At 36.0% G+C, this 105,869-nt stretch overlaps 3 protein-coding genes across 4 annotated transcripts; 2 read left to right on the top strand and 1 right to left on the bottom strand.

The window, feature by feature from the left end:
* Positions 1-23,787: 23,787 nt before the first annotated feature.
* On the top strand, positions 23,788-82,741 carry LOC115626577. Its single transcript, XM_030521958.1, has 3 exons — positions 23,788-23,936; positions 70,547-70,965; positions 82,698-82,741. The coding sequence occupies exons 2-3, from the start codon at positions 70,548-70,550 to the stop codon at positions 82,739-82,741; spliced, it is 462 nt and encodes a 153-aa protein (XP_030377818.1). The 5' UTR covers positions 23,788-23,936; position 70,547.
* Positions 43,522-44,791, bottom strand: LOC115626274. 2 transcript variants are annotated; one of them, XM_030521597.1, is made up of 2 exons: positions 44,486-44,791; positions 43,522-44,423 (listed from the first exon to the last, which is right to left on the bottom strand). In XM_030521597.1, exons 1-2 carry the CDS (start codon positions 44,777-44,779, stop codon positions 44,385-44,387), a joined length of 333 nt encoding a protein of 110 aa, XP_030377457.1. In that variant the 5' UTR covers positions 44,780-44,791; the 3' UTR covers positions 43,522-44,384. The 2 variants fall into 2 exon arrangements, with proteins under 2 accessions (XP_030377457.1, XP_030377456.1); XM_030521596.1 differs by having other exon boundaries at positions 43,522-44,363.
* A 5,539-nt stretch (positions 82,742-88,280) lies between the features above and the next one.
* LOC115626273 (chaoptin) lies at positions 88,281-101,631 on the top strand. The gene is made up of 4 exons (XM_030521595.1): positions 88,281-88,414; positions 94,987-95,097; positions 95,604-98,883; positions 100,254-101,631. The coding sequence occupies exons 1-4, from the start codon at positions 88,302-88,304 to the stop codon at positions 100,425-100,427; spliced, it is 3,678 nt and encodes a 1,225-aa protein (XP_030377455.1). The 5' UTR covers positions 88,281-88,301; the 3' UTR covers positions 100,428-101,631.
* The last annotated feature ends 4,238 nt before the right edge of the window (positions 101,632-105,869 follow it).

Raw genomic sequence — 105,869 nt, 5'->3', positions numbered from 1 at the left:
TCCAGGCACACTTTGAAGTAACGCACATACATACATATATATAGATATATATAGATATATTCACCTAATGACATACTCGTACATTATGCTTTAGACAAGGATGTGAAAAAAATACGGTATAAGTTGTTGGCATTTGTCCTACAAATGTTGTCTTCGATTATGCCATTTAACAATGAAAATAAATACAATTGCCGTTTGGGCAAAGCCCCAGCAAAGACGATGAGTGCCAACAATATCAGGCGAGACGAGTCGAGCAAGTGCGTCTCAATTTCAATTGAGGCTGCGAGCGTAAGACAAACAAAGGCACCGACAAAAATACTAACGCTCAGGAAGCCGGGCGCCAACGAGGCAGACAGACACGCACAAACACACACACACACACACACACACACACACATGCACACAGCTCCACGAAGGATTTAGAGATGGCCACGTGTCCTAGTGTAGTCTCACGCCCAATGGAAATGAATTCTCAGTACAAATGTGAATACCTGCTGTCCAAAATAATTTGAAAAGAAAGGCATTACTAGCTTTTATATTATAGGGAATAATATTTAATTATAAATTGTGTTATTTACAGCTAACGAATAATAATTATTGAAAAGGGAAATACAATTAAAATATATTCCAAATGTGAAGAATTAGGGAGTAAGAAAAGCATAGAACGATGGGAAAAGTTTGTTGTTTTTATTTATTCGTATAAATTTTCTTCCTAAAATTGTTTACCTAAAATTAAAATATATTTCAAATTTAAAGAATTAGGCAGTAAGAAAAATGTAGAACTATAAGAAATGTTTGTTGATTTTATTTATTTATATCAAAATTCTTCCTAAAATTAAAATATATATCAAATTCGAAGAATTTTCTTCCTAAATTAATTGTATGATTATTAGTTAAGAAATTAAAAGAAGTTACTGAAAGTATAATTTAAATGTGAATTAACGAGATAAAGCAATTAATTATTAAACTTAAATAGCGTCTTAAAATATTATTGTATATATTGTATATGATATATATATAATATATATATATATATATATATATATATATATAGCTATATATATATATATCTATTATATCTATATTCTATATATATATATATATATCTATCTATATATCTCTATATACTCTATATGATTTCGTATAATTATATATATCTATATATATATCATCTATATATATCTCATATTATAGATATCTTATCGATAGATATATATATATCTATATCAGTTATTATCTAATCATATATCATAATATCTCTTTATAAATATATAATAATATCTATATATATATCTCTATATATATATATAATATATATATTGTTATAGCGCCTCCTTTCCATGATTTTTACTTAAATGCATTTTCATTTTCTTAGAAATACTTGTTTCGTTAACATTTATTTTCTGAAGACTTGTTTAAGCTTCAATCTTGATTTTCCTGCATTGCTTAAATGCTGAAAATATATAACTATCGAGCCCATTGATTTTCCTGAATAACTTAAATGCTTAAAATATTGATTGATTGATTTTTCTGAATTACTTAAATGCTGAAAATATATAACTTTTTCTTTAATTTTCCTGAATCACTTAAATGCTAAAAATATCTAACTATCGAACCAATTGATTTGCCAGAATCACTTAAATGCTTAAAATATTGATTGATTGATTTTCCTGAATCAATTAAATGCTGAAAATATAAATCCAACGAGCCCTTTGATTTTCCTGAATTGCTTAAATGCTCAAAATTAATAACTATCGAGCCCATGGCAGGTCCATCGCTAAATGGAAAGCGAAGGAGCTAGAGAGCTTTGTTATTTTTAACAGCAATTCCTAAGAAAAACAAAAGCAAGCAAAAGCGAAGGCAAAGGCAAAGGCGAAACATTGGAAAAACAGCGAGCGGCGCAGCTGAGAAGCAAAGTATATTTGCCGCCATATTTGAGACAACATTGCGTATGAGCTACGTGAGGCACATGGTGTGGCACTGGGAGTGCGAGTGAAGTGTGTGGAGCATGTGTGTTATAGTCGGTAGGTAGGAGCAGTGGTAGCAGCGCATTGTGCTTCCGTTTCCGCTTTGTTGAATTCCACTTGTTTACTCGATTTAAGGAAATATTACCGGCACAAACAAACAAAGTGCAACGATGTCGGCGATGTTGGTGGCAACTAGCTGTTGCGGATCACCGGGTTGTACATTTTGGGGGCCGCCACGCCCACTTATCCTGCAGCATGTGTATGTGTATGTGTGTGTGTGTGTGTGTGTGTGTGTAGAACAGACAGTCATAAGTTTTTATGCTTCGCTGAAGCGAAGTAGTAAGAAATTTTTATGCTTTGAAAGTTGCCATAATAACTCACAGAGAAAAACTTGGCAAGAAAAATAACAAACAACTGGATGGCGAAGTGGCAGCAACGGACGGGGGCTTGAGTACGTTGCAGCAAAGGGTGATGAGCAGCTAAGGACCGCAGCATCAGCATCAGCAATAATAACAGACAAACACGTGTTTATGCATATGTATAGGTAGGTGTACACTATATATAAATGTACTATATATACGAGTACTCGTATATAGTTGGTTGTTGTTGTTGTTGTTACATCTGCAAGAAATGCGCTCGAGTGGCTACAATTGGAGCTGCAGCTGAACTCTACAAGGGGCTCCATAGTTGAACAAATTAAGTGGCAAATAAACAGATGGGATTACTCTATATATAGAAATATTCTTTAAGCATAACAACTCAACAGCTTGAACAAATAGCCATGTTGTGAATGAGAACTCTCCGATTTCCATCAATAACAAGATAAGTGTTTGGCACAAAATCAGTAAGAAACATCACATTTCGCATTAATGTCTTATTTTTAAAAATCATCGTAAGCTTGTTGCCTTCAGTGTTTTTTGTTGAACGTATTTTGAATTTTATTAGCAGGTACTTATAACAGGCTTCTTCTTTAAGGAGAAAGATAACAAGGGAGCACTGTTTGATTTTTCAATATTCGAGATGACAGCATGAGAGCTCGGGGATTGGCACTTTGCTGCGAAGATTGAAAACTTTGATTCTCTCAGACGTTATTTGTAGAAAATACTTTGGAACTGTGTGGGAAACTTTACTCGCCCTGAAGAAGACCTTTAGCTTAGATTCTCTCAGACGTCTGCAGTAGAAAAGACGAATGAGTTATTTGTAGAAAATTATCTGGACTTGTGTGGGAAACTTTACTCGCCTTGAAGAAGACCTTTAGCTTTGATTCTCTCAGACGTCTGCAGTAGAAAAGACGAATGAGTTATATGTAGAAAATACTTTGGAACTGTGTGGGAAACTTTACTCGCCCTGAAGAAGACCTTAGACCTTAGCTTAGATTTTCTCAGACATCTTCAGTAGAATATCCTTTGGAACTGTGTGGGAAACTTTACTCGCCTTGAAGAAGACCTTTAGCTTAGATTCTCTCAGAAGTCTGCAGTAGAAAAGACGAATCAGTTATTTGTAGAAAATCCTTTGGACTTGTGTGGGAAACTTTACTCGCCTTGAAGAAGACCTTTAGCTTAGATTCTCTCAGAAGTCTGGAGTAGAAAAGACGAATGAGTTATTTGTAGAAAATTCTTTGGAACTGTGTGGGAAACTTTACTCGCCTTGAAGAAGACCCTTCGAATGTCTCTCGGATGGGCTTTCGATGGCGTAGTGAAGTTACATATGCCGGAATAATATTGTCCGGCCCTTCTAATTTGTATGGCTTACAACATTTTATTGCTCAACTTTAGTTATTAACAGATTAAAGTGTTAGTTGACTTTTTTTATTGTCGATATCTTTATAAATATAACCCATAATCCATTCATTTATTTGGAAGCCCCAAGAAAGCACCCATCCATCCCCTTCTGATACTAAATGTTGGACAATATTTAAATAAGAATATTGTTTTATAAGTAAGTACTATAATTTTTTATAAATAAATAAATTTTTATAAATAATAAATAATTGGCAGACTGTAGTCGGGTTCGCATTTGTAGAATTGAAATCAAGCTGTGGAGTTTGTTTTTTTTTTATAATAGGTATTCCTATTTTTATAATACTTAAATGTATTATATTTGAATAAATCAAATAGTATTAATTAAGTAATAAAACATATTTTATTAAGTGATAGTATTTTCCAAAGGTCTTAAGGAAAAGCGATTCATTTTTGTTTCCACTTTTTTGTTTTGAAAAGTGAAACAGTATTGTGTTTTTGTTACTTATTTATTTGAGAACTTAAAATAAATATTGAAGAATGTTGATAATTTTTAATTTGTAATTTTCTGGGTATAAACATAATATTAATAGTTAAGTGGAAAGCTTGCGGGTTTGATAAACTTATGCAAATAAATGACTTGCTAGTGAAACATTAGAAGGCATGAACTTGCATAATAGTTTGCGGAAATAATGCCACAGAGTTTCTAAAAAGTTGCTAAATAATTGTAGTTAGTGGATTTAATTCGCTTGCTTTTATTTGCCTCTTATCTGAATGGATATTTCTATTACACAGTCTAATTGAAAGCAACCAATCTGTGCTTATAATTTATTTATAGTATCTGTTTTTAAATGTGTGGGAGTGTGTGAGTGTGTGTGTTGTGTGTGTGTGTGTGTTAGATGTGCATTTGCCAGTGTGACCAAAAAACGGTTTGTTTTCCTTTTGGTATTTTAACATTTTTGTTTTGTTTGATTTGCATTTTTGCAGTTTTTGTTAGTTTTTTGTTAAAAATTTCACCAAACTAATTGTATGTAAATATGTCAAAAACTGTCGACAACACCTGAATGCATGTATGAGTGAGACATGAGTGTGTGTGTGTGTGTGTGTGTGTATGTTTGTGTTGTATATTGACAATTTCATAAATGCGGTAACATTTTCAATTAAATATGCGCAGCACCACAAACACAGCTGCAAAAAGCGGCAGCCACACACATGGATAACCACATGCATTCACACACACACACCCACATACACACACACATACATTTATTTATATGTTTATTGGAGTATAGTATATATGTATATAGCTGGCAGACTAGCATATGCATCGGGCATGAGGGCTTCAAAGTCGATTGATATGTGCAGGTGTGCAGCTTTTCGTTTGGTTACAAATTGCAAATCAATCAATAAATAATTGAAATGAAAATCATTTTGCCTGGTTTTAACTTATCTTGCTCTGCTCTGCTCTGCTGTGCGTCACGGTTCCGTTCCGGTTGCGTAAAAACAGTCACCGAGCTAAGTTTATGGACAAGCTCTATAAAAAGCTGCTGAACTTTATTTATAAAATCTGGCTAGAATCGAGAAATCGAGAAAATTATATGAACAATTTCATATTCTAAAGCTGGAATAGATTAAAGAATCTCATAAAATTTAATTCTGGAGAGCAACTCTCCATAAAGTTAACTTTTAGTTAACTAAATTTTTCAAATCAACTGTAAAATCGTGAAATTATTTCTTCATGATTGATTAAAAGCTTTTCTTCACTTTTAACACAAATATATATATCAAAACTATAAATATACAAAAGGCATAAAAAACATCAAGATAATTGATTGGTAAGAATTAATAATCAAAAGAATTTGAAAATTACTTTCCGCCTAAAATGGTTCTATACAAAATATATATGTATATAAAATATGTAAATAAATAAATACAGTGGAGTAGATAAAAACTGGGAGAAATATTTTATAATTATAAAAAATAAACCCACGTCCACATCATCATTTGTGATTTAATATCGTCACTCTTTAAATTTAATATTCCAATATTCAACTTGAAATTAAAAAATCTTTAAATCTACTAAAACACACGATAGTAAAAGTATTTAAATCTACGTGTATATATTTAAATTTAAGTGTTTTTTTTTTATCAGTGTATATAGAAACTATTATCTTGATTGTCAAACGATGTACATCGATATCTCTTTATAAAAAGTCGATGCATTGGTGTTTAAAATATTATCTTTCCATGCGAAAAAACTCAACAGACATTTTTCAAATCAAAAATGTTTATAAATCAAAAAAGTTACCGTTTGCCTGACTTTTAATTAATTTGTGTGGCTTACTTAAAAATAAAATGATTATAAACCATTTTAAAAACATATCAATCCGAGAACATGTTGAGGTTTGTTTTCTAAATTTTCCTTTGCTAAGTATCAAAAAAGGCGCTTTCCGATTTATGATAAATTAATTTTATTAATTAATTTTAGAGTTAAGCAAAAATAAAGCTATATTTCAATTTTATGTACTTGGTTTAAAACCCTAAACGACATAGGTTATTGCACCTGTCTTACATCCAGCTACCAGATCGTTGGCTGTGAAGTTTAGACAATGATTTGGATTAATTAATAACTAATTTTCAAATCATATTTCTATTATATTACTATATCATTAATAGTTAATTACTATATAATATAATATATAATTTTCATTTCATTTGAATTTTATTAATTTTTTTTTTTTTTTTTGATTTATTATAAAGACCTGAAAAAATGGGTAAATGGGCACACTTTTGCCCACTAGTGTATGTAAATGGACAAAACTGTGCACATCTATCACTGATGTGGCTTGGCAGCTCGCAGTCCTGAGTGTGTCTGCAGGTGTGTGCGAGGGTTTTATGCATTTTGAGCAGGACAGGTGTGTGCGGGTGGGATGGGGAGGAGCACATTACAGTGAGTCGAAATATTTGTCTGGCTCTCTATCTGTCTGTCTGTCTGTCTGCCTGTCTATATAGTTATATTCATCTGGCCGTGTGGTTGCCGTGCGCGGATGTGGGCTGATATTTTGTTAAATTACAACATTTTCGCAAATCTATTTGGCAGTTTTTCAATAATGCGCCGCCCCTTCCCTACTCCCCTACTCCCAGCCTCCCCTTTTGCCGTGAGTCATTTTTAAAATGAAATTCTAAAATTCGGTTAAATAAGTTTTTCGTGTGCAACGATGTTCGATTCATTTTTTTTTGTCTCCCACCACTCACTGCTTTTTTATAGCCTGTACCCAAAGGGTGAAAGGCTATACTAGTTTTGTGCGCATGTATGTAACACACAGAAGGAGGCGTGGCAGACCCCACAAAGTATATATATTCTTGATCAGGATGAGAAGCCGAGTCGATATAGCCCTGTCCGTCCGTCCGTCTGTCCGTCTGTCCGTCTGTCCGTCTGTCTGTCCGTCTGTCCGTATGAACGCAAGGATCTCAGAAAGTATAAGAGCTAGAATAACCAAACTTGGTTTCCATATTCTCCTAAGACCGAGAAAGTACGAGTTTGAGTTTTTTTTCGATGCACCCCCCCACTCCCCCGCAATTCGTGTTTTTTCTTATAACTTCCGTAATTCTCGGAATTTTGAAATCAATTTTGGTAGGTACATCCAGTTAGTACTAATGTGTCCGTGTGCCAAATTTCATCATGATAGGTCAATTCTGAAGAAAGTTATAGCCATAAGTAAAATCGCTGCTCATGCGCTGCCTCTGTCGGCAGCGCTGCCCGCAGCTGTTGTTGTTGTTGCTGCTTTGGTTCAACTTTGTGCTGCATACATACACGCATATAAACACGCATAGGTACGTGATGTAAATGTATGCTGTTAAAACTAAACATAAACATATACTCTAATTTAATTTAATTAATTAATTCATTAATTTTTTTTAATAATTTAATTTTTTTTTAAATTTTTTTTTTTTTAATTTTTCTTTTTTTGTGGAGGGTACAGGCTATTTTACTGTCGGGCTTGCTCGACTGTAGCGTTCTATCTTGTTTTATTTTAATGCATTCAAAAAACGCTTAGCTAGCCACTTCACTTTGCTTGGCAAGCCCGCGCTCGCATCGGCCCTCAGTTATATAGCTCTATAGCTCTATGGCTAGAGCTTTGGGTTAAATTTAATTTGAAAGTTGGGTTTTTGTTTTTGGCTGCGCATTTCGTCGTTTTTGTCGTTGTTCTTGTCCTTGTCGTTGTTGTTGTTGTTGTTGTTGTTGTTGCTGCTGCTCCTGCCCAGCATGCCCAAAATCCCGCACAAATCCTTTGAGCTAGCACACGAACAGCTGCTTTGGCTTTATTGTTGTAGTAGTTGTTGCTGTCGTTGTTTGTGTTGCTGTTTTAAGCACCAAAGTTGCTGCTGCAACGCCCGCTGCTTTCAGTTTCTGTTATTGTTGTTGTTGTTGTGCCTGCAGATTTACGCACCAACAAATCGTGGAATTTATTGGACAAGGCTGCAAAAATTGAGAGCGCGTCGAGCGACGCGTGACAAGCGTCGCGCATTTTCAATTACGTCTCTGCATTTTCTGACGCGTCAGCGCGATTCCAAGCCGACCTTGATTGCATTTCCCGCAATCTAATCAAATGGATCGCTATGCGGCTGACGACTGGGGCTCTACTACACCAAAAGAAAATCACCCATTCAACACAATTAAAACAGCCAATTACAATTTTTATTCGACACTCCTAAGGTCAAAAAGAGTTTCTTTATAAACTCAATTTAAACTGAAAATTACTATCATTTTGTTTTAATTAAGAAAAATATATAAATACTCTGTACATGTGTAAAATCGAAAAAGATACAAATTGTATGTTTCTATCTATTATAGTCTGAGATCCAGGTGTTGTACATCTTGACCATTTTCAAAAGGATTTAGCTAGAGTTGCCTTATTTATTAGTTGATTATTAGCATTTCTGCAGCCACATCTTAGCATGTTTCCATAAATTAATTGTCATTTTTGATTTAATTTTTAAATAATACTGTGCTAATACTGTGAAGCAATTATTTTCTCATTTATGTTGTTTTATTTTGCAATTTCCACGTTAGTATAAATGTGAAGTTTCAGGCATTATCTGTTATTATCTGTGTTTGGTGCCCAAATCAAAAAAAAAAAAAGCTAGCTACTCTGATCGTCAAACTTAATTTCTCTTAAGTACTGGACTTTTTGAGTTTGTTGTTGTTGTTTTATTTCATTTTAGTCGATTAAGAGCATAATAAACTCTTATATTAGGCGGATTAGGCGCTGGAGGGCGCTGTTTAAAAACTCTTCTACTGAGCGCACAAACAGTCTCGCATCTTTCTTTCTCGCCGACGGTCGACTGCGCGCATGCATTTTAGTTTTTTTATTAGTGCTTCGAGTTTTTTTTTTACCCGCAAATTAATAAGTGCTTCAAATAGTAAATGGTTTATACAAAAACCTTGTTGTTAGGTCAAATCAAAATACAGTTAGCAAAAGCGTTTGAATCGATCAAAACACAAAGCACGTGCCGTAAGTCATCTTATACTTGATCTTATACTTGATCTTATACTTGATCTTATACTTGATTTTATACTTTATCTTATACTCGATCTTATACTTTATCTTATACTTTCTCTTGAAGAGATTCTCTCTTCTTTTGAATTACTTGGCAATTTTCGAAGGGGACAGATGGTTGTTATACTTACTTTTTGAGGTCTTATACTACCTTTTGTGGCTTTTGAGCTTTTTCGCTTTATCTATTATCTTTTGTTGTAAATAATAATTATTAATTAATAAGCTTCAGCTTTAAATATGGAATCAACGATTTTTTAATTCAAAACTTATAGCAGCTGTTTTCAAAGGCTGACATTATTTTATGCTTCGCTTAAATACTCTTAAATTCAGGTTTTTAAGGATTAAATATTTAAAAAATTAAGGGTTATACCCTTGGGAACAGGTTATAAAAATGTATAGGTATAGCAAAACTTTTATAAATTAGTTGATATACTAATTTAAAAAAATGTATATAAATAATAATATAAAAGAATTAAAAAATAAAGAAATAAATAGTTGCATGATTTGATGGAAAAGCGACCAAAAGAATTGAATACATATTTTATGCCTCGCTTAAATACTCCTAAGTTAAGTTGTTTATGGATTAAATATTAGATGTCTTCTAGATATTCGAGATATATGTATTTATGTTTCCAATAACGGAGAGGCATTATTTGGAAACTGACCCTGTTTTCATGCATTAAGATATTTAAGAACAAGAGACGCTACAGCAAGCCCGACAGTGAAATACGCACAAAAAAGAACAAAAAATTGGAAAAATATGTAAAAAAAAATATTAAAAAAAATATATTAATTAAATAAAATAAATAATATTCAATTATACATACATAAGTGCCCTTTTACCTTTGGGTACAGGCTATAATGCATGGAAATTATTTTTACATCAAAGCTTATAAATAATAGAATCAGAAAAGGTTTATATATATTTAATTAGTAACTAAAGAATACGTTTATTAGTCAAATAGTAACTAGTTAAGTATCTTACATTTCAAAATAGAGGGTTGAAGAATTTATTGAAGCCAAAAAGAAATGACTTGCTTGCTTTTATTTGATTTCAAATTTGAATTCTGCAACCATTGTACGAGCTCTTCATTGCAACATCATCTTTATTTTTATTGAGACTGCCATGTTTTGCGGCAATATCTGACACACGACTATATAATAAAGTGGCAAGTGGTGCGCACAAAAATCAATTGCGGTCGCTTGACCAGCGGCATGTTCACTCTGCCCTGCACTTCTCCGCACTTCTCTGCCCTTTTCCGCACTTCTCCGCACTTCTCTGCCGTGTGCCGGCACGTGCGCCACTTTATGCAATTCACATGAGCAGCTTTCGAGTTTGCTCTCGCTATGTAAATGAGATATTTTGCGGTTGTTGTTGTTGTTGTTGTTGCTGCCACTGCATTGCTGCACCAAAACGGGGAAATGGGGTTGGGAATGGGAATGGGGGGGATCGACAGCATCTGAACTCTATGGCAGAGCACGTACATTTAAATGCGGTTGAAATCTGCATTAACTATTGCAATTAGTGCAAAATTTTGTATAAATTATGTAAAGAATAGTTTGCTGCAATTTACAATGAACTGTTGTTGCAAACAACAACGACAGCAACATTAGAAAAATATGTTTTGAAAGTGGGAGGAAACCCTAAAGAGGGGACGAAACATTTGGTTTGTTTGCTCGCTTGCCACTTGCCAGCTGCATAATGCAATTGAATTTAAAATTTAATGATAGCATTTTTGCATGCGGCCAGAACAACAAAAACAACAACAACAACAACAACCACAGCGACAACATTAAAAATAGCAACAAACAAACAAACAAGCAACCAATTGCCGTTCTATGTGGCGTATGCGTGATATTCATACATCTATGTATATATGTGCTTATATACATGTTTGTATGTATGTCTATCTGTCTGTCTGCCTGCCTGCCTGCCTGCCTGTCCGTCTGGCCGTCTGGCTGTCTGTCTAACTGTGTGAGTGGTGGAGCTTGTTTATTGTAAATTTCGTTTAGATGTGCAATTAAATTTTAATTAGCCTGCCTCTTCTATTTGCTGCCTGCACGGGATATCTATTCAAATGCAAACAGACTCACACACACACACACACACACACGTTCACACACATACGCATTAGAGGTGTGCACGTGACAAATTATGATCTTTCACTAATGCTTTGTATATTTTGTTGAGCTCTCATTTACATTATCAACTTTACAGCTGTCAATAGGAAATTGTAAGCGGATGTCTTCATCAACTTGAAGTGTGTATTTAAAATGTTTATTTTACCACTGAAATTCGTTTTATTGCCAATGCTTTTTGCAATTCTCGAATCGGTACAATCTCTTCAAATAGGTATACTGGTTAATTTTAAACTATTACATAAGCAGAGTTTCCAGGCGAACGAAATCTGTCTTGGTTTTTTGGCGAAATGGTCAGCAAGAGCGAATAGAGAGGTGCAGTGTTCTTGGAACCAAATGAGATTTGACTCTTGCGCGACACTAATTAATTTTTTAATATTAACGTCGCTGACTACTCTGTCTTATTAGATCTTGGACAGTTTTGTTTGTCGATAAAATAAATAAAATTAATATTTCATATTGTGGAGCACCAATTCATTGATTAGCCTTACGTGTTGTTGACATTTTCTCGATCCCCTTTGAATATTTTATGCTATTAATGAACTTGTATTTTTGATAAGACTTGTTTATGAAAAGCGTTCTGATCCATTGATTATGTTTCGGGTAAAGAAATTGCATTCTTTACACAACATTCAACCGAAATTCTTTTTTGAAGATGCAAAATAGCAATATCAATAAAAGTTTAATGTTTAAGGTGCAATTTAAAAGGCCGGAAAAATCATAAGGCTAGAAAAATAACATTTAATAAATTCCTAAATAAATGAACTTGTTAACAATTAAAAATTACAATAATCGTTCAACTAGCATCTCCATTTATTATTCATAATTTGTAATTAACAGAAAAGTTACTACGAGAAAAACTTAGCAATTAGCAAATTATTATGAAACATATAATTATTAAAATATATACAACTTATTTAATAACAAAAAATACAGACGAATTGATAAGCTCCTGCTTTTTTTGAAGTCTTTTAAAAATGTGAAATTCCTTAATTTAAATCTCCCTTCACTTTCCACAGAAATGTTGCATACAGAAATGATGAGTTTTTGCAAACAATTTTCGATTTGTGAATTGTATTTAAGCTGAAAATTAATTTATAATTTTATTTAAGTGGCCAAGAATGCAGCTGAAGAAAAACCCAAACAGCTTTTAGCAAATTACACTTTTCTTCCTTGAAATGACGGGCCAAACAAAGAAAGGAAAACAAAAAAAGGAAAATAAAACACAATATAAAAATGAAAAAAAATGCAATACAAAATTGTCATTTATAGTTTATTTATTTATTTTAGAGCTTAAAGTTAATCAAAATTACAGATAAGCTATGGTAGTCTAAGCTATGGCTGATTATAAAAATAATATTAATTATTATAATGAATTTATTTTAATGGAGTTATTACATATACTCATTAGTTAAATATTTTTCAGCATCGTTTTATGTATTTTCGGGTGCTTTTTGCATTTTCTGTCTCCATTAGGTGCTAGACTATACAAGATTTGCGCGAAGCGAAACTTTTAGAATAGTTTTGGCATCAGTTTTGGGGGGAAATGAGGCCTTCTATAGTATAGCCATCAGCATAAATTTCACTTTCCTGTCACGAAGCACGAACTTCTCTAAAACGCATGCATATCAAATACCGTTCATTAGTGAAAGTTCGCTTGAATTGATGCTTCTGTGCCAAAGAGACAGACAAAGAGGAATCAGAAAGCGGCGAACAGAGAGCAGCAATGTGTGCGGCTCTTTCAAAGTAACTGCCAGTTAGTCAGCTTATAACATTCTCCTCTATATCTCTGTCTCTCTCTCTCTCTCTCTCTCTCTCTATTTTCTCACTGAGTCTGCTTTAGTGTGTGGCCTCCAAAGTAAAAGTTCAATGCTGAAGGCTTTATTTATAGTTGAGTTTGAATGCGCGCCATTAAGCTGTAATCAATTAATTTGTTATTATTGGGTTTCTGCTTTGAAATCAGGCACTTTTGCACTTTTGCTTTTGCTTTATTGCTCGTTTGAAGTATTTTCATTATACTTACGCGCACATACATATGCTAAAAAAATATATACTATTATCTGTTCAGGTGCTGCCTGGCTTTCTTGGGCAGCAGTGGCGAAGGATGGCTACAGGATAGGGGAGCGTCGAGTAAAGTTGTCCGCAAGTTTTGTGCAGCAACTTTTTGGGTCTCTCGGGTGGAAAGACTGGGCCAAATCATTCAAAATCAAAGGAGAGCACAGAAGGTCCCATCTTGATTTTTCAAAGAATAAATCTTTTACATTTAGCATACACAGTACGACTTTGTAAAAGATTGCTTCAGAGCGTCGATTTAAATTGGAGGCAACCATTTGAAATCTTCTTAAAGTTCCTTTTGACTTTCAAGTTATTGAGAGAGCACGATAATTATCACAATATTTTATTCATTTATTTATTTGTACTTTTAAATAAATACGTTTGTAATTTTAATCGCTATCAATACGAATATAATCTCATCAGTTTTGGTATTATCTGATTACATTTCTTATTCAATTTTATATTTATTTATGCTATTTTCATTTCACCGTAACATTGTTTAATTCATTTTTAATTTATTTTTATATATATAGAATTATATTTTTTTTTCTGGTTTCTTTTTTTATTGCCTACCTTTTTGTTACTTTACAAGTATTATAAGAAATCAAGTCTAGAGCTCGGATAATCCTATCCTTAAAATTTTAATACTTCTTTCGAGACTGAATATCTATTAAGTTTATTCTCTTTGTCGACGAATAAAGTGTGAATATATTTAACATTTGACAGCTCTGGTTTTGCTGGATTTTAGTTTGTACTTTAGTATAATTATTGTTTATAATAAAGGAGCCTTTTCAGTACATAATTTATTTATATATAATACTACTGCGTAATTAAAGACACTCCTTTTGCTTGATTCTCTACAAGCTCTTTTATTTTATTTATTTATTTATTTGTTATTCCAAATACAATTTATCTCCTTGATACAATTTTAAATGATTTGGTTAACCTATTTTTTATCAAATACATAGAGTTTAATTAAATGGATTTGTTGTACGTCAAACATTTAATATTTTTTGTATTTCTTCTTATATTTATATTTGCTTATTTATTTTTCCAAAATGGAATGGGTTCCATTGGGGTTAGCTCTTAGCAGTTTTCCCAAAAAAAAAAACTCAACTAATTAAAGACACTCCTTTTGCTTGATTCCCTACAAGTTCTTTTGTTTACCTGTATTTTAATTTTATTTATTCATTTATTTTGTTATTTAAAACACAAAATTTCTCCTTGGTACAATTTTAAATGATTCGATTAACCTATTATAACTATTTTTTAAAACATAGAGTTTCATTGAATGGGTTTGTTGTACTTCGAACATTTTTTTTTGTTTTTCTTCTTCTGAAGTGGATTTGTTGTACTTCGAATATTTTATATTTGTTTATTTCTTTTTCCAAAACGGACACAGTCAGCTCTAAGTAGTTTTCCGAAAACACTTAACTAATTTGTTTGCTAATGAGCCGAGTGTTTCCTTTGATTGATTATTTGAAAATTGCTGCCCCTTGCTACATTTAACTTTCTCGTATCTAGCCACAATTTTTATCGCTGCCTTTGATTCGGCTGCTGGCTCCAAAACGCTTAGCAGACCAAAACTTTGGTCAATTGCTTTGAATCCACTCTGTATGCCCGCCACCCTAGTATTACAAATGCCATCAATGTTTGTTTTTATTGTCGTTGCTCTGTTACCGTTTTCATTACATTAAACGTCGCAATTTTCCCCTCCCCCTCCCCCTCGCCATCCTTCCCCAACCCGCCAACCCACCAATCCTCCAGTTCGGACCGCCCCCTCATTGCAATGCACAACACAATGAGCTTCAGTGCTTGTTGTTGGCGTTGTTGTTGTGTTTTTGTTGCTGTTTTATTTGTATTATAATGCCAGCTATACTGTTTGCTGCTGTTTTACTGCACTGTTGTTGATTTTGCAGTTGCTGGCCAGGTACTCGTACTTTTCGCATGTCTGCAGTGCCGGCAAAAAGTTTTTACGCTGTTGTCGTTAAAATATATACATACATGTATGGGAGAATAATGGTGGGGGCTGAAGGGGCTGAAAGAAAAATAAAAGCGAAAAATTGAGAGCGCGTTGAATGGCAAGCAATTGCAAACTATTTGAGCAGCGTCTCGGACAACTGGCCCAAAAAAATTACCCACTCGTTTGCCCTTTGTCAGCATCAATCAATGGGCATATGATAGTTAACCCCTTCAGTACACATCAGATGGCGATAAGCTATAGCAGTTAAAGCATTTATTTCCATTTCAAATTGAAAAGCTCGAATGTTATTAAATATTTATTTGTACTTATTCATTTATTTTAACAAACATAGGAGGAAAATATTTAAAAATTATAAAAAGCATCTTATAAGCTAGAAAAGCCTAAGAAGGAGTAATCCAATCAATTTACAATAATATCTAGTATCTACAAGTAATTACAATAATATCAATAGATCTACTGGTATAAAAAAAAGAAAAACTTAACAGAGAGCAGAAGCTTAGAATTACTTAAAAGCTAATTTTAAAAAGAAAAAGAAAGTGAAAAAAAAATACCCGGTAGGGGAAGATTTTTTATGTGTGTGCACATAAGTATTAGATTATTGGAAAATATATTTAAAAAGGTATAAAACATGAATATTATGTATTTGGTTAGATATCCTCGAATAGGCTGCAAATTAAAATAAAAAAGGATTGGAAAAAAATGAATAAAACGTTAAGATCGTGCCAGACCGACGCTTGAACCAACCTGTAATTGCTTTAATAATCCCATATAAGGTGCAGTATGGAATAAAACTTTAATAGCTTTTAAAAATATTTAATTTTCGGTTTGCTTTGGCTTATTTATGCCTATCTGGTCGATCTTGATTTTTAAAGCGCTGCCTAGGTGCATTTTCTATCTATTTTTAATGGGTTTTCCTGATATTTTCTGGTGGATTCTCTAGTTACTTATAATTGTTTTTCCCGCCATTTTAGCGGGGTTTCTATTTAATTTTAGCAGGTTTTCCAGACATTCTCTAGCTACTTATAATTGTTTCTTTTGTCATTTTCTAGTGGGCTGCAGAGCGGTTTTTTTCTAGCCATTTGCTAGCCATTCTTTTCAAGTCAAATTGATGAATAATTAGAAAGGCACATTTTTTTTTTGTTTTTGCTTTATTTAAAGGTTTTTAGCTGCGTCCGCTTAATATAAAATATTTTGTTGCCTAGCGGGACCAGCAAAAGCGAAACCCCAAAAAGTATGCTATACTAAATTTCCAATGTGTTGAATTTCCACTCCATTCCCAAACTACTTGCGGTCCAAACGAATTAAGACTAAACACCTAGTTTAAGCTTAATTTCAGTTATAAATATAACAGTATAATTAAAAAAAACGAACGAAAGCTTAAGTGTGGCTTAAAATATTAATAAAAAGTTTGTTTGTACTGAAATTGAACTCAGTGCCATCATGAATAGTTGTTTGATTTAAAAAACAAATTTAATCGATGTTTATAAGCAGATGGAAGCCAATGGGTCAATGCCAGACATGTGAACTACTGTTGAGACTCTGCCCCGAATGTTTGCGGGGTCAAAGCGCTTTTATAAAGTTATAAAATATAAACATGGCACGAGTCGGCCGGCGGCGTCGCTATCGAGCTCCTTATGAGACCCACGCACGTGCCCATGGCCCGACTCCATTTGCTCTCTACTGTTGCTGTTGCTGCTGCTGCTACTGCTACTGCCACTGATTTAACCTTTTCGTGCTGTCACCGGCTTGTTGGCAACCTTTTCAAACAACTCATAGTAGTTGGCCCCCGCACATAAGGGTTGAGCTTTGGCTCTACGGCCTGCTGCTTATGTTTGGTTTATGTTTTCGGGTCTGGGGCTTGGCCAAGAGATTTATGTGCGTAAATTTCATGCTGACGGCATCAGGTGATTTAACACTTTAGATAACTTGGAACAGTTTATAGTCGAGGCCTGCACCAGTCCAATCCCTCTACGCACCCTCAAACACACACACACACACACACACACCCATGCCACATATGCTTCAAGTGGGTTGGTGATACAGATTTTAGGGCATGGGGGCAGGGAGGGTGTGGGCCGAAAGTTGTAGTTTTATTATTTTATTTTATTGCGCTTACATCTTTAAATAAGTTTCCTTCCTTGTTTGCCTTGTTGTCCTCTTTGGCCATTAGGAGACGATGTTAAAATACACTATATAATGAATGTATTGTGATATATTCGCACAACTCGTGCACAGATCGCTTAGTAGTTGTTTAACAAAGCGTTCAAATATAACTTGACTCAGATTTCTGCGTAAAATTTAGAAATTTTAACTTGGAAGAGAAGGTTTTTATTAATAATAGGCTTTGTTTTTTTTTTAACTTTGGCATTTCTAAAGTAAAAAGATTTATGAGAATATTTTCGAAATTTTAAATCAAGTATGAATTTGTTTTACAGCTTAGGTTTTGAATTCTTTGTGTAATGTTAAAAGAATTGAATTTCAAAAAATGTTATATCATGAAGGTATTAATCAGTAAATTGATGGAGTTATTAATAATTCTAAAAATCAATTTAATGATAGATTAAAAAATGCTGAAGGGTCAAATACATAAAATAAATTAGTTATAATTTTCAATTTATTGAATTTAGCATTGTTAGAAAAAGTAGAAAGTATAAGAGCTTTTTGCAACATATTTCTGAGAAATCTTCAATTTTCTCCTATGCTTCGTTTTTTTCAAGTTGTTTTCAAATGCCTAAAAATAGCATTGTTCGTAAAAGTAGAAGGTAGAAAATCTGAACACATATCTCTGAGAAATCTTTATTCTTCTTCTTTTCTTTGCGTCAATAGTTTTTTGATAATTCCTTTAAATTAAATTTGTTGTCCTGGCAAGCCTGCTAAGAGCTGTTCTAGTGCTGCCAAGTTTTTTTTGTAAAAGCTAGTCTATTCCTTCACATTTATATTCAACGAGGAGCAGCTTGAAGAGTATTTTAATTTCGTTCGAGCTGTTGGGTGAAGGCTGCGTTGGTAGTTGCGTCTGTTGTTGTTTGTGATTGGCACTGGGTCTGTAGCACTGGAATTGATGTGTCTTTTGGGGTCATAAAAATTACAAAGAATTTCCTCGTTTTTTTCTTTTTTGTTGCTATTCGGCTGAGGCCGTCGCTTTTGCTGATTGTGTGTGCGATTGGGCAACGGCGCCAGGGCCATTGTTATGTGCTTTAGATAGCACAAACAAACAAACAAACAAACAGACAAACAAACATAGAAACAAACAAACAGAAAAACAGACAAAGAAGCGAACCTGCACATATCAAGAGCAGATATATGTATGTATATACTCGTATATATAAATTATATTGAGCGCTTTGAATTAGTTTTTTATGTGCGTGGCATGGTAGTGAAAATGAAATTAGATACGTGTTTGTTGGGCGGAGGTGTTTGAGTTAATTTGCTCGGCGCACAGATTGCAGCTGAAAGTTTTGATTTATATTTTGTTGTAGCTAATATATATATATATATATATATATATATATATATATATATATATATATGTGTGTGTGCATTTCCATATGTATTTATGCGACACATTATATGTTTACTGCCACACACACACACACACAAACACATCTAACGCTGAACAATTCGCGCAATTGCATTTCAAACCTAAACACTACTGTCCACTGGGAAACGCTTTAGCTTGTTCTCTGGCTCTGGCTCTGGACTGGCAGCAGCAGAAACAGCAATCGATGTGCATCGACAACAATAGCAAGCAATTACCAAAAAAAAAAAAAAAAAAAAAAAACGGGGCAAAAAAAAATAGAAAGTACAAAAAGCCTGGCCAGCAAAGTCAAGCGCAAACAGAGCGCGCGAGCAAAAGGCAAAAGAGCGAAAATAACGTCGAATTGTTAAGAAACTGCAAACTGCAAATCCATTAAACCACAACAAGCTGCTGGCGCTGGCGGAACGAATCGACCTCAAACTACCTCTGCTACACCTCCCCCCCCCCCACTCCTCAACACCCTGCCCTGGTGTTTAGGTATTGGCATAGAAATTGAAAACTTCCCGTTAGTGTTGCTCTTGTGCACTGTGGCACGAAAACTTTGCCAAAAATCAATTAATGGTATAGTTCTTGTTGAATGGCCAGAGAAACCACTCTTTTGTGCTAAATTGTTTGTCAACTGATTAATCGCCAAGTTATGATGTCTGTAGCTAAGCTTCCAACGGGAAAGTACAGATCGCAACGAAGCCTCGCTCTCTTAGTCTCGCTCTCACGCACTCTCTTATTTTGCAGCTCGCAGCTCTCAGAGGTGTTGCCATAGAAATTGAAAACTTCCCGTTATCAAAATCAATTAATATCCAGAGAAACCACTCTTTTGTATTAAATTGTATGCCAGCTGATTAATCGCCCAGTTATGATGTCTGTAGCTAAGCTTCCAACGGGAAAGCACAGATCGCAACGAAGCCTCGTTCTCTTAGTTTCGCTCTCACGCACTCTCTTATTTTGCAGCTCACAGCTCTCAGAAAAAAGTGTCCAACAAAAGCTTTTAAAGACGGTTCCTAAAACGCTGAGCCGAATTGTAAATTAGTTTTAAATTTATGCTCAAAAGACGAGGGCGTGTCTTGGAAGCCATAAGGAATTGTTCTTCTCTTTATCGTCCAATGATATATATTTCCAAATTTATTAGATAGTCAGTGAAACGTGCAGATTTGTATGTAATATTTTTACAATTACAAATAGCAGCCATCTTCATAGCTATTTGTTTAAGTATAACTATATATTATAACTATTTGTATAACTATAACTATAACTTATATATATATAAAAGTTCAAGGGTGCGTTAGAAACTTAATAAATGCAAGACTTCATCAGGAATAAAAATTTATTTTATGAAATATTTCAATGATATATAGTATATACAATTATTATGACTTTTTTTTAGTCATATGTTAAAATAAAGTTCATTATACTGCGCAGTATATTTGATATTATTTATTGTATATATTTGAAACAAATTAATATAACTTTAATTATTATAATACCAATTATAAACAAATGTTAGTTAAAAAATGTTGTTCAAATGACTATGTATAAAATTAATAATAAGTGTAGAGAATCATTTAAAAATGGCACATGAAAAAATTCCAGTTTAATTATTACAGAATAGTTTTATAATTTAATGTTTACCAATTATTAATTAGAAAATTATAAATATAAAATTTCAATAGAGTAATTTTTTCTTCATTTAATTATAGAACAAATTATGGTTTAAAGTATAACACGTAGAATTAAACTTCGATAATAATTTTATTTTAAAATAACCGACTGATTGATTTATGATTGATGATAATTGTGACGAAGGGGTTTTTGTTTTTGAAAAATAATTATACAGCAGACTAACTTTTGAATATTTCCTAAACAAATGCCTCAAGAAAAGCAAATCTCTTTATAATAACTTTAGATTTATGGAAGAATTACTTCGAATAACTCTGAAGTAATCAGAGAATGAGAATCATTTATAATCGTTGATTTTTCCATAGTGCGCTATACACTGGTAGTTTGGGGATTTTGGCTTAGGGGAGCCAGCCCTGCCGCACAAACAATTGACTGAAAATTGTTGTTGCAGCTCATGGAAAAAGGAGAAAACGAGACACTTGCAAATGTCCAGCAGGAGCGCATTAGTTGATGTTGTTTAAGACTGCAAGCACAATAGGTGGTGGGCGAAGGAAGGGAAGAAGCGGGACAGAATAGCTGGAAGAGGGGGAACTACACGTATAGTGTGAGCCATCCAGTAGCAAGTGAATATTTCATATGAAAGTAAAGCTATTGAATGAACAAGCAGCTTTGTGCAACATATGATTTGTTGCTAGACTTACTTAAATACATAATGCATACAAAGCTTGATGAATTTAATAGAAAATATGTTGCTATTGTAAGCACATAACATATTTTGAAGCAAGCAATATACGGGAATTTATTTGAAAGCCAGGGAAGGTCGTGGCAAGGCTATCAAGTTTTTTATTAAAGCTAAATCGTAGTTGGGATGATGGTCTAGTTGGTCGAAGTCGATCGATAAACTATACATATGGTTGGGAAGGATAATGAGCCAGAGTATGTGCGCTTTCCTTCTCATTCTTAGCTCTACATCTTCGGGGGAAATTATTGAGTGGATTTCCAAGTCTGGAGTCGTATCTGACCCGAAGGTTCCCCCACTATTGTACAAAAGGAATCCTCGATAGTTTTGGGTACGCTGCTGGAATACCAATTTCTTCCTTCCCCTGCCAGTTCGTCTGCAGTTCCTCTGCATGCTTCTGTATCCTGTACCCAAATGAGGGTTCTAATGAACTACTAGAATACTAGAATACTCTGTAAAGATATCTACGGCAGTCTGTGATGTTTATTTTTGTTATTATTATTTTTTCGAGTTATTTGTGTTGGCATCAACTTACATTTAAAACAATATTTTGTTAAAAAAAACTTGACATGTAATTTATTGTTATTATTGTTACCTTTGCAGTTTTTATTAATATTCAAAATTAAATTTATTGAGCTTAATAATATTTAAAGCTATTAAATTGATAAATAATCAAAACAGACTGACAAAAGAAGAACAAAAGTTGTATAGGCTTTGTACTGAAATTTGTCAAAAATTGTTCACACGTCCTTTGCTTTACTTGGTTTGTTAATATTACGAACATGTATATACATAAGTATATCTGTGTATATAATAATATTGTTTAAGATTTTATCACACTGACCGATTGGCATTTGAGTGATGCTCTCTGGTTTCGTTTCAATTTATGCCTCACCATTATTTGTTAAATGCTTTTGAAGGAATCCACACTCTATCTAACTAATGCCTGCATAGCAACCGCAAAGGGAAAACCCAAACCTCATTTATTTACCTATGAAAAATTTAAAATTTGCATCAAACCATTTATTTGTCTACTACAGCTCTCGGCCATTATATCTTAGCATGCGGTTAGAGTTACAGCACAGAATGGGTTTTATGCCACAAACCTGCTGTTGTTGTACCTTAAAAATTAATTGAAGCATCAGAACGGACTAATATATATAGTAGTTTGTAGGTAACTGTGTGTGTGTGTGTGTGTGTGTGTGTATAGGTTGTGTGTACAAATAAACATATATACTTAGGTACATATTAAAAATGGCAACAACAAATGGCAACGCATAAGACGGTCAATGGCCAAAAGGAAACTTTCTCATTGGACAAGTGGGTGGTGGCCGGGGGGGTGGAGACTGTGGGGATTCGGTTCGGATTGGGACACCTTGCAAATTGCCTGTGTGCGGTGCTATTTATCAGTCTTAGGGCTTGGCGAATGTTTTACAATAAATTCAAAAGAGACGCTGACCACTGACTGCCTCACAGATTGAAGAGCATACATTTAGGGTCGAACTTTATTAGCCCAGTAGGCCAGCCTTTCCAGGCTTTGCGGTCAAAGGGCCGCATAACTATAAACCTAGTAGGTAGGAGTATATACATATTTGTGTATATATATGTGTGTTTGTTTGTTTGTTTGCTTGCTACTTCATTCATCTTCATTGTCAAGCATCAAATCACTGGCCGCTATTTGGTTTGAAATTTCAAAGTGGAGTTGCCAGCCATAAATAAAGTAAAGGCGTAGCGCATGCTTGAGAGTCAAGCACAGCACGCGCTCTTACCCACACGCTCGCGAGAGAGCACACTCACTCATTGACTCAGTCACTCAGCAAATGCTGCAGATTGCATTTTTCGCACGTTTTCGCTTTGTTCGTCTGTTGCTTTGCATTGAGAGCGAGGGTGAGAGTGCGGGTGTGCGTGTGCGGCCTAGGACAATATTTTTCTAATTGAATGTCAGAGACGGCCACACACTTCGCTTCGTGCGCTTTGAGCTTCGTTCAATGCTCGCCTCACTTCGTGCCGTTGTACTAAAAGACGAAGCTTGGCCGCCGTCGAAGGTCGTCGGCCATAAAATGCGCATAATGTCGGTCGGATGTGTCAGTACACGGTTGTAATTTGGCGTGACAGCAACAGCAGAAAGTCGGCGGCTGGCCGCAACAACAAACATGACAGCGTCTGTGTCTGAGTCTGAGTCCGTTCGAAGACGTCGGCGATGCGGCATGGCGAGTGAAACTTGAAAAAAGGAACGGCTTTCCCACAGAAATGGCACAATTATAACGGTACGTCGCGCGTCTTTAGGCGTAACGCGTGCAAAAAGAAATTGTGCATAAAGGAAAAACATCAAGAAAATAACACGCACTCAGGCATTCAACAGTGAATTCAACAGAAATCACACAAGTCAAAAATAAAAATAATAATAAATAAAAAAGAAAATACGCAAAAATAAAAGTGATGTGTGTGTGCTCGATTTCAAGTGAAGTGCTGATTTAAGTGTTGTTCGAGCTGCAATTAAGAAACTACACGTTCATATGCAACAACAACAACCACAACAACAACCATAACAACAACAGCAACAACTGGATACACTTTGAAGCTTTTGACTAGCAGGCAAGCAAGTAAGTAGAAACAAGCAGACATAAAGGAGTGGGAGGAATGGGAGGCGGATGGGGGGAGGCGCCTTCGCTTGCTCGCTTACATTTGACTAAAAGTTCAATTTCCTGTGGCGCTTTAATTGAAGCGCTCAGCAAACAACAACAAACAACAACAACTACAAGAATAGCTAACACCATCAGCCAGGGATGGCAATTGGGTTCGATACAAAGAAATAATATAGCTTGGCAGTACACTAGTAGTGTAGGAATCAGCAGCAGTCTTAATTAAACATGAATTGAGTTGTAATTATTTAGGCATTTATTTAGCTTAATTAAATTAAATAATGAAATAATAAGACTTATTTTTTAATTACAATTAAAGGTACTATTTGCAATACTTAATGGCAACTTTTCGTTTACAATTGATTCTACTTATTTTTAACTTTCTCCCTTAACGCACTAATTTAAATATTAATAATAAGACTTATTTTTTAATTAAAATTTTTCAATTTGAATGTTTGTTTTACAATTCTTAAAGCAAACTTGTCATTACAGTCGTTTCTACTTATTTTTAACTTTCTCGCTTAAAGCACTAATTTAAATATTAATTACATTAAATAGTGAAATAATAAGACTTATTTTTTAATTACAATTTTTCAATTTGAATGTTTTATTTACAATTCTTAAAGGAAACTTGTCATTTACAATCGTTTCTACTTATTATTCACTTTCTTGCTTAAAGCACTGGCTCTGGCTTACTAAATTAATCATATTCTGCTGCATCATATTATTTTACTTAGAAAACAATTTGTATGGGTGTTTTAAATTTGAAATTAAGTTTAAATTTGCTTTTAAAAGAAACACGCTTACTACATACATACAAATAAGAAACTTTCTCTGTTTGGCAAAAAGTTTTAAAAATTCATACTTAAAAAGTCATTTCTTGAGGCGAGTGTAGGCGCTCTCGTTGGCCTTAAATTTGTGTAAATACTTTTTAACTACGCGCGTGTCCTTTGACATACTCGTACTGAAGATGTTGTGGATGTAATGCCGTTTAAATAGATGTTCTATTTGTTATTTTTATTTTGCAAAAATATCGTTGCTTGTAAAGCTTTTTATGCTACTCCATAATTGTTAACAATTTGATGGCAAACAATTAAACTGTGCATAAAGGTCTTTCATTTTTTTTGTTCGTTTCTGTTGCCAACCCTGGTGGTCTTTTGGCCTGGGCCTCGGCCTGGGCCTGTACTTGTGCTTGTGCCTGTGTCCGGCTTTGGTCAGTCATTAGTCATTTGCTCATTTCCGCAACGAGCGACGCTCGCCAACCGGACGTGCAGCACTTGTCAGCCAATAAACAGCAAATGGCAGCAACTACGAGCAGCAAAAGCGCAAAAATGAAATGTGCACCGAGGCGATCCCATCACATCACATCACATCGCATCGCATCGCATCGAAGCGGGTGGACACACGGTCCCTCTCCACTTTGATGAGTGTATTTGTAATGTGCCTGTGTGTGTGTGTGTGTGTATCTATTTATGTGTTTGTGGTTTGCACTGCAAGTTGGGCACAACTTTAAGATTTTTGAAATGTAGGACGTTCAAGCAAACGCGTATGTGTGACGCTCTTTTATTTGCTGAAGACAAACGACAATAAGAACAGCAGCAGCAGCAGCAGCAGCAGCAGCATCTACAACAACAACAACAATAAGACCAGCAGCAACAAGCACATCATTCATAAAGCGCACACAACGTAGGTGCAAAAACAAATGCGACATGCCAACAATGAAAAGCCACCCACCTCCCCACACCCCACCCACATTTTGATGGTTGGTTGGTGTTTTTTTTTTTTTTTTTACTTGTTGTTTGAGGGGTGGGGTGTGTTGTGTGCACTAACCCAGTTTGACGTGCTGCGACGCGACTCTGTGTCCGTGTCCGTGCTGGTGCTGGGGCTGGGGCTGGTGCCCTGCCATGTGCTCAGCGCATTCGCATTGCCGTTATTTCTTTTCATACTTTGACAGACTGGCCGCAAAACAGTCCGAAAAATAAAACAACACCCATCCATGTTCCATGTTCCATGTTCCATGTCCCATCCTCCGCCCAGACCCAGCTCCACTCCACTCCACCATACTTGTAGTGCGGAAAAAAGAAATAAGAGAGAGAATGCAATAGTCAAGCGTGTCCAACAATGGTATGCCCTGCACCATTTCAAAACAAACCACTGCTGCTGTCCCGCATAGCATTCCAACTCTCAATAACTCAAGGCTACAATGGAATTGCAAAGCTGCCCCCGCCCCCGCCCCCACCCCCTGCCTCGCAGTAGCGCTTCGGTGCAGCATTGTCTTGCAGTTTAATTTAACGCAAGTGTGAAATGAAATTAATTAACTTATCCTTATTTGAGACATGGATAAACACTTCTTTAAATTGGCAGACGTTTCATTTGAAACTAAAAATTCTGTCTCTATATACTCTTACTTATCAAAAGACTCGCATTTCCATAAAATGCGAGAATTCGAATCCACATGGCTCTATAATTATCACATATTTTGTAAACCAAAAATCAACCGAACTAAAGCTAGTTTGTGGAAAAATCTCCAATACTGCAACAAACTAGAAAATAACCAAAAAAAAAAAGCATTTAAAAATATTAAATAGTCTGTATAAACAGCGATATGCAGATTATTTCCAAAACAAAAGAAAACTAATCTAATCAGGCTGGTGAAGTCACGTATTATTACTCTCCAAATAGGTTGTAGAATCTTGTCTTAAATGTTTTAAATTTAATTCATCCAAAAAGCGTGAATAAGTTAAAATAATACTTATCTTCAATCTTAAAGTATTATTAGTTTTGTTCGATTAAAAGCTGAAATATCTGTTGAAAACATTTTGGAATGGAGTTGAAAATCATCGCAAGACAAAGGCATTGAGCAATTTTTATATTAAAACAAATATATAACAAACCTATAGCTAGCAATGTTTGTTACAAATCGTAAAAAGCTGAACAAATAAACATAAAAATAAATTTTCACATTGAAAGTCCTGCTGACTTAACTGTAGCTGTTAATGTTTCTTAAAAATTTAAAAACACTCATAAAATTAATATAAAAGTAAAGTTTTGCATTTAAACGCTTTTTGAGACAAATTATTGGACACCTAAAATAAATAAAATTATAAGCTATCCATTATTACAGATGATTGAACTGAATTATAGCTGTTCCTAAAAATCATAGAAAGCTCAAGAAATAAATATAAAACATAACAAAATTAAAAATAAAAAGCGAAACCCTCTCTCTCAGACTGTAAACTGTTGGAAAGCTAAAATAAATAAAATTATAAGCTAACCATTAATACAGATGAGCGATTTCAATATTGAACTAAATTATAGCTGTTCCTAAAAATCATAAAAAGCTCAACAAATAAACATAAAAAATAAACAATAATACACATAAACAGTGAAACCCTCTCTGAGATAAACTGATGGAAAGCTAAAATAAATAATCACAATCTCTATAAAAGACTACTAATATATTAAATGGAATATTAAACTCCTCTTCTGTCACAACTAACAGAGGCGTAGGTGGGTGGCAGTGGAGCGTATCAGAAAAAAGGCGCACTTTGATGAAACTTGTAATTGTTTTTGTGGTGCTGCTGCCTTTTGCTGCTCCTGCTGCTCCTGAAGTTTTTGTTGTTGTTGCTGTGTGTTGTGCATTGTGTTGTTAGCCGATTCCTTCTACTCGGCTTTTTCTTATGGCTGTCGAGCTCAACATGCCATTGTCACGTAAATCTCTGACAGAAATTAGCCTCGTTGACAAAAATATGCCTGCTTACACATTATTTGTACAAACAAATAGACAGTTGTGGCATGGAGGACTGCGGTGGCAGGAAGGAAGGGTGCGCAATCGTTGGGCGGGTTTAGTTTGCGGAATTTGCATGTTTTTTATGCTCCACACTCTCTGTTCCCTGTTCTGTTCCGTTCTGTTTTGTTCTTAGTCTGGCTGTGGTGGGAATAATGGCAGTTGGCATTGCTTGACATCGGCCACTGACTTGGCTTGGCTTGGTTTTGCTATTTGGTTGCTAGTTTTGTGGCTGCCTTGGAGCCTTACTTTGCCAGTATTCGGCTTCGGTTTCGGTTTCGGTTGCTGTTTCAGTTCTGTTTTATTGATCTGTTTATGGATACGGCGACCTTTCGTACATTAATTCAACAATAACAACAACAACAACAAGAACGTGAATTGCCGTGCTTTATGGTCAGAGTATAGTTTTGTTCAAATCGTATGTTGACCATAGCCTGGGGAAATGTTCTTGAACATGCGAGTAAAGGCTGTGTTTCAGACACGTGCATGCCAATGCGGTTGTGGGAGCCAATTAACTAGATACATATAAATATATATGCTAATTGAAACTTATTAACCTTTATCTAATGGAACACACTATAGTTTGGACTATAATTGTTTGGACTTACACATAAATGAAATAAAGTTTTATTGAAATTATGGAATAATTAAAGTTATCCGTGTACATCTCTTTCATAACAGAGATTTTTTTCAAAAACTCTTACGCTTTTTACGAATGAGCGAGGGGGGAGGGTTAATTTAAAGTTCAACTTTTTCCAAATTTTGTTTTCATAATTTTAGCTCATGCTCTATGCCTTTTAAATCATTTCCTTTTGTATCGTCGAACGAAAATTTCTTCATTTGATTTGGAACAATGTCATTGTTTTATTCTGAAAATCTTTGCGAAAACAAGGATGGCATTATCTTAACAACAGTTTCAAGAATTCCGTACTACTTCGATAGAATTATAAACACGCTTTTGCATGTAATTTTCATTTATTTTAAATCCTTCTCCTACAATTCTCAGTCTATTTATTCCAACAACGATTTCATTCAAATATTTTGTTAATTCGGGTTTTCCCATTCACTTATTATTTTATTTCTTATTAAAAGCATTGCTATATCTTACGATAAAACAAAGATAAAAACAGCTCATACCCATTCTTAGAATCAACAGTCTGGTAGAATCAAAGCCAGTCACCTTTCTCTTCTTTTGCTTTGTTATTATTATTATTATTATTTATTATTAATTCCTAGTGCGACATTTACTTTATAATTCATAATTTACGCAAAACTTCAAAGTATAACAAAAATAAAACGACAAGTGTCCCATCATCATCAGTCTAGTGATAGCTTCTTTTTGACAAAAATGTGTTCTTTTTATGGAAAATAACATCAATGTTGATTATTGCCAGAAAATTAAGCTATTCGCTCTTAATCTTAAGGCTGCTAGTTCTCCCCTATCTAGTTATAGCTAAGCCAATTTTTCAACAGTTGAGTGAAGGTTTAAACTGAGCTACAAATATAAATATATATATATCTTTTTTTGTTTTTGTTGTTCTTATCTCAAGCCTGTTAAGAAATATAATGAACTTACAAGTCTAATTGGTGGGAAAAACAATTTTTTGAGACGCGCTAATCACTTTTTTCTGTCAGCTTATTTGGCTTGTTTTGTCAAAAACTACAACAAATATGTTTTTTATAAACTAATTCTTTTGTCTTTAATTTGTTGTTAAAATTGCCATTAATGTCTTCATAAACTTGTATTTGAAATTAATATTTCTGCATAATTAAGGAGCACGATTGCATCAATGATGCCTCCACCAAGCTTATCAAAATGTTTGCAATATATTTGAAATATGCCATTTGACATTTCCAAAATTTTATCAGAGCTATAAACTTTATTGATTTATTTGATAACAATGTTCAAATTATTGTCACAAGTAGTTGCAGGAGAAGTCATAGAAGTGGAAAAAGGTTGGCAATTCAGATTTGTTTATGTTTTTGGTCAAATTTTATTGCAATTTGAATTATTTACGAATTTGTAGACATTTATTTAGTTGTTGAATTCACTCTCTAATTACACATAAATAAATTTGTGGCATAATAAATGCTAATGTTAAATTCCAAATATGTGAATTATGTTCTTAGATGGTCATTTGTTTGGAATCTATTAACCCCTATCGGCATTTAGGCAATTATGTTAACCCCACTAATCATACAAAATATTATGCTCTCTTTTTATGTTTTCATTAAACATTCGCTGCGGTCTGGTTTTATTCAAATTGTTCATTGCGCTTTGTTACGACTCGGTTTGATTGATTTTTAATTATGTCCAGAACGCAGACCCGTGCCGTAACGCCCCCCGGAAACTCCCCACTGAGCGATGTTAATCATATGCAAACTTGTGTTTAAGCGCGCGTGCTTCCAACTTGACAGTGTAATTACGACAATTTACCTGCTCATCTACCTCTGGCCGTGGTCATTTTTATGGTCTTGGCTGTCATTAACTGATGATGGGCAGTCATTGTCAGTAGTCGTCCTCTCACCCCCCCACCCACACCCCTTTATGGGTCGATTAGTGAGCGAGCGGGCGAGCTTTGTTGCCAAACATTGGCAAACCAATTTCGAAATTCTCTAAAAACAGCCTCTGCCTTTCCGCATGGAAATCGAATATTATCCGATAGTGCAAAAGATCCATTTACGTGACTCGGAAATGCAAATAAAAACCGTTTTCATTTTTATTGAATTCAGTTAAAACGACCAACGAAACGAGCTGGAGGCGGGCAAAGAGGTCCTAGCGACAGCGATAGGATACCCTGACAGGCTGGCAGTCGCAAATACGACCGACATAAATAAACCTCAACTAAGTCGTGTGTTTTGACATAGATTTAAATTGACGTGGCTGCACAAACAAATGTAAAGTGACACACACACACTCGCACACACACACACACACACACACACAGAGACACAAATGTGTAATGCTGCAGAAACACTGTTGGCCACTTGAATGGGAACAGCATGAAAAGAGTTTTAAATGATGCTAGCTTTTGATATATATAGTATTAGTTGGTAAAGCTAATAAACAATTACGACGACGATAATATTGTAACATAATCGAAGTCTTATATAAAAGGCATATACGTCTCCTCTCATAGCCTATTTATTATACTCGTATTTCAAAAAGCAATATAAAATTTATTGCGAGGCAAATTTTTATGTTTGAAATAAAGAAATTAACTTTATAGGAAACGCAGACAATACAGAGTTTTGTGCATAAATTTGGTATAATTGTGTAAAATACTTTATTTATTTATATGTGTAAGTCTTAAAGAAGAAGACTTGAATGTAGAATGTTTTAAAAAAAAGCAGATTAATTAATTCTTTTGAAGAAAATGAAAGTTCTAAGAAACAATTAAAGTTCATAAATAATTGAATCAGAGCCTCTTATTGGAAATGTATTTAGCACACAAGATTGTAGGAATCTTCAATCTTCAGCTTTTCTACAGCAATCACTTGCGTACTTTTTATTTATTTATTTTTTTTTTTTTAAATAAATACACCTTTTTACAAATTATTTAACCAGCATTCTGCTACCAATATGGCAGCTTAAGCTAGTCGAAAATAAATGGGGAATACAAGATGTGTCCGAGTATATATAGAAGAGGACAAATTGAAATCTTTGTAAACATACAATGCAATATCTACTATATTTTAAAATTAAATATCAAAGTGCAGCTGGCGGAAATATATTTAGCTCAGTGTAAGAATCTTTCTACAATTACAATCTTCATCTTTTCTTTATCAATCCCTGACGTACTTTTTGTTTTAGGTAAAAAAAAGTATTTCTATTTTAATTATTTACTATTGAGATGCTCATAAATGGTAAGCTGCTATTGTTTATAGTTATTCTGTTTAAATATTAGTTAAAGAATTAAGTAACATACGCCACAGCAAAAATCATTTTCTGACCAAAACACGAATGCGCCGAAAAGTATGCTACATTTTCATATTGCAACAAAAATAACAATAAGAGCAAAATGGCAATGAAATAATTAAATACATAAAAAAAATAAATAAATAAATAATAAAATAAATAAATAAGTAAATAAATAAACAAATAAATAAATAAGTAAAAAAAATTGATGATAAAATTTCAAGTACAACTGAAGCAGCAATTTTCGGAATAGAATGTTTCTTAAACCGTCAAAAGAAATTCGAATTCTTGATTAATTAATTGTGGCAGCATTTTCTTAGAGCGGTTTCTATTCAAATGCGCATTGGTATATAGAGAGTTACATTTATATTTGTATGTGGTAAGCACATGTTGGATTCATGTGCTAAAAGGCGTGCACAGAAATAGAAAAAAAGCCCACACAAATTTGCGTCAAAGAATTCTTCGCACAACTTGGCCAACTGTCTGTCTGTCTGTCTGACTGTCCCTAGCGCTATCCCCATCTCACTGGCTGGCTGTTACATTTGCCTAATGCGACCAGCGCCTGGTCATTGATACGAAGCAACAAAACAACAACAACAACAACAAGAAAAAGTAAAAATAAAAATGCAAAATAGTTTGTTATTTAACATATTTGCCGTGGCGTTTTGTGTATACACGTATCTATGCATAAATATGCCTCGTAAATGTAAATTGGCCGCCAGACATTGACGACGACTACGATGACTGCGACGACGACTCCTAAAAACAGCTGCAGGCTTCAGGACCTTCTGTAAGGCAGGCCAGCCCTTTGACAATTTGGAGCGTTTCGTCGGCTCGTTGGCTGGTTGGCTGGTTGGCTCCTTCTCGTTGTTTGCTGCCTGCTGTTCTGCATATTCTGTCGGCCAAATAGTCTAAAATATTTGCCAGGCAAGCGTTTAGCAAAACGTTGGGATTATGTTGCTCTGCCGTCTACTACTGCCCCTGCCACTGCTGCTGCTACTGCTGCTGTTACTGCTGCTGCTGTTTGTTATTTGACGCAGTTAACTGGGCACGCATAACGACTCTCTCTGTGGTCCCAGCGCGTTCTCCTCGCCGTCGCTTTTATTTGAGCAAATTGAAAGGCAGTCGCAAAAAATGCGTGTGGGCGTGCAAACAATTTCGAATGGGCAAAAGAAAAAAAAAATAGAGAAAAAACGTAGCTGTAGCTGAATCTGAATCTGAAACTGCTCGCCAACGCTGCTTTCTATGAATGCCAATCGGAGGGCCAATTTAAAAGGGCTTACTTTTTAATGAAGCGAGCCGAGCCGGGCCGAGTCGTGCCATGCCGTGCCGTGCCGTGCTGAGCACACAATGGCAAAGGAGTGGTGGGAACACATATGAATTGTACAATGGCAGATATAACTGGGTAAAAGACCTAAACGAATATGAGCTACAATGATGGGGTTGAGCAGCGCAGAGGCTGGCAAACGCCCAGAGGATACATGAGCACACAATACTTTTGCTGGACCTCCAGTCGCCAACAGATCAGAGACAATTAGCAAAAGTGTGAGCAAAGAGAAACTTTTGAAAGTAAAGTTGGGTGTAAGGCCTTGTGGCGTTGTTAGGGCCTAGACCTCAATCCAAATGACTTTTTAGCAATTGCCATTTTCCCCCAATATTCAATATTCAATTTTATTTCAGTCGTGATTTTCATGAGTTATGCTGAAATTCTACTCTTATATACTTAGTCTTTACAATGAACAAGCAATGAATAGCTTGATGTTTCGGGGAAGAAAATGATTGGCTTGACACTTTGTCAATATTCTCACAAAAAGTAATTGACTTACTTTGGTTTTGTGCTGCAGAAAACGTACAAAAAAATCTGCTGAGCTGCACTGCCGATTTCAAAATTGTAATATTTTCACATTTCACTTTTCAACTCAGAACCACAAGTGCTTTGATATTTGCAAAGGAAACTGAAATTGATGTGAATTATTTATTATCAAAAAGGAAAAGGTTTTAGGAAATAGGGAGAATCTAAAGAGTCTTAGCAGAAAAGAAATTTTACGACCAATTAATTAATAATCAAAAAAAAAAAAAAAACTGTTGGCACAATGTACAAGTACTCCTTCATTTACTTTTTGGTGCAATGTCCTTCGCAGGTAAATTGTCAAGAGTGCGATTCTTGTGCCTTGTATTAGCCAAACATTAAATGGAATTTTATTGTTATGGAAATGTTTTACAAAATTCGACAAGGTATTCTTTGAAATGGATTGGAATATTATATACAATATAATTTGTAAATCGTGATATGTAAATGCCTTTAAAAAGGCATTTGTAAAGTGATTTATTAATTTATTTTATTAAATGAAAAAGGTGGGCTGGTGATACAATTTAGAATGTTTATATATCATACAAAATGTTATATGATATTAATTTACAATTTCAACTTCAAAGCTAAGAAATAACTGACAATAATGCCTCCGATATGTTGGGGGAATTTTATTTACAGCCAAGATAGATACGTTGTAGCCCTAACAAAAATAATTAAAAAATAATATGGATAAAGGAAAATCTGCAACCCAGTGGGGGAAATTTTATTGCCGTCCAGGTCAGACATTTCCCTAGAGATTACTAAAGAAGATAGTTCTAGAGAAAGTAAATGCGAAACTAACTCCTTGTTGATATACGAGGAACTGTAAAATTAAGTCGACCTAAGAGAGCAGTGGAGTCTACCAATAACCAGCCTGTGGATGAATTCACATCAGAGTCAAATATTAAAAGCTCAATTAATATTTAATGGATTATAAGCTAAATAATAAAATTAGCAACTCAATGAACTAATTGCATTAAATATTTTATATTGTTGTGGACTTTATTGTCAGACCATTTCTTTAAGTTTCGAATTTTTTAAGTTAGAGAATGTTTTACAACGATTCAAATAGCATAAATATTTCATTCCAATACCATAAGAAGGGATGTGGAAATATAAGGATTTAGTATAAGGGTAGAGATGAACTCAAGTACTACTCGTAGTACTACCTTATGTTAGAGAGTTTTTCACACCTGAGTAGCTATCAGAATAATGTTTAAAATATAAGAAGCAAACGATTGAAATATCAAACAAAAAGAAATAAGTAGAAGCCACTAGCAAAAAAGTAGAGATGAACTCAATTACTACTCATAGTAGACAGTTTCTCACACCTGAAATAGTATTAATATATTATTGTAATATAGTTACAGACCTGAACTCAATTATATCACTGCTTTTGCTTTAGCTCACCTGCAATTAGTTATGTTGGAGCATGTTGGCTAATGAGGTAACCAAACTAAAACCCACTTACCATGCTTTTGTTTGTCAGGGCCTTATGGTTCTCTATCGCTGTCTATGTCTACGGCACAAAATTAAATCACATAACATTTCGGTTGGACGCGAAGAAGAATTGCGAGTCTCTAACGCCTTCGCCCTCGCCCTCGCTCTTGGTCTTGCTATGCTAATGATGCGCATTCTTCTATCGCTCTACTTTGGTTTCTGCTTAGCTTTCTATTGCCAGCACATTCTTTTAGCGGGCGTCCTCCTCCCACAGCCTTTTGAAACTTATACAACTGCCCCTATGCATAGGTACGTGTATGTAAGAGTATGTATGTATGTATGTATGTATGTATGTATGTATGTATGTATGTGTACACGTTCCATCCAACCTTCCTTTACCTTCGGCTGCATTGTACTGCACTGCATTCTCACGTGTTATGCCTCTTATTCCACGCTGTTTGTGCGTCCAATATGTGTCAAATGCAAATTTAAATCTTATTGAAAAAGGGGATTATGTGACAGCAGCAGACGGTGATAGAAACAACAAAAGGGGAGAGGGGGGTGCGGAGGAAGGCAACAACAGTGTTTTGCGGGCTGCACAAACGTCACTCGCCTCGGTTTGGTTTGACTCGGGGCTTGAATTGTTGAGTCCGTTGGCTTGCTACCGGAATCGGTATACATACCTAGGTATCGGTAGCTACGAGTTTAACTGCAGCTTTGTCAAAAACACACGCTCATTTGCATGCTGCTGGGGCTGCGGAGTGGTGGTGGAGGGAAGGGGGAAGATGGTCGTACAGTTTACAGTTGCAGCTTATATTTTTAAATGGGTTTTTTGTGGTTTTTTCCATTCCTTTCTTCTTTCATTTTTTATGCGCTTTCGTCGAGCTGTCGGTCCAATCTCATATCATTTGGCCATAGCTTATAAATACAGTAGACATTGCTTACAATATCACTTTGAAAGTGAAGAAGCTGCTAAAAAACTATTTTATCAATAATTTAAGTGTTTTGTGATAACTCTATCGAAGCCATTACAGAATATAGAAGTTATTTTCCAACCCAAATGACGTTAAAAGTTTGCAACTGAAGCTTAATTTGATTTTCCTTTTTTTTTATGTGAGAAACAATATCTGCGACAGTATAGAATTATTTCCGGAAATGTTTTAATAATTTTATATTTTTCTTTAGAGCTTGCAGCTGAAGCTTAAATTGATTTTTCTATTTTTATGTGAAAAACAATATCTGTGACAGTATAGAATTTTTTGTGTTAATGTTTTAACAATTTTATATTTTTCCTTAACGCCTTGCTTTTACATTTTTATTCTTTTCTTAAACAGCTATTATAATTAAATAATTTATTTTATTCTATGTCGACAAACACCAGCTGACGGCAGATATAATGGAGCTCGTAAATTCTTTAATTTTATACATAAAGTGAATAACTATTCATTGCTTAGCTATATATTAAAATATATAATCAGATATGTCTATAGTTACTTCTTCTTAACAGTGTAATACCTATTTTGAATTAGTAAACAAATGTTGTAAATGGTTTCTGATAATTCTCATAAATAATATTTTAATAATTATTTCTTGAAAGTCTCATTTAAACATCATTATTCATTATTATTCCCATTATATGTGCAGTAGCTTTATATAATCGTTATATTTTAATACGATTGATTTAATAATCAATTATATTTTTTAGATTTTCATCTATTATAATTATTTTATTTTCAATTATTATTTCAAAAAGCGACAAAGAGTGTAGAATCAAATTTATTAATAATTTATGTGCAGCAATTTTTTATTGACATTTTCTGCACTAAGTTCTCTGCTGATGGATCCGATTGACAACATCTGGCACAATAGCATTTCTTTCAAATTGTTCGCAAGCCATTTATTGAACAAAACTCTAAATTGTGGTTCGTGAATGTGCGATAGAATTTGATGACAAATTTTAATGGCTGCGGCTTGCGATTAAACTTGATAAAGTTGATAAATTAAAAAGTTTAATTTTTGCATTTATCACTGTAAGTGCCTAATAGAAATTCCGGCATCAGCAAGAGCAGGAGAAGCATTCAGCAGTCCCCTACTACTAATCCCACAGGAGCTGCAGACATATCAGCATATAAATATATATGTATATATATAGTACAAATACATTTATATATGCGATATATGCGATATATGCGATTCATGCACGACAGCACAATACAAAACCAAATACAATGCCAACCGCCATACAATTTTTTCACAATTTCAAAATGTTTTACACATACTATATGTATGTAGAAAAGTTGGCGCTCCTTTTGTGTATTGGGATGTTCAATATTTCTCCTACATACGTAGCTGTTGAGTATGTGTGTGTGTGTGAGTGTGTATTTGTGGGTGCTTTGTGTATGGGTATATTTCAAAGCTTTTGTTATCAATATGTCGCCTGCTTATTGAAAATACATAATACAATATGCGTGCAGCACTCGATGTTGGCTTCGGTTGTCATCGTTCCCATGCTTGGGCGCTTTGTGTGTTGTGTATCTTGCAGATACTTCTAAGGCATCAAGCAGACAGGCACACTGGCAGACTGGCAGGCAGGCTGGCTGGCAGGCAGGCAACGAACGCTTTGTCACCTGTCCTCGTCAGCGCTTGGCCCCAGGAACACTTTGAGCATTGATTGCTTGCGTAATTTGCTGCTTGCGTGCATTGAGTAAAGCAAATGTGTTTATATATAGGTGTGTGTGTGTGTGTGTATGTGTGGGTGTCTGTATAGGCGAATCGGGGTATATGTGATGTGATTTTTAGTGATTTGAGGCAAATATGAAAAATATGAAAACTTTAGCTCGTTTGTTTGCTTTACACTTGTGCTTTGATTAAACTTTGAACAACAATTTGCTATTTGTTATTGAATAACACACAAATACACAAATATTTATTTGAGTGCTTCAACTGGAGGTACACTGCACACACATACACATACATATACATATACAAACACTCAAACATAAACATAAGTGTGGCTGTGTGAGTGTGCGTTTTATTTTGTAGACCTTTGTTATTGTGAACCAATTTCAATAATGGCAGTCGCATGCTCGCATTTAATATGCATACTACAAATGCTATGCAACACTAACTTACCCATACACGCAGAGAAACACTAAGCGAGTTAATTATGTTAGCCTAGATTAAAAAAAAAAAAACTTAAAAACTTAATTAGTTTTTAATTAGTGGAAACGAAAGTGGCTCGGATTTGTTGAAGAGATTTTCTTCAAGAAATATATATATTTATATAAAAAGGCGAATATATTGTTAAAGAAACGGTTATTTACAACCTTCTTCTCTAAAGTTAAGATTAAGATTAAGTTAAAGTAGCATTTCAAAAAATATTGTATTTATGAATAAAAAATAATAAATAATCTTAAAGCACGCGTTTTCTATATTCGCAAAACAGCTCCAAACAATCTGCATCCTGTTTTTTTAAAATAATAGCATTTAATATTAAGTAATAACTTTTCTAAGCTACTCTTAATTAACTCCAATTAAGACATTCAAAGGAGAACTCGATGCCGATATAAACAACTCCATCTAAAAATAATGCGAAGAAGTACAAATAAATATAATTTTTGCTTGAAGCATAACATTTTATGCTTATGTTATGTAAATGCCTTTTGGCTTATGTTTATTTTGGTTTTGCTTACATTATGTTATGTGATAACATAATATGTTATCTCTTACATTCTGCTTATTATCTCTTCTAAATCAACGCGCTCTTGCTCTCTCCTTTTCAAAGCAGAGCTTTAATATGTAGACAGGCTTTCTAGAGCTATTCTAATTTCAATTCTATAACTAAGTTTTACTTTATTGTATGCGTTCCGCACTTCTTTATTGAATATAGTTTTTTGGTATCTCCTCTGAACAGCAATCAAAATCGATACATACGTCCATGGAATAGGGAAGCTCTACAAATTTTTGAAGTCCTCCGTCTGCTTCTGGTTGGCTACCTTATTCCAAGTATACTCAATATTGATTGACTTAATTAGTAACTATCTAGTGCGATACGAAGTTGTCTTCTAATCCTTAGTAATATAACGGTTATTAAAAATGCTCAAATATTCAGAATATGAGGAAATGCCTACACCAGTCTACATTTATTAGAATGCTTCTACATTAAATAAAAAATATAATTTTAACAAACAGGAGACTGTCTTATATCTTTAAAGTGCAGCAATTTCTTAATAATTACGTCCTTTTTGTTTTACACTATTATATATATTATTACACTAATCAACAAAAACAGATTTGTTTTGCATATTTGTGCTCAGTGTAAACACACACACATACATGCATACATTTGCGTTCCAGTGTATTGAATGCCTTGCACGTAGCAACATAAATTTTGGCTCTTACCTTGGGCTTTTCTTTTCTAATATATACCAACATCTACGGAATTTATGAGATTTTGCAATGCTATGGGGCAGCAGGAGGTTAAGGTTGGTGGGTTTTGTTGTTGTTTTGATTTGCCAGGCATTAGTGCAAAGTATACGACGCGTGCCATAACATGAACTAAGGCTCTCGATCTCTTAATTGAAACATGCTCGTAAGTGCATTAAATCCAATAGTACGATATAATGAAGCTGATTAATTCAATCAGACGAACGACAGCAGGGCCTAATGGGAAATGGGAAGACGACGAAGAAGAAACAAAGGCTGCATAATATGAAAAGGGCAGCAGCATATCCTGAAAGTGTATGAGTATGTGCGTGCCTCTGTGTGTGTGTGTGTGTGTGCCTGTCTGTGTGCGTGTTAAGTAGTTTAACACGCTAATGCGATTGAAGCAGAGAGCGAGAGAAATCGAGAGCGGCAATGGCATGGCTTTTAAGCAGTGTGTTGATAGATAAAGGCATTTACTTACTGTACAAAGGGAAATTAGCGATGGGACTACAAAGTTAATTCAGTGAAATAATAAGCACAGAATGTCGCATGTGTGAGTAGAGAATAACAGCACAGATCATGGTTAGATTAGCTTACATAGTCACATCGAGAATTCCTACCTGATGTCTAAACTAGGCAACTACTCAGGCAGGTTAATATTTGTAAGTATTTATTTAAAAATTAATACTATCAGCTTGAATTCAAGTACAATTCTCCACAATAAATAATATTTACACAACCAGAAAATTAGCTTATTATTAATTATTAATTAAATAGCACAAAGAGTTGGCACATTGTATTGCTCTCAGCATGCGATTCAGCGTTTTCTCTCTTCCCCCTATATTTCGTTTGTAGAGTATGCTTGAGTTGTTAGCAAAAAATTTTGCAAAAGTACCGCAAGGTTTTATTTTAAATTCTGTTCCAACTATAACATTAATTAAAAAATAAGTGAGTTTCAATTAAAATCATTATTTATTATTAATTTTTTATTAAGAAATGCCGAGCTTCGACCGGCGATGAAGAACGTTAATAAAGAAACGTAGTGCAGTATTCAAATTTAATTCATTCAAATTCAAAACCTTATTTAAATGTATTTAGCTTAGCCGTTATGTTAGACTATAAGCATCACATTATGTGAATGACTTAATATTATTATTTTGATCTTTATTAATTTACATAATACAGCAGACTTTAATAAACTACGAGCCAGCTCTCTGGCAAGTGATTTCCTAGGAATCCCATTAGCAAACTTAATTTCTTTGTGCGGCTGTCTTGGGCTGTCTGTAACCTTGTCAGTTACATTAAAGCGGCTGCACATGTCATAAGCTGCGGTCAGAGACCGTAGCTTTTGGTCTTTGAAGTATTGAAGTATTCGTCTGGAAGCCATTACTTTTAATAATTTGACTTAAAGATTTCTTGTAATTTGTTTAAAGGCCACAAAATTTGTGTTGCTCCCGAATTGTGTGCGCTTTACAATTTTTAGATAAATATGTATATTTCCTCTTTAATCTGTATTTAAGAACTGTCCTAGATATTACATTTTATGAAATCTTGAAATCTGTTCAAATATGCGTTCTGTCATGATGGTTCTGACAATATTTTTGATATCGAAGTATTTGTGTATCCAACGATAAAAACGTGGCATACTTTTAAGCGCGATGGTAATGATGGTTGAAAGATGGAATCTCGACAGCAAGCCATGATTAAAAAGTTCTATACTACAGTTTCCATTTTTAGTCATCACTTTCCAGGGAACATTATGGAATACACTGTAATTTATAATTATTATAATGCAATCTTTTAAAAATTAAGATAAAATCTGTGAATATATATCATTTGCATACAAATTATAATGTTGACTATTAGCTGCGAAATAAAACATTAACATGATAATTATTTATTTTATTTCCCAGTCTACACTGTCAATTTTAATAAAATTCAAGTTTTAAACTAAACTATAATAAAAATTAATTTTAAAAAGGTCTTCCTGTTAGCGTTTTTTTATTTTTAAATTCTATTGAAAATCGAATTTTATTTTAAATCTGCTGATTATTTCTTCCTAAAATGATAAGCGTACTTTAAGAATTTCTTATCGCCAGAGGCGATTTATTTTGCTTTAGCACACAAAATATTCGACACTGATTGGCAAATTTGCAATTGTGTTTAAATAACGTTAACCACTAGCGAATGAAATTGGCTTAAAAAGCACATCAAAAACATTATTTGAAATGGTAAAGCAATTTATTTTGTTGGCACCTTGTAAAATTCATCTGTATATGTATACGTATTGCCAGCCTTTGCACAAATATTGCCAAACCCTGTTCAGGAAAATGTAAATTAGCAGATTGTCTTGGTGTTAATGCAATATGCAAATATTTTGACTTATGCTAATGAGGGTTAGACTGTTTTTAAGTCTGAGGCGGGTCCTACCCTGCCCCGCAGTTCGCCATCTGATGGCAGTGTGGAGCATGGATTGCCATCTAATCTGATATCTTGATATACGTAGCCAAATATTCCAGCTCATTTAGCGCAATGACCTTGGCATTTGTAAATTCAGTTCATCAATTCACCTCCGAGCCGCAAGATTCAGTCGTCAAAGTTGAAAGTTCAGCGAGTGGCAGAAAAAAGAAGAGGCAAGAAATAAGAAATTAGGCGGCGGCAACAAATTTCGAACATGGCGGCACATGACGGGCTTGACATGGGAACTGCGTCTGATGAGGGATGGGAGTGCGAGTGGGGGCTGGGGATGGGAATGGAAGAGGAAGTGTAGAGAAGGGAAGGGGAAGACCTATCAACTGCGCCTTAAATCAAGTTGTAAAGTGAGGCGCGAGTCGAGTGTTGGCAGCAGCTGTTGATGAAATGGCAACGACAATAATAACAACACAGCAGCAGCAGCAGCAACAACAACAACAACAACTGCGGCGTCCGTGGCAGTAACAAACAATAACAAAAAAAGAAGAAGAGGAAGAGAAAAAAAACCGTATATTGTAACAGTAACAGAAGCAGAAAACAGAAAACATGGAAAAAACCAAGCAAAATGAAGACGGACAGCTGCAAGGCATGAGCAGCGAGAGACAGATAGACGCAGTAATAACAACAACAATAACACATGCTCTGCCATACATATACATACATATGGAATCACACACACGCACGCCAGCAAACACTCACACATTCACACATGCGGCAAATGCTATAAAAGTGACAAATGTTAAACGAAATGTAAAGAAAAACTGACAACAGGAAGACGCGACGTAATGAAGCATAAAAAGGACATTTTTCAAGACGACTGCAAATACGAGCACAACAGTAGCGGCAACACCAGCAATAATAACAACAACAACAACAACAGCTACGAACAATGCCACCAACATACGCTTGCTTAGAGATGAACGGAATATGATTTGATGCCTTGATCGTGACAATCCTTAATAGAGTCTCGCATTAACTATTAAGAGCAGACATTTTGGCAACGCTATTGAAAGAAAGGTCGGTTTATACGCAAATGCTTACAGTTAGCAGACACTTGGTGTTAAAGTATTTATGACTGATTGGGGAAAGCCTTTGCGATAGCTTGGGCAGTTTTAATCAATTGGCTTATTAACAAAAAAAAAAAAAAAAAATCACGAACCATCAGAATTAATCTTTTATGGAAGCTATATTGGTTATCTAATTTGGATTCCGAGTTGCTTCGTATTCCGTAATATTATGAAGAAATGTTTTCATTCTGCTGATAGTTAAAGACTGATTTGGGAAAGCCATTGCTATAGCTTGGACGGTTTTAATCGATTGGTTTTTTTTTCAAAACAAACAACTAGTTATCAATTAGTTAGAACACAGTAATCGCTAATGGGAGTTATTGGTTGTTGGTTATCTAATTTGGTGGCAGAGTCCTTATTTTATTCCGTAATTTGACGCATATAATATTTATAACAGAGCTCTACTTGTATATCTGTAATTACTGCATAAAAAACGTTGTTCATTTCGGATTGTTTAGGATCCGTAGAAAAATTCCAATCAAAAACATCAAAAACGACCTCCAAAGGATAATTTCTTTAATATTTCTTGGCTAATTGTTATTGTACTTCAATTGGTTTATCCATCTTTATTAAAACGGCCATCATTTTATATTTACATATATGTTTAATGTAATTTTTTTGCATTTAATCAAGTTAAATTAAATTTTAAATAATTTTGTAACTAAACGAATTACCAATGCCATCAATCTTAACCCTCAAAAGACATCTAGTTTGGTTGGATTTTTGAAATATAAGTAGCATATTAATTTGTGGATCGTAAGCTATGATATTAATATCCGTATGTGAATATTATCCTGCAGAGAAGATTGCGTTCATTTGATAAATAAATTCAAATCGAATCTATTTTTCATTTCCGTTCTTTTTGTTCGTGAAATATCAAGTGTTTGCCCAATTTTTTTGGTGGGTTCTCATCAATGTCCATAATTTTAATTTAACTTTAAATGAAATATTTAATACTCCTCTGTTTAATGTGTAGAGACGGGAATATAAATATTCTTAGCAAATATTCCTCGTTTGAAAGCTTTGCTTGGAACGACTAAGTTCATTGAAATATTATATTATTAGCTCGTCGCTCCATTTAGCTTTTAATTTATATATTGTATAGTTTTCGTATATGTATAGTTAATTCTATAAATCAGTTAGGCGTTGCTACTGTAGATTATTTTATGCGTAGCCATTTAGCGTTTTATGATATCTCTACATATATTCTTATTGATCTGAATACGAGCAGGTTTAAAAATTCGTTCAGAATGAAACATATTAAGTGTAACTGCCTTCTCCATTATTCGCATTTGGTAGTTGTTGTGAATACTACTTGTATGTTTTGTTGTTCATCCTTTTCGTCTATGTCCTTCTTTATCCATTTTCTTTATATTTCTTTTCTCATACTACAATTGTCCTTTGTATTTCTCATTCTAAGTGAGATCTAGGAAAGATGTTGGGTCAATTAGATGTAATAGAAGTGCGGATTTCCCTCCGACAAGTCCTTTGTGAATAATACGCAATTATAGAATTAGGTCACCAACTATATATACTTCAGATACTTACGCCTATATTCCAAAGTACAATCAGGCTCAGCACTCCACCACAAGCGTAAAAATACTTTTGAATCTCCGTTCGCTGCAACTCATCCATGACGCCCATGTAACTGAAGAAAAGGATCAATACTGAAAACAGAACTATATTGAAGGCAACCAAAAGGCAAATGGATTGCAGCACTGAGCGCCTGGGCGCATTCTCATTGTAAATGGATTCCGTGGAGGGCATGGCATTAATAGGTTTAACTAAATGCACTCGACCTTCCTCGCTGGCCACCAACAAATTTTTTGTATGTAATGCCATGTTGATCAAATTTGTAGAAGTTTGAATTTACTTGAATATATCTGACTTATAACGAAACATATGCTCTTGTTTGGTTGAATATTTATTTATTAATTATTTTATTTGGGTAACACCTAATTTATATAATCCAATAATTTATATAATAAAATTTATATAATAAATAAAATAAATAATATAAATTAAATGCTAACTTAAAATTTAACGAAGCAATAGCATCTATGGCTTTCAGCCCCCTCTCAGTACTGAATTTTTTGTTTTACAATTATTTTTATTTGCCAGTTATACAAAGAAACGAATCCAAAAGTTATACATTTTTTCTCGCTAGGTGCAACAACTTCAATTATTGCAACTACCCTTTCCCTTAGTTGCGATTGTGGAGCTTATTATAGAGTAATGTATAAGATGCGTACAATCCGGACTCTATCATTGAAGATATTTGTGATTTATTTGTTATCATCTGCATTGCAGATGAATTGGCAAGGGGGGAACTGGCATGCCATTAACCTCCTTCTTCCGCTGAACTAGCTGGGCAAACACTAACCAGTGTACTGGTATGGCCAACTCTGGGCATAAAAAAGATCGACCCAACTCCTAAGATTGAAAAGAGAAGCGAAAAAGATTTAAAAGCCTCATTGGTATTGGATTCGCCGACTTGGCATTCCTTAATGATTTTTGTAGAATCTGCAGGGACCAATAGAAGTAGAAGAATTTAATTTAATGCAAATTGAATAAAATTTCAAAAACTTTCCAGATGTTTTAGGGCAGACCATTAAAAAAAATAGGCCTTCTTGGCCTAAGTGGGTGGCCAGCCATCGCAGCCTAACCGAACCTTATTAAGAGCTTGTGATTTTGTGATCTCTTCTGTTTGATTATTTTATTTTGCTATTATAAGTAGATTATTGTAAACAAAAATTGTCTGAATTTGTTTTATTCGTATTTATTGCACCAGCCAGAGCATACAATCGCTTACAAATTTCAATTTGTCCGCCCTCTGAGAGTGTTTTCAATGATTATTGGCAGCAAACAAATACGAGTTTGTTTTCACGCTTCCATCTCCAGCTGGCGTTTGCTTTTTTGGGGGGCGCAGGAAATCAAAACATACTGCATACTTGTACCTTGTGGCCCATGCTCGACAATGAGTCTCGCCGCATAATCGAAATTCATTTGAACGCATGTAATCAATGCGACAACAACAGCCAGTGCCAAATTATGCAAATTTATCAGCCCCCTCCCCCAACAGCCGCCCTGAGCAGTAGGACCAAGTTGGCTGCTCCAGTAATTGCCAAAAAGAGAGCAGAACGCAAAAGCAAACCCAATTTATTTAATTTGTTTTCTTTCTGGCAGCTTCGTTTTTTTATTTCATTTCTTTTGCTTGTTTTTTGCATTCTTTATTTCGCCTCGTAGTCTAGCTTGTAATATTTATTATCGAATTGTGTAACGGCAGCAGGAACTGCAATACCAACTAAAAGAACAAAAACAACAAAACAACGAGCGTCACATGCCGGGAAGGCAGCGCACAGAAATGCGAAGAACTTGAGTTGCGTGCGCCTGCAACTTGAACTTGCTCTATGTCCTCCGTACCCGTGTCCCATGTCCCATGTCCTATGTCCTGAGTTCCGTTTGGTTTTAAAATGTTTGCTGTTCGGGCATTTGGCAGCGCATTGCATTGCCAGAACATTTCCAGAGCGTTGCCAAAGCCATTGGTATGCACACGCGTGTACTTCACTTATTTGAGCGCCCTGCGTGGACTTTCGCATAGTTCTTGTTGTTATTCTTGTTGTTATTCTTGTTGTTGTTGTTGTTGCTCTTCTTCTTCTTGCTGGTTTCCCTATACGTATATCTTGTGCTCGCCCCTTTCCTCGTCCTCAAAGTCGCAGTAGTCGTCGTCGTCGCTTGTCGCTTGTCCTCAACAGGAAGTCTCGCTGCAGCCCCAGTTGAGGAGCATATGCCCTGCACGTATTGCCCTTATAAATTGTTGCCAAATATATACATACGAGTACATGCCAGAGTGCACCACAGTGTGCTTACAGTGGTGATGAATTAAATAGGAACGCCACTACAATTGTAGGGGGTTACGAAAAAGAACAGCCACAACAATTGTAGGGGCTTAAAAAAAGCCATAAACTTTGAATGGGTTTAAAAAAAAAGAAAATGTTTTGCTCTACTACATTTTTAGTTGCATGCTGCTCATGTCCTTAGGAATCATCATTTTTGTCATCATAATTGTCATGAAGAAATTATTGAATCATCATCATATTAATTGTTACCAGCCTCATCCCAATTATCTTACAATATATATAGTTAAAATGTAATTAAAGGCTTAATGGTCTACAAGTATATACATAGTTGTAGTTTTAAATATTTATGTATAAATTGAAAACATTTTATTAGTTGGTTTACTTTAAACTCTCGACTCTTTTTAAAGTATTTTTGCAATATTAATTTTTCCTTGTATTTTCTTTATTTATATTTGAATGAATATTTATTTTTTTTATTATTTTCGTATGTTTCCATGTTTTTAAATGGAGAGTTCTTTGTCAGAAATAAGTAAGTAACGTTTAAATAATTATAATAATCCACATGTCCAATTAGTCCAATTGAGAACCTTTACGGGGCTCTTTCAATAGAGGTTTATACCTTAAAGGATCTCAATGAAAATGCAAAATGTAATTAAAGCCCTTATAGTCCACAAGTATATAGTTATCTTGGCCAATGAACTTTTAGCCAAACGGTGTTGTATGTTATATTTATTTATTCGAAATCAATAGCAAATCCTACTGTCATTTTTTACAACAAAGAAATTATTAAAACATTATAAAATAGAATTTAATATGTATTAAAAGAAATGCAGCAGCTTATAAAAGCATATTTTAATTTTCTCATAAATAGTGAAGGCCTTTTAAAATTGAAGCTACTATAATGAATATGCTTTAAATCGCTTTATTCTAAATATGAAAAAAAAACTGTAAAGAAATGAAGAAAGGTTTCCTTGAAAATATTTATTTGAATCATACAGCTTAGCTGTATTTGGCAATGAAAATGCAGCAGCTTATGAAAACAAATTCCTTGATAGTAGTTGGCTTGTCAGTTAAAGTTAGGGAAAAACAGTGTTCCTATTTATTTATGCACAAGTGTATGAGTATGTTGGGTTTTGTGTGTGACAGTTGCAATTGTAGACCTCAAACGACTACGCTGAGTCGCCTCGTTCTCGAGTGGGGCTGGTTTGAAGCATTTTCGTATGCATGAAGACTATGCGGAGCCATTTTGCAAAAGAAGCAAGTTTTTTTGCGAGCCATGTTAACTGTCAGTCAATCGAAGCAATAAAGGCATGACCACAACAAAAACAAAAATAAAAACGAAAACAAAACAACAGAACAGAACAGAACAGAGCAACAGAGTTGAGCTGGAAGCCAACAAGAAATACTTGGAAAAATAACAACATCTACAATTCTGTTATTGCCTATTTGGATGGCAACAGTTTTGAAGCAAGTTGACCAAAGACCTTATGACTTATTCAGCATCGAGTGGCACGTTGAACGAGCTGAACGAGCTAAACGAGCATGTTGCCATAGCATCGAGTTGAGCTGAACTCAGCTGAGCTTTCTTCGTTTTTGCATTGCTCTCTCTGTTCGCATTTGTTCATTAATTATACGCCGCGTGTTACGTAGAGCCAATTAAATTCACGCATTTAATGAGTAAGCGGTATACGAGTGTGTGTGTGTGTGTGTGAACACGCACAGGTTAAAGAACATCTTGCAATTTTAATACATTCATTAGGTTTATAACGGCACACGCATATCGGACTCGTCGAGGCGCGACGCACACTCACACACTCACACACATTAAGTTCCTGTACCCAGGGGAGTCATTGACATACATTTCATCACTAGCTGTGCCACTGCTGCCAGCCAACTGCCATTTTCCAAAATGGCGGAGAACAAATGGGCAAGGCACCATTGCGGCTGCTTTACGATGCACCCCCAACCAATTCTTCACATGCCTGGGGGACCTCTGCTGGAAATTGTATCAGTTACCTGCAACAAAGTTGCAAATAGTAGTCACTACCATTTTATGTAAAGGAGCTCGCCTTAAGGGCATTGCCATTAAAGTGCCCATTTTTATTATAACCTTTACCCGGTGGGAAAATGCGTGTACCTCTTCAAAGTAGTAGATTGTAGATTGTGAATTTGTTTAATTATTACGACTCTTAATCCATCCAACATATCATTGAAATACAATTCAGAAACTTGGTATTTCTTTTTCAAACTTAACTTGTTTACAAAATGGATCCTTCTCTAATAACAAAAACATATACATTAATGCAAAAAAGTCCTTGCAAAATATAAGGGAGATAATGTTTAATCTTTTTAAAAATACCATGATATTCCTTAAAAATATTTAAAAATGATATTTTATTTCAAAACTATTCCATCTTGTCGAGTTCTGCTTTAAAAATACCAAATTGTAGGTTACGTGTATATTCAGCGCATCGGCGGTGACGTCATCGCTGTAACATAACATTCTGTAATTCGGCTGCGCCTGCAGCATTCTCTCTGGCTCTCATCAATGCAATGTAATTTGGCAGCGCTCTCTTGCTCTCCTGGCAGCTGCTGATCTGCAAAAGCTTTTCTAACGGAGCGTTGCGCAAGCCATGGCCAGTCTAGAGCTTTCTAGCGACTCGCATAATTAGTTGTTGTTGCTCTCCAAGTTTCAATCGCTTGCTTGATCAGCATAACAGTTTTCTCTCTTTTTCTAACAATTTTTCGTTATTTTCTATTCGCCTTCATCCTATCTTTATTCAACATTGTTATTGCTTTTGGTTATCTACAATAATTCAACAAATTGTCACGATATTTTCTTAAGTTTGGCATTATTTATTGGGCGGAGTTTCTGTCAATTATTAGTTATTCTTATTTTGAAAAATTATTGGCCTTATATGTATTCTTACTTCAATTACATTTTGGAACATCAAAATTGCATCGCAGCACAATATGATCCTTTATTTTAAAACGTAGTAACTGATTGCCAATTACAGAAGGCACTCAACTTAACAAATTAATGAAATAAACATAATGAAAGAAGTTTCGTGCAGTTTATCAGCAAAAAGAGATGAAAAGAAATGGAATAAAGTTTGATCCATCAACAGAATGCAATTCAATTATAATTGGTAAACTTTCTCACTGGCAAGCACAATCGACATACATACATATCCCAACAGACGATAAACTCTGCTCTCTTAGTTGCTGCTTTAGTGGGCTAGTGGGCTTATCCCAAAATTAAAATAATAAACTTAAAAATTGTCTGTTCGTGTGCTCTCTTCTATTTGCCGCTGAGGCAACAAGTCAAAAATGTAACGCACCCAGAAAAAAAAAACCAAAAACAAAAAACCCAAATTCCTGGGCCCAAAGAGCTTTGTTGGGCTACTTTGCATAAGCAGTAGACGGCTTTAGTGCCCAGTTTGAAATGAATTGTGAGCAATCCTCTTTGTTTAATGTTGTTCTTGTTGCTTTTGTTGCTGACTCGCTCGTTTTGCTTGTTTGTTTGTTTGTTTGTTTGTTTGTGAATGCGTGCGTGCGTGTGTGGAAATCGTCTAGCCAAAGAGCTTAGGCCTTGCTCCATTGTCCAAGCGGCACAATTTCCAATTTAATTATACACCTGGCTACACACTACCTGCCTGGGCACATTTCACATTTCGCATTTCGTATTCGGCATTTCACATTCCGCATTCACATGGCATTGGCCCATAAATTGTACGCAGCATTAAGATATTTAAATAAAGTTTTTGCCTCTGCTTTAATTCAAATAATTATGAGCACTGGTAATGGCGGCCATGTGATTAGCTAAAATCATGACAAAAAATCATAAATTTGTTCGTCTCCATGACTGCGTATCTAAGGGAGTGGTATTGTGACGCGGCAAAGCCAGAGGCAAGTGTAAATTGCACCTGAAAATTCTCCATAATTAAGTAATTGAGTAGGAGAACTGACTTGTTGAGTTTTGCGTATATTAAAAAAAAAAGTGCAACATTTTAGGGGTTTTTTCTATAAATAGTGAACAAGTGAGAGAGAAGCATACCGAAAAATTGTAAATTGTAATTCTATAATAAATATTTATATATGTAGTGAAAGAAGTTGGGTTGCTGGGAAAAATTAACGAAATGTATTATTTAATACAAAACACATAAAAAACAGAACACACATTTGTATTAAACGCTCGTTTCGCTTACAGTTAATACATAGGCTTTCATTTACATTTCAAATTAACGGCGCGACTTAGAAATATGAATGTTAACCAATAAACATTTCTCTGTTAACCCTTTTCGTTAAAATTCAAAACAATAATCTAATAATACTAGTTAAATGCTTGAACCAATGATATTTTAATAAATTTTATTTCAAATTTATAAAACTCGTTGCTCTACAATAATACCTTGTTTTGTCCAATTAAATAAGTTAATCGATTCGGGGCTCACTTCTGTATAAGCTTTCGTTTACATTTCAAATTAACAGCCCCACTTAGAAGCAGGAATGTTAACTGATACAACATTCTCTGTTAACTTCAACGTTAATCTAATAATACTAGTAAAAGTCTTAAATCAATTACAATGATATTTCAATTAATTTCATTGCTAACTCCTGCCTCAACACATACTATGTATTTCAAATTTATAAAACTTGTTGCTCTACAAATAAATCATTGTTTTATCCGATTTTGACTGATTTATGTATTGAAAATAAATAAAAGCAAATTGTAAAAGAGCTGTCAGGGGACCCAACACAATAGATTAAGCAGGTTTTATTCAATATCGATGTACTATAAATTTTGTTCAAACGGATTTTTCTGTACGCTTTAAACAGCTTTGTCTGCTTAACTTCAACTGCAAGCATATTAATTTTGTATGTCTAGTTGGTGCGACTTAGATGATATAGGAAGCCAGCTGAATTTTATTCGTTTCTTTATAGCGTTCACATTGAAAACTTCGAAAAGAAAACTATTCCAAAATTTCATACATTTTTATCACTTAATTTTTCAAGCTTACTAGACTTTTTAAATAGTTTCATGCTAGCCCGAGAACATTCAATCTATTACAAGCAATTGATGCTGCTGATAAAATATTTCTTGCAAATAATTGTATACATAATTAGCTGTATCGTACGACTTAGACAGTCTTAGTTAAGTTGAATGCATTTACAAACTATTGTAACTTTGAAAGCAAATATTTGCCATTAAAGATGCACTTTCAACAGCAGCTGAGAAATTTAAACACAATTGCTTTCATTTCTCATTATTGTTTCCTACAAAGTTGCAAATTAGAACATTAATAATAAATTAAACTTGATTTATAGCTGATGGTTTTAAATCATAAAACAAATTGATACTTTAAGGTCTTAAGTAGCGTGAATTGCGAAGAGGGAAGCATGCTGGAAACGTGGTTATACGAATATTGTGCAACTACTATGTATGTGTATTTCTTTTAATGGCTTAAAGCAATAAACAGTCCGAATTATGATTTATAGTATAACATACATACTTGTATATTGTGGGCCCATTGCTCTAAATTCTGCAATGCTTAAAACAAAATATGTAGGCTCTGCTCTGGTCCCCTTACTCGTCCTTTGTGGTACCTCTAGGCAATCAAATTGCCCGCCCATCTGCACACAAATCATACGTCAAAATCAAAGTTAATCCCTTTGTGTTATGTACGGCAATTGAAATTATGTGCTTAAAGGCTCAACATCCAAAATAAAATAAAAAAAAACAAAAATTATTGTACAAAAACCCCTAAAGCCGGCAACGTGTGTTATAACAATACCCAGAACGCCACACAAATTGCGTTTGTTTTTTGTTGTTGCCGCTACTGTTGTTATTTTTATTGTGCAATATATGAAACAATAAAAAAAAGGAGCGAACGCAATTCGAAACAACTGCGACGGCACTTGAGCGGCTGACATACTGACATATGCACCACCAGAATCAACAGCAACAGCAACAACAATAACAACAACAATAGCAACCACATCAACACCAACAATGGTAGCTGCGCGAGCAACAACAACAAGGGCAACAAACAATAACAGATTTATTGCATATTTCGCACTGGTAATTGAGATTAAACAGTTCAAAAAAAAAGAGCAGCCGTTTGCCATTTCATAAACCCGCAGGCACCACACGCACACACACACACACACACACACACACACACGCATACGCACACACACATCGACATTTTAAGCATACTTGTATATATATTTTGATATATACCCATGCACGTTGTACACTAAAAAATCAAATTACAGTCAAATATTGGTAGGGAATTTCAAATCAAGCTATGAAGAAAGGAAACATCCCTGCCCCCACTACATACTATCCACAACAACAACAACAAAAACAGATATTGAGAAAAAGCATGGATTTATATTTTAAGCAACAATTAAATATGTACATAGCTTCAACAATGGGGTATTGTATTTATGTAATACTTTATTGACAGAAGCCGAAGAGGGGCCTTGAATTAAAAACAAATAAAAGTAAATTAAAATTAAACTACAAATATTTATTACTATAAATATTCTATATTCGAAGAAAACCAATAATATATAATAGAAAATAAAAAAATATTAAATTAATTAATATAAAAGTACTATATTTTGTTGATACATTATTAGCTGAAGAGGAGCAACAAATTAAAAAGAAAATTAAAATTAAACTAAACTTATTTATTATTAGCAGAAGCAATAACATTCAAGGAATAGCGATAATATAAACTATTAAATAAAAGCATATTCAATTATTAAATTAATTAATATTAAAGTATTATATACATTATTAACATTGATACACTATTAATAGAAGCTAAAGAGGAGCAAGAAATGTGTGAAAAATAATAAAAAGAAATTTAAATTAAGCTAAATTTATTATTAGAAGAAGCAATAATACTCAAAGAAAAGCGTTAATATGTATACAATATTAAGTGTAAGGGAGCTACGAGTACGGATATTAAAATGGTGGTCAATGAAAGACTTTCCATTCTACTAAGCTAAAATTTTTATATTTTCTTTTTCAACAACATCAAATATTTTGTGTATGTTTTCTGATACTGTACGAGCTTTTGGAAATGTTTCGGGCAATATGTTTTTAAAATGTTTTTAGTTTTTCCGATTACTATAAACGGAAAGAATCAATCTAGTCTTTGTCGCGAGGGAACTTTCCTGAGAACTTTGAAATTTGTTGAGAAATCTTTCCAATCATATTCAGATATCGTTTAAAAGCTGCCTTTACTTAATTACAGACTGATTTATTGATTTTATTCGCATTCAATTTGAAAACAAAAGATAATTAAATGTAAAAAGTTGTTAGCTTTTATTCTAGGCGAACAGAAATTGGATGCTGTCCTGCTCCATCAAGACTCTTAGTAAGTGTGCCAGTGTTGGTTAACTGTCTACACAATTCTTTGCATTCAAGAAAAATTAAAGAGTCATGTTTCCCAGCATTTCCCAATACAATAATGGTTGAATAATTTTTTCACTGTGTACTTAATATGTTATTTCTGCTTTTGAAGATACATGTATGTGTTTATATGTATATGTCATGTACGTTCGGATATCTGTGCAGCAATAAAGTGGTGCATAAAATTAAATGCTCGCATTTCATATCGTGTGCCCCTGCTTCAGGCACCCGTTCACCTAAAAACATCATTTGTGGCAATGTTGCCAGTGCTGCCAACTTTTCTCGCATGTAATTCGTTTTAATAATTGTCAAGTGCGTTTGCCCCCCTTATTCCACTCATTGCTACTCACACGCTTTATTTATGACAAACTTTTAATAATTTAATTGCTAGTTGCTGTTGTTGCCGCTGTTGGATTTGCCACGTTCGCATTTAATTGATAAATGCGCGCTCGTTCATTTGCGGCAGACAGGCAGACATGGGGCCGGGCAGGCTGGCAACCAGGCAGGGGGCTCGGCTTTTGTGCGAGCTGGAGCTGGAGCTGCCAATGTTGTAATTATAGGCGATTTGAATAATTCAACGGCTGGCCGCATGTTTGCCTGCCACAGCGTTTTGTTTACGCAATTAACTGACCGGACAGGCAGGACAGACCCGTCAGCAGGAGATTAGGGGACAACAACAATCTCCCAACAAGTACGTTGCAAGCTAAGGTAAGGCATGGCAGGCGTTCAAGTGACGACAACTCTGCCTGGCTGCCCGTCATCCTTGTCGTCCTGCACTGTCATTTGCTTGATAGGCGAGCGACGGCCAAGACATTACAAAACTTGAACACGCCCAGCTGAACGGCCCGAGCCAACCAACCAGACATCGCAATTCGCACGGCACATTGGTTACAAATCGTTTAATAATTGAATGCTGCTTTAAATGGACTTCTTTATGCTGTAAAGGTATTACAGACTGAAAACGAAAGTCCACTTAAAATAGCATTAAATTATTAAATGAAAGAAAATAATAAAAGAACGCGCTTACTAAAGAGCGCTGGCAATATAATAAATAGTTGAATTGCTTATTTATTTGTTCTGTTTTTAAATGGTTTTTTATTTTAATAAATCTATAAATTGTGCTATACAGATTACTATAAGATGTTTCATACTATATAAGAATAATTAAACAATTAACAAATAATAATAATTAGAATGAAATTCTTTTCTAATTTCAACTTAAAGAATAACCATAAACCATATAATAACAGCCATATATGGTCCATCATTATATTTCTATTTAAGAGCTATTCATATAAAGTAAGAAGCAGAAATATAAAAGGGAAAATCTTCAACCTGGTGGGGGAATATTTTCTAAAGAACGAAAGAGCGATTTTTAGTTGTTGTGATTATTTGGTATCTTGCCAACCTTATAGAATTTGAAACTAGTAGTATTAGTTATTTCTGTCTCAGAAAGACAAAATTGCAGTTTTCACTAACTTTCTTAAAAGATTTGTGGCTTCTCTTGGTTTTCCTCGTATTGAACGTTTTAATTTGCATCTGCGTGTTATTTGATCAGAAAGTTATTTCTTTTCAGTCTAAATAGACAATAACTGATGGATTAATGGCCTTTCCTGTTTCTACAAGTGTTGATAAATCGATTTCTTTTAAACATATTCTCCAATCATATTAAAAATAAATAAGTTTAGCCTTAGAGAAAAAGCAAGTTCCTATTATCTGACTAATGGCAGAATAAATATTTAAAAAAAGCCATTATTTTGTAACACACAAAGCTGTCAAATCACTTTAAAGTATAAAACTAATCTGCACGTTTCACAAACGACTATTTTCTATAATAATTTCTTGATCATTTCTCGAAGTTGAATATAGTTGGTTAAAATCCTCAAACAAGAGCTGTTTAAAAATTATTAAATATTAATAATGGTTATTAAAAATTAATAATTTTAGCTTCAGAGAAAAAGCAAGTTCCTATTATCTGACTAAACGGCAGAATAAATAGATTAAAAAAGCCATTATTTTGTAACACACAAAACTGTCAAATCATTTTGAAGTACAGAACTAAACTGCACATTGCACAAACGATTATTTTCTATTTCTTGACAATAATGATCATTTCTCGAAATTGAATATAGTTGGCTAAAAACCGAAAACAAAGTGCTGTCCATTTTCAATCTCTCTTTATTTCAATATTGTGCACCACTGTGCTTCCACGTCCCTCTTGTTGCATGCGCCCTTCAAATGCGACGCGTAATTGCGGCAACCCTGAGCTAAACGCACGCCATGTTGCTGCCAAGCGAAGCTAAACCTCGCCAGCCCCTCCCCCTTCGAGCACTCCTCAGTCGCTGCTGACACTCTCCCTGGCTCATAAGCAATTCATGTGTTTGTAAACAGTTCAATTTAATTTTAGTGCCGCTGGCGAAAATTGCTGTTCAATTATTTAAGAATTATTAGCCGCAAACTTTGATTACCGCACGCGTTCGTGGCTTAAGCAAATACAATAAATAAGTATTCAACACAGAAATAATAAAGAGGAAGCGCAACTGTTTGCAGTTGTCATTGAGCTCTGAGCTTGAGCCGTAATACGCTTCCCCCCGCCCCCCTCTCCCCGCCCAAGCCTCTTCACAGACAATTTGGGGCGTCATGTGGCTTGAAGCATGTGGCTTAAGCCGATGCTTGCGCGCACATATATGTACATATGTTGAGCGGCAAAGCGTTTACCTTGGAGCTGCTTTCTTTCGCAAGCAAACTTTCTTTTCGACGCTTTGCGCCAAGCACATAATTGCGGCAACTCGAAAGATAAATTACCCGAACTCAAAACTTTGACCTAAGCGCTGTTTCCGTGAGTAAGATTAATGATGCGGCAATTGCCAGCCGTATAAACGGCAACTATCACAGCAACGGCAACGGCAATAGAAGTAAAACTACAACAACAACAACAACAACAGCAGCAGCAACAGCACCAGTCAGCAGCAACAACAACAACAACAACGTTCACGTCGGCAACAACTTTATGGGATTTGAATCAAGGGTTGGCAACAACATAATAATTTTAGTAGCAGCACCACATGTGGTGCCATCGTCCTTGGCAGCGTCGCGTCCTCAGCGTCCTCAGCGTCCGCGTCAGTGCTAGGTGCAAATGGTTGCATATTTATGCTTGAAGGGTCCACATCAGTAGAGATGGATGCGTGACAAGTTGATGCAAGTTGGCGAGTCACGCAACTCAATCACCATACCATAGTTTGTTGTGATTGTCAAGAAAAAGCTTTGAAAGCAAAAATAAAGAAAATTTCTACTTGCTTGCAAAACTATCTCTACATTCCTTATCACTCTTAAAGAATCTAAAGAATAGTGGAATTATGTATTATAAACGTGAATTTAATTTCGAAAAGAAAACTATTGCTATATTCTTTGGCACTCTTAAAGAATCTAAAGAAAAGTGGAATTATGTATTATAGACGTGAATTTAATTTCGAAAAGAAAACTATTTCTATATTCCTTATCAATCTTAAAGAATCTAAAGAAAAGTGGAATTATGTATTATAAACGTGATTTTAGAAAGAAAACTATTGCTATATTCTTTGTCACTCTTAAAGAATCATGTGGAATTAAAAAAGTTAATTTTCCAACTAACATTTAACCAGAAAATCTAGAAAAGCTCTATTAACCCTTCGTATGTCAATTTGTCTGACTGCAATGTGGTTTTTTGCTTTACAAATAGAAAAGGCAAAATTAAAACCGTATTTTTTTTTAATTTTTAAATTTATTTTATTATTATTTTTTACAATGATCAAAGTTGTTTAGAATTATTTCACACGACAAATTATGTTGACTTATATATATTAAAGCTATTACAAGTCCCAATTCACGATTTAATTTAGCTGTCTATTAGGGTTTTCAATCGCCATATCGGTTAAACCTGTCAAAAAAATATTTATATATATATATTAAAAAACGAAAATAAATTAATATTATTAATTATAACAATTTCTAAGCCTATATCCTTTAACTAAAAATCCACACAATGCTAAATAAAATAAGTTTAAATAAGCAGGAAGTATAGGTATATGAATTCTTAAAAGTCCTATTATCAAGCATCGTTTTCTGAAAATCAATTCTGTATTAGAGTTTAAAGAATAAAAAAAGAAAACATTCTGGTTGGTAGGTATATAGCTTAAATGATTAGGTTAAGCTACTTGGAAAGCAGGGGGTTGTAGTGTTAAAGCATATAATCGATGAAGTTTTGAAATGCAAAAAGTAAGAGCAGAAAAATGCACTCAAATGTTAAATAAATTCCACTAAAAATAAGTGTGAGGTTTTCTTGATTTCAAAAATAGAACTAAATCTTATTCATCTGAAATAAAGCCTTGTACACAAACATTAATTTCTTATTTTCTAAGCCCCTGGGGCTCTTCCTTCGCAGCGGATGTGTATTGTGCATCATTTCTTATGTGTCTATTTTTATAGACGAGTGAATATAATAGCTATTGGACACTGTTTGGGAATATTGTGAAAATAAAGAGGATCTTAAAGCGCTTGACATTCATGCGTTATAGTACAAAATATTCTTAAAGCTCCTGACAGTTGGGCTTGGCTTATGTTTAAGGTTTATATTTAAACATTGCAAGTGACAAGCAGACTTCATTTTTTCGATAAATATGAAAGAACTTCCTGTACATTTGAGTCATTTGTAAAGTAAGCTTTTTTCTGGAAAAACAAAATTGTAAATTCTTGTGAAATACAGCTTTTCCCCAAGCCTTTGTTTTTTTCTTGCCACTACTAGAGTACGATTCTAATTGTAAAATGCAGCTTTTCAGTCTACAGATATTTCCCCAACCTTTTTGTTTTGCCACTTTTGGAGTGCACTTCTGAAATGTTGACAGATAATCGGGAATACTGAATATTAATGAACATTAAACTTCTATACTATTTCTATACTTAACTTTCTGAAGCTCTTATAATAAATAAATAATGAAGCTCCTTTCTACAATTGTCATAGTTCATTAAAAAGAGCTTGCTTTTAGCGAAGTTTTATGGCAAGTTTATCTCACATTTAAATCAGCATTTTAAGGATATAGGTCTGCAACGCTTTTCTCACTCTTATATACTGAAATAAGCCCTAATTGCATTAGCTTTTGTGCCTGTTTATTATCAAATACAAAAGCGCCAATGCATCATTTTAAAAACAGCACAGTTTGCAGCTCTATTGCAAACTTAATAATGGAAGCGAGCCTACTTTGAATATAAACATTTCGTATGCTTTGTGTAAACAGCCTGAGAAGTATTTGCCATCGTTAACGCACAATTTAACAACAAGGCTTTTAGCTATTTATGACTCTGACACTCACACTCGCACTCGCACTTACACACACACTCACGATTTCATCACGCGTGTGTCTCTAATCCGCACTCACACACACACACACACACACACACACACATTACAGCAAGCCAAGGCTCTGCTGAGACAGACAAGCCAAAAGATACATTTATTGCTTTGCCATAAACTTGAGTAATAAATTTTATTTTTATTGTTCAGCTGACTAACTGACTGACGGACTGACTGACTGCCTGGCTGACTGGCTAACTGGCTAACGACAGGCGGTCGCTTTGCTTTTTTGGGACTGGGTAATAAAAATGAAAAAAGAGCACCTTGCTGAGAGTAGTTGGGCTCTAAGCACCCGGTTCGCACCTCCACCTCCTCATCCATATCCCCACATCCCCACACCCCCACCTCCACATCTTGGCTTCCCAGGCAAATTGAGATATTTATGTGTTCGCAGTTCACGGTGCGAAGTTGCTGACTAAAATAGCAAAAACGATAAACGACACTTGAATGAACTGAGTGGCTGTGATTTATGCTACTGTGAAGTTTTAAATTAGCCATGCACACACACACACACACACACACACACACATTCAAATACTGAGGCAATATGTATCTCAAAGACACAAATTATGCCTTGTATCTTTTTCCAGCAGGCAATTTTGAATGTAAAGTGTGCATTACGTGATTCGAGCGTTGAAATTGAATTCAAATTGGCCACATGTTGAGTTACACGCCGATTTAAGATACATACATCTGCTATTTGCTTTGTGGCTGCTGACAAACAATTTCCAAATGTCCTTGATTCATGCGCAACTTGAGTTCAAAGCGCCACAATGTAACGTTATGCGACTGTATCTCAAAGATGCTCATCAAATTAGCCGCATACGTATACGAGCAGTTGAGAAGCGTAATTTATGCGTAAATTAATTTCTGCCACAAGTTGCGCATTTCCAACTTAAAGATATGAGCACGCCACATGTAATTTTGTGGCTAAGCCAGTTCTTATGTTGAATAAAACTCTTTGAGTTTAATTCAAAAGTGTAGTAGCGAGGCATCTCAAACATTTCTACTGTAATTGAGTTAACAACCAATATATAAAGGTAGTTCGTAAGCAAAAGGAACAGCAAGTGCTGAGGCATTAGTGTGCAAGTGGCATATCAGCCTCAAAAATAATATTTAAACTAAGCATCAATTAAACGAAACCAGTGACCGTAAAGTATGCTTCCAGATTTTAAATTCCTTATGCATTTCAATTTACACAATTGTGCCTTACAGGTGCATTTGTTTATTTACAAACAGTGCAATGTGAGCTCTACTTATGGCTCAGCTGAGATTTACGTGTGTTTGTGCAATTGCCTGGAAAGTATTTCAAAGTTATGAGATGCATTTTTGCTGGCACCAGAGCAAAGGATTCACTTAAAGGTATACTTGTAAGTTGTGCACAAAGTTGATGTGATTGAAGAATCCTTGTTGACGTGTGTGTTAGAAATCAAAGGCAGTTGGAATGCTTACTTAGAAAGGAAGATTATAAAGTTAATCCAAGCTTATTTTTTATATCAAATACGCAATCAATTTCTTGGCATTAAGGATGCATTAGATGCGTGAAAGGAGACACTATTTTACTTATTTCTATAAATAAATTACGTAAAAAAGAAAACATATAAAATGAAAATAAACTAAACAGCTTGGCAGACATATAATATCCTCAGCCCGAAAACTCGGAAGCTATTGATTATTTTTCAGTATTTAAAGAGTTTGAACAAAAACCAATTATCGTAAAATGTTCAAGTTACAAATATTTGATATAAATCCAAAAGATTTCTTTATCAATTAGTTACCTTTAATATAATTATATTCCAAATCGTATTTTGTTTGATAAAAACTTAATTTTAATCAGCATAAAATTCAAAAAAATTACCTTGAAAATAAAATTTTAAATTTAAAATAAACAACAATAACTAAACAGCTTTGCAGACATTTAATATCTTCAAACAGACAACTCGAAAACTATTGAGAACTTTTCACTTTTTAAACACAGTTTGAAGAAAACCCTTAGAATTTGTTTTAGGCCCCTTTATGGACACAAAGTTACAAATAATTTAAGTAATTCCAACATAATTCGTTATTTCCAGCTCTCTTTTAGTTCCCTTTAATATAATTCAAAGCTAAATTGTATTTTGTTTGATAAAAAGCTGCCTTGAAAACATAGTTAATTTTTAAATTAGTGTTTGCCGGCAACATTAACCGCAAAGTGCTCACAGGAATGTGTCTCAGCTGCCGCACATTCTCTCAACCTTCAAGGCTTCATGCCTTTTTGAGACATTTGAACAGCCCCCAGAAATTGTTCTAAACATGTTCGCAAACTTGTTAAGTTAATTTAAAGTTTTGAGAGTCGTCTGAGCTGCGGCTTTAAATCTGGTTGGTGCGAGTGGTGCCTTTGGCTAAATTTAAGAACGACCAGCTATACACTGGCACATGCATACATATTGACATACCGGCCCAGACACACACACAGACACACACACGTGCAAGCAACTTACATATGTTATTATCGCACAAACTCGCAAATTTTCGACAGAGCGCCAAGGCAGTGCCAACGGCTCCCAAATGTATGCTACGTTTTTCAGCATTTTTCTTGCTCCTCTTCGCTCCTTCGCAGTGTAACCATGGAAGGGATATGGCTTGAAGAAGTTTTGGTCAAAGCTCAAATAAAGATTACAACACATATGCTATGATATAGCGCAAGAATTATTTATTTTTTTTATATATTTTCTTTATTACAAGTATATTGCGAATTGGCCTGCAGCATTTAAGATTTTCATTTAAGGAACCGCTCTTAAAGAATTTTAAAACTGCAAGTGATTTTTAATCGTGCTTATGCGATGATGACAGCGCCGTGAATGAATGAACTTACATTGTGGAATGATTATAAATATTTAAAATATAGGATTTTAAATTCAAAACAATTAAAAATTAATCAGTATAGACATAAATACTCATAGTAACTGCATAGATATGATAAATTAAAACTTATAAGCTTATTTAAACGTTGTATAAGCTTTTATAATTAAACATTTGAAAGTCAAATTAACAATCTATTTACCCCTTATTAAGTAACGGAGAGGCTACTTAAAGACGAAATAAATAATAACAAACCTTAAATAACAATAACAAATATAGATTATTAATATTGTAGAGAGAAGCTTGTTTTTCTCTTTGGCACTTATAACTTACTCTGAAAAATATAGAAAAAGCAAACTTAAATAACGTGCTAATTAGTAAGACCAACAAAAAGCAATTTGTTTTGCTCTCTTCTACAAAAAAGTTAAGAACACTAACAATGTCGTGTGAAGATAATGTTTTGCTATATTTTAAGGTTTCCAATCCTCAGCAAATCCTTTTGTAAATGCAGATTGTATATTCTCTTTGGAATTCACAATTTTAGATTCAGTTATCAGTTAGTCGGGCATTTAGAATTCTGTGCCACATTTTCGGCTTTGTATGCCATTGTGCGAGCGGAGCAGCTCGTCCACGTTCACGTCCATGCCAGCTCGCTGCTCCCAGCGGACGCTCATCATCATATTTATGTTGGTTGGGCGCTGGCTGCCGCAGCCACGCAGTCACCACGATGACTGAGAAGGACTAGGGACTGTGGACTTTGGACTGAGGATTGAATGAGGACTGGCTGCTGTTTGTTTTGCAGCTCGTTGACATTTCATGTCACTGTGTCACAAGCATAAAAAATTAAAAGTATAAAAATGATGCAGCGCCTGGCCAGGTCACAGGCCATGCCAACAGCCACAGTAACGACGTCGTAGTCGTAGTCGACGTCAACGCTGACGTTGACGTTGACGCCGACGCCGTCGCCATCAGTAACGCAGCGACCCCGCCCGACCGAAGGACCAACAGCACAAATCGCTGGCATTATATGCGTAATAAAAACTTGTGGTTGGTTGGCTTGTTGCCCCGCTCCCGCCTCCGCTGACGGACTCTTGTTGACCTTTTGTGAGCACTTGACGACGACGCTGACTCTGAGGCTGACGTGAATATGAACATCGACGGAGGCGGAGGCGGAGGCGGCACCGACAACGACAACAACAACAACGACAACAGCAACGGTGACGCCAACGCGTACGAGGACAGCGTCGACTTTTTATTGTGTTGTTTGCGCTTTGCGTTCTGCTTGTTTTCAAAGTTGCTTACAAGGTCGAGCTGCAGAAATGCCCGCATTGGGCCCTAACAGACAGTGGCTTATATTTTAGTAAATGTTGGCAATAAGCGCAAAGAGAATGCAACAACAACAACAACAACAACGACAGCAGCAGCAGCTGCGGTAGTAGTGACGGACTTAGATTACAACTTTCCTTAGAGTTGACGATTGCAAAATGTAATCGTCATTAAATGCGTGATAGTTCAGCGGAGGGGAGAGATGGAGAAGTGTGGTAAGGTGGGGGAAAAAAAGAGAATCTTGTATCGTCTACTGCTTATATATGAGTAGAAAGCTTATTGATTATATGTCTAGTTTTTTTCAGAGAACCTTGCATTCGTATAGTCGGTTAGACAGAACTAGATTCATTAATTCGTTTTGTCAAGCCGATCAAGAATCTACAGTTCTGCAATTACTCTTTCTGTTTTTAATATATATAATATAATATATATTCGCATTAGATATAGAGTATAAGGAATCATTTGAAATATTGCATCATTAAATGCCTCTTATGGAGGACTCTTAAGGCTAGTGGAAAAAATTCATTGCATACCCACAAGGCGCAACTGAATTATAAAAGGAAACTACACAATTATTCCACATCTTTGAAAGGAAAATATTGAATTAATTAATGTAATTGCGAGAGAAACGAGCTTTAATTAAACTAGAAAGCAATATAATTCACATCATGCTGAAAAAATATGATTATAAGCACATTACTAAGTACATTTGTTACAAGCAGCTTTTTAATGTGGCAGGCAATATTTACAAAGGGACGTGTTATTTATACACTCACTCGGAAGAGACTCACCACGAGCGAATTGCTTAAGCTATAAAGCTATAGCGAGATCAGGGAAACAGCTAATGGGGCCCAGAATTCCTGTGTACATGCTTATCCTACTATACTTATGGTTCTATACCTATCCTTCTATACTTATTCTACTATACTTATTCTACTATACTTATGCTTCTATACTTATCCTTCTACTCCTATCCTTCTAAACCTATCCTTCTATACCCATTCTTTTATACTTGTATCCTACTTCTATCCTACTTGTTTTTAAATCCATAAAAACTCATCCAGTTCCAATAGTGTGGTGGCCTCGGGTTACATTTATAAGAAAAAATTCCACTAGAGGTTTTGAAAATTTTTCTTTAAAAAAATATATTTTTACATGAATTTAACACGATCCACTACATATCTAATCCAGAAGAAAACGAAAGAATTTCTATCTAATCGAATTAGAATTAGAATTTAATTAAATAGATTTATTTATATAAAAGTTGTTACATTTCTCTCACTTAGTTTATAATTAAAATTTGCTATTGCATTTAATGTAAAAATATCGTACTATTACGAACATTTTATCCACGCTAAACAACAACAAAAAATGTGAGATAAGCCACTGTGCGTCAATCGGTAGTGAGAACTCGGCTAGGGTCCTGTCGGCTTGTCCTGGCGTGTGCGTGACAGACGTTGCCGACTGGCTTTGGTCGTCTTCCTTGCCGCCCGCTTCGTGCTGCCTATTTGCCAGCCAACAAGTTAGTCATTTGCTGTATCAAAAATAAAACGCAAATAAAAAACTTTTACGACATATTTATCTTTTGGCGTAACTGCCAAACGCTTCTGCTCCGCCCCAATGTCCTTGCTGAGTGACTGACTAACTGACTGAATTTGTTGCTGTGTGTGTGTGTGCAAATAAATTTGAAGGTGCATAAATGTTGATAAGGGCCCAAAGTACACACACACACACACACACACATACACATACACTTATTCACCCGCACGCACGCACACACACACTCTCACACGCACACACATACTACTGTGATGTATTGTCGCCTGTTTTACATTGAGGCTCCGGTCAGCGCTTCGATTTGTCACAATCAACGAAATGAAAAACAATCAGGCGAGTGGGCGGCAATTGAAGTCAGGATTGAGTGATTGTTTTGTTGCCTCTGTATGACAATTTTGTTTTCCAGACGAACCGCAAATCAGTTGACTATCCAATCGATTCAATGTACAAGTATGGCTGGTGCGAAGCAATTGAGTAGCTGTTTTCGCATCCACATTGTATTATTGCTAAAGCGAGCTAGACAGAGTGCTAGAAGGATTAACAGAGTCAGGAAGAGAGAGAGAGAGAGAGAGAGGAGTCGAAAAAGGTTCGGCTAAATCATACTCACATGATTTACTTTATTTATGGCCCCGGCTCGCTTTCAATTAGGATTCGTAAAACAAAAGCTTGAACCTCGCAGTCAATCAAGTGTAAAATCTTTTAGTATTGCCATAACTCACTAATATTTCAACTGATTTTGAAGTGATTTGTTTGATTTTTGAGTGCCCTCTGCAGGGAAATTCGATTTGATAAATACAAATACCTAATGAGAAGGCTTTCAAGTAATTTTGGGTCAATTGATTTCTTATGCTGATACAATAATACAATGAAAACGATTTTGCATTATATTAACCCCACTTAAATGCTCATATTTATTTCATATAGTATGGTAAATTGAATTGTGACGCATTTAAGATTCTAAATATGGAGTCAAGGGACTCAAAGCTATTTTCAAATGTACATCCTTTTACTAATCCATAATTGAAATGTTTGTTTCTGCATAAGTAGAAAAAATGAAATCAAATTACAATAATATCTAATCTAATCTAATCTACGCCTCCGATTTTATGCTCCGAATTACAGCCCAACGTAGTTATATAAACAAAAATGTTTAAAATGCAAATTTCAAATAAAAAGAAAAACTTTAAAGAAAAAGAAAACTTAGAAATGATTAAAAGCTTATTAAATATATTTTAAAAGTTAAACAAATAAAATAAAAATAAATAAAGGGAATCTCGCTGTCCGCTAAGGGCAAATATCTTAGCCACTCCAGCAAGCTATGCCCCGTCTCCCAGCTGTGTGTAGTCATATATTCAGAAGAAAAGAGAGTGTACGGCTGAATCCAAAAAACGAAAAGATACATAAGAGAAATTCTGCAAAACCAAATAATGGCAGACTGTTTTGGGCTCTCACTGGTATTCAAACAAGAAAAAAGCAAACTGCACATCTGATCTCAATTTCTGAAGAGAGTGTTTTTCTACAGAGGCTTTCCTATGCGTGCTCTCAACTACTGTGCTTTAACAGAGAGCGCAAGAGAGCATAATGATAACATATTGCTTACATAAGTTGTACGGAGACAGCGTCTTCTAACAGTTCACAATTCTGTTCAAACCATAGGGGCGGGGCAAAGCTTAACAAGCTACTTAGTAGCAGAAGTTTTTCCAGAATAGGCTCTGTCATAACAGAATGTAAGGATTAAAGTAGTTGCAGTCCTAAATTCTGTTAGTTGTGGTCTTTTATAAATAATGTGCAATGCTGCAGGTCTATTTGTAAAATAATTAATTAAGAAAAAAAATTCAAACAACGCTACTTAAATCTAAGCTTAAAACTTTCAGTTTTTACATTACTATACTTAAGTCTAAACATCATCACAAAGAAAATTCATAGTAAATAAATAATAAATAAATAAAGGAAAGAGAGAGTTCCGTTGACTGCAAATGGAAATAATTATTATAAATTAAGCTTAAAGCCTGAATAGAACTGCGCTTTGCATAATCAGTTGTACGTCTATTAAGAATAACAAGAACATAATTTCTCTTTGTTCTGAAAGCCTGCATGGAAAGAATAATCGGCACTCCCTTCGTGGAGATAAGCAACTCCAAGAACCGCCCTCCGATCGAATGAGTAATACGTAAATAACTTTTTAGAAAAAACTCTGCCAAACAATAATCTAAGCATTAACTATCCATAGTCGTAGAAAATAAACTAATCATATAAATGAATCAAGCAAGCATTGCTTAGTAATGGTAACTAACTGAACGATCGTTGCTATTGATAGTCACCACACTTAGCCATCCAGACTATGAATAGTTGTTGCAATCGCTAGCAGTAGTTTTGAGTCACTCGCATGAGGTGCCCTAGAAAGAGTGGCAAACAATTTCAATTGTTGTGAACTTTTCGCTTTTTATTGTTCCGTCACATTTGATTCGCAAGGCAAGGGCTTAAGCATAAGTCCCATTTATTGACTTGAGTTGAATTTATGAGCATAACAAAACAATCTTTCATCTAGAGTTGTAGCCAAGTTGCCCATACCCTTGACCTTGCCTTGAAGTGAAAAAACCAACACGCGCACAACTCCTGCATTCCCGCACGCACACAAACACACACTAATACACATGCATGTATGTGTATGAATTAATATATAATACATACATTTGACTTAGGCAAAGTTTGAGTTGGGCTTTTATAAATTAAGCACATGCCCAGGCTGCTTCTACGTCTTCCGCTTCCGCTTTGCCTTTTGCCGTTGATGTTGCCAGTGCCTTTGCCAGTGCCATTGCCGGTGTTGGCTTTGTGTTGTCCTTGCCGGCGTCACTTGCTTCCTTTTTTTTCGCCGGCTGTAGTTTTATGCGCGCTCGTAATGTGCAAATATGTGCCACCAAGCGGCTCCTTCCCACGCTCCACTCCACACAGAGTCTTGAGGCTCAACAATCGTGCTAATGGGCCGTACTCGTCGTCATCCCCATCGTCCTTGTTGTCAACGAAGCCTGCACTGCTGTTGTTGTTCTGCTGTTGTTGTTGTTGTTCTCGTTTTTGTCGTCTGGTATGCCAAAGTTTTTTTTATTTGTTATTATATACTTTGGCGTGTCAAATAAACATCACACATCAACGTACATGAAACATGTTTTATATGCGCTATGAGTGAGTGTGTATGTGTAGAGGTGTGCTCATGTGTGTGTGTGTGTGTGTGTGTGTGTGTGTGTGTGCTATGTGGGACTACGTGCTGTGGTTGCGCAGTTTTTTAAGGTTAGGCATTGCATGTGTAAGGGGGGAGTGTGAGTGTGCGTGCGGCTGCGGCTCATTTGCATGAATTGTCGCATGCTTTTAGGCAAACTTCCCCCAGCAATCCCATTTTTGACAGAGCAGGACGAGATGAGGGTGCAGAAGGAGGAGCATGCTTTTGGGGATATGGAGATGTGAGGCAATGCTGGAGCTGCTCCTGCATGGTGGTTCTCTGTGTGTGTGTGTGTGTGTGTTTTGTATGCGTGCGTCGCCCGTTAATTTTATGCCATTTCATTCGCTCTAACGTGTGATTTATGCTAAATAGCGCCGAATAAATACATTGCCCAAGGTGTCTGGCAGCCTAATGAGTGTCTTTATATGTCGCTCCATTAATAATTCCAAACGCAATCAGTGTTCGTTACTCACCACTCCAGCACACTCGCTTGTCCAACCAGCCGACTGATTGGTTTGTGCAAAAACAAAAAGCGGAAATAGAATAAATATTTGATTGCCATAAAAAGTCGTATAATCGTAATAACTTATTTGTATGTTGTGGTCATCAAATCCGCGTTTGCCTTATAAACAAGGCTGCTACACAAACACACATTTCTCTCAATGATGAATTAATTTGTTTATGCTTACATATCTTGTTCATAAAAAAAACATTATTCGCAACAAACTCAAGTTAGTATATAGCTAAGCAAATATATTGCTACTTGTATATTGTTAGAAAATAGAAATTACTGAACCAAAATAAAGGTCTTTGGTTGCTTTTTATAAATAAAGTGTTGTTAAAAACTATATTTTTCTTTAACCCACTTATGTGAAATTATAAATTAATAACAAAATAAGCTGCTTTAATGAATTTAAACTGAATTTAGAAAAACGAGGGTTTTTCTTGATCTTGTTATTTATAGCTATGCTGTATAGATACATTTTTGTTACTAATTTCCTAAAAATCTATTCAATAGATACAATAGATTCTATTGTATAAAATATTTCACAGATTCACCCGAAAACATTGACTTATATATCTATTAGTTTCCTTAATTGGAAACTAGTAGAGTCGCCAAAGCTTAAGAGTTAAAAGTGAGTTTAAATACTGTAAATATAAAACCCGTATCCTTATGGAGAGGAGCTCAATCAGTTAATTCAATTGCAAGCCATACATCCTTGCTATTTGATCGTCCGAGCAAGCAGCAAAGCCAAATCCACTTGGGGCTTCAGAATTCTGGACATTTTCGCCACTAAGTCAGAGGGTTTTTTAAATATATTGTTTAAGCACTTACGTAGACAGAACAATGGACGACTATATCTTTATACTCGTATATAAAACAGTTTATCCTGACTGACTGACTGACTGCCTGACAGCCCCATTTGCCCTCAATTGTGCTTTCATATAGCTTTCGAGCTACAAAGTGTGGAAAAATGGCTTCAAAGTTAGTTTGAAAAATCTGCTTTAGAATAAAAGAATACAAGAAAACAGCATTTCCGTTTTAAAAATATTTATTTCATATTTAATGCGCTTTTAACATTTCTTCAATATTTTTTTTACAAATGAAATTTGATAGATTTTAAATGAATGCTACTTATTGAACAGAACTAGATGGGCATTCATATATCTCAACATAAATGTGTCCTCATTCATTAAAAAATATTTTTAAAAAGTTAAATCTCGTCTTGTGTATAAGTAGTTTAAAAAGTGCTTATCATATAGCAGCCAATAAAAACTATATTGCTAAGTTAAGCTTAATTAATTGTATTTTATTCATTCTTATTTCATTCATTCGTATTTTAAATATGCAATATTTGTTTTAAAATGTATATTTAAACTAAATGGCAATCTAAAATTGAATAGCATTAATATGCTTTAATGCTCATTTAAATATTTAAATGTAAAATGTGTTCTTCCCTCTATATCTCTCTCTCTTTCTGAAATCCCTTTTCAGCATGCTCCTGGCGCGCAGGCCGCAGCTCCAACAACAACAGCAACAATCCGCCTATGCGCCAACACCACCACAGCTTTTCATCGCACTAATCTCGTGCCTCTATTGGTTTCGCTGCACGGCGCACTGTTGGCAATTCGATGGCGGTGGACCGGGCGCTCTGGGGCCGCGACCCAGTCCAGGCTACGCGACTCTGCCTCCGATGCTGCGCCCACCACGCAACACAGCGCGTGTGTTGGCCCGCGGTCCACCGCCGGGCAATGGTGGAGGTCGTGGATTTGCCGCCCTGCTCGGCTCCCAACAACAAGACGTGCTGTATGCCTGTCCCCTCAACTCGATGTGCCAGTGTGCGGGGCTGCCTAATGAGACAAACACGCTCATCGAGATCAACTGCAATGAGGTGGCGCTCTATAAGTTTCCAGGTAAGTGAGGGGACAAAATATCCAACATATTCCTCTCCTCCCATATATTCGTTCAATTCTAAAAACAGAACTTAAAACTTATTGTAGTTTTTAATAAATGAGAATCTATTACTGCAATCCAATTATCCAAACCAAAATGAAATCATTCGAGCGCTTATAACTTAGTATTGCCTGATTTTCTTCGCTAATTAAATCAAATAAAGTGTCAACAAAATATTTCGTGAAAGCAAAGTTTGTTAAGCTTTTAAACTTATTTCTAATGTGACTTCGCTTGTCGTTGCATTTACAAACTTGTGTAGAGAAATTACTTATTTTTATTCAACGTCTTATGATATGCCTTGAATTTAATTAGATTTTTCATTTCATGCCTTCTCAAAAATAGAGACAATGTTGACTTTGTTTTATTAAACTGAGAAGCTCTTGTATTTATATTTAAATTAGAAAATCAAAATACTAATCAACATGTTAATTAAACTTAAAAAACTAACGATTTTATTTTTATTCGACTGGCACTATTTCTTTTGAAAGACACATGAGAAGCTTTTTTATTTATAGTTAAATTTAAAAGTTCACTTATGAATCAACTATTACGCATATTTATTATGCTTAGTAGAATGTTTACAAATCAAAATAAAATACAATTATTGACGATTAATTGCCTTACTGGCTGACGAACCGCCGTTTGGCGCAGTCTCTAACTGCACTTAGTGGCGAGTCTTAATTTTATGTTATATTATTTTATTTAATAACTCAAAAACAAAGGTGTAGAAAAATAATTTTTTATAATTTCAACATAAAAAATAAGAAAACCAAAAAAAAAAGGGAATTGAATCAGAGACCATAACGAAATGTCAGAAAATCAGGAATATAAACAAATAATTTAATTTAAATATTTTGTAATTATATTTGCTATGTTTGCTTGAAATTTTATTCTTAATTGTGCCTAGGATGGTAATTCGGAATAAAAAGTCAAGTGCTTTCCAGGTATTGCATCCCAGTTTTGAGAGGGATTTGTATTTATTTATTTATTTATTAGATTATTAGGCGTTTATTACGACAAGAAAAGTTCTTATAAATTAATGTTAAGTGGGAAAAAAGTCCTTCTTCACTGAGACGAGCCTATGACTAGTCCCCATTTGTTAAAAGTGTTGCCCGAGGAGGTGTTGGTGCGTCTGATATATTAATTTAAAAGTTGTATAAGTACTTGTTGCGTTGGCGTTTTAGTGAAATGAGACAAGTATGTAAATCAAACAGCTAGTTAATCACTTTGCATTTTACAAACAATTGAACTAATTTGCAGAAATTCGAAAGTGGTTCGCCGAACTAAACTTTTTATTACAATTTCCAGCGTATCTTTTTTATTGATTCGTACGCAGCCAACACCCAGCACAAGACAACAACGAACAAAACTTGTTACTTTATATATTTATGTACCATAAATTGCGTCCGCAACAACAGCAACGACAAGAACAGCAACAACAGCAGCATGACAATACGTTCAACTTGTTTGGAGGATGTTTCCCTGTCACTCCCTCCCCCAAAAGAAAAACTGTTGCAATGTAATTTTTTAATGAAGCTCCAAACGGCTTTGTCCTCTTGGCTCTGACTGCCGGCGCCTTCCAGTATAGTGTCAAAGTCCTGGGCTAGCAGAATGTCGCCTCGTCCTTTGTCCTCACCCCTGTCCTCTTCTGCATCACCACAGAACGCGCACCAAAATTAAATCTTACATTTAAGTTTGCCAATTAGTTGTAAAAATAAAGTTTTTGTGTGTTTGTATGTATGTATTTGGACTGAGGACTCCAGCTCGTTGGTTCTGTTCGCCCCCCTGACCTCCCACCTCTCCCCTGTCGCCTCCTCCTTTGTCACTCCTGTTCGCTCCCCAAAAGTGAGCAAAGTTTTTAACGATTGCTGTGGCACATTCCACGCTAATTTTGTAGTTTTTAAGTAATGAATGGCAAGTTTTGTGCTCCATTGTCATTTCATTCGCATTCGCAATCGCATTGCCATGCCTGTGGTTGCCCTGCCTCTTGTTGTTGTTGTTGTTATTGTTGTTGCTGTTGTGCTGTCGTGCCAAAAATATTGCCAGTACCTTTTGCCGCAAAATAGCAAATGACAAATAAAGTAAACAACGCTGAATGCAGTGGCCAGCAAGGCAGTTCCATTCCTCCTCCTCCTCTGTCCAGCTCTCGCTTCGCTCTCCTTCCTTTGGCAAAGTTACGCCAAAAAGTTGTTGGCTGTCAAATAAAAAAAAGGCAGCCTGGTCAGGCATTGACAGACAGAGACAGAGACAGACACAGAGACGGAGACAGAGTGGGCCTGGGAATTGAAACTGCGGCTGCTATTTCGAGTCTGTCTGGAATATAAACAAGCAGTGAAACATTTAAATTGAAGACCGGTTAGAGATGCGTCGTCCAACGAAATGCCATTCAATACTCGTATATAAACAACATATAAAGATAGCGTTTAAGGGAAATAATAACAAGCTTTACGTTACAATACAATGGCACAGTCTTTCATTCACTTTTTCAATTTATTTACTGCGTTAAGCATTATAGAAATTGAATAAAGATATCGAAAGCGACAAGGAAGAGGGAGCCATAATAAAAAGAAGCTTAAATAGCATTTAACAATAAAAAGCGCTACCTCAACTTTAGGTCTTTCTTTAGCTATAGTTATCTTACAATTTTAATCTTTGAATTCCCTGAATCTTTGAATTTTTTCATCATTTAGGTCTTTCGTTAGCTATAGTTATCTTACATTTTTAATCTTTGCATTTTTTCATCATTACTTGCAATACACACAAGTAAAAAAACACTCTTTTAAACTCAAAAATACGTGAATAGAATGCATTTTAATGCCAACCAGTTCACAAGTTAACACAAGCCATAAATAAATCATTATTATTTTTAAAATAAAAAAGTATATTAATCAACAATTAAATGTTTAAGTTATGATAAACGTGCTATGACTACACATAACTTTTCATTTTCATGCTTTGCTTAAAAAGAACCGTTTTTTAGATAATGAAACTGATAGCGATTTTAGTTCTCCATACCAATTATTTTAAAATATAGTAACTACAGTGCCTTTTTTCATTTCAATTTGAAACATGAAACTCATTTGTGCGTGGGATTGTTTGTTATGTGCATATTTTGTATGAACTTTTTTTAACTAATAACAATATATGTTGGGTGATTTAAAAATGTTTTCCATTTTTTTTTTTACTTATTTTATCGTTGAAAACAATTTTTTTTTTCAATATTCAATATTTTGTTTCATTATACACAAGTACAGGTATCAAGTATTTGGCGGTTAATGCAAAGCCAACTGTCAAGTACAGATAGCTGTTCTAGTTCTGGTCTTTGAACCTATTGGGGTTTGAGGCTTTATAAAGTCTTTAATGGTTAGTTTTAATTTGGATAACTAACTAGAACAACAATAAATTCCACAACAATTTTAAGCTGGAGTACATAATTTAAAACAGTTCCTAAAACTTAAATATGAATAAACAATAACAGATAATGTATAGAAACAAATTAAAATTATAAATGCAGACTGAACTATTTCACTATCTTAATTTATTTAAGGCAATTTGTTAAGCTTATAATGAAGAATGTGGGCTTTGACATGAATCTTGAACCATAAATGTAAAAATGTTCACGTAACCATCGCCCACGCCATGCCATGCAGATTATTGAGCTGACAGTTTCAACTGTTTTTGAAATAGATTCAAACAAATGTTCCATTTGAATGCAATTTATGGCTAAAGCTGGTGCGACCACACACACTTCCCTTGACTGCTCGACTGCCACATTGCTGCAATTTCTGAAATGTAGAAAATTTTCAACAATTAGCAATTCTAATGCTGGGAAGCAGCAGCAATATCAGGAGCACTCTTCTTGACAGGCGCTTCTAGGGGATGCTTTACTAGCTGGCTAATTGCCACGCCCCACTTCCACGCCCACGCCCCATGCAGCATGCTGTAAAAGTAGCTGCAAACGACCAAATAGATGGTGGACAGTGGACAGCTTGGACAAATGTAGCAGCCAGCCAGCCAGCCAGGCAGCACTTGCCAAAGTCCAAGCAAAGTCGAAGCATAGAAAACGTAGCATACTTTTCAGCGCACACGCAAAAGTATACAAAAATATGTACGATGGCCAACGACGACTTGAAATTCATTATAAATTCAAAATTTATGTTCACAACCCTGGTAGCTGTCAAAGTGACTAGTCGACTTTTTATTGTGCGCTCCGTGAAAAATTGTAATAAATTCCTCTTTTTCAATTATTTCGCGTATAGTGCGTTAAAAAAAAAAAAAAAAAACCACCCGGAAACCTAGTTTCACCTTGGCTTTTTGGCAATCGTTTAGTATCCTTATTTTCTTGGATTCCAATCAACAATTAATCTGCTGTATGGGGCTGCTCTGCTGACGTATACACGTCATCGGAGCAGAGACAGCCCAGAATTTTTCTTCTTTGCTTGTTTTGCAAGTCATCTTATCTCACGTAAATGAATGCTGATGAAGACTCGGCCGCTCTCGGAGCAGCTGAGGAAGTAGTCAATAAGCTGCCGAAGTACGTGGAGATGAGAAAAATTTCTGGTAAATCACCTTCGGAGCTGAGAGCAAAAATAACCAAGGACTTGCATATGTCAATGGGAAAACCATACTTAAAGCCGTCAATCTCAACCAGTAACTGGATTGCCTCAACCACTTGTACATCGACTACAAGTACCCTAACATTTTCTGTGGTGAACTCTCAATCAATGTATACTACAGTAGCGACATCAAATGGCAGTTTGTGCTCCACACCCGCCGTTGTGAGTACACCGGCTTCAATGACAAACTTAGTTGCAAATCCAACTCTGGACAAATTTTGCTCGTTTCAAATGCCAGTACCCGGTATTAATAGGAAGCGGAAAGGAGCCGTCGAGTCACTAAAATCGGCTCAAAAAAATAAGCCAACTCCTGTCAATACAACCCAGGGACAACGAACTGCGTCCTCCTCTCCGCCAGCGCTTCAAAATAATAGATTTGCAGCCCTTTCGGAAGAAGCTGATTCCATTATGGAAATGGAAGAGCCAGATTCCGAAGATCCATCGAGCCAGCAAAATGAAGCCAGCCGTTTCCAGCAGGGAAGTAGTATTCCTAAGCCTCCTGCTATATGTGTGCCACAAGTCAACAAATTGGATAAGCTGGAGGTGGCGCTCAATTCTGCTGTCTCCCCTAACGATTACGACATACGCACATCGAAATCTGGGATCTCGCGTATTTATACGAAGAATTCGAATGCGTTTCGTGCAATAATCAAATTATTGTCCAATCAAAATTGTCAATTCTGGCACCACCAGTTGAAGGAGAACAAACCCTGCAGATTGGTGCTCAGAGATATTCATCCCAATGTACCCAGGCAATTAATAGAGCGCACCTTTACCGACAAGGGCTTTACAGTTTTGAATATATATTGCCCCAGAAAACCGGACTGGCGTAACATTCAAATTAATGAGGAGGATGGTGAGGACATAAATAATGTTAAAACAAGACAAAATATGTTTTACGTTAACCTCCAGAACGCACCCAACGTTGCTGAGGCACTAAAAATAACTCAAATTGGTAGACACAGGGTTACAATATCAAAGGCCAAACAGAGTAAAGAGCTGGTACAATGCTTCAGATGCCAAGATTTCGGGCACACGAGGAACTATTGCCTTAAAAAGCCGGTTTGCGGTAAATGCTCGGGGGACCATGATACTGGCTCAAAATCATGTAACCTGAATGATAATGGGGAATTTATATGCGCTAATTGCGGCGAAGACCACATGTCGAGCTTCAGAGGCTGCAAGGTAAGAATTGATCTAGCCAAAAAACTTAAGCCAGCTGTGAGGTTGCCGAAAGATGGACTAGTTATCGGTAGCAATAGGAGTTACCCAAATAACCAAGGCACTAAAGTACAGTTTATCTCAAACTCTACTGTTAAGAGTGGCTTCTCTTATGCTGATGCAGCTAGGCCAATTGGAGAAAAACGTACCAGCGCGCCAACAAACCAAAACTCGCCCCGATCACACAGTTCCGCCGAAGATTGGCATCTAAACAACAAATTTAGTATGCTGGAAAAGGCGATTTTAGATCTAAACGCAAGAATGGATCAAATGTATAAGCTCATACAGGAAAATATGGATTCCAATAGAGCCTTCCGTGACTTGGTACAAAAACTAATATCCAAATGTTAAATCCGCTGTTAAAAATCGGATTATGGAACGCACGGGGCCTGGTCAAAAACAATGATGAACTCAGGCTTTTCCTAAGTTCAAACTCGATCGATATCATGTTAATAACCGAAACGCATATGCGTCCTGGCTTGAACGCATATTTGCCAGGATACGACCAGTACTACGCTAATCATCCTAGTGGCACCGCTAAAAGTGGTTCTGCAGTCATCATTAGATCAAGTATCGCTCATTCACAGAATGAGCCAATTCTAAAAACAAGCATCCAAGCGGCCAGCGTAACTATACCGACGAATGGTGGAAGCATCAAAGTCTCCTCCCTATATCTTCCTCCCAATGAAGCTTGGTGCAGGGCCGACTTTGATCTATTGCTTGCAACCTTAGGAGATAAGTTTATTGTAGGCGGTGATTTTAATGCAAAACACCAATGGTGGGGTAATTCCAGATCTTGCAGGCGAGGAAGGTGTTTGCAAGAGGCCATAGCTAGTACTACTTGCCAAGTTCTTGCTACTGGAGAGCCAACTTTCTACTCTTACAACACACGACTTAACCCCTCTGCACTAGACTTCTTTATTGTCAACAGGATTGCCCTAAACAGACTCACCGTTGAAACAAAATATGAGCTCGCATCGGATCACCTTCCAGTAGTAGCGACGCTACATCATGCACCGCAATATAATCCCAAGAGGGAATATATTCTACCACCTGGCTCCCGTATTGATGTTTTTAAAGCCGATCTCGAAAGAAGAATTAACCTGAACGTCGAAATTAACAGCCCAGAGGATATCGAAGACGCGATATCAATCCTCATGAAGAACATTTCACTGGCTGCGTCTTCTGCTGCACCGAAAACTTTACGCTTGCCAACCCAACATAGTCAAGCTAGTCTACCACCAACGGCTGCTGCGCTCTTAAGCCTGAAAAGAAGAGTCAGGAAAGAATATGCAAGAACTGGAGATACTCGCATTCATCAAATCTACAAAAGACTGTCCAATCGACTGCAAAAAGAGCTTGCTAAAATCAGACAAGGCAGAATTGATGACATATTGGAAAGTGCTGGTCCAGATGCATCATTTAATTACTCGCTCTGGAAGCTTACGAGGCGATTCAAGAGGCTGGTCATCCCTAAGACTCCAATTAAGGATCCTACAGGTGGATGGAGCTACTCCAGTCAGCAGAAAGCTGAAATCTTTGCAAACAGCCTAGAGGAAAGATTTAAGCCTTTTGACTTTACAACAGCAGATAGGCGAAGGGTAGTCGAGCTTAGGCTGGAGATGCCATTCCAAATGGCCTTGCCTGCAAGCCCAGTTACACTTCAAGAAGTGGTACAGCAGATAAAAAATCTAAAGGTAAAAAAAGCGCCTGGAGAAGACCTTTTAGACAACAGGACGCTGAAACTGCTCCCCACAAGGGCTCTGCTGTATATTGTCTTGCTCATGAATAACATACTCAGGCTGAGGCACTTTCCAAACTGCTGGAAAATGGCGCTAATTACGATGATTCCAAAGCCAGAGAAACAGCATACTGAAGTAGATGGATATAGGCCGATTAGTCTGCTACCTGCCCTCGGGAAGATGATGGAACGCGTGATTCTGGACCGGATTCTCCAGCTCGAAGCCGTGACGCGCAGAATTCCAAAATGGCAATTTGGATTTCGAAGAAGTCACGGAACACCGGAACAGCTCCACCGTGTGGTCAACTTCGCCCTGGAAGCCATGGAGCAAAAGATGTACTCAGTGGCTGTGTTTATGGATATTAAACAAGCTTTTGATAGAGTGTGGCATGATGGTCTCCTCTGCAAATTGAAAAGCATGCTAACTCCTCAATTGTTTCAACTCATCGAAAGCTTTCTAAGGGACAGAAGCTTCAGAGTTGCTGTTGATGGAGTGAAATCCACGAGGCGCTCAATTTGTGCAGGGGTGCCCCAAGGCAGTGTTCTCGGTCCTACCCTGTATACATTATTTACTGCTGATATGCCTGCACCGCAAGAGATCATTGGAGTAGACGAGGATGACGCACTAATAGCTACTTACGCAGACGACACTGCGGTGCTTACCAGAAGCAGAGATATCGATGTAGCTTCGGAAGCCTTACAGCAGTATGTAAGTAGTTTCGAGAAGTGGGCTCTGAATTGGAACATTGGTATCAACGCCAGCAAGTGTGCGAATGTCACATTTACAACAAGGCCGTCGTCATGCGGAGATATCACAATGTTGGGGTCCACGCTCAGTCATACAAATTCGCACAAATATCTTGGTGTAATTCTGGACAGAAGACTCAACTTCAGCAAGCATACAACAATGGTCAAGCGATCGGTCATGGCGAAAGCCGGAAAGATGGCATGGCTGCTTGCACCATGCAACAAGCTGTCCCTGCACAGTAAGGTGACAGTATATAAGTCCATATTAAGTCCAATATGGAAGTATGCGCTACCAATTTATGGCATTGCCGCTGCTTCAAACCTAAACAAAATAAGAGTTGCGCAAGCTAAAATACTTAGAAAAATATGCAACGCTCCCTGGTATATGCGCACTAGGGACATCGAAAGAGACTTATGTGTCCCCAAGGTTGGCGATGTCATTCAAATGCACGCAAGCAATTACGAGAAGCGACTCGGCAGTCACCCCAACGCACTAGCGAGGCGGCTCCTGTCCAAACCTAAGAAGAGAAGACTGAAGAAGTGCCATCCAAAGGATCTCCCCACAAGAGCCCTTGTATAAAATACATAGTATATATCATAAAATATAATCATTTTTCATGTAAAACATTGTAAATATTGTATATATGTACATAGATATAAGTGCGTCCTATAGATGCTTACTATAGACAACTTTTGTATTCCCTAACTTTCAACTAGCTTAAGCTGCCATATTGGTAGTAGAAAACTAGTTTAATAAATTGTATATATCTAAAAAATTTATGTTGCCCCAAATATATGCAGCAGTCAGTGTAGTGCCGCAACAGAGCCCAAGTAGTAACGGCGGCTGCAAGGACAGCCTTGCAGCTGTTCATAGAGAGCGAAGCGTGATCAAAATTTATCTGTCACGGAAATCAGGATTTTTTTGTTTTTATTCTACTGAGGGCTAACACTATTCTAGTGTGGGCATGATTAAATATTCTCAGCTCTCATGATTCGTGCCCTCAGCTTAATAATATTGATAATAATAATAATAATTATTTCTGTTTCGTACGTAAACTTAAAGTTCATTACAATTTATGTAACTAATATTTTATTATTAAAGCTTGCTTTAAGTAAACGCATGCTTATATAATGAGAAATCCTAATGCATCAGTTTATTTATGAGAATATTTTTTGAAAAAGTCATATAACAAATATACAATAATTTTCATCGTTCATCTCTAGCTCTCACACACGTATTTATGTATATGTGGGGCCGCATTAATGTGTGAATGGAAATGTGTCATGTTTTTCTGTCCCCTCGAAATAGAAGCAATTTAAACTTAAATTTCTATTATTTCGCATACATAATACAAGTATTTTGAGCAGGCATGTGCAGTTTCAAATTTATTTTTAATGTTTTTGTTACTACTTCGTCTGCTGCTCCTGCTGTTTGGCTGCCGGCCCTTAGTCATTTTCACGCTTGACTTCCATTGATGTGTCCCCGTAGGCTCCTTGCCGGAGCTCCTTAGTGGGCGGCTCTCTAGCTTTGGGTCGTTCGTTATTCGATTCGATGCGAGACGAGTCGAGTCGAGCTATAGCTACAAAAATACCTAGCTACAAAATATGCAGGCCAACATTATTTTCATGCAAGCATCAGAAGAGAGAGCTACAGGCCAGAAAACTATTTGGCCAACGACAGTTCGCACACATGCCGCACGCTTCCTGGCTGTCTTCCTTCTTTTGCCAGCCTGGCTGCCTTCGCCTTCGACTCGCCTGCCTGCCTGTCAGTTGGGGGAGGTATAAACAATATGGATATAAATGAAGCATCCACGGCTCGTTCCAACTGCTTGGCAATGCACAAATATTGGATGCTGCTGCCTCTGCAAAACAATAACTTTTCAGCTGACGTAATCTTCATCAGCACACGTGCCTATACCATCCATTCCGGCTGTCTGGCGAGCCTGTTAGCTTGTGCAGGTGGCTTGTGAGGACATGCAGTTGTTGCTTGTACTCGTACAAGAAACCGCAAACTATTAAATATGAAATTGCAGTGTTTAAAAATCAAACAATTCTGTTTGAGCTACACTTGAAACTCAGTTGCCGGTTTCAAACCAATTTATGGGTAGAAATAAATCAGATCTTCAGACTAATTGGATGAGCTTATAGAAGAGTTAGAGCTCTAGCTAATCAATAAACAATTCAAGCAATAACTTATAACAGTAGTGTAATAAGAAATACTTTTTAATTGGCCTGCAGTTACTTTTGAATTCACTTTTAATTGCTTTGAATAATTAGTTCTTATATCTCTCAACATGCTTTCTATACAAGAACACAAAACTATTTTTTAAAGTTTAGAAAAAGTCCTAAATACACATTAGAAATTGTAATGAAATTTAAAAAAAGGAAATAAAAAGGTAGTTAATTTTTGAAAAGCTATTTAAACCTTTCACTGCTGGAGAATTGCACAACAGATAGCTCCTTTTCGACCCCAGTGTATCTTAGAGATCGTATATAAAATGTTTGAATAGAAAGTGGGAAAATGCATTTTCCGTAATCTGCTTTAAGTTTATTTAAGTTGCACTTTTTAATTATTTAATTAGTGTTGAAAAGAGACGCAGCCCAGATATCAATTGGAAACTGTATTTATATCCAGTTTTTTGATTCAAACTAATATCATTAATTTGTTATTATTAATTAAAGCATTTCATGAGCATCTAATAAAATAAAAATTAATTTAATACTCTTTGAAAGAAATATTAAACATGTTGTTGTAAAAATAAGTACACTGGCCCATAATTCAATTCATTCATTCAAGCACATTCGAGTAAACCTATGCCTAGTTAGCCTTTTTGCTTTAGTGTTTTCCAAAAATAGAGGTTAAATAAACAATTCTGTCCCAAAAAATAGAATTAAGTCCACACTCTATTGAAGTGTTCTAATATAGCTCTTGTTTTGTCAATCATTAACCCTTTCACATATGTAGTATAGAGCATTGTCTGATTCGTCTATGTCTCTTTTATTTGCTACTCATGTTTCATACTATTTTTATTTTACTTATGTATTTTTGCTACTTGCTTTGGCGACTTAAGTAAACACTTTGCAAGTGACGTAAACGATGAGCGACGACGACGACTGCGATTGTGTGGCGATGGCGATGGCGAGTTGTGATGAAAGAGCGACTTGGGGGTCACGTGGCAAGCTGGCAGCAAAAGTAAATAAATAAATATGCTCGGTATTTGTCAGAGAATTGACTTGAGGCCATAAAATACAAACGTATTCATGTACATATGTAGCCAGGCTACCGTTGTCCATCCGTCCATCCGTCTATCCGACGAGGCATGGCTAGAAGTTTATTAACGCCATATGTTGTGTCCACTCATAACAGGACAAGAGAAACACAACAGCAACAATAATGGCCAGGGACCCTAGCAAATACAGCTTAGATATGCACACAAACACACGAACACACTACACTATACACACACACACACACACAAACACCCACACACACGCACACAAACTTATTAAACACACATATAAACGAGATGGTGTGCCGCCTTGCATGGCCAATGCGTTCTGTCGCTTTCGTACGTGTGTCAACAGGGCGTATGATTAATATTGTATTAATATGCAATATGTAATTAAGATGTTAGCTTCTTGTATTGTGGGACTTCGCAAGTGCACAACTTTAATGCCATTAGCTTGAGGCGACTCTATAGTTTGTAAATGTTTGAATTTTACGCACCTGGAGGAATGAAAGCGTTCCCTACAAGTTAACATAATTGTTAATATAGACTACGAGTATATGTACATATTTCATAAGTAGCATTGCCAAGTACTGGCAAATATCTGCAAGTACTTTTAGGCCAACATTGAATGCATTGTAACAAATATCGTTACATTATACATGAATGCTTCAAGCTGCATCTGAAGTTTAGAAATTTTTAAAAATTCAATCGATAAACATTGCTTATTTTAGCTTGACTTCACTCTTTGCAGTACTTTTTAGCTGTCTTAGATATTGATAGAGCATAATTATAACACATATTTGTTGTACAACATTAATAGTAAAAGAATTATTAGCTAGAAGAGCTGAAAACTAAATTGTAAGGTAAGGGAAGATCGTTGCTGTGCTATCTGCTTTACCTTAATTCTAAATTTCTATTCATTTAGTTTGAAGTAAGGAATTCATTTCATTTAGTTTGAAGTTAGCTTTTCGCATGATTCCAGTTAAATTTTCGTTAATTTTGTACAATCTTTACAATAGATTGAAGATATAAAGAGAAAAAGCCGTGGAGAGCATTTATTTAAAAGCAAATTACAATGTTTTGAATAAATGATTAACAACTTTAAATTAAATATTTAAAATAGTTTATTCTGACCTTACAAAATGCAGTATACTTGATCTGATGCAGTTATTAAATGAAAATAAAAAATAATTATTGGTATTTACAAATGCTTAAAGCGTTACTCTGTACAAATGAGGGGCACATACTATATTAGCTCTCTTAATTAACACCTAGGAGCTTGTGTTCCTCCTTTTCCTCCTTTTTTTGGTAAATAATTTCACGTTTTGATTATTTCTAACATAAAATTTCGATATCCAGGAATGACATTACATGAATTACTCATTTCAGCCAAATTTTTGTACAACCTTAATAATTTATAATCAAATCTGTGGCACTTTTCATGGCTTCCACGTCAGAAGCCTACGAGGACGAGTATGTCGTTTATTTGTCAGTTTTCATTGTTGCCAATATCACGGCTGTCTAGTTTGTGAAAACATTAAAACTAAAAAACTTTGTCGACCAGAAAGCGCAATGCCAAACTAAAAAAGGACTGACAGCTCACGGAAAAAATGTTTAATTAAAAAGGCGAGTGAGAAGTGCATTTTCATGTTGCACGTCACTCGGCTGCGGCTACACATTACTCATACGTACTGTTTCGTTTGGTTTCATTTGGTTTCGTTTGGTTTGGTTTGTTTTCTTCGTCTGTCCATGGTGTGCAGCGTGGAGGTCGTGTCTTGTGCTCGACAGAAATGTCTATCCAGAGAGCAGGAAAATGGAGGCGTGCTGAAATTTGACTTGCCCCTGCCCATGTGGCCGGCGCATCTAAAACTAAGGTTGGGCCATAATTTAAGTTGGCAAATGCCATTCGTTGTGTTGTGTTGTGTGTGTGTGTGTGTGACAAGCATGACATAGAAATTCCCAATGGAGACTTGAAGTCTCGCACAGCCTTGTGTGCTTATAATCAGGCCAAAACAACATGGTCACATGTGTTTTCTGTGCCTTGGAGGTCTCTCTCGCGCTCTACGGGTTGACACTGCCCGCCGGGCAACAACACACACGGCATGGATGCCAAGGCGTATCTAGTAGCTGTTGCTGTCCCTGTTGCTGTTGTTGTTAATTAACACGTGCTCAGCGAATCGTAATTTAATTGTTGCGCTGATGTGTGTGTCCCAGCGGGCTTGCTCTAAACAAGGCTCTGGCGATGTGATCGTGAGATCGCGACTAGAGCAAGGAGTTGCACAATTGTCGAAGAAATTTCTGAGCCGAACAAATCACCGATCAAATGACATACAAGTATGTATAATTATGAAGCTCTAGCTAACCTGGAAGCAGCAATTAATGAACTGAAATTGTTTATCAAAGAACTTTATTTACATAGGAATGCAGGAGTTGGGACAGACACGAGCAGTCTGGAAGGCAGTGTAAGCTCAAGTATTGAAGAGAGGAAAAATAAGTAAATGAAACCGAAATTCAAATATTAATTAACTCTAAATAAATATTGAAGAGAGAGAAAAAGAAGTAAATGAAAGCGAAATAAAAATATGAATCATCATTTAAATAACTCCAAATACTTATCGCGCTCATAAAAAAAGCGTATTTAATTAATAGTAATGCTCTCATTATATTTATTGCAAAATATAACAACAAATTTCACTCAAATTTTAATATAATATTAAAATTATATTTTATTGCCGTTACTAAAGACATTTTGCAATTGACATTATTATTTTAAAAGAATTTATATCCTGAAAAAGTCAGTCTACCAAAACTATACTTTCGTATGATAAAACATTTTTGTAAAAAGCAGGAGAAAGGCATTGTTATCAAAGGTTTTTAAATTGTATTTATAGCTTGTTTCTCAATTGATTACAGTATTTATCAATTTTATTTTATTTATTTATTTATGGTGCTAGCTTAGAGTTAAAACTATAGGCTACCAGGGCCTTAAGCTATATTTGTATGCATTTTAACTTACAGTTATATTATTATTGTTATTGTATACTAATTAGTTGTACCATTTACATTTTTTTTTTTTTTTTAATAATTGCATAGAAATTTCGTTAAACCACATATCTCTAACAATTTTGCAATATTATTGGGCGTATTTTTCGCTTTTTAATTACGTTATCAATAGGGCCAAGAAAGGGAATCTATAACTAACATATCTTTATCTACGCCAAGAAAAATAATTTATAAGTAATAAAATGATTGGAAAAATTAAAAAATTTAATTTAAAAAAAAAGTGCACTGATTTCAAACGATGGCATGCAGAATCGTCTTGAAAGACCATTTTCAAACGTGTCCAGTTAGAGCCTCGATTGTAGGAAAAACATCCATTATTATTATTATTTCCACATAGGCTGCCGAGTTGACAGCTGGAAAGTACTTCCAGCATTAAATGTTCTCCAACACCACGATTTTTAATTGCTCCCCAGATCATAATGTATGGGGAATGCAACACAGAACTTTGCACGCATCGATCACTGAACCTTTCATTGACTCTACGAAGAACCATGACCCCGAATTAAGTTGATTTTGCTAAAGTACTATCAAATGAAATTAATAAATAGGCTGTAACCATTTGCTTTTATAAAACGAAGTGCGTGTTAACTAAAAAATAGACTCCAGCAACTAGTGGCTAATTAGGGGTTCATTACAATAACCAACATTTATGAAAAAAAAAGAAGCTGGTATTTAAACATTTATTTTAAAGGTGTGTGTTCAAATATGGCAGCATTCCATTTGCATCGTTCAAGCCTAATATACGTTGTTTCAAAAATAATGATCGTGTTTGAAAATACTAGCTTATCAGCGGCTGTCTATTGTTTGACAAATGCACTCTTCTAGTTTTTCATTTGCCGCCTTAATACACATTGTTATTATTGTGATTAGCGTGACAGTAATTGCTTGTTGTTGTTGGCACCCATCTCTAAGATAGCTTGCATATATTAGCAGTGCTTTTGGCGAAGGTCGTGTGGTCCTCTGTCCTCTGTCCGCGCTGTTTCTACGAATGCTCGTCGTAGACCCCTTAACGCCTGCTTGAGCCGCCATAAACTGCCTTTCCAAATTGCGAATGTTGTTTGCTTGCCATGCGATGCCAGGCTTTTGCCAAAAGTGCGCATAAAAATCAAAAGCGTGTCATAGACGATGAAGCCGCCGGGCCTTGCAGGCCATGCCATTCTCTCCATCTCCATCTCTATCTGTCTTCCTGCTGATGACCCATTTGGTTTAACGCGCGCGAGCGCTTCAGCAAACTGCCAAAACAAAAGCCATCAGGCCATCATCGTTAGCCATAGAACGGCCGGGCCGGGCCGGGCATTGGGGCATCATCTCATGGCCGTGATGGGGAACTTTTCAATCGCCGTTTAAAATCAATTTGAATGATGAACTTGGGATGCTGATGCTAACAAGAGATGTGGAGCATGCAAAATGACACTTGCAATTCGCTTTTATGTGGCGCCGTTAGCGCACAGCACTTTGTGGCCATCCTTCCCGTGCCACTTCATTATGCAACTCCTAATATTTAGAATTTAAATTCGTTCCTCCTTTCCTCTCAAGACCGATTTCGGATAATTTTAATTTTAAATATTTTATAGTCTTTATGAGTATTAAAAATCAAACGATTCTCATGTTCTATATTGGATGGTATGGGTAATTGTTGGTGGCAACATTTCCTATTCTTTATTTGTACATAAGAGGCGATTTAAAACGATTTAAAACGACCATAACACAGACCCCATTTCGTATTCCCTTCGTTTTCAGAAAGGGAGCATCGTACTTGAATTGTTACTGTTTTATGGAAAGTGCTCATCAGTTTTAGATTATTTCAGAAATAATATCTAATAAAAAAAACTGCGGGCAGTGCTTGCTGAAAAATATATATGGCTTTAACTTTCTGTTAAATCGACCTATCATAAACTTGGCATAGGAACATATAATCACTAACTAAAAGTATTTTCAGAATTTCAAATGTAAATTCCAAGAAATACCGGTGTTATGGAAAATCGTTGATTTCAGAGGAGAGGAGGAGCGAGGGACATTCGAATTCACAAAAAATATATATATATTGTGGCCGTCCTTCTCTAAGATTCTCATACCAAGTACCTATGTGCCGGCAAACCAAGGTTTTAGATTTTCGAAGTTTTGATAAATTAAATTAAATTAAATTTAATAAACATTTTGGCCGCCCTCCTCTGCGATTCTCATACCAAATACCTTAGTGAAGACAAACTGGGACTTAAACAGTGAAATTTCTGATAATTAAAATTAAATTTAAAAAATAATGTTGCCGCCCTCCTCTGCGATTCTCATACAGAGTACCTAAGTGAAGGCAAACTGGGGTTTAAATAGTGAAATTTCTGATAAATTAAATTGAATAAATAAATATTGTGGCAGCCCACCTCTGCGATTCTCATAGCAAGTACCTAAGTGAAACCAGAAAACCAATTTTCCAATAATTTTTTTAATTTTTGTTTATTTTTTTAATTTTTAATAAATACATTCTTACATCATGAAGTGTTGGTCAATATTCCGACTTACCCTTTGTGTCAAATGTTATTTATTTATTTAAAATAGTTTTATGATGAACATTAAGAATTGAAATGGAAATAATTATAATCTCAACTTTTATTGCTACATTGAACCATTATCCCATTATTTCTCCCGCAGAGTTCATACACAGCAGCGTGCGTTATATCGAGATGTCGAACACACATCTGCAGAGCGTCGATGATGAGACTTTTCAGGGGCTGCGTCTGAAGACACTGAAGCTAATCGATAATGAATTGCAGGACATATCGGAACGCAGCTTTAGGTAAGTTGCCAGAAAATGACCCACACGTGTGTGTGTGTGTGTGTGTCTTTTAATATATAGTACAAGTATGTGTAGCTGAACAAAAAGAGTGCTGAGCCATGATGCACTATTTCTCGAAAAACATACTACAATGATGAGTTGGCAGATTTGCCTATTTATGCTGTGGCGCGCACACGATGTGCCCAAAATATCAAATAAAATAAAGAACAGCAGGCTGTGGAAAAAAGAGTAATGAAAACCCTTTAGCGGCAGTTATTCACATATGCATGTGTGTAGTGTTTTGTATATTTTACAACATAAAGGTGCAAGTTGTAAAAACGGCGTAAAATTAAGTTGAACAAAAATGTACGGCTAAAAAAAGAGGGTAAAAAAGAAAAAACGCGGCCATGTTGAGTTGCGAACAAGTGACTGAATGGTTTATACACAGAGCCCTGTTCAGATGATCAAACAAGTTTCGCAAATTGTCAGGTAGAAGTTGGTTTGTTGAGGTCGCTTAAGATCTAAGACAGTTAGCAGTTTCTATTATTCTGATCCTACAAGAAACAGAATTGTATCGATTGAGCCGTTCATTTTGTAAGCATCTTGTCTGAACACTTGCTTTAGAGAGCAACTGGAATCCTTGCACTTTCTTTAGGTGTTTTCAGTTTAAAAATGTGAGGGAAAACTAATAAATAGTCGTCAGCTTTCAAACTGTTACTAGAGTGGTTTTTGATTTAGTAAATGACATTGAAACTTCTTTATATAATTATACTTTGAATTTATATCAATTATATGTTGGATAAAATATGAGCTTATGAGAATATGAACCAAGTTTGCTGATATAGTCATCGAACTGATCCAGAATATACTTCTACATACTTTATAGGGACTTTTTCTATGCTTTTTTCTATTCATTTATTTTTATCGCCGTTATCTTTTCTATATTTATGTTACTGTTATTATTTCAATAACTTACATTAATGTGTTTAAAAAAAAAAAATTACAATAAACTTAAAACAAATGATGAGGTTATTAAAAACTAAACACCTGAGAAGTCTGTTAGGTTTTCTTCTGTGTATAAAAGTTGTTTAATAAAATGGTTTTCGATCAATACATTTTCCGTAACGAAGAAGTTCGAATTTCAAGCTACATTGTAGAATTAAGAAAGGGATTTAAATGCCCAAAAAAAAAAACTAATCTTTTATTGAACAAGATGGAAATTGTTTTTCATATCGATCCAGCAGAACTAATAAGTTTAATTGTGTGGAACCAAAAAAAAAAGTTGTCCAAAAATTAAAAGTTAAAATAGAAATTGAATAAATTGGCAGCTATGGTTAACAAGAGGGAGACTTCAGGCTGCAAGCTTTTGGCATTCCATGTCGTGTGTGAACAGGGCTAAGGATACGTGGTTGCTTGTGGCCATAGTTGGAGGCACTCAGGCATAAAATGCAGGCAGGAAATGCAAACTCACACGGTGGCGCCGCACTGTGCGGCACACGCCAAACAACAAGGCAAAAAAGGAAAACTTTCAAGAGCTATTTGTTTGAGTGTAAATAATCACAAAAAGGAGAAAAACGCAGAAGCGAGTGAAATGCGGAACGAGCAGAGTGTAAAAGCATATGTGTGTGTGTGTGTGCGAGTGTGTTAGTGTGTGTGGCGCGTACTATATTTGTGTGCAATACAGTGGGCATATTTTGCCAGTGCTTAACGTGAAATGTAACTGTGCTTGTGTGTGTGTGTGTGTGTGTGTGTGTGTGCACACATATATATCTTTATATGTGTGTGCGCGTACGTGCGTGTGCTTGGCAGCCCAGCGCTCGACCGCATTTGGCGGCTGCATGAAATGAAACGCGAAAATTTTTTAACGAGCACAAAGGCCGCCCAATGCCACCTCCCCTCTCCCCTCCTCTCCCACCGCTCTTCAGCAACTTCCCTAGCCCCATTGCCTTATACGCCGCACGTTTGCAAAGTTAAATGGACGCCTGTTAACGGTTTGTTCTCCAAAAGTTAACAGACACGCGCAGACATGCAGATATTCATCCCGAAGACATACGCGTGACAATTACTTTAGTAAGCTTCACGCATTATTATAAAAATCAAATTAGAAGTTTGCAAAACGCGAAAATGTTTTATTACACGCACCTTTCCAAAGGTTGTAAGTCTCAATTGTAAGCCCTTGTTGTAATGAAAAAATTAGTATTATACTTGTAGAACGATGGTTTTATTGAAATTAAAATCAGTTTTACATTAAATAAAATTAATTTGTTATTACATATGTAATGATAAATCTATTTTTCTTACGATAAACTAAAATTAAGTATACGCAGATAAACACTCAACACATAACATTGATTTTCTTTTTTTCTTTTTTGCGGCTTTAAAATATAATTAGGATTGGTGTTTTAAAATATTTTAGATAAGTTTTTAGCCTGTTAACATTTGTCGGCCATGGATCAGTTACGTATTTCCCTGAGCCGTACTGTAATTTGAGGAAATACTCTTTAGCTTTTGCATTTCCAGCAATTGTTTTAAAACTCTTTTCAGCCAGAACGCTTGCCTTAAGACAGCTAGCTCGTCATTAACACGGCGTTTCAGAACTTAAATCAAACTAATTAATGTGCATAAGCTGGCAAATGTGTCTAAATGTGCCTTCTGCCACCAAGCAAGGGTACCTGCTCTCTACTGTTGGCTCCTTGTGCCGCCAGCCGCATCCTTGCAGCGTATCCATCAGCTCCTGCTGCTGCTCCTGCTCCTGCCCTTTGATCTCGTGCATTGGCATGACGACAAAAGTGCCGCGATGACGACGAGTAGATGATGATGTTGCCGCCGCCTTCTTCGACTTTTAAACGCAAAGTTTGCTCAACAGTTTAGAAGTAGGGAAGAAAATATTTTACTTTGGCGGGCTCCACTTCATATAAACATTACAAATGTGCCTTAAAGTAAAAAGTTCGCATATGGTGTTGGAAACTTTTAATTTATTTTTTTTCAACTGAGGAAATATGAAGCACGGTATACATGCCTAACACGAAATGGAACTCAATTAAGTAAATCGTAGTTTATATAACTTTAAGTGTCATGAGCATTTAAAATTTCTTTTGGTTTTTGTCAGAGTTTTAAATCAAATGGATTATAATTTCTTTAAGAAAACTTTATTGTCTAAGTAATTTGGTTAAATAAGAGTAATATTCTGAAGCCTACCACCAAACAAGAAATGTGCAAAAAATATGATATACTTTGTTAATTTATTAAATAACAAATGTCGTCACAAAGAGAGGAAATTATTAAGGAAGGAGACATGTAACTTCATGCTTCTAATTAATTCATCAAGTCTTCTTTGGTGATGAAGCACGCAAAGAAAAATTTGATCCACAAATGGGGTAGTTAAATAATAGCTTACCAGCTAATGCATAAGAACTACATTGAGCTGAGCGTCGGATCTTCTTTCGGCGGCTATCTGGGCTAACAAATTGAGCCAGGGATAACATTTTCTTTTGTTGCAAGATGAAAATAGTAATCACAATTATACAGGAGTTTTTTTTATTCAGCTGTGCTTATAAATGTTCAACTCCAGTTAATAAAGTTGCTGACATGAGTATAATTGCTTTGCATTGTCTGTCTGGCATATGCACGAAATTCCATAAATATTTAAATGTATTACAACATATTTAAATTAATAATTTACTTGCAGTGCGCCAAATTTGATGCGAACTTGTGTTCCGACCCGTCTGTACCTTTTTTTTCACCGTTAGGCTTGTGTGACGTTCGTTGCGTGTGCATTTATAAGTGCCGTTAAATGCGCATATTGCGTTATGTTATGTACATTAAGCTTTCCATGTGCACGCACAAACATGCATGTCGACACACATACATATATGTATATTTATACAAATATGTATTCAAAACCAGGGCTGCAAATTTCATTGCTTAATAAAATTGTTTTCTATAGACGGTGGAGCAACGGAATTGTGTAATGGATGATAATAAATAAAAAAGGAGCTTCCAATGTTCTTTGGCAGTTGTTTTTAAATCTATAGCGGAGGCTAGCCTAGCCTGAAAAAAGTACAACAACAGTGCTGTAAAAATTATTTTGAATTGTCACTTGCAAGCCTCGTATGTATAATGGCTGTGGCTCTGATCGAAACAACAAAGCGAGATCGAACTAAACGTGTGTGGGTGAAGGGCAACAGCTTCTGAGAGCACTGAGCAAGAGAGCAAGAGAGCGCTGCTAATTAACATTGCGTTAATGAGAGCCAGAAAGCGCTGTAGACGCAGCGATCTTACGGTATGTTATTTTACAGCGCTGTATTACTACAAGTAGCAGTAACAGTAAAGGGGTATAAATTTCCGTTATGTAACAAGCAATACAAATTCTCTCTCTCTCTCTCTCTATAAGAACACACCTGAACATCTGAGTCCACTTGCGCATTACTTTAATACAATTACGCGAGTATACTACTAAATCCAACTTTTTTATGAAACTCTATAAATTGTGAATATGTTGCTAAGAACCTTCCACGGAATTTGAATTCGTCACGTACTATCGATATAATCGGCTGTATTGGAGGTTCATAGCATAGATAAATATTGGAAATTAGAAAATATGGATTGCTTTTCTATAAATAGCTGAAATGGTTAATTACAATCAGCCTGAAATCTATTTATTTCTTTGTAAACGTCAATAACCACATTTCACGATGGGTCACCAATTAATAGAGAATGGTGTAAATATCTATGACGAGATGTTTTGTAAAACCGCTAATGACTTTACCAGCTTCTTAAACCGGCAATGCTTAAAGGGGTTCATATAATATTTACTTTAAATATCATTTAAGAGCTGCTTTACAAAACTAGTTCGGTAGTGATATGGGATGCCATCCCTGTTTAAATCGTCACATAAGTTGAGGTTTCGTGGCATATTTACTTGGAACCTTTTGATGACAAATAAACACACACGCAGGCACCGCACCGCACGCAACTTGAAGTGGCGACCACAAGGAAAAACAACAACAACGCCAACAACAACATCAGCAGTAACAACAACAACCGGCAACTGGTAAACGACAAGCAACCACTGAATGAGTCGAACCACGCACAAAATGGAGCCACAAAAATTCGGTTTGCTTTTGCGTTTGATTCTTCGACGCGACTACAGCAACAACAGCAGCAACAACAACAACAACAACAGCGGCAACAACAACAACAGCAAAAGTAGTGCCTACAACAACACAAGCAGTGGTCATGTGTTGAGCTGCTTGTTTGGAAAACCTCGTGGTTTTCATAATTGAGGTCGTTGTTGTATGCGCATGTTTGTGCAAGTGTGTGTGACGTGCGTATGTGTGACTATTAATGGGTTAGTAGTCGAAAGCTGGGGAGGGTGCGAAAATAGGGTCGGACGAGGGGTAGTAGTAGTGGGGTCCGACTACCGACTACAGACTACAGACTACCTGACAGCCAACTGTTTGTTAAAGTGGACGTTTGGGTTCACAGGTCGACATCGGTGCGTTAATTAAGTTTAAATATTTGTTTTCCAACTTCAGGTTGTGTGTGTGTGTGTGTGTGTGTGTGCGAGCGACTGGGTGTGTGTGTCTGCGTGTGCGTGTGGATATGTCAAAAGGCAGGCAGCACATCAATTTGTAAGTGGTGGGCCGTCTGCAAGATTTTTGGGATGAGCTAGAACAGGTGGCAGGGGCAGCTGCCATTAAGAGCAATTTATTAAAGGCCGAAAATAAGTTGAACGGACAGTTCGTGTCACTAGCTGGGCAGCGCATAAAAATACATTAATGGCTACCTTTGACTCATTTTCAAAATTGTATGTTCTTTATAAAGCAGATAAGATTTCTGATTTGCAACGTTGCGTATGAGTAATGTAGCCTTTAAAGTCGAGTGGTCTGCTAATGGCCTTATTCGAATTGTTTAACAAGTCGAAGTTTTGTGAATTACTTTTTAATAATATTTCAATAACATTTCAATAACATTTCAATAAGATTCAAATAACATTTCAATAGCATTTCAATAACATTTCAAGTAACATTTCAATAACACTTCAGTAATAGTTCTAGTTTTGACTAGGAATTGCTGTTATTTCTAATTGTATTATTTAACTAATTTTTTGTTTGTCAATATATTTGTTATTTAAACTTATGCGTACCTGTTCCGCTTTGTACTTAGTATTGTACGTGTGATTTTATTTTGAAACAAGGTTTTAAAATACACAAAAAATAGTTTGGAATTGTCTATATACATTTAATTCTAAAAACATGTTGAAATTGTCCTAAAACTTAGTTAATATTAAGCAATTAAAATGGGCGATTATAATAGTTAGTTGCAAACAAATGGCATTTGCAGGCGTAGCTCAGAAAAGTGATAACCAGAACAGCATTTTGCAAATCACTATACTGCTAATTTGTTTGTGTGGATAAACAATTGTAACCAACTTTAATGTGGAATTCAGAAACTTGAACATTAGATAAAATTAAAATGAAAATACTGCATTTGTTTGCCAGCTACCACAGCCGATTCAGTTAAACAAAACTATTTAGAAGCTTAATCATATCATTATCCTAATAAACATATGCTTCTTTGTTCTCTTACAGTACGATGACGCACTCTCTGATGACTTTAGATATATCGGGGAACAAGATGCAGCAACTGCCGCTAGAGGCAATGCAAAAGTTACACTCACTCACACGCCTGGTGGCGCAACGGTAAGTAGATCCCAAGCATCCATTATCTAAGCAAGATTTCTAAATTTCAATGCTATAATTTAGTTAATAAGTGTAAAGTAGAAATAAAGCAAAAGCGTTTCATCAAGTTTAGTAAATGCAAGTATTTATTAAAGTTTATGAAGAAATGTAAATAAATAATATTGTAAAAGGGGACTCGAATAAAAAAAAATCATGATATATTTAATGTTATAGCATTCCAAGTACAAAAAAATACATTGTTTAATTTAATTGATTAATGATTTAAAATTATCATACATCTGCCCAGTACATAAAGCTTTTTAAATATGTGGGACCGAGGGTGGAGTTTTATATTTAAAATTTAAAAGAAAAATTAAAGGAATATTTTTAAATAGTCGACAAAAAAGAATATAGAAAGGATTTAGAGGAATATTTTTCAGAATATATAACTTATTACTTATTTAGGAATTGATTTTGTGGCAACGAATTGTGCCACCCTAATAATATATCCCTTCTTTATTGAACAGCAATCACATAACGACTTTGGATGGCAATTGGGAGGCCCAGCACGATACGCTGCGATCCTTGCATCTGTCTGGTAACGACATACACGAGGTAGCGCCAGGAAATGGTCAGGAGCTGCTGGCCCACAGCGACAATAGCTCGCATCCCTCCAGCCTGGCGGCGGTGCAGACGCGCGTGGATACGAATAATGTGGTTCATATGCCAACACATAGCTCGGGATACAGTGGAGATCGCTACAATTCGCGACCCTTTGAGCAGCTGCAGAAGCTGCTGTGGCTGGACCTTTCCAATAATCGCATTTATCATGTGGTTGCCAACTATTTGCCACGCTCGTTGGTCACCATGGATTTGTCCAGTAATCTGCTGACGCAGTTCCCCCATCAGCTGTTCGAGCACCTATCGGAGCTGCGAATTGTGAGTCTGAGGGATAATCTAATACGCAGCGTCCAGTGGAAGGATCTGCAAGTGCGGCCAGTGCGAATAAATCTGGAGAAGCTGGATCTGGGACAGAATAGCATTGAGGCACTGGACTCGGATTACTTTCAGCAGAACTACTCCGATGTGCATATACGCGCCCTCAACCTAGAGCAGAACTTTATAGGAGAGCTGCCTGCAGCCGTTTTTAAAGCCACTGGCATTGCTCACCTAGTGCTGGCCTTCAATGCCATAGAGCGAGTGCATCCGGAGGCCTTTGAGGGTCTAACCGATAGCCTGGAGTACTTGGATTTGGAGCGTAATCGTCTGAGCACGGTGCCAGTGGCCATTGCTTCGCTGCATCGTCTGAAGTACCTCTATCTGACCTCCAATGAGATTAGCCAGCTGACCAATCTGCCCACCTATACGGAGAACTTGCGTGTCCTCAGCCTGAGTGGCAATAACTTCAGCATGATTCCTGTGCTGGGTCTAAAGAACTACACGCAGCTGTCGTATCTGAACATGGGCTACAATTCCATTACAGATATACCCGAGGGCATATTTACGGTGGACAACTGGGGCGCCAATTTGCAGACCATTCTACTGCGCAACAATAAGATCACACATCTGCATCTGGGCTCGTTCGCAGGACTGGAGCAGATACAGGAGATCAGTTTGAGCTTTAATGACATCACCATACACCATCCTCAGGTGTTTGAGAATGTTTCGCACACTCTGAAGATACTGGAACTATCCTTTGCAGTGTTCCCTGCACGCAGTCTGGAGTCTCTGGACCCTTTGGAGGCCCTGCTGCCGCTCTCGCAGCTCATTTGGCTGGGTCTGGACAACAATAATTTGAAGAGTGTGTCCAACGAGTCGTTCGCTCAGATGCGCGAACTCAGTTACATCAATCTGAGCTTCAATCAGTTGAAGTCGCTGCCCCAGGGCCTCTTTCTGCCCGATGCGCACAGTCATCTGGTGGAGATAGATCTCTCCTACAATGCGCTGGAGCAACTGAAGCCGCAAACATTTCACAATCTCGGAGATCTGCAGACTTTGAATCTGCAATCGAATCGTTTGCGCAGCATCTCCAGACATGCCTTCCACAATCTGGAGTTTCTGCGCTACATCGATCTCTCGCACAATCGACTGAACAACATCTCGCATGCTGCTTTTACGGTGCTGCCCAATTTGGCGGCCTTGGATCTCATGCACAATAACCTGTGTACGGTGTCCTTGAAGTCCTTTCATTATGTCTCGAATGCGACGACACCGTTGCGCCTGAATCTCAGTCACAATCACATTGCGAGCTTCGACGATGAGCTGAGCAGCTATATGTACATCTATCATCTGGATGTTAGTCACAACCATATAGCCAAGTCGGATTGCTTTCAAAATCTGGCCAATACACTGCGCTTCCTAAACTTGGCGCACAATACCCTCGGTTCGTTGCCAAATCATGCTTTTGGTGATTTGGAATTTCTCGAAATTCTCAACCTGGCTCACAATAATTTGAGCTCGTTGCGTCGCCGTAGCTTCCAGGGCTTGAATAGCTTGCAGGAACTGGATCTGAGCCACAACCAGCTGGATCAGCTGCAGGTGGAGCAGTTTTCGAATTTGAGGAAGCTGCGCATCTTGCGCATCGGCTCGAATAAGCTGAGAGCGTTGCCGCGTGAGGTGTTCATGAACACCCGCCTGGAGTTCCTAGACATAGCCGATAATCAGTTGACTGTGTGGCCCGTTCCTGCCTTCACCGATGTGGGCTTCACACTGCGCTCCATTCAAATGTCGGGCAACTTGTTGGAGTACCTCGACGCCTCCATGTTCGTCAACTCGCAGTTCCTCTATGACATTAGTTTGGCGCACAATCGCATTACCATACTGCCCGACAACACCTTCAGCTTCCTCAACAATCTCACCAACCTGGACCTGTCCGAGAATCCACTCGTCACCACAAACCTACGCGAAGTCTTCGTGCACACGCCTCGTTTGCGGAAACTCAGTCTTCATCACATGGGTCTCTATGTGCTGCCGCCCCTCAAGCTACCGCTGCTCTCCTACCTGGATGTGAGTGGCAACTACTTGCAGGAGCTATCCCCACTCGGCTCATTGCGTCATCTCCGTTATGTGAATGTCTCGCATAATAAGCTGATTAATGCCAGCTGCGCCGTCGAGCACTTGCCGCCTTCCGTGAGAGTTCTGGACCTGGCGCACAATCCATTGCGTCGCATTACGCTGCACGATCTGGTCGGTCTGCGGCATCTGGACGAACTAAATCTGCTGGATGTGAAGGTCGGCAATCCGCAGGCATTCTCCAAGCTGCGCTCGCTGAGGAAACTACATGCCAGCTCGCACTCGAACCTGGGGGAGCTGGTGGCGCGCCTGCCGGGTCTGCAGCAGCTGCGCGTGCATTGCCTGGAGCCGAACATCGGACCCCAGTTGCTGGCCAAGCTGGCCAATAACACTAAGCTGCAATTGGTGGAGCTCTATGGCAGCAATGTTCAAACCATATCGCCCCACGTATTTACGGGGCTGGCGCGAAATCATCGCCTAAAAGTGAAAATTTCCCACACACGCATCTCCGATCTGCCGCCGGGCATATTCTATGCTCTGCGCGAGGTGCCTCATCTGTCCATCGATATCTCGCATAATCGGATCAACGCGCTCGCCGCCGACAGCTTCTACCCGAACAAGAGCTACTGGGATACGGTTGGCACGCGCAGCATCATGGGTGGCCTAATCACGGCCCATAATCCCTTGGAATGTGAGTGTGGACTAGTCTGGTTCGGTCATTGGCTGAGGCGCTGGCTGCGCGAGTCGGCCCAAATCAAGGTCATACAGAAGGACGATATGAAGCGCATGGTGCAGGTGAGTCCAAAGATTCCCCTTCCTCTGGCGAGCCCTCTCTTTTCTACGTTGCTTTAAAATCTATTCTTGATTTTGTTTTCTTCTCAATAAAAAGTTACCCCTATCGTTCGCCGATATGCGCGTAAGCTTTATTACTTTTATCTACAGTTGAATTACACTTTTGAAAAATACCTTTGCAATGAGGCTTTTGTTTTAACAACCATGGACATTACAGCGAAATTAAAGATGTTATTATTTAAATTATTAATTGTAAAACAACAGAAAGCGGGATACGAATGCTGGGGAGCAACAAAACTGGACTTGTGGCAGAGACTTTGTCTTGTTTCGCCAAAATTAACAAAAACCAAGCCAATTTCGGGTGTCCCGACTTTGAAATACTCTGTACATATGTGTGGAATAATTGTGCGTGCCTATGCGTGTTTGGGTGTGTCTGTGTATCCTTCGTGTGCCTGTTCAAAGCAGCAACAACCACAACAGCTGCGGGCAGTGCTCGGGCAAAACAAACAGACTAATCATCACCAACTGGAAGTATTTGCACAATTTGAGTTCGAAATTCCAAGAAATACAGGAGTTACGGAAAATTAATTGCAGTCAAGAGGGGGGAGGGAGGAATATTCTAAAATACACATTTTCTGCGTATTTACATAAGGCATCTGGGACTCCAATTTGGTACTTAATTGAAGGCAAACTGGGATTTAAATTTTCGAATTTTTAATAAATTAAATTACATTTAATAAACATTTTGGCCGCCCTTCTCTGCGATTCTCACACTAAGTACCTAAGTGAAGGCAAACTGGCATTTAAATAGTGAAATTTCTGATAAATTAAATTAAATTTAATAATATTATGGCCGCCCTTCTCTGCGATTATCATACCAAGTACCTAAGTGAAGGCAAACTGGGATTTAAACTTTCGAATTTTTATTAAATTAAATTACATTTAATAAACATTTTGGCCGCCCTTCTCTGCGATTCTCACACTAAGTACCTAAGTGAAGGCAAACTGGCATTTAAATAGTGCAATTTCTGATAAATTAAATTAAATTTAATAATATTATGGCCGCCCTTCTCTGCGATTCTCATACCAAGTACCTAAGTGAAGGCAAACTGGGATTTAAACTTTCGAATTTTTAATAAATTAAATTAAATTTAATAAACATTTTGACCGCCCTCCTCTGCGATTCTCACACTAAGTACCTAAGTGAAGGCAAACTGGCATTTAAATAGTGAAATTTCTGATAAATTAAATTAAAAAGTTGTTGCAAAGATATTTAAGCTTCGGCATGCCGAGGAACATGTTTAGTTCTTGGTTTTCATTTAGGCAATGCAATTATTATTGTTCTAATTTCTCGCTCTGAATCATTTTTGCAGCGCGCTCGTGCTAATACCTGCCACGATACCACAACGGGCCGGCATCTGCCGATACTGGAAATCTTTCCCGAGGATCTGCTGTGCCAGGCCAGTGCACTGAGCAGCTCCGGCCAGCGAGTGTTTCTGCTCTCCTTTGCGGCGCTCATATTGCCGATCTTCAGCATGTCCCTTTGATAATGACTGACGGCGTCCAGCATGAGAACGGGAGTCTGCCTTTAGTTCTGCCAATTGTAAGTTCCGTTACGACTTTAACTCCGTTGGACGTTAGCTAAGCCGTCGCTGGTCAAGTCATCTCCTGGCAATATGTGTATGATATGTGTATATATATGTACTAACACTAACTACTAACATTAATACTAAACTTAGTGAATGGCCATACCTAACAGGACCATTTTTTTGGCAGGCTAGACTGGGGCGAGAGTGGGCTTAAGAGGACTTGGAATAAATAATACCATCATTGCATTTATTTAAAGTATTAATACAACTTTAGACCGATTCAGATTTATATTAAGTAAAAGTTGTTGCCGTTTTATAATTTCTGAAGTGCGAGAGTTGGAAGTTTCTGGAAATAAAAGATTCGAAATGAATGCCAAGAAGTGAAAGGCATGTGCTTGATATATGCAGATATCATGGAATTTATTTCGAAATCCAAAAAACTTAGAGTCAATCAATCAATCAACAATGTCCGCCTTTGAATAAAACATAGAGATCGGATTTCTACGGCTAGTACGTGTTCTGTTCGAGAGAAGATGTCATATAGAAACAGTTACTTAACAAAGTTATGTTCCAAGAATTATTAGGCCCATTATCTTGTTGTATGTCCAAGTCCACTCTCCTACAACGTAAGTTTTAGAAAACAATTCCACTTGACGGCATCTGCCGTCTTTAGCAGAGAAGGCATTATCTCCAATCAGGGAGACAAACCAAAGCTTATCGAAACGAAATCAAGATGCAGCGCCAAGATATTGAAAATGTGAAAACTGCATTAAGGAACTTTAAGTTCCGCATTAATTCGATTCGATTCGATTAGAATTGATTTGAATTGGTTTGTTTGTTTGATGTAAGCCAACATAAAGGGTAATTAATGAAATTGATTACAGAAACAAAAACAAACACACACACATCAGCGAACATGAAATGATTCCTACTAACTCACACACACACTCATTCGCAACAACAGACACACACACACACACCCTAAAACACTTAGAAAAGTAGTCAATGATCACTGCACACAGATACACACACACACACACACACACATGAAAGATAAATGGAAGAACTAGCCAATAAGTAAGTTGTTAATAATAGTTTACGAATATTTTTAAAAGCTGAAACAATTTTACATACGACTATATGTACGTATGAGAAAAGATACTTTAGCCAGGCCAATAAGTATATAATAAATACTTATATATATGAAAATAGATACATATATAAACAACCTATGAGTAACAATTACATATAATGGTTTTTTATCAACGTAGCGCGGCAAGAGTCGCATGCACAACTACTAAAAAAACAAAAACAAAAAAACAGAAAGAAATAAAAACAAAGTTTTAAAGGTTATGGAGGCGACGTTATTGCGACCCGGGAGGCGTGAAGTGGGCGCGGTCAATTTTTAATCATATGACACATACATAAGTACATATCAGTTCGGCAAATAAATAAAATTTGAATTAAAAAATGAACGAGTAAAACAAAAAACAAACAGAGGCAAAATCGTTTATAAACAATTAAACACACATACTACCAAAAAAAAAGGAAAAGGAAAAGAAAACAAAATAAATTAATATATATGTATATGTGAATTCCATTTTTTATTGTTTTTTGTTACAACAATGACAATCGTGATACTAATTGTAGTTGTTTACACGACGAAATATGCAAAATAATGCACACACACACACACAAGTATAATAAATAAACTTTTGAAATGAAATAAACGAAACGAAACGAATTATGAATGCGGCCACCAAACAAAAGTCCATTGGATGCTAGGGTTGGTTCGAGCCCATTCATTTGACGTGGCCCGCATACGAAATGTTGCTATTTCCTCCCCCACATCCCCCCTGAGAACTCTGTGCATTTAAACCAATAATATTTGTATATAGTAGAGCGACGAAATGCATTTTGGTTGTTTTTATCAATTATGCCAAAAATAGACGGCGCCATAAAGACACACAAAGCAACACAAAAGAGCAAAATACCAGACAGCAAACAAAAAAAAAAAAAGAAAAAAAAACGGCAACAGCAAATGTAGTGAACAAAAATAATATTAAAAAACAAGAAAATGATATTAATAATATGAAATTGATTATGAAATAAATGATAATAAAAAAACTCTAGAAATATTAACAACAATGATTTTCCTGCTCTTTTAATTGAATTGATTTGGTGTTGGCATAACTCTTTACATTTTGTTTTTGTGTATTGGAATTTGTTTGTGGTGGCGTGTCAAATGATTTAATCAATCAATAAATTGAAAAATAGGCAATAATGGAATGTCATTAAATGGACGAGAGATGACACGTACTAGAATATATACACATGCTCGTATATAGCCAATTCATGGTGTAAACTGATTTATTAACAACTTATTAATTTTCTGCAACTAATTTTAGAATCATACTGAAACAAACTAGCTTATATTCATTGCAAAGAAGAATTCAACAATTTGCAAGTATTTCTTATTAATTCAAATTTATTTTTCTATATTTATCAAAAGTTCAAGACGAAATCGATTTCAACACAAATATGAAATGCTGCATGTGCAAGAAACTATTTCTTACTTAGTTGAACTTAAAATAGAATGCAGTCTAAAAAGGAATCAGCAGTATGCCTTTTTAAACAATCGCGTAAAAAGCTGGCTGAGCGTCTAAGCTAAACAGAACTTAGCCGAGTATTCGAGCGGGATATGGTCTCCTGTTTATGCCTTGAGAAAAACAAGAAAAAAAGGGGAAAAAGGGAAAAAAGGTACACAAGGTTTGTGCAAACTACATGCTTTGTGGAAGGTAGAAGCATATTCATAAGGTATATATATTCCTAATCAGCATGATGAGGGAAATCGATCTAGATATGTACATCTGTCCAGCCGTCTGTCTGTCTGAATGCCTGGATTTCGTAAACGGTTGAGTCCAAATTTACCGAACTTGGTATGTAGACCTACTTTATTCCCAGAAAACACGCGTTAATTTTATTCTTTTCAGAATTTCAAAGCTATATAGTATAAGCCAAACATTGCACACGAAATTAATATACTCTCCTCGCTTAAAACACTATACTTTTGTTTAAAATTTCATTCAAATCGGTAAGTTCTAAGAAAAGTTATTAGCGAAATAATTTTACTACAGTAGTGCGCCCACAAATTCCTTAATTGTGTTTCTGCGGCAGGCTTCTCTCATAGTCGTGCTTCCAAATGGTTTCTCATTTTACAAATGACTCCATTTAAGATGAATTTTAAAAATAGATTACTAATTTGTTGCTTAGATTTCATTGCTAAGCTAAGCATTCGTAAATAAATGTCATTTAGCAAGCTTACTTACGTGATAATTGTGCAACAAAGGGCCAGATGTTGATTCGCAGGCCTAAGTGTAAATTTTTGTGGCAGTTTTTTTTTTTTTTGGATATGTAAGAGCAATAGCCACTACTAACCCTTCAAAGTGAAACCTAGGCTCTTCATAAACTGATTAAGCATAGTTGAGATAATCAAGTTATAGGACATTCACTTCATTTTTTCATGCTGCCCATTTTGTTTTGATTTATGAAATCTCTCCCATAAATTCATCAACAGCGATTGCCGTTAAGTGATGAGCCCTCGCCTTAAGGACTATCAAGTATAAATGCTTATCTGTGCCATTTCAGCTGCACATGTTAACCCACATGGTTAGCCCCCACATTGAAAATGGTTCTTGTTGCTGAACCCGAATCCGAAAGCACTTTCGTTAAGTTTAGCGTTTACGTGTTTTAAATAATAAGCACACAATGCGAGCTAAACACTGCAAATGTGAGAACGCGTTGAACCTGCAAAACATATATATATATATATATATATATATGTATGTACATACTCCTACATACATGTATGTATATACAGCATGTACATATGTACATAACTTGGCGGTAACTGCGCTGCGGCAGACCTCAGACATTAGCCCGGCATTTTGTGGGTTTAAGTTTGCGAGCCGGCTGCTCGCGACCCTTTTACACGTTTTAGTGTTTTGGCCAATGAAACCTGATAATAACGCGCTGGCTAAAGGCAAATAAAGTGGCACAAATTATGTGAGCACGCTTGCTGCGAGCGAAGGTGGAAGCCAACTGCATGGGGGCCAGGGCAGTGGTTACACTAACAAAAAAAAGGCAATTCAACTATAAGAATTTTGATTCAAAGTTCACAAATATAGTAAAGGTAGGTCTTTGAGGTAAAGAACTTTTTCATTTTCAAAGTAGAAGTGAGCATTGAAAGCTTCTTTATTTAAAAATACAATCGGTTTAATAATTCATTCAATTTCTAAATAATCAGGTGCCCCAGGAATACTTCTAAATTAAGGAGCATCCAATGAAGCACAAATAAAAGCAGGATATTAAAAATATTTCATTTGAAAATGCAAATACTGCTTGTTTTGAAAGCTCCAAATATCTTTTCGATCTTTGTTGTCCTTATTATATTAATAAAACAACAACAAGATCATTTATTTGAAAGAGAATAAGTTCAGAATTAAAGAAGTATTTTATTTTCATTGCAAACATTCATAACTTTTGAAAATTAAATGCTGTTACTTGTACTTTGCTTAACTCTGCTGCCCAACTCAAAAAAAGAGAAGTAAAAAGTTAGGAATTAGGAATCTAAAACCTTAGAGTTAAAACAAAGTTCCTTTAGAAGAAGTTTTTATCAAAATTACAATTTTCTCGAAGTTCCTCTATTCTTTGGAAACGCATAAATATTAAACTTAAATATCTGATTGTTAATGATTTTTCTGTTTGTAGGTACAGACACAGTTAGGCAAATCAAAAGCATAGTATAAAAAATTGTTTGTTTTGTTTGCAGAAACAGACACACTTAGGCAAATCTAGATGCATAGACTAGGATCCTTCCAGCTTATACCAAATGATGGTAGTATTTTTAAATTATGTTTTTCCCACATGTACCAAGATTTATGTTTGTTTGTTTTTTTTTTTTTAAGTGCACAGAAGCAAGCATGGGAGAACCTGGCAACTGTGTCAGGAAGTGTGGTATAAAGGATCAGGGTCTTGGCGCAAAAGCGCGTTGGCCAGGCTAAAACGTGCACTCATAATTGGATTATTGGCCATGCAGCAGTGCTGCAATTCTCTTTTCTTTTTGACAGCCGAGAAACCTTTCAACGCTTTTAAGGCTCTTTGTGGCCGGTCTGAGTTGCGAGTAGCGAGCCGCGTATTATGTGTTGAGTGAGCATGTGTGAGTGGAGTGTGCGTGTGCGTGTATGAGTGTGCGTGTGCATATGCCGGAGATTGCATGTCGATGCGACTTAATTGCATTTCAAACAGCACTGCCAACAAGCTGTTTGCTCTGCGCCTCGGCCGAAGCGTGTTGAACGGAAGGAAATGCCGCTAAGTACAGCTTGCTCGGCCGTTTTCTGA

The sequence above is a fragment of the Scaptodrosophila lebanonensis genome, unplaced genomic scaffold (assembly GCF_003285725.1).
Source record: "Scaptodrosophila lebanonensis strain 11010-0011.00,11010-0021.00 unplaced genomic scaffold, SlebRS2 tig00000085-arrow-pilon, whole genome shotgun sequence".
Classification (NCBI taxonomy): domain Eukaryota; kingdom Metazoa; phylum Arthropoda; class Insecta; order Diptera; family Drosophilidae; genus Scaptodrosophila; species Scaptodrosophila lebanonensis.
This window is presented reverse-complemented; position numbering and strand designations above follow the sequence as displayed.

Bases quoted from the DNA above. Each gene is read 5' to 3' on its own strand.
- LOC115626274 (XM_030521596.1), bottom strand. From the start codon at position 44,779: ATGGCATTACATACAAAAAATTTGTTGGTGGCCAGCGAGGAAGGTCGA. The intron at 44,364-44,485 runs GTAAGTATCTGA...CATCTTTCCTAG, and splicing joins TTGTACTTTGGAATATAGGC to ATCTCACTTAGAATGAGAAA.
- LOC115626577 (XM_030521958.1), top strand. From the start codon at position 70,548: ATGCTCCTGGCGCGCAGGCCGCAGCTCCAACAACAACAGCAACAATCC. The intron at 70,966-82,697 runs GTAAGTGAGGGG...CACTCATAACAG, and splicing joins GGCGCTCTATAAGTTTCCAG to GACAAGAGAAACACAACAGC.
- LOC115626273 (XM_030521595.1), top strand. From the start codon at position 88,302: ATGTCGAACACACATCTGCAGAGCGTCGATGATGAGACTTTTCAGGGG. The intron at 88,415-94,986 runs GTAAGTTGCCAG...GTTCTCTTACAG, and splicing joins ATATCGGAACGCAGCTTTAG to TACGATGACGCACTCTCTGA. The intron at 98,884-100,253 runs GTGAGTCCAAAG...TCATTTTTGCAG, and splicing joins ATATGAAGCGCATGGTGCAG to CGCGCTCGTGCTAATACCTG.